The sequence below is a fragment of the Cervus elaphus genome, chromosome 20 (assembly GCF_910594005.1).
Source record: "Cervus elaphus chromosome 20, mCerEla1.1, whole genome shotgun sequence".
Lineage (NCBI taxonomy): Eukaryota > Metazoa > Chordata > Mammalia > Artiodactyla > Cervidae > Cervus > Cervus elaphus.
In genome coordinates, this window is record NC_057834.1 from 57,219,804 (window position 1) to 57,322,856 (window position 103,053).

Consider the following 103,053-nt stretch of genomic DNA (forward strand, 5'->3'; position numbering starts at 1 on the left):
GGTGGGGCCATTCCCTGCTCCCAGACGCCCCGGGAGCATGTCTGAGCTGTAGGGCAGAGACGAAAGCCAGGACTCTTTCTTGTGGTTTCAGAGTATTACCCATTCTATCCTTCATCCCTGCTTTCTGCCTTATCTTCCTGGAAGGCAGGAAAAAAGCAGGCCCGGGCCTCCCACCCTCCCAGTAAACACAACCACATTGCTCAGAGCAGCTTGGCCTCAGCTAGCAGCCCAACTGCCCCCATCCTGGGCCTCCTCCTTCTCCAGGCGCGGAGAAACCCAAGCACACACAGACTCCAGTGGCCAGCGCCTGCTTCTTCCTGAGGAGGGCGCAGATCCATCAGATGGGATAGTCAGTGGCAAGGCTCAATCACCTCCCGCCCCCGAGGACACCAGTGCCTTCCTTCTATTCCCTTCATTTGAGGGCCTGGCTTCCGAGGTCCAGGTGTCCTGAGCCCGTGTTCATCAGGAAGGGAAGAGCCTGGGCAGTAGGGAGTAGCTGTCCCAGCGACCACGGATGAGCAGAACCCAGCTGGTCAATAGTGAACTGGGGAGCAAACCCACCCTTTTACTTGGAGGGCTAAGAGCACTGCACCATAAGCTTCTTCACCTAAGGCGTAGCCAGCAAAATTTTGGACTGTCTCACAGAAGTCAGAGACGCAGAAGAGAAAGATTAGTTCTACAGATACTGAGTGCCCACTTGTGCCACGTCTGGTGCTGGGTGCCAGACGCAGAGCGGTGGTCAAGAAAAACCACGACCCCCTCACTTTCACAGCTCAGAAAGAGGGAAGAGGAAGGAATCCGTGAAAGCAAAGGAAACAGAAGTGGGAAAGAGACAGACAAGAGAAGAACACAAAGTTGAATCAGAGATTGACGCAGCAAGGGCGGGAGAGGCGGGCAGCGGCCGGAGCGGGCCGTGTGCGGGAGGGCGGCCCTGGTTGGGGAGGGCATGGGGAGGCCAGAGACCAGCTCCTGGCTCCCATCCAGGGGCATCTGCCCACAGCTCATATTTTTCTGTCTGGTGACAGCTGCATGAAGAGAAAGCTGACTTTACAGCCGCCCACTTCACACATAATGAATATGAATGGGCATCCCAGAGCCTGTTCCCTGGGATTATCTGTGAGTTGACGGCTTCTCCCACTGACTGGGCCATCCCAGCCGGCCTGTCCCCTGGCTGGGACTCGGGCAGCCCTTCCACCTGCTTCCCATTAGCCGTCCTCCCGTCCTCCCCTCCTCCTCCTCCACACCCTAGGCGTCTCACCCCAAGACACAGCCCCCAGGTCTCCAGACGCCCCTGCCCCTAGCCTCACTCCAGAGGCAGCCTTACTCCTCAGCCTAGTCAAGGCCAGGTTGGGGGCTCTAGTTCACCCTTTTAGAAAAGGAAAAGGGAACTGACCCCACTTGGAATCTTGAGAGGAGCTAGACTTGGTCTCCTTTTGCTAAGGCTCCTCTCTGCTCCTGTGGGTCCCACTCAGAGAAGCCCTAAATCTTGATCCTGGCAGGGGCCCAGACACCAGACCCGGAGAGGAGAGCCCTAGCTAGCATGCCCTTCAGTCTCAGCTTCCAGTGTCAATCCAGCATCAGGAAATGCTTCTCATTAGAGCCATTCAATCTTTAGCCCCAGGCGCTCCCAATCCTTTACACATCAGCCTGAATTATAACCCCAGTGCACAGACCCTCTGCAGCCCCAGACAGGAACGGAGCCCTCAGGAACTGGGCATTTCCTGTATCCAGCAGGGGGAGAACAGCCTCGGCCACTGGCTCATCCCTGCTGGGAGCACAAAGCATGTGCTCTCGGAGCCCTTGTTCCTGATGCTGGAGCCCCCGCCTTCCCCTCAACAACTGCAGGCTCTCCTCGCCCTGCCCCTTCCCCAGCGGGAGGGCACTGGCTAGGAGCAGCGGGCCCCGTGAGGCCCTCCAGGTGTCTGTCTCTGCCACATCACTGCTTCCACTTGCCTTTCTGGCCAGCTGTCCATCAACCGTGAGCTTCTCAAGGAAAGTAAGAGCGTGGTGTCCTGTTCACCTGGACACTCAGGACACCCACAGCGGGCTCAGCCCAGACCCGGCTTCAAATGGCCAACCTGCCAGAGCGCTCTCTGTGGCCATGGTTAAGGCCCTTCCCCTCCTGGGCCAGCAGATGTAGGATTCACCTGCCCAAGCTTTACTGGCCTGTGCAGCTTTGATATTCTGTGTTCATTCTGCATAGATATATAGAAAGATATTTACAGATCTTTGCAAACCAAGAGAGAAAATGGCACCTTTGTTAAGGTGAAGCTTCAGAGGAGAGATAGGGGAAATAAAAAACTGGAAAGGAGGTCAAAGCCTCAGCTTGGTGGGTTCACGGAGAAGGCAACGGCAACCCACTCCAGTACCCTTGCCTGGAAAATCCCAAGGACGAAGGAGTCTGGTAGGCTGCAGTCCATGGGGTCGTGAAGAGTCGGACACGACTGAGCGACTTCTTTCACTTTTCACTTTCATGCATTGGAGAAGGAAATGGCAACCCACTCCAGTGTTCTTGCCTAGAGAATCCCAGAGACGGGGGAGCTTGGTGGGCTGCCGTCTATGGGGTTGCACAGAGTCGGACACGACTGAAGCGACTTAGCAGCACCAGCAACAGGTGGGTTCAGGAAGCCAGGCTGTGTGGTGAAATAAGAATGTGAAAATTTATCTTACTCAGACTGCAGTCTCAAAAATACACACTTGCTATTGATCCTAGTAGAAAAGAGCAGAGAATCCATCATGTACACATAAATTGTGTTGAATCCCCTTGTCCTGTGCAAGTTACTTTGTGGTAAAGGACAATTGCAGGGACTTTCTCCATTTCCTAGGCCGTGTGACTTACACACGGAACACACTGCTGGCTGCACCAGGCTGCTCATAATCACGCTGGTGCATCAAGATCCGTCCTGAAAGCCCAGCTCTGGGCCTGGACTGAGGCTTAGTGGGCAGGTACTGAACAAAAAGCCAACAAAGGGGAGAATTCCCCCAGAATACAGTTCTTTCCTAAGTCAAGACCCCTTGGAGACTTAGAAAAACCCCATACATGGCCTACAGGTAAGATAAGGAAACTTGTAGCAGTTCTGAAAAGGGGACACCCTTTCCCAGCATCAGAACATAAGATCCTCAGAAGCAGAGCCTCAAGATCGAGTGAGGTGGAGGCAGATGTATCCAGGGGTCCAAAGGCTGGAGGCAGGCTCCAGGAGGCCTCACACTGACACTGAACACAAAGGTGCGCCTTGCTTTTTCTTCAGCCACGTGGGCCTGCTGACCCTCTCTTTCCCAGGACTCCTGATGGTCTGCTTCCCCAGGCTCTGGGCACTTAAGTCTCCTCTCAGTCCCAAGCACCTGCCCAGGGAGGGCCCAGCACAGTCCACCCCTTCTCTGACCTGGCCCCTCCCCTCCTAGTACTGGAATTGGTTTGGCTGAGGCCAGCTCAAGGGTGTGAGCCAGAGAAACCTGGGGCTCCTAGTGTAATTATCTCTAACCCAGGGCAGGTGCAGACAACTTAATCACTTCAGCAACCCCAAGCCCTGGGGCTAGGAGCCCTGGGGCAAAACCAGACTGACTGGGGTAAGAACACTTGGGCCAAGTACCAACTCCCCCTCTCCTTCCCCCTCAGATGGGAAAAGTGGGCAGTTCGGCAGGGACAAGGGGGTGATCTATCAATGCTGGCAAGAAAACCCACTTTCTAGACCTGGAGGAGATGTTCAGGGGCCACGTTTCCTGCAGACAAGGCAATGGGCATTGGTTTTGCTTCCTTTTAATGTAAACAGAATACACAAACACATTAAAAACCTCAACATGACACAATACACATGTATATATAGATATTTACAGACCTCACACACCAAGAAAAAAAAAATGGCCCCTCTGATTAAGGGAGGCTTCTCCTCCCCTAACCCTATCCAAAACCAAACTGCTGAGGCAGCTGCAGGAGCCTCTGCAATTGCTTCTGGATGAAACCTAGCAAGAGGCTGGAATGACATCAGAAACCCCCAGAGCAAGGCCAAGATTCCGCTCTAATCCCAAGCCCTCCTTCATTGGCAAGCTGACATGCCAAGGATTTGTGTCTCAGAAGAGTGAGCATGACCCCTGAAATTCAGACATAATGCATTCCCAGCCCATTCCAGCCTTGGGTGGAATGACAGAGGAGCTGCAACCATGTCCAAGAGAGGAGGGCAAGGAAGAGTGAAGGAAGACAGGATCTCAAGCAGAGAGATGACCACTCCCGAGCAGGACCCTGGGAATCAAAGAGAAGCCAGATCCAGACTTGCCCACCAGCCCAGCACTGGCTCAGAAGGGCACGGTAGGGATGTGCTGCCACCTGGAGGAGGAAGGGAGCACTGCAGCAAGGAACCAGGACAGCCCCTGGGGTACCTGGAGATCACCCCTTCTTTCATTTTCAGCCTCTTGCCCAGGAGCCTCACTGCAGCAGCTCTTCCCAGGAAATGGGCTTGGAGAAGACCTCCCTTTCTAACCAGAGGTCATAGTTCATCTGGAAGTCCTCAGGGAGGTCCACCCGCTGGCCCAGGACACTTTGCAGGCAGTTATCCACAGGCAGAAAGTCAGGGTTGCTGTGGGCCCGGTCATAGCGCCGGGCGTTGAAGCGCTCGATGTTGGCACGGAGGGCACACTCCTCTGCCTGGAAGTCCCAAGGCCGGGCATCGAGATCTACGACGAAGCAGAAGGACATGTTATGTTGGGAGCCAAAGCCTTGTGGCAGCTCCCCTTGGGGTCACTGCGGCTCAGGGCCATGTAGGCCTGGGCTTGGACTGTTCAGTGTCAACCAATAGCAGGAAACTTCCAAGCCCAACCCTCGGGAAGACTTACAGGACTTCTTTCCCAGGTACACAGGAAAGTCAGGTCAAAGGCGAAACGCCAGAGCTACAGAGAAAGAGGCTATACAGCAGTTTGTGTGGATCTGCTGAAGGAAAGCCAGGAGCACAACACTTCTCTGAAAGTCACATTCCCCCTGGCTCTCCCAGGTAAGAGGCAGGAACCTGCAGATACCCCCGTTTGCTTATTCTCTCAATTCCCTGACCAGGTGCTGTGGGCCACCCTGGCTCTGTACAAATTCAGGGTGTTAGGAGTGCAGATGCAGTCCTGTGGCCCTGGTGCCGTGGTCAGGAATTCTAAGGGTGCGGCAGCATGCCTGGGGGTACCAGGAAGACCCACTCTGCCAGGGAGACCAAGGTGGGGAGGGGAGGAACACGTGCAGATACAGAGGGGTACAGGGAGGCATTCTGCCAGGAGAGGGAACAAAAGTCCGGGACAGGATGGCCAATGTGCTCAGAGCCCTAGATGTGATGGAAGCTGGGCTGAGAAAGTGGAACAGATTATAGAAGACAGGGAGGGACCATGTGTGGGCCTTATGTGTTAAGAGTTTGGCTCTAATTCTCAGGGAAATCAGAAGTCAAAGAGGATTTTACTCAGAGAGATACCACCACCAGATCTGGGTTTTATAAATATCACTAGGGCAAAGTCTGCGGCACTAATGGGAGGGAAAGGAACTAGAGGCAGGGAAGCCATCAGGAGCTGCGAGAATTTCGGTGACCAGAACCAAGGCAGCTGCAGGGGTGAGAGGAAGGATGAGAGGTCAGAGAAAGTCTTGTGACAATTCCTGGACAAGGAGAGAGGAGGCCCAGAGAGGAGCCGGGAGGACCACAGCCACAAGCCTGGCAGTCTCGCCAGGTCCCTCCTGGGCCTCCCATCCCGATGCTACAGAAGCGGCACTGGGCATGTGCGGGCTGCCCGGAGCCTCACCGTTGCCGTAGGCCCAGTCGTCGTTGAGCCGGTGCCGCACCTTCTGGTAGATGGCAGACATGGTCTTCATGTTGCTCTTCCGCCACTGCCGCCCCAGGTACTTGGTCTGCACCTTGAGCAGCTTCAGCACGTACAGCTGCATCATGGCCTGTTTCACCTTCAGGGCCCGCTTCAGGATGGGGGCCGACTTGAACACCACCAGCATCTGCGAGGGGGCAGGAGGGAGGCCATGTTGAGGGCAGAAATAAACCGTGCTCCATCATCCGCTGCTGTCCCTCCAGGGTTACGGGCAGGGTGGCCAGCTGTTACAGTCTTGCTCAGACTAAAGAGTTCCTTGGGACATATGACTTCCACTAGTCTCCTGGCTAAAACTAGGAAAGTCCCAGGCAAACCTGGATGGTTGGTCACCCGAGTTATGGGTCATTCTGGAATCTGAAGGAAGCTATGGATTCCGTCACCCAAAGTATCCCTATGTGCAGGTACATACACTTTCAGGGGGTTAGTGGGCCTCCCCACCCGAGGCATCCACAGACTCAGGGTTGAGACGATTCTCAGAACCCTGGTTATGTTACCAGTGGAGATTAAGAGGATATACAAAATTCTGTCTATATTACACGTGAATTTGTCTCAGTGCATGACTGTGCCTCTTCCAGCTTCTAGTTCAACTCATCAAGGAACAAGGGATCCACCCTCAACATCTAAGGATGTGGCCACAGGAGAGTTAGGTGAGGAGGATGTGGCTGCTCCAGCAGCCCTGGGGACTCCCTGTCCCCACGTGAAGGGGACAGGACGGTGTGTGGCACTCTGCTTTAAGCTCTGGGACTCATGCCTGCTGGCTGTGCTGACTCACCATTGTCCTTGAGTGCTTCCATTTTGTCAGCTTGTTCAAGATCCGAAGCAGATTAATACAAGAAAAGAGGTTTCTCCAGCAAAACTGGTTATTGTCACCTGCTTCCTGCAGGGAAGACCCAGGAACCATCGTCTCCTACACAGCTGCAGTGCCCCCCAGTTTCCCAGGCCCCCCCATGTGGGACCTCAGCACTGCTGGGTCGCTCCACGTGGGTACCAGGAACCCTCTCCTTTCCTCAGTCCAGGGGGAATGCCATCCCAGAAGCTGGCAGAAGGTAAGGGGTGCTCCCTAGAATCTTCCTGCAGGAAATGTGGAGCATGATATTGGGGGCCCGGCCTCAGCCCCCACTCCCTGGCGCACCCAGGCTCCCTCAGAGCTGTGGCCCCAGAGTTCCAGTGTGGGGAGAAGGAAAGAACTCGACCAGGTGAGCTCTGCGTCAGCAGCCCCTGAAGACCACAGTCCTGACAAAGTTATTTCTAAATCCAAATGTTCCTACAAGGTTCCCTCTCTGGTCCTCCTGTGCAATGTCAGTGCTTCAAAAGCCAGGCACTCAACAGTGAGCTGACCTGTAAAGACACCTTTCCCCGGGGGGAGGAGGCAGGATCTCCAGTCCGGCCCTTACCCAGAGGGAGCGCCGGGGCACAGGCCAGCTACTCACCAGACTCTCGGCAGTCAGCTCTGGCAGCTCGTGCACCACGCAGTGAGGGTAGTCCAAGACAGAGATGCTGCAGGGGGCAAGAGAACAAGGCACCCACCGTGAGCAAGGGCTGGGGCCTGGCAGAACGGCCACTGGCGCCTGGCTCTCCTCTCTGACTTGCCGGAGCAGCAACAGTAATCTACCTTGCCTGCACTACCCTGACAGGAAAACACCTGCTACAAGAGCACTCGTAAGACCCCTCTGTAGCCAGAAACAAGCTTGTAATCTTGTGAGGGGTGGAGACAGCACGGTATCCCTCAGCAATAAACCTGGGGTCCGGGGGTAGATTTCTCAAGGCAGTTAATTTATGCCAAACCCCTACTGGAGACTGTGTCTGGCTGACAGCTGAGCTTGTGGTGCATCACAGTGACAAGCAGTCAGAGTCAAGTACAGCCGGCACCAGGTGATGCGGCGGGGTAAGGGCAGACAAGGCATCACACTGCACATGGCCGAGCTCCTGGGAGAGGGCAGGCAGCCCCGCCAGTCTCCTCAAAAGAATGGGGGACGCAGAGGCCTGAGGGCAGTACTGGAGCCCAGGACGAGAACCCTCCCACCCAGGCACAGGCAGACTGAGTCACCTGTCACCAGACTAGCCAGACTTAGGCTTGACAAACTGGCATTTTCTACAGACCACGTCTCTTTCATCTTTGGATCCCGACATCTGGCAAAGCACCAGCTTGTGGATGCTGACTGGGCTCAGTGGAAGAGGCCAGCTAGGAGCCCTGCCATCTGGCCATACCCACCCCTTCCTGATCCCTGGTCCTTGTCACCTGTTCTTGGCAGTGATGTAGGACATAATGTTTTGATTGAAGAACTTTAGGATCAAAGGGATGCAGTTGGCAAACACCAGGTGCTGGGCCATGTACTCAAACTGAAAGCAACAGGAGAAAAAATAAGCATGCCCCTTGGGATCTCCCCCTTTCTCTAGTGATAAGAGGCCTCGTGTGGAGGACTGTTTATTTGCACATTCACGCAGAGCTTAGGGAGGTGTGAAGCCCAAGCCTCTATTCTTTGGGGCCAGAGGAGCGGCACTGCCCAAGGTCCTGGCCTCATGGACAGAAAGAAGGGGCTGTAGATACCTGATAGACGTGGTTCAGCTTGAAGTGCTTGAGTAACAGCAGCAGGACGGCAGAAATGGCCTTAACGATGACCTCTTTGTGGCGGTTCACATCCACTCCCAGCTTCATGCTCTGCAGCACTGTGGTGCTGGAAGCACAACCCCTGGTGAGCTCCCAGCACGTGCAGCACCTCCTGCCTGGCGCTCCCAGGAGACAGGACCCCAGAGCCTTCTTGGGGCAGAGCTCCCACCTAACCCTCCACCCTACGGACATCTCAGAGGTTAGGCCCGGCTCCTCTCACCCACCTCCCAAGCAATCTGGCTCAGTACAACTGACTTCTTCCTTGTGATGCCCCAACATATTCTTAACCTATTTCCCTGCTTTTCCTCCAAAAATGAACTTCTCATCTCAAGATCTTCCTTAAGCTTCTGCCACCATACGTACTTGTGTTCCTCAGAGCATGTTCTGTTGGAATACCAGCATATTGAGATGGCTCACGTTATGGGGAAAAGGGGTTCGGAGTTAGATAAATTTAGGAAGCATTTACTTAAATCAGTTTCTTAATTTAGGAGTTAAGTTCTTAATTAAGGAGTTAACTATAAATCTTTATAAGAGGAGATTTAATATTTAACTCTGGAATCCTTTTTCCAAGGACCACCAGATGGCCTGGTGTTCTAGAACACCCACTTTGCTGTTGGCCACCCCTCCTACCCCCTCACTGCGCTATCCCTGCTACACTCAAGGGGCTAGCCCACCAGAGAGGCTCAGAGCTGGGCAGTACTGGCAGGCAGGCAGGAGATCAGGTTCCCGCGTCCTTCTCAAAGTAGAACGTGATCTGAGTTTGTACTCTCACATCAAAAGGATGAGATCAGGGGCCCAGGGAGGAAGAACCCCTAAAGATTTCACTATTACCCTGAGACACTCAAAAATATTTTTCATGCCAGTTCACTGGTGAATAGTAAAGAATCTACACCCGGTTCCAAAGGCTGATTTTTGTGCAGAAGCTAAAAATGTATGTCCTAATGTCCTAATCACATAGCTTTCAAGGGAGCACTTGGGGAAATGTCAGACACAGCTCCATTCATTTAACAGAGGAGGAGGAGGAAGTGACTTCTCCGATTTATTCAGTCGCAGAGTCTACACTAGAATCCAGGCCAACTAGATGAAAGTGTCCCCACAAGCAGTAAAACTAAGTATTTTACCCAATACATTTTCTTTCTTCGAAACCAGGAACACCCTAAAGTTAATCTGCAGAGAAGCTGAGCTAACATAGCAGCAGCAGCAGCAGCAGCAGCAAAGCAAAGAACCACCGCCGCCGGCAAACGTGGGCTGAAAGGCAGACACGCCCCCTTTCTGTACATCATCAACAAGCAAGACTTGGTACTCACGGCATCTCCTCAGGCAGGACGTCAGCTAGGATGTTGATCGAGTCTGTTTTGGCCTTTGAGGTGGGAGCTGCGGCCAGCAGGATCTTCAGCAGCGCTATCTGGGGAGGACCAGACATTCACACAGCGTGGCTGAGAGGGCCCTGGGCAGCACAAAGTCTTGAGAGGCGGTGCTTTTAGAGGTGCTCAGGGGGCACAAGGAGGGGCTCAAGGACACCGGTGGGCAGGCTCTCAAGGCCTATGTTGTGAGGAGGTGACCCCATGGCAGGCAGAGCGCTCAGGAGGCGCACACTCACCATGTACTGTGGCAGGCTAGGGAGCAAGCCTTGGTAGAGAGTTTCTGCAGGGACCTGTTCGACTTCCTCTTCTCCCTTTCAACACAATGGGTACAAGGGGCACTGATACAAAGCCTGGTCCTGACAGTGCCCTCCTGAGCCTGCCTGCTAGCTGGCTACAGGAGAATCTGTAAGGATGGACGGAAACGACAAAGCTAATGATGATCACAAACTCTTAGTAACAAAATGTGCCAGGTACTTCACTTGTAAAGACACAATGAATCCTTACTACAACTCTATGAAAAAAGTACCATTGTTATTTCCATTTAACAGGCGAGGAAGGGAAAGCAGAAGGAGAGGGAGTACCTTGCCTACGTCACCATCCACCAAGGGTGGAGCTGGGATTCAGAGGTAGGTGGCGGGCCCAGAGTCTGCTCTTACCCCTGCACCTGACACGCAGCAGCCCAGCAGCGGGAGCTAGACTGGGAGCCATGTGAGGGCAGGCCAGGGTACTCTGCAGCCTAGGCCCATACGCTGCTGGGAACGGCCGGGATCCTGGGAGCTGAGGAAGGCGCCCAACTCACCCCCGAGAGAGGAGAGCGAAGGTAGTCCTCCTCCATCTGTGCCTGGACCTCTGCAATTGACGTGTACTTGTGCTGGAGAGAGAGGGAAAGAGGCATTAGGATAAACACCCCACATTCTCTGGCCAAATGCCCACACCTGGGAAAGACCCCATGCAATTTTCCTCAAACATCATCTTCTGGAAGAGGGCTAAATCACCACAGAGATCCTGAACTAAAACCCAAACCCAAGATATTTTTCTAAGTGGGCACCTATCTCTTAAAACCAGTATAAAAAAAGCACGCAACAGATTAGGGGGAAAAAAGGCAAATTAAAGGAGAGAAGGGGACCTTCAGATAGCTACAGCTATAGGAGGAAACTTAAAAGCAGAATCAAGGACTCAAGTACTCAGAACCAAGTACTCAAATACTCAAAAAGCCTAACTGCATGAGGCCCACCTAATACTACAAATTTCAAAAATATATTTCAAAAACATGAACATTTACATTCCAGACACGCTCTTAGGGGACACACCTCTTCCTCACTGTGCTGTTTCCTCCCACTGGAGGGACACGTGTGTACCAAACACCCTGGTCTCTCCCTGCCGCCCCCCCATCACTCCTCCCCTTCCTGACTGGCCAGTATGGGAGGAGGAACAGGACAGTCTCAGCCCAGCCTCTTTCTCTTCTCTCTTAAGGAAAAAGAAAAGCCTGTGTACTCTTCCGCTCCTTGCCTAGGCTGAGCAGGGTTCCGCCCTCTCTGGTCTGGGCAGGCGAGAGAAGGGAGGTGTCAGGACACCTCCTGCCGCTGTGCTCTCGTATCACCCATCGGCAACAAAGCTGGCATTTGAATCTCCATCTGCCTGCTCCTCTAACTCAACTCCCTGAACTCGGGCAAGGAAAACGGAGGCTATTTCCTAGGCCCCTTAAAACGCCAACAGTCAGTTAATATAATCTTTAATGGGTACCCCTGTAAGTACCCAATAAAAAAGTTCACTTAAAATAAGTAAAATGTATGAAAAAGTGTTTTCAAGCATACCGCCACTGTCCACCTACTCCTCCACCGCTCGTTCCTTCAGGCAGACAGAAATTTAAAAAGGGTTCTCCCAACAGGCTGGTCTCACTTTACTCACTTGGGACCAAACCAGGCCAAAAGCTTACCTGAGGCCACCTACCTGTTTCAGAGTCTTAATGCTTTCGTGGATTGGCCTGGGCAGCCCCACCACTGTGTTCGTGTCACTGGAGAAGAACAAAGGCCCCGTGTTAGGTCTGGGTTCTCACACACCTGAGGCCGGGAGGGTGACCTTCCCACTACCTTTCTTTAAAAGGCACTCAGATCATACTCACCTGCCCAGAGTGTAACCTATGAACTTGCTGCGGCTGGACTCGAGGAACATCTCAATGTCTTTCTCCCTGCCAAAGGAAAAGACTGCGGCTTTCTTACAAGTTACCTCAAGGCCTCATGGTTAATGAAACACAGAACGTCCAGAAATTGTGAAGCCAAAAGTCTCCCACAATTGTTTTTCTTTTTGAAAAAAAAAAAAAAAAAAAAGAACTGAAACCTTCAGACTATTTTAAGGTCCTTCATAACGCTGTTGGATCAATACTCTGAAAACATACTAAGTGTAACTAATTTACTCATAAAATTAAGGTGCTACATCAAACTTAAAAGCATACTTTATTCAAGCGTACTTGACATTAATAACAAGTCTGTCAACAGAATTTTTCAGATATTTATGACAGTTCCAATTACAGCTGTAAACTACCCCTTTTTTCATATGAGTCATATTGTCCTGTCTCAGACTATTAGGCTAGCTTGCATTTTCTGATGACTTGTTCTGTATCCCCATCACAGATCACTGAAAACTGGGGCTTTACTTAGATCAAGAAAATGACTTCTATATCCTTTCCGATGTTCATCTATTTCTTAAGTTGATACCCTTTCAAACAGATTCCATTTATATGCATACAGGAACCTTCAAATCCATGGATTCACACACATGTATCTCAAACGTCTTAATTATGGTTCCAAAGAAATTCTTCCTTAATCTATAAGCAAGTAAGTAAGTGAAATCGTTCAGTTGTGTCCGACTCTTTGCGACCCCGTGGGCTGTAGCCCACCAGGCTTCTCCGTCCATGGGATTCTCCAGGCAAGAATACTGGAGGGGGTTGCCATTCCCTTCTCCAGGGGATCTTCCCGACCCAAGGACCGAACCCAGGTCTCCTGCATTGCAGGCAGATACTTTAACCTCTGAGCCACCAAAGAAACCCTTAATCTGTAATTTTCTGTCAAATATCATACACAATCCCTGGGAGGGTAGAGATGGGTTCCCTTAAATGTCCTTGTTTTAATTTTTTTCTATTTCCTTTTACTAGTATCACGTCTAACCAAGAGCTAATCCACGTTCCTGACTTGAGAGCCATATAAGGCCTCTTTGTGCCAGGCCAGCACTGGGCACTTCAAGAGAGGTTCATCCCAAGGTCAAGGACATCCTGGCCTTGCACAGGACCTCATGTGACAACTCAGGCCAGATGCCAGGCCTGCGGGAATGATGACTCTGGTTTCAGGAGTGAAGAGCATTCAGGAGGTCTGAGACTCACCTGACCTTGGGAGCCCACGGGAGCCCCTTTGGGCAAGTCAGCCTGTCGGTCTGGGGGTGCTGCAGTGGGGGAGGCATGACCTCATCCCGCTCAAGGGGGAACGTCTCCCCCTCCAAACTGTTGTCGTCATCATTCTCCTCCTCCTCCTCTCGAGAGTCATCAGCCTTGTAGGGATCCCGCTCGTTGAAGGCATCCAAGTTGTCCTGCTTTATGAGTGCCTGAAAGCAAACGGAAGGGAGGTAAGACAAGAGCCAACCAACGAACAAGTAAGGGGCACGGAGGCTGGAGAGGCAATCATACAGAAAGGTGGAAGGAAGAGCCAGGAGCAGTGGAAAAACCCGAGAGCAAGGCACGGACTCGGGCCCAAGTGACAAATCATTTCTTGCCCCAGAGTCCCTCAGAAGTGCCGCGTGCTTAATGCCCACTAGATCCTGGCCCCTGGGCTGGGGACAGAGTGTCCCTGCTCTAAAGGCATGCACACTGACTCACTGATCAGAGGGGACTTGCAGCAACCTGGGGCTCATCCAGGGACCCTGCCACTGTACCTGTGTACCCTGAGAACCCTCAGGAGTCATGGGGACCTTGTCGCCCTCACCTTATGCTCCCGACGGCCCCGTTTCTGCTGCTGCTCAATCAGGTCAGAGGCAGAGGCTGGGGGTGAGGCGGCCCTCATGTTGCGGATGACCTTGATGCTGTCCTCAGGCAGCGGGGGGAGCCCCAGGATAGCGCGCTTCTCGGCCTTCATGCTCTGCAGCTCCTCAAAGCCGCCCAGAGTGCACTGCATCAGACAGGCGTGGAGCCAGGTCAACATGTCCACAAGTCCCTGTCTGTGTCAGGCTTGAAAGTATCTGTGACACCACAGCTTTACAGAGACCACGCAACCTCTGAACAAGGGCCTCGGCCCACCTCCAAGAGAAGTAAGCGACATCATCATGGGAGAGGAGAAAGGGGGGGCAAGGAGAGACAGACAGGCTGACAGACAGACAGGCTGACAAAGCCTGGTGCAGAAGCACACACAACTTGGTGTGGACCACAGACTCATCAAGTAAGAACAAAGGCTATCTGAAGAGCTTAACCCTTCAAGTTCCTAGAAAAGTAGGTGACACTCAAGTGCTTCAAAAGCTGTACATGCTAGTCTTTCAAAGTTAAATTGGGAATACAATGCTGGATGCTCAAATTAAGAAAACAAAAAAATCTTCACCTAAACATCACCCTAGAAGTAAAACCCCAGTAGAGCTCAATGATTTTAGGTTGCTTCATTTCATTGTTTCTGAGCAGTACAACTGCTTTCCTCTCTGGCTTCAATGAGGCTTCACAGGCAACCAACAGGCTTCTAGCCAAAATGAAATGTGTAGACCACTCTGAAGGGGCCTATACTCACTGAGCTCTGACTGCAGAGCTGGCCCATTATGGAAGATGGGAAGGTGAGGCCCGGGGAGAGCAAGAGTACAGACTCCAGCTCCTCTGTCCTCCCAGGTCGCTCCTCCTAGCAGAAAGTGCTCCTGGTCTGGCAAGGGTCTGGCTACTGAGCATGGCCCCCAAGCCAAGGGTGAAAGCCAGCCTGCTCTCCTGGACCCAATCCTTCCCTAGCTAGAAAGAAAGTAAGCTTTTACACCATACCCTGAGGATAATGTAAGCTCAGGGCTCACCCTTTCTTCTTTCCAGTGACATCTGACTGAGGGGCCCTATTACACCAGCTCTAATCTTGCCTCGAATCACTTTACAAGCTCCAGGTTCAAAGAGCAGCCTGTCTGGGGAGAAGGTGTTCCATGATTGCAGAAAACAGTTTCCAGGAACCAGAGAACCAACCACCTATTTTGATTCAAACGCCAAGTCCTCTTTGGCTGCTGTGAGCTCAAAGTGACACTTTTTTGTCATTTCCTTTCAGGACCCTTCTTTCAGAGTTTTATTTAACTAAAGCAGTTATGTATTCATATAATTCAGTATCCAAAAGGATACACAGTGAAAATCTCCCTCCTCCCCTGCCCCCGAGCACCTGAGTTCCCCTCCAAGGAAATGCTCACCAACACTGTCTTCCAGAGCAGCAAGAGAACCTTTTTCATGGGGAAGTGAGGCGCATGGCCACTGCAAAATTTGGTCACCATCCCAAAGAGCATGATGGCAAATGGCTCACTGTTGTACAGCGGGGAACCTGGGGGACACCAAGGTATCAGGACCATCGGCAGCAACAGCACCCTCCCAAAGCCCTCCAGCCTCCATTCCCAGGAAGGCCTCCAGCCAGGGCCCCCGAGTCCTACCCAGCTCAGCCCTGAAGGTCTGTCGCATCGTCCTCCACTCGGCCTTATCACCCTCACACTCCTGGTGAACGGTCTCCACAATCAGGTACATGATGTTGAGCAAGACCCTGGGAACAAGAGGCAGCTCGTAAGGGGGCAGGATGGGGGATCAAGGGAGCACCCCTGGCTTCCTCACATCCCACCCGACATGAGAAAAGTCTGCACACAAAGGCTGGCTGGGGCAGGGGTGGGGGTATGGGTGCGAGGACTGTAAGGTAGAAAAAACTGAAAACTCAGTCCCACAAAACACCTTGTGATGTTTCCTTCTTTGTCCCTGGTGCTAAGGTTGAGACCAGACCTTCTATTCTGTGTTTCTAGGGTCTGAGTGCTTACTCAAAGCAGATGCTTAATAAATGGCTACTGAATGGATGGACATGAGCAAGAATGGCCCAAAGCATTTACTACCCTAAGCTTCCTGGAATGAGAAAAACAGAGGCAGGAGTGAGCTGTGGAAGTGGGTGTTGGATCCGACAAAGCAGAGGATGGTCAAGGTGAGAACAAGCAAGTGTTTACCCCATGATGGAGTAGAAACAGGAGCGAGCAGGACGATGGGCAGGGACCCTAACTACAGTAGGGAACGCTACCAGTATCTAATCTGAAAACTTCCAAATTCACAAAAAGAGGTGTATTCTAATCCTCACAAAAATGGAAAGGTGATCTTGCTGCCTAGCAGCTGCTCAACTTTGGACACAGCCAGGAAACATCCTGAAGCCCTCAGGACTAACCCCATGCAGATGGGCATCAAGCTATGCATGTGCTTCTTGACACAAGAAGCCACATCGCGTGCTTCATCCCAATACAAAAGCCACTCCACCAAGCTTCTTGGCAGCAGTGTGGGCAGGAGGCCACACTTCTAAGCAGCTTCACCCTGGATTTCCTCTGGGGGTCCCATCCCAGGGCCCACCCAGGGAGCCCTCAGTAGGGCCTACTCATCATACACCGAGCCCATCGCATCCACAGATCAGTGCGTGCAAAAGAGCAGCGCACACAGCGAGGAAACCCAGAGCGCCCGCCCCTGCCCGCCCTGCCCTCCTTCTCCGGGTAGCGCTCGGGGAGCCCCGGTGTGCGGCTCGCCTCACCTCAGGTCCGTGCTGTCAGCCAGAGAGATGGCTGGCTTCCTCACGGCACTGCTGCAGGCAGCACTGTTGCTATGGGAGAGACGTGAGAGTCAGCGCCGTCCCCCAGGCAGGAAGAGGAGTGGCTCTCCCAACAAGTGCTGCCCAGTAAGGAGATAACACCCGATGCGATGCACTCAGACTGCACAAGAGCCCACAGGACCCAGCGGGCAACACTCAGGCCCTGACCCAGGCTGCCAAGGTTGGAATCGTGGCCCTAATGCTGCCTAGCCACGTGCCCCTGACACTCAATTTCTCCATGCCATAGTTTCCTCATCTGCAAAATGGGGACGGTCACAGCAGCTACGTCATTGATGAGTTAGTGTGTACAGTGTCCTTAGAACAACGCCCGGGACATGCAAGCACCCATGGGGCGCTTTTACTACTGATGGTGTTTTCCTTAGATGAGCAGCAGCTGACCTGTCCGAACAAAGGACTAGGGGAGACAAAGGCCAGAGCAGGTGTCGTTTGCGCCCATGTGTCAGACTTGTGTCTGGTCTCCTGCTCAGGGGAAACTCAAGGGAGTGTGCGGGTTCACACTTTTTCTTTTTTTTGGAGGGGCACTGTAGGCCTGGGCAGGAGCTGCATTGTCGAATGAGCTCTTTGGTGTTAGTGAGCTGTGGGGCCCCTCACTGGTCTTCGAGGTTTGGGTCAGCATCTTGCCTGTTATTCAAACTGACTGGTCTGAACAGAGCCCCATGTGACCCATTTAACCCTCTCAAAACTGGTTGTTCTGCAAGCTCTGCCCCTCTGCCCCGCTTCCCCTTCCCCTACTTAAGCCCCTCAGAAGAACTCACTCTATTTCCATGTTCAGAAGCTCCACCAGAGCGTTGAAGGTGCCCACCTCCAAGAGCAGAAAGGTGTTGTAGCGCATCCAGGACTGAACCTCGGCCTCTGAGCTGCACTCCCCAAAGGTGCCTGCAGATACAGGGCATGGCTCGCTGCGCTCCTGCCCGCATCTCACTGGGCAGCAGACACAGGGCATGGCTGCGTCCCTGCCCGCATCTGGCCGGGCAACAGACACAAGACAGGGCTCACTGCGCTCCTGCCTGCATCTGACTGGGCAGCAGACATCTGACCGGGCAGCAGACACAAGGCACGGCTTGCTGTGCCCCTCCCCACAGCTGACTGGGCAGCATCACTGAAGCTGGCGTCAGGGGTCCCTGGGTGTCCACTCAGTACCTTGGGCAACATAGAGGATCGCCCGAGCCACCTTGAGCCTCTTCTCCCTGGCAGTGACCTCCAGGCCATCCAGCAGCCTCATGGCGTGGGTGCGGTGCTGGTTGGTGTCCAGCTCGGTCCACTTCCGATCTGTCACTGCCGGGAGAGAGACTGCTTAGATTGGAGCCTGGAAAAATCCTCCCAGTGGAACAGACACCATGTTAACCCATCAAATTCAGGACTGCCACAGGATCAGAAGCTCAGAAAGATAAATTACTCCTTACATAAGGGAGGGGGTCACACCACTGCCTCATGAATTTGAAGTGTGATTGAAATACTGCTATTTTGGGTGCAATTTTAATTACATAATGTTCCCCTCATGATACACACTTCTGAAAAGCCCCCACCAGAGTACCTGCAAGCCCACCCTACATGTCACATCTGGCCTTGAATAACCACGGTTCAGCAGGCTTCTCAGGCCACTCCAGGATGACCGAGGTCATTCAGATGACTAAGAGAAACCTGTAGCTCTCAGGATGCAGGGTGAAAGGAGCCAAGAAGTAGGGGAATCGTCTCACCATGCATCCGGAAGTCCTCCTCAAAGCATTTTCGATTCATCAGGAATTCTGGTCCTTCCGTGTAGCTATAGAGCTCTATCAAGAAAAAAGGTCATTATCTCCATGTCCATGTCCCATAGCAGGGTCACAAGTAGCAGAGAAGGTAAGACGTCTGCTTCCAGGCCCAACTCTGTCCCTGAGTCATAGTGACTCCTGGATGATGCTATCTAATTACTAAGGGGGGTCTCAGTGCTCTAATGTGCACAACAGAATGCTGACTACCCTTGCAGCCAATAACCAGATGCCAGCTAGGCATAAAGCCTGGCATTTCCAGTCCAATGCGCATTGATCCCACCATGCCATGCCAAAGGCTGACTGCCACCATGAACATGTCTCTCTCAAGGGGCATGAGAACAGGGCCTGTACTATGGAGGCTTAAGAAGCAGCTCGGGCTGATTTCATACTACATATGAGCAGCAGTGGCAACAATAGATGGGCACAGAGGTAGACCCACTCACTGGCATTCCTCAGGACTCCTTGTTCAAGGAGAGACCACTGTCAGGGGGATTGTGTATGGCCAAAGAACATCAATGTCCACAGTGGGACTGGGCCACAGCCAATTGAGTTGACCATGTAGAGATGTTTCATAAAAGTAAAGGACAAGTCAAAGTTATGAGATACGAAGGGCTTGAATCTAATAATAAATTTTATATAAACATATCATTACTAGTATTAACCAGGAGATAAAATGAATTCCAAAATGACACTCACTCTCAATTTTATTAAAGACCAAATAATAGACAGCCTCTGCCTTACCTGAGAGCTCTGCAGCCCACTTGTCTGTGTCAGCATACTCAAACTCCAGGTCTGGAGACTCAGAATAGCCCTGTTGAGAAAAGGAGTTATGTAAAAGATCACCGTGAGTGTTTTCCAAAGGAACAAACACACATGCTTCCAGAGACACCACTGTGTTACAAGACATCACTGCCTTCACTTTTCTGACCTTTTATCACAATGTTTTTGTCTTCTGGGTTAGTTCAGCTCTCCCTACCAAGCCCTCTCAGAGTACCTTGCACTACTCCTTCATGGCACTTACCATAACTCATATGCATCCGTTTAGTGTCCATTCTTCTCACCAATGATTTCACAATGCCCAGCAAAGTACTTGGCATGAATGACTGAATGAAGAGTGTATACTCAAATAAATACTTGTTGGATAAATGAACACTAAAGCTTCCATGTGTTCCATGCAGTAAAATGATCATTCCACATGGCGCAATGATTTTAGAAGCCTCATTTCTTTCTGGCTAGTGGGCTATCAACAGCTCAGTACAAAATAAGTATTGACACCCTCAGTCTTCCTGCCTTTCTCTCAAATTTCAGCAAGAACTGACAGAGAAGGCAGCAGCTGAACAGAAATGGCTTCCCTCCCACACACAGGAGAGATTATGGCAAAGAATCTTTCTACTGCTGGAAATATGTGAGAACTGAGAACACACCATCTGGGAAGCCTTGCTCTGGGAAAAGAGAAGAGGTGAAGAAAAAGGTAGTCCTCAGCTTAATTACAATCTACTTGGGAAGACAATGACCACCCACAAAATGACATAACATGCCCTCAAACATGAATAACATAAATAACTCTACTTCTTACTCAGAGGCATCAGACTGCACACTTTCCTAAGTTCCTGAGCTTCAGTTTTGTCATTTATGTAACGAGGATGACAAAAATCTATCTTGAAGGTTTTTTAAGGACTAATCAAAACGATGTAGCACACAGTGGGCTCTCAGCAAATACCTGCCTCCCTGTCCTGCAGGCATGCCTCCAGCTACTGATTTCAGCTTTGACTCAAAAAAGAGCTGTATCAGTATTTCTAAGAAAATAGATTTTGACAGGTCTCTCAGCTTAAATGTGTTCACGGAATGACCTTCCATGTGTTGAATCTACATAGAAATTAAAGGGTAGAAAGTACATTTAATGGAAACACTTAGGAAAATTGTTAACTATTTAAAAACTATGATGCCTCTGACGATGACAGTGGATTCACCCCTACCACTTTTAAAATCCTCCATATTTGAAAAATTATTAAGAAGTCACCAGTGATGTGCAAAATCAGCCCATCATGCAAGGGCTACTAAAAGGTCAGTTTCATTGCTTTTTCAAATAATTCACTTCCAGCTCAAAGTGTATCTGACTGGAACTTGTCAAATTTTAATATTTTACCAGAAGTTTGTTCTTGCCAACAAAAACCAAGAGCTTGAGAGGTACTGATTTCAGGTGTCTGAAGATAGCATCATCACTCAGGTATGACCTGATACATTATATCTGGACAAGAAAAAAAAAATGCCCTCTTATTAATAAGCACCTGATTGCTAATCAGCCTCGCGGTTGTCTCAGGTGAAAGAAATTTCCTAGTAAGTGCTCTGGGAACATGCTGATTAAGAAGCCCTAAAACGCTGCTACCGTGTGTGTCTTCATTCATGAATTCTACAATGGAATGCAGTGGGAGTATTCTTTAACTCGGGGTGAGGTGACTAGTCAGCTCCAGACTACGGTGTCTCCGGAATGGGTGGAACAGCCCACGAACGAGAGAAGAGAGATGTTGAGCCCCAACGCCTGTTTAAATTATTCCTGATCTGGGCACACCGACCACCTGGCACTGTCTAACCGTGGCCTGAATCTGCAGTGGCTGAGGTCAGAGCACAAGACTGCTCCCCTTTCCAAGCATCGCGACCTACAGGCGCGGAGTATTGATACTATTAGTGCTGATTAATTAGCTCAGTCCTTCTCGGAGGGGCTTTCCCAACCCTCGCCAGCCCCTTCCCAGCCCACACACGCCCTCCACCGTGCGCCGCAGAACCCATAGGACCAGAAGCTGGAGATGATTAGGGGGTCGGGGGTGTAGCCGCCCCGCCCTCTAGAGCGCACGCAGATCACTGACTCTTCACCCGAGAAATGGGGCAGGGGGCGGACTTCCCAGGGGCTGGGGCCCGGAGGCCGCGCCCACAGCCCGGGCCTCAGAAAAGCCGATACCGGCTCCGGGAGCTTCTCCCGGTCGGCAGAGCTCGGGGCGGGGACCGCAGCTTCACTCCTCCGACCCCCGGGGATGCCAGCCTTGCTTCCTGCTCCTTTCGCTGTAAATGACAACTTCCCTGCCGAACCCTCCAGGAAACCCAGCCTGGACCCGAAAGTGGCCCCGAACTGGAGCCCGGGTCCACCGGCGCCGCCCGCCTGGTGCTAGCCTCGCCCCCCGAAGCTCCTGACCTCCGAGTCTTTTCTCTGGTTGCGGTTGAACTCTCGGGCTTTGCCACCAGGCAGGAGGCCCCCGGCGGTCCGCGGTGCCCCAGGTGGAGGCTGCGCGGTTGCAGGCGGCGGAGGTGGCGGCGGCTGAGGCTGCTTGTTGTTCATGATCAGCGGGCCGGGAGTGCCGGCTGCCGGCTCCATCTTGGCGGCTCCACACCCCCGGCTCAATTCACTGACTATGGCTGTGATGCAATTCTCGCGTGATTTCCTCTCGGAACGCGCCCTGGTCGCCATATTAAGTGTGGCGGCAAATGCCAGAGCCATCTTGACTGCCCAACACCTCGCGAGATTTTCCCTATGTGAAATTTTACCCTTGTTGTAGTTTCTGTTTCGTTTCCAGTTTAGAGATCGTTTTTTATCTGCAAAGCCTCGCTTAACCCCTCAGCCAGTTTAGTGGAACCCCTCTCTTTCCTTTAACATCGCTTTGCACTTGTTACTTTCACAGCTCTGTCCAAAGCTTGGGGGATATTGTAGAGAACAAAATGGACACGATCCCAGCCTTCATGGAGATTACCTTCACGGGGGAGATGTGGGAAACGGATGAGTAAATCAATGAAACAATTACACTTATGCCATTCTTTTAATCATTCTTTCAACAAACATTTAACGAATGTCTCCTAGACTTCAGGCAGTGCGAGAGAATGGGGAACAAAACCAAGTTCCTACACTAATGAAAAAAGTGAAATAATATATAACATAGAGCCTGTGGGTGAGCCAGACAATGCGCTCACAAATATATTAGACAAATACGTGCTGAGAAGAAACGAAAAAAAGTGTAAGGCATTGGAAGGTGACAGTGATCGAGGTACGGCTGGGCTGTGTTAGGTAGGCTGCTCAGGAAAGGAGGGGCTGAGAGTGATTTTGACTGAGTTCTGAAAGAAGTGAGGGAGAGCCCTGCCAATATCCATGGATATCCAGACAGAGGGACCCCCTAACTGCAGGGCCTCCTAGGTGGCTTGGCAGGAACTGAGTGAGCCAGAAGAAGAACAGTAGGAGATGAGGGCCATTTAAATGCTGGGGCCAGATTAATATAGGGCCTAGAAAAGCATAGAAAGTAGTCTGTATTTTATTTTAAGTAAAATGGAAAACCATCAGAAAGTGTTGACCTTCTGCTGCTTTTGGAGAAAGGATTGGGGTGTGTAGGTAGATCTGCTGAAAGACTGGAATCCTATCAGCAGAATAGAAAGGAATAAAGGATGAGTCCTAAATTTTTGGCTTGAGCAACTGAATGGGTGGTTGTATTGCTTATTAAAATAGAGAAGCTGGAAGAAAATAGGTTTGGAAAATCAAAATGTCTGTTTTGGACATGTCATTTTGAGATGCCCATTTGACACCTCAGAGGTGATGTGTAGTAATTACCTGACACTGTGTTGTGAAATCCTTAAAAGCATTTTATTTATCCTTGTTTCTCCAGAACTACATTTTGACTGCTCAGTTCTTGGAAAGTCATTGTGATGCAACTCTTGAATGATTTCTGCCAAGGTCCCACCTGGTAGTTGCTTTAAAAGTCTTTGTTGCAAAATAATGAATAAATCCCAAGCTGCTATGTTGGTACTTCCTCCTACCTATGTTCCTGTCCTTTGGTCCAGTTCCTTTTCAAATCCAGTAATATATTTTATAAATTAGCATTTCATCCAAGTTGAGCTGGTTCGAGCTGATAGGAAAAACTAAAGAATTTGCAGGAAAAGGACCAAAGCGGAGAGAATTCTTAGATAATACCAGCAAACCCCACACAACCAAACACCTGACATCTAGTTTCAGTGACCACAATTTGGTCACGTTCCAAGACTGACCAAAAGCTTAGAAGCTTTGATCAAGTTCCAAGACTTATTACCACAAGTTGTATCACCTGGGGAAAAATTTAGACCTTTGAACAGTACACTATTTCAGCTACATTCAGAATAAGGAATATTTTGATTTAGTAATTCCACTTAAAAAAATTGTTTTTATTATTTTTGGCTGCACTGGGTCCTTGGAGCACAGGGCCTTCTCTAGTTTTGGTGCAAGGGTTCAGTAGTTGTGGCACGCTGGCTTAGTTACACCCCAACATATGGGATCTTAGTTTCCCAACCAGGGATTGAACCTGCATCTCCTACATTGGAAGGAGGATTCTTAACCATTGGACCACCAGGAAAGTCCCAGTAATTCCACATTTAGTGATAAGTTCTAAGGAGATAAAACTTTAGACAAAGATATTGTGTGATGATTTTCCAGGCAGTGATATTTTCTTTTTTTTTCAGTTTTAAATTGAGTTTTATTTATTTATTTGTTTTAATTAATGTATCTATTTTATTTTTCTATTTTTTTTTCATTTATTTTTATTAGTTGGAGGCTAATTACTTTACAATATTTTCAATAGTGTAAAGTTGGTACAACCTAATTTGAAAAATAGTCAATAAGAAAACAGCTAAGTAAGTAATGGGGCAAGCAAAAGATTGACTATGGAGAAGTCATTAATATTTATGTTTAATATTAAGAATTTTTAGTGGCATAGGAAAGTACTTATGATATAATTGAATATACAGTTGGTTCTCATTGTGCTTGTGTGTGATGTGTGTGTGTATAGAAAAAAAGACTGGAAGGAAATACACAAAATTGTAGTAGGTTTAATTTCTAGATGGTAGAAGCTTACATTATTTTCATTTCCTTCTTTATACTTTTCTGTGTTTTTGAAAATTTTATTATTAAGGTGCTATTTTTTGAGGTATAATTTATGTACAATAAACCACATATGTTTGAAGTATACAATTTGATATGTTTTGACATATGTATAAACACATAAAATCATGACCATATTCAAGACAAGAACTTCCCTGGTGGTCCAGTGGTTACGAATCTGCCTGCCAATGCAGGGGAGATGGGTTCAGACCTCTGGTCTGGGAAGATCCCATATGCTGCACGGGAATTAAGCCTGTGCACCCAAACTACTGAATCCCATGTGCCCTAGAGTCATGCTCCACGGCAAAGAGAAGCCACCACAAAGAGAACTCTGCACACCAAAACTAGAGAACAGCCCTGGTCACCACAGTTAAAGACAGCACAGCAACAAAGACCCAGTGCAGCCACAGAGTAAAAAAAAAAAAAATTTTAAAGATAACAAATCCATCATCCCCAGAAATTTTCTTGGTAATCCTCTCTCCTACTCATTCCTGTGTCCCTCTCCCATTCCCAGTTAACCACTGTTAATTTTCTGACACTACCGATTAGCTTGCATTTTCTACAGTTTACAATAACAGAATCTGGATTCTTTCTTTGTCTGGATTCTTTCACTCAACATAATTATTTTGAAATTCATTCATCTTGTTGCCTGATATCAATAGTACATAAATAGTATTCCATTGTTTATCCAATCACCTGCTGATAAATATATGGGTTGTTTCCAGTTTTTCTTGCTTGTTTAAACTTCATATTGAGAAGTAACATGCCTTTTTTTTTTTTTTTTTTAATAAGAATTGTCCCAGCTTGTGTGGAAATATTTCCTGAATGAAAGCAGGGTCTCCAAGCTGTGACTAACACAAGAATTCTAAATTGGAGAGCTACTTAAATTAGTACCACTTTGAGTTCCAGAGAGTACTCACTTCACCCTGAGAAAAACTTGAACTGTAGTCCATGTGGCATTTGGTAGGAAGAGGAATCTCCAGTGTGAAGGAGCTGAAGCACAGCTGGTGAACTCCCCCTCCCTCACTGGCTAAGACACTTTCAGAGAAGCACAATTCAGTAGAGGGTAGAAGTTGCAGAAGTGCCTTGATGGATTTCCAATCTTCTTTCCTCACCTACAAAGTGAGAATAATACCACCTCTCTCTGAGGCTATGGATCAAATGAGCTAATTTATTGGAAACCTTTTTTAAAAATAATAAATCATTGTTTTCAAAAGAGAATTATTTTTGTTACCAAGAGGTGATGCCTATGATGAGAAGGCCCTTCCTTTACCAGAAGCGGTCATGGTTCAAGAAACCAGAGGAAATGAAATTTCAGGTGTGAGCTATTATAGCATTGTAGGTACTGTCAAAAACATAGTTGTTGTTCCAGCTGGGCACTGTAGAAGGAAATTGGCACATACTGTGTTCTATAGAGGAGCAGGAAACGGCAACCCACTCCGGTATTCTTGCCTGGGAAATCCCATAGACAGAGGAGCCTGGTGGGCTATGGTCCATGAGGTTCCAAAGAGTTAGGCGTGACTTAGGGATTAAATCAGAGAAGGAAATGGCAACCCACTCCAGTATTCTTACCTGGAGAATCCCAGGGACAGAGGAGCCTGGTGGGCTGCCGTCTATGGGGTCGCACAGGGTCAGACACCACTGAAGCGACTTAGCAGCAGCAGCAGTGTGTCTATAGGGTGTCAGATACTGGGCAAGGTGTTTCACATTCATCCATCTGTGAACTACCAGCAGCCAGCTTTCCTGGCAGTAGAAGAATAAGAGCCGCAGTCCTGGAGGGGGATTTGGGGCAGTGCATCACAGTATCCAGGATACACCACACATTAGTTTCTAGTTCTGTGTAGCAAATTATTCTAACAGAGGATTAAAACAATAGTGTGGAGTCCTATCCCAAGGCCACAGGTGCCAGGCTTTGTGCCAAAGACATAGACACAGAACCCAGAACCAAGGTCACCTCTGAAACTGACTAATCCCCTTTGTAACCATTGCCAAAAGCCCCCCTCATCATCGCCAGCCAGCTTCCTGACCCATTAGTCAAAAACACCCACCCCAGTACTCACTCTATATAGCACCCTAACAAATCATCAAATGCTACCCTTCCAACAGGAATTTTCTTTCTCTTGAGGCTATGAAAATTGGCTACTAGCCCATGAAAAACATCAGCTCTCCCTTGAGCTGGCCCATGGCTGTAACAGCATCACCCACTCTAATAAACTCTATTCTCCTCTCATTCTGTCTTGTGTCTGGAAATTCTTTTCCAACTTGTGTTCGGACTGCCACGACAAACAATTTTCCTGCTGGCCTAGGGGTTTCAGTCTGCCTTCCAATTCAGGGATGTGGGTTCAACCTCTGGTCGGGGAACTGAGATGCTATACGCCAAGGGGCAACTAAGCCCACAAGCTGCAACTACTAAGCCCATGCCCTGCAACTAAGACCTGATGCAGCCAACAAAAACACACCAAACAACAACAACAAACCCATTTATTATCTCATAGTTTCTATGGGTCAAGAGTCTGGAGATGGCTTAGCCAGGTGCCTCCAGCTCAAGGTTGTTAAAAAAAAAATTATTCTTGACATTTGTTAAAATGTACTTCTGGACAATTGAGAGAGGTATCAACGCTACTGGAATAGGCAAGAGAGGTTGGGCTCAACTCCAAGTGTGACAGACAGCTGGGAATTTGTAGCCCACAGTGGAATGAAGGGGTCGGTGAGTGAAAAGTTACTCAGAGGAGACATCAAGGGTAGGGGAACTCTTGCTGAGTTAATTGAATAGAATTCTTGCTGAAGTCAGCCTAGGGTGATCAGACAGCGTGGATAGGGGATGGGGAATATGATCAGATAGCAAGGGTGAAGGGATTCTTGCTAGAGTGACCTAGCTGGATCCTTGTTACAACTGAGCTATTCAAGATGGGGCCAAGGTCAAGGCCTAGTCAAGAAGAAAGGCCAGAGGACCCTGACTAGAGTTTGGTCAAGTGGAGAGTCTTTGTCAAGGTCTCTCCTGAAGTTATGGTCAAGCTATTGGCCAAGGCTGTGGTCTTTTCTAGAGGCTCGATTTAGGGAGGGGAGACCCTGATGCTTGGAAAGATTGAAGGTAGGAGGAGAAGGGGATGACAGAGTTGGTTAGAAGGCATCACTGACTCAATGGACATGGGTTTGAGTAAACTCTGGGAGTTGGTGATGGACAGGGAGGCCTGGTGTGCTGCAGTCCATGGGGCTGCAGAGTCGGACACGACTGAGCAACTGAACTGAACTTGTCTATGGAGTGCTGCTCCACATCCACATAAGAGGTATAACATAATAAATTATATATTTGTGTATTTCCTAAAAATCTAAAATATTCTCAATTTTAAAACACAGGAGTTTCAGAGAAGGAATTGTGAACCTATTTTATTATCCTTTGTTGGCCAGAGACCCTACCCGACAACCAGACAATGAGAAAACTCGCCACCTGGTGGTTGCAGTGGAGAACAAACAAAAATAAAGCAAAATAAACAAAATACCATTATTAAACGTTCCAATTGTGTAACTTCCAATACTGCATATATACAAAAAAATTGATTGCAACTTAAAATTGATTACTAACTTTAAATTGACTACACACTCTAAATTGGAGTCAGAAAATTGTTAATAATTTTAAAATTATTATTTATCTTTTGGCCATGTGGGATCTTAGTTCCCCAACCAGGGATCAAACAATGGTTGCCCCCCTGCATTGGCAGTGCAGTCTTAACCATTGGACAGCCAGTGAAATCCCTTAAAATATTTTAAAATTGCTTTATTGGTTTGCTGAGATTTCCTGATCCCAGATTCTTTACCATCTGAGCCACCAGGGAAGAAAAAAGAAGTTAATCCACGGTGCCTCAGTGATAAAGAATCAGCCTGCCAATGCAGGAGACACGGGTTCAATCCCTGTGTCAGAAAGAGTCCCTGGAGAAGGAAATGGCAACCTATCCCAGTATTCTTGCCTAGAGAATCCCATGGACAGAAAAGCCTGGTGGGCTACAGTCCACGGGGTCGCAAAGAATCAGACACGAGTGAAGCAACTTAGCATGCATGCCCTTAGACTAGAACACTCTTTGATATTCATTCTCCTTTTTTTAGAATGTCATGTATACTTCAAGGGGTGTATTCTCTTTTTTAACTTATTTTTAATTGGAGGATAATTGCTTTACAATATGGTGTTGATTTCTGGCGTACATCTATCTACATAAATCACCTAAGGTATATGTATGTCCTCTCCCTCTTGAACCTCCTTCCCACCTCCCACACCATTCTACCCCTCTAGGTTGTCACAGAGCACTGGATTTGAGCTCCCTGCATCATACAGCAAATTTCCACTGGCTATCTAATTTTACATATGGAAATGTAGATGTTTTAATGCTATTTTCTGATGCTTTCATTCTCTCATTTTCTGCTGTCACAGACTTCCTCTTCTTACCTAATAGAACGCAAGTCAAATGCCTTCAGGGGGCTTCCCAGGTGGTGCTAGTGGTAAAAAAACTTGCTTGCCGATGCAGGAGACATAACAGATGCAAGTTCGACCCCTGGGTCAGGAAGAGCCCCTGGAGGAGGGCATGGCAATCCTCTTCAGTATTCTTCCTGGAAAATCCCACGCAGAGAGCAGCTGGTGGGCTACAGTCCATAGGGTCACAGAGTCGGACACGACTGAAGCAACTTAGCAGCAGCAGTAGATGCCTTCAGATACATCGTTCCCTTTGTCCCTTTATTCCTAACATAAACTTTAGGCCTAGGGTCAGCCAAGTTTTTACATTGAGGACTATTTCGGACTTAGTGGGCCATTTGGTTATGCCTCCTCAACTCTGCCATTGTGAATGAAAGTGGTCATAGACATTACATAAACTAATGACTGTGGGTTATGTTCAAAACTTCCCTTATGGACACTGAAATCTGAATCCCGCCAGGACTGCCTGAATCAGAACTAGATTCTGAAGAACTACCATCTTCTGAGATACTAGTATGTAACAGCTCGGACAATCAGAGAAAGAATCTGCATAAAATTCACTGAAAAATTCTTCACTCAAAAGTTCATGATGCATCACTTTTGAAAATTTTCCAGTAATAATTTTGTGTTACTAATATACACAAGGTTGGAACAAAAACCTAATGAAGCAAAACGTGAATGATAAAGACAATCATTGAGTTGTATAATGAACCCTTGATCAATTTCAATCTCTTAACAATTTAGCATGGTAATGTTAATTGTATCACTCTCTAAAAACGTATTGATGTTGTCTCTGGTCAATAATATGCAGGTAACAAAAGGTATATTAATATGTCTCTGGTCAATAATGTGTTAAGAAGTGTTTTATGGAGAAGTGTTCTGTAATTACTTATATATCTCATTCTTTATTAAACTACTGATTTATTTATGTCAGTATAGACTTATAGTTTCCTCTTCTATTCAGTGCTTTATAAACCATTACTCGGATGCTCAGATTTTTCCAGATTTGCCCAGTATAAGTCCCTTAAAGATTGGTTTCTGTGTCCTTTTGACATGCAATCATTTTTTGAGTACTTCCTTGCTTTCCTGCTCTTCATGTACTTCTGCACAGCCATAGAATCAGCCATTTCTCCAGAGTCCTCACTCCTTTAAGTGGAGAATGTAGTGCTTGAATCTGGATGCTAGGAGCATGCACTGCACTGGAGGAAGAGGGGAACTGCTGCTCCAAGGCTCACTTAGTAGACAGAGCCAGGGAATGTTTGTACATACACCCATTCCCGTTTCTTTATGTTGAAATTCATGGGTTCACACCAAAACCCTGTACCTCCTATTCAAACTCAACACTAGAGTTTGTTCTAGTCTTTTCCCTTTCTGATAACAACTCCTCTAAAAATCAGAGAGCTGGCTTCCATTATCCTTAGTATTTCTTCAGTTTAATCGAGTTCCCTTTTCCTACACAATCCAACATTGCCATCCATTTCCTGCATGGATGTCCTCCCCATCCCAAGTGTAAGAAGACTCCCAGAACTAGGCCACATCCCAGCTCTCACCCACACATTCCAGGCTGGGAACCCATTTGGGATGGCAGCCCTACCTAATGTTGAACTGTGGGTAAAGGAAGAGATCCTGGTTTTCACTGATGTATCCCAAATATCTAAAACAGTTCCTAGCACATGGAAAGCAATACAAGACACTTTGAAGAATTAATTTTATAAAACTGCACAGTCAACAGTTCATTTAAATTCTTTATATTCAAATACTTAACTTCCAAATATTTTCCCATTATAATAGATAAACTTTTTATAAAGTTATCAAACAGATTCAGGAAACAGTTTTTTAAAAAGTTTCACTCTAGGCAATGTGAAGTTTATCTTATATTTGGATTTATGTGCATGGATAAAACCTTGCAGAACTAAAAACACTCATTTTACCAATCTGTACTGCAAACATCAACATTGTTTGGGGTCAGTTTAATAAAATAGAAAAGGTATTACTTTTGAACAATATTAACAGATACACTGTTAAATCAGAAAATATGGAGACTACTTCAGAGATGGATACAGGTATGGTGTGGGGTGGGGATGGGCTAAAACTTACATAACTTTGGAGGCATTTTTTAAGAATTAGGTACAGGGTCTTATGAAGGTGACTGTGTACCTGAGGAGGCCTGAATTTTAGGCAGCAAGTTGAAGGAACGAAGTTAGAGTCAAAGTGTTCAGACCCAATGCTGGGCACAGAGCAGAAACAAAATTTAAGATATTACTGAGGAACTCTGCATCTAGCCTGTTCCTCTACATACTAGGTCCTAAAAAATCTCTCTTAGATATTGCTGACTGACTCATGACTTGTCTCATCTTGGAAAATAGATTCTAAATGAAGGTGTTGTTCAACCAAGAATGACACAGGATTCCAATGAGGTCTTATCATTTTAATTGACTTTAATGATTATTGCTCATCTGCAAGGATTAATATTGCATTCATTAAAAATCATTCAATACAAAATAAACTTGTTCCTCCTAAGTTGCTCTCCACATGCTCCCTCTGATGCCAGACATCTTCCCACAGTGTCCTTTGTTACATGGCTTGACAGAGACGGAGCCCTTACCGAGTATTCCTATGGACACAGTAATAGATATGGGAGCAGGGGGCAAGCCAGAGGGCAGCAGGACCTGAGCCCCTTCCCTCCAGCAGAGCTGACATGATGGATACCACTGTTGGCCAGGTTATCTCCCCTAAAGGATGTGCTGTTCTGATTGGCTGGTTAAATGCCCTGGGAAAAGGGCTTGAACTGTTAGCATCTACAGAGAAGAAAGCATGGTTGCACTGGCAAGGAGTGGGAAGGGGCAGGGTGGGGAGAAAAAGGAAAGGGAAAAAATTTTTGGCAAGATCACTGTCCCCTGATAGGAAGTCACAGGGTGGAAGCTTTCCTTTCTTATATTTCTGTTTTTAATTAATGCCTGTCTCTCTGATCAATGGCAATAGGGAAATGAAAATTTCTAGTATCTAGCACTAATGCCTGACCCAACTTTGAAGGATCACAAGCTAGAACAAGTTGAGGATTTAGAATCCTGGATAATTATGCACTTAAAGCTCATGAGCATAGAGCTCGTCTGACCATGCAGAAATGCTGGTAAGCAGGGTTCATGGCAGGGGAATACATCATCTCGCTGATCTCTGAGAGCGCCTCTCTGGGGATTCTTAGAGAGCGTGAGCCAGGACATACTGATTACTCTATGCACAAACTGCCCTTTGAGGTCTCAGTTCACACATCTTCTGTGTCACGTGTAAATCAAAAGTGGTACTGCTTCTGTAAAACTAAAGTTATATGGGGCCTAATGTCCCAGACAAGTTAAACAGAGCTAATTTCCCTCGCCCTGGCCCAATTTAGCCTTCCTCCTCCCATCCACACCTACCTCCCTTTAAATATTTTAAACTGCAGAAGCACAGCTGATCAGAAATTTGCTCTTAAAGAGAGTTCAGTGCTATATACTAACTAATGACTCAAGAAATTTGCTTCCAGCACAAGCTGATGGGCAGAGCTGATAAAATCCGCTATTATGGCCCCAGTTCATTGATGCTATGAACTATGGGCTAGAAACTGGGATTATCAGAGTTTGAAATCAGCATTTCTCTAGACTCAACTCTGTACTTTTAGCTCCAAAGGTTCAAAAGATAAATTGATAACAACTAATCACTCAAGCAGCTCCTCAATATTAAGACTAAACATTTTTCTTACTTAAAAAAAAAAAAAAACCCTAAAACAAAAACAGAAATAAATGCTAGGGGACAAAATTCAACTTAACAGAATAGTCTGGTTGAAAATCTGGAAAATGAGAGGGTCTGGTGGGAGTGGAGGAAGGGCTGTACTAAATCCAAGTGGGCCTACTGGGTCTTAACAAGCAACGCTCACTAGTATACGTCTCCGAACCAAACATACCACCTTTACACAGGAAACAGGGCTTGGAACATCTAGGGGAAATTAACATGCACCACCTACGTCTAACCTACCTGCCTGGTAGGTGCCATCCCTGCTCCTCTGAAGAAGTGAAAGAGTACTGATTCCAGCAGCTGAGAAATGGGCTCTTTTAAGGCAATTTAGACATTGCAGATTGTTCCACACAGACGGTACCTTAGCATCTCCTGTTAATAAGGTACCCAATTAAGACTATTAAGTCCCCAGAAATGGAAAAGAAAGGACCACCTTTCTGGGCTGGGAGAGTAAAATCCTTCTTTAGTGACTAGGGTGAGAAACCTTTAATCTCAGTTTCATCTAAAGAGCCATGAAGCAAGTTCCTGTGTGGTCTGTAGAACTTGGATAATGAGATGAAAAAAACAAGAAAGAAATTATAGGAAAAAAAAATCAAAAGGAAAGGATTAGGAAGAAAATAAAAGTTATCTTAAAAAATATTTCTTTTAGAATTGTGTGGTTCATGTGTTCTGGTCCTTGGTAATATGGTCCATTAGTATCTGTAAAGAAAGAGTGACTGGTTAGCACTTGTGTCTTCCACATGAGAGTTCCAAGAGAAGAATCAAAAATCAGGCCAGGGATTCCTGCAGTCATTCCCCAGGATTTCCAACAATGCCATCTCTAGCTTTCTCTCCTACTCCCTAATAAGTCAGTGATTTTCAATGTGACAATATGTTAAAATAATCTGAAGACATTTTACAAAATAAGCCTGGGCCCCATTCTAGACTAAATCTATCAGAATCTCTGTGGGGGAGGTTCAAGCTCCAAAATTTTAGAATTTTTTTTTATATCTTCTTTTTACTGACTTCTTTACATCTACTACTAGATAAATAATTTCTCTGTTTGCTTTTTAGTGTGGGGGCAGAGTTCTTGTACATTTTAAAATCAGCTATAATACTATTTAGAAAAGTCTGCTTGGCATTATATCAGGGAGAATATCTTTTCATTTACTTTCCCCCAAATTACCTGTAATAATTGGGTTTGAATGGCCCATTTTTGTTGAGTCCCAGATATTTTGCTTGGTCATCTGTCAGCTCTGTCAGGTGGGCATCAAATGATGGCAGGTGCAAGCTGGCAACGTACTCATCTAAGAAGAACAAAGCAGCAGGGAGCAGACTCCATTTAAATTATGCCTCTCAGGGTCTAACCTCCCATTATTTCATCTGAAGCTTTCTGAGAGAGAGGACAAGCTTGGAATAACCCTGAAAGAATCTAACTTGGAATATCTGCCTAATTAAAAAACCACTCAAGGTTGTCTTTAAGGTATCTTTCAGTACAACCAGAACGTATTAGGAAAGCCATTTGCCAGGGTGACAAAATACGGCAACTTGCACCCTCCATTCTTCTCTGGTAAAGCTTTTGGGTTTACCTCAATGGCCAACATACCACGTACTACCCTCACCTTCCTGCAACAAATTCCTTAGCTGAATTATAGTCAAATTCTGAATCAAGGTGGATCCTAGTAAGCTCAAAAGAGTTAAGTCATCAACACTTACTTAGAGTAAGATCCATTACGGCCTCAAATCTTTGGATTACGGATTTCTAAGGCAGCTGGCACAACTATATTAGTTTTCCATAGATAAGCTTCCTGGGCTTTTACCTTTATGAATATGAATTAAAAACCAAAAAGCAATCTGAGGTAAGCTGCTGGAGGGGACAAAACCAAGGTGGTTTTCAGCTTTAAGAGGACAGGGGTTTGGGCTGACGAATGAGAGGGGAGATTGGCATCCTATCTGGAAAGGTAAGGATCTAATGTGTTAGATGTATTATGTCATGTGAATACAGCACTGCTGACTGCTGCAATGACAGGAGACTGTTTGTATGTCTCATACAGGATGGACAATAAAACCTAGACTTGGTTTCTGTTTCTTCCATTTTGGTCCCTGGCTGTAATCAGTGGTAGTTAAGTTTACTAAACTTCATAAACTACTTGGGATAAGAGCGTCTACCCTAAACCACTGTGCTAAAGCACCTTTACTCATTAGCTGTATTTCTTGCTACAATTTTGCAATGGATGTATTCTCAACTTACTGATAAAGAAACTGAGGTTCATGGAGATTAGAACTTGTCCTGAGGTCCGAAAACCATTAAGTGCCAGAAGAGGGATTATAATCCTGACTCTAAATCCAATGCTTTTCATGATACTCATTTTACCAAACCACGCAACAGTCTAGGGACCAACACAGGTTTCTACTGTCTTCACTCACCCATTTTCTTAGGGAGCAAGTATACATCTTGTTTGTATCGTCCCTCAGGCGCATTATAGAGTTCTATCAGTGCCAAAGCCTAAGGCAGGAAAAGTGGGTCAGAAAACACAGAAACAGTTCTTAGGGACATTAAAATAAAACTAGGTTTAACAAGGTCCTGGGGTAAGTACTCAGTGAACTACCACAGTGGCAGCACCCAGGACGTCGACTATAATAAACACCAGCACACATCATAAGAGGATTTATTGGTGCTTTTGTTTAGGTCCTAATAAAAGAACAGACTAAACACAACTAAGCTGGAACACTGTATTCCTAATGAAAATAGTTAACGCAAAGGAACACAAACACTGACTCTAACTAATGATTATTTTCTATACTTGAGAAAGCCTAAATCTTTACAACTTGTAACTTGAAGAAAACAGGCTGCTAAGAACATAGGAGGCCACGCTCTCACTGGAACTCGGATCCAGGCCCAGATCCAGTCATCTCAGTGCGGGCTAGGCTGACATTTGGTCACGTACCTGTGTTGTAGCTGTGATGGACAGAACAAAGGTGGGAACCGTGGAGCAGCTCAGGTTGAGCAGACGACCCTGAAATGTGGGAACAGAGCCCTGGGGTGAGTTGTGTGACCCCTGTCCCATCTCGAAAGCCACACAAATGCAGGAAAGGACTTTATACCCCTCTCGACTCAGCTGGTAGAGGAAGAAGTACAGTTACAAATCAGGACTCTAGGTTTTATCTTATTTTCTGTAAGTCCACCTGAGTCTGACACACTAAGGAATCAGTTGTGGTCAGGAAGTAGTGTGTTGTTTAGTAAAAAGTAGATACTTTTTGAGTGATTCTATTTTGGGGACCAGACTATATTTGAGAAATATACTTCCATCCAAAGATAGAGCTCAGGGAAAAACTGGCCGAACGTGTTTACCCCGCCACCCCTCCCCGGGGGCTAAGCCCACTGCTGCGCGGCCCAAACCCTTCAGGATGTGCACCTCTGCCAGAAGGACGACACGTTTGCCGTCCGGCCAGATGACATGATCCACCTGAGAACGTACTCGCTCCCACGTCAGCTCAGGAGTGCGGAGGCTGGTCTGAAAGGAAGAGAGCGAAGCTGACTGGCTATAATGGAAGAAGGGAAAAAGGTCTAGCAACAGGTAAGAGAAACCTTACCACATCAATTTCTGTGTTTGAGTGGCCCATATTGCATACGATACAACTGTTTTTCATGCGATCCAAATGCTCCCGTGTCACTACATTCTTATTTCCTAAAAGTAAAACAGAGTAGCTGAGCAAAGAGATCCTGTGGGGGAAAGGTACTGACTTTCAGTTAAAACATGGGAAAGAGAACTCCTGGCACTAAAGAGCATGTGAGGAAAGACATGTGTGTTGCATAACAGCTCTTTAAGGTTCAGTTATTTCCTTTTAAGATCAAGCAGTACATAAAGACATCAAGAAAAAGGGCTCTTTGTTCCAGAAAATATGTTAAGGTTCTGACTGCTTACTCTAGTTCTCAGACTTTTATGTAGGACACAGGTCTTACTTACTTTATATAAAAGTCAACTAGATCACATTCAAGATTTAACCTCAGTTAATACTCTTTCATGTACACCAAAGCACTGCTGGGCTTCCCTGATAGCTGAGACAGTAAAGAAATTCCCTGCAGTGCAGGAGACCTGGGTTCCATCCCTGGGTCAGGAAGATCCCCTGGAGAAGGGAATGGCTATCCACTCTAGTATTCTTGCCTAGAGAATTCCCGGACAGAAGAGCCTAGCAGGTTACAGTCATGGGGTTAGAGAGTCAGACATGACTGAGTGACTAACACAAAGCTCTGACACTCACCTGTGCAAGTTATTACAACATCAACTTGCCGGATGACTTCATTTAGCTTTACCACCCTGAACCCATCCATGCTGGAAGAAAAGAAAGGAATACTATGAGCAAAAGTGGGACAGAAGCTGGTCACAAAATGAGGCAAATCTGTTTCTGAAGTAGGGCTACCTCACTGGAATGATAAGTGATAAGCTGTGCTAAAATATACACACTGGCCCCTTCAAACTCCCCAAGGTTCCATCCAGGAAGGGAAAATACCAAGAAGCTCTATGAGTGCTCTATGATTACAATGGAGAGAACAGAGCAATTATAGCTGTCTCCTTCTTTGAGGAATTTTCCCAGTACAATCAATCACAAACTCTTGGAAATATAAAGTACCTGGAGTGAATCTAATGGTATGACCACTCTGTTCTTACCAGGCCTGCAGCGCACAGATGGGGTCAATTTCCGTGATGTAGACAATTGCTCCAAGGGCCTTGAGGGCAGCACAGCAGCCCTTTCCCACCTGCAGATGTAAAACAGAGTCAGGTCCACTAAGGCGTGGGTATTTAGGATGGGTTTCCCTGATGGCTCAGCGGTAAAGGATCCACCTGCAATGCAGGAGGCGCAGGTTCGATCCCTGGTTTGTGAGATTCCCCTGGAGTAGGAAATGGCAACGCATTTCAGTCCTCTTGCTGGAGAAGAGGATGGCTATCCACGCCTGTACTCCTGCCTGAATATCCCAGGGACACAGGAGCCTGGTGGGCTACAGTCCAAAGGGCTGGACACGACTGAGTAACTGAGCAGAGCACACACACACATTTGGGCAGGCAGGCTCTCTGGGAGATGGGAATTAACCTCCTCGAACCCATCAATCATCTAGCAAATCCTGGCAAAGACGCTTCAATCCAAGCAGAGGAGAAACTGATCCTAATTATATTGTGATCAGAGAAGTGATTTTACCAGACATTTCATAGCAAAGGCTAGAGACTGGGACAGTAAAAGAGATAAAGGAAATAAAAGTATCACCATCAGGGAAACGAGACCAAGGAAGAGCAGCCTGGTCTGAAGGTTACCTTCAGATTCTTATTCTAGGAAAACTTGATTAACTGTCACTTGAGAAGTATCTAACTCAAGACAGTCTAGCAGCTCAGGAACTTCTGTGGATCATTGCTTATGACAATAAATATAACCTCATCATCTGTTCTAGTTTAGAGATAATCAACTATAGGTCACTTCAGATTCTACCCTTCACTGGCCACCTGTGGAGCCAAAATGCTACATATTTAACTCGAGTTAAGTCTCATAAAAGGTTACTGTTATAACTGGGGGGAAATGATGCCAACATTCCATATCATAAGACAAAGTGGTGCAATCTGAAAACTCAATTCATTCCATATGTCTGTATTTGTGTGAATAAAGGACTTTTGCTACAATTTTGAGATACTTTATCTAAAAGCATATTCTAAACTCTTTATCAGTACTCTACACTGACAACACAAATCTCCTTCACTCAACATTTGTAACAAGCCCGTGAAAAGGCAGACACTGAGGCCCAGCTACTTACCTCACCATAGCCACACACTACCACTTGTTTCCCACCAAACATTACATCTGTGGTCCTCTTCAGGCTGTGGAAACAGACAAGGGCTCAACTCAAACATTATCAGCTGAAACACAGTCCCTCTGAAAGTAAGTGTGGCGCAGCTCCCCATGAAAACTTCAACTAGAAGCTGGTTGGGCTCATATGAGATAGAACCCCTCTAACAAACTTTTAAAGCCACTGCAAGACCAGGGGGCAAAACTGGAATGATATCAGACTAACATTACAACCCAACCCAAATTTATCTCCTACAAATATGAATAATTATACATTTCAACCTACCCATCCAAAATGGATTCTCGGCAGCAGTATAAGTTATCAAACTTCTGTTTGGTAACAGAATCATTGACGTTCATGGCTGGAACACAGAGCTTCCCAGCTTTGGAGAGCTGATACAGCCTAAAGGGAGAAGAAAGCCACAAAAACAAAAACAAAGTTAGCTGGTAAAACACAGTAACTGGCAAAGTCTGCCTAATTCTCTTCAAGCTCTGTGCTGCCCTCCCCAGTCTTATTTTTTGCCCAAGAATATCAGTAAACAAGGTATTTCCTTGTTATCCCTCCTCATGTCTTTTCATTTTCTCTTCCCCAACCCCCACTACTTTTTTTGGAAGGAATAAAACCAATCTTTCAATTTAAGAAATTTACTTCTCTTCCATAAAAGGGGATATAGTTCCTTAGACCAAGCATTTTCTCAATCTTTAAAAAAACAAACAAACCCACGCCTACTTCTGATAAAGATTATCAATGATTCTGATGTGGTTCCGTGCATGTGTGTGTTTAAGCATATGCAAGGTACCCCCAAATGAGAAATACTCTCTCAGGTATTTTTTAGGTATTACAACAAGCAAATCATATTTTGCCCAGGTTTATTTTTTATAATATGTATAACATGTAGTTTTACAATAGATTTTTAAATTTCAAATATTAAAGTATAATCTAAAATTGAATACAGTTTTTCAAGATATACTCGCTCCCTACCTCCTAGCACTGATTGGGAATCACAGTGAATAAACAGGTGAGAAAACGTCTGAACTAGAATCTGAAATAATTTCTTTTAGGGTCTCCCTGATTTTTTAAAGGTAAAAACTCAAAAGTGTTATCTAATGAAAATACTCCCATTTAAGTTACAAGTCTGAAACACAGCCCTAAAGCCTAAAAGAGACCAGAAGAATCTGCTGAGGCAAGGACACAAGGGGCAGCTACTCCAGAATCTGTTACCTGTGAACACCAGTCACGCTCTCTTCCACAATGCCTCGGATCTTCTTAAACACGTTTGGATACTTCTTATAAACCCAGTGGGTTAAGTCTCCCCCATCATCCAGGATCTATAGAACAGCCAGAAGACTTCTATGGGCATTCAGGCTGCTAGAGCTGGGGGGAACTTTGAACCCACTTTCTGCACTAGTAAGAGAGCCCTATATGTTTTGGAAGAGCACTTCTCAGAGCTCCTTAGAGCAGGTTTAGATAGTGGAAACACAGTCAAATTTGTTGGTGTAAAATGGTTAAAAGGATTCCTAAGTTTGTTCTAGGCTATAATGAAGAGTAGCAGTAGGCTAATCACAGACTCATTTTCAGTCTAGAGCCCTGAAATACAGCCCCTTGGAACACAAAAGGAGAGCTGGGGCAGGGAGGAAAGAAACCATAATTCTACTCCACAGAGATACCATATCATGTTCTTCTCTATCATTCTGCTGTGTTTGAGCCACATGTGTTCAGTTGGTCTTACCCTTCTCCCGCCTTTCCATTCAGTACTGAGACCCATTTTGAAAAGGTATCAAGCTAACCACTTTGGCAACAAAGTAAGTGTATAAGACCAAACATCCAAAACATATTTAGGGAACCATGCTTTGAGGGAAAAAAGGAAAGAAATCCATTGTCAAGAGTATAGGATGAATATGCATTATTACCATATTGGCTTGCCACCCATCCATGTTCACACAGCGGTCAATACACCACCAGAAGTCATCTTCTGACTCGCCCTTCCAAGCAAACACTGCAACTCCTGTAGAGATGAAAACATATCAGCTGATTCCTCCTTTGGGGACTGTCCTATCCCAACATCTCTGAGACCTGAAGAGAAAAAGGCTACGGAAATTATTCTGGAAAGGAAACAACTTACGAAGGGCAGAAAGTTAAGGGAGCATCTTTAGTCCAGAAATCAGGCAAGAATTTAAGGGATTTTTATTTTTAAAAGTATTTTAGAACCTTAACATGTTATTCTCTTTGGTCAAATTTTTCTTTTGAATGATTTATTTATTTTTGGCCGTGCTGGGTCTCCGTTGCTGCATGGGCTTTTCTCCAGCTGTGGCGAGCAGGGACTACTCTACTTGCAGGCGTGTGGGCTTCTCATTGTGGTGGCTTCTCTCGTTTTGGAGTATGGGTTCTAGAGCACACAGGCTTCAGTACTTGAGCACATGGGCTCAGTAGTTGCGGCTCCTGGGCTCTAGAGCACAGGCTCAACATTGAGGCGCACGGGCTTAGCTGCTCCGTGGCATGTGGGATCTTCCTGGATCAGGGACCAAGCCCATGTCTCCTGTATTGGCAGGTGGATTCTTTACCACTGAGCCATCAGGCAAGCCCCTCTTTGGTCATTTTTTATATGCAACTTTCTTCTAAGGAGATAAAATGAAGCGGGAATCCAAATGAAGTTGTTCATTACATTGCTTATGTTAGCAAATATCTTGAAACAACCTAAATGTTCAACATTAGGAAAATAGTGAAGTAAAAATCACATGGTCACATGACTGTTATAAATGATATGGTCAAATTTTTGAAAGACATGGAAACTACTTCTGAAAATGTTATATTTAGGTTATAAAATTGGATACATACTGAGACTTATTTCATCTCTGTAAAAAGTGAACAGAAAAAATGAGAAATATGATAATATATTTATCATATATCATGATAATATATGATAATAAAAAAAGGAGATAATATATTATCTCTGTGTAGTAGGATTTTAGGTTTCTTTGGGAACCTCTAAAATTTTCTGCAATAAACATCTGAAAAGAGTAAAGAAGAAAAACAAAAGTGAGATACAGTTGCTTTCTGAGGATCAAAGGAAAGTGGAAGACCCTTAAAAAAACTTCAGAGTGATTTTCCTTTGAACATTTTAACAATAAAAATTGTTTTATGTTTAACTAACTCATAACTAGTTCATATATTTTCAGTGCAATACTGAACACCAAATTATCTAATGAACTATCAGATCTAATGAACACAAGGTACTTCTTGTGTCCTCTCAAAAGTGATGAAACTTTTGTGAAAGGAGACCAGCTGAGCTCATACTCATATAGCTCACATAGTTTAAAGTTCTTATTCATTTAACATTAGAATTAGGCATTTCTCCACATATTAGATTCTTTACAAAGACCACTTTTTAAAAAAGTGAATGTGTACAAAGATCATTTTAAATGACTATATAATGTTCCACTATGGATCTGGATCTTCACTGTCCATTTCCTTCCTTTTGACATTTTTTATTACCCTCTACATTTTATAGCTCCGAGACATACATGACAGTAAAGATAATTCTGGTATGTAAAAATGATGTTTGGATATTTACTTTGAGGTAAACAGTGGACAAAAGCTGAACTTACCAGCCTCAGCCAGCGCTGCAGCCACCTCATTCTGAGTGGAGTAGATGTTGCAGGCAGACCAACGGCACTGAGCCCCCAGGGCGCAGAGTGTCTCAATCAACACCTGTGCAGATGTATAAAGAGAGGGTGAGGAAGGCGGCCAGGCAGGAGTGCTGACTAACAGAACAATACCTAGGAACTCAGTGGCAACAGGCGCAACACTGGCAAATAACAACAGGGTGTAATCCACTACTTAATGCACCAGAATCTACCTTGACCCAAAACAGGTAATCTTAGTAACATATTTATAGCTATCATATTTTGCAAATCTAGATCTCCCTAAGGCAGGTTTGTTAAAAGTAAGTTATACAATCAAAGTAGAAAACCTCGTTATAATGTAACTGGAAGGTCCAGTTAATAGTTAGCATTTGGAAGTTAGATAGGGAAGGAAAAGCAAGTAAAAAAAAATCACCACGCCCCTCCTCAACCCACCACCAGAAGTCCATCATTTTCTCCCAACAAACTCACCGCTGTCTGGGCTGTGATGTGTGTACAGCCCACTATTTTAGCACCAGCCAAGGGCTTCTCCCCCTGAGCACGTTTCCTGAGTGAAATCAGAGCAGACATGTCTGTGAAAGAACAGAGGATTTGAGCTAGGTCTGCACTAGTGAGATCATTAATTTCTGCCCCAGCAACATCTAGGGCTGAGATATGGTGCGGTAAGGGAGAAAAACTATTTTTCTTTTTTGGCCTTGCCACACAGTTTGTGGAACTTTAGTTCCCCAATCAGGGACTGAACCTGAGCCCTTGTCAGTGAGAGCACAGAGTACTAACCACTGGACCACCAGGGAATTTCCTCTAAGCATATTTATTTGATGTCTGGCAGCTTCAACTGTAGAACATGAGCAGGGAGCTGTCATCCAACTACCTGGAATTTCTCTCTTCCTCTACTATTTCAGACTTATATGTAGAGGGCTTGAAAGTGAAAAGTGAAAGTGTTAGTCACTCAGTTGTGTCTGACTCTTTGTGACCCCATGGACTGCAGCCCGTCATACTCTTCTGTCCATTGGATTTCCCAGGCAAGAATACTGGAGTGGATAGCCATTCCCTTCTCCAGGGGGATCTTCCCAACCCAGGGATCAAACCCAGGTATCCTGCATTACAGGCAGATTCTTTACCATCTGAGCCACCAGGGAAGCCCATAGAGGGTTTATATGTAGTCAAATTCTCAGAAGTGGAAGGTGAGTGTCATCGTTCATTTGGGAGAAGAAGGAGTAGTTATGTCACTGGGTAATGGATTATACAGAGTAAAATCATCATATCTGGAAGAAAGACCTTGCATCAGCAGAAGCCACTTGCTTCTATTCACCTATGCAGTCTAATCCTATCCGTCGGTTTTTTTGAGTTCTGTACTCCCACCCAGTATAGAACATGTCTCCAGTGTGATAAAAAAGTAAAGAGACATTATTTTGAGTGGGGCTGGGTAGAAAAACCAAGATTTAACTGATTGTCAAATTATTTTTACTCTTGATCCAGCAGAGGGTGCTTAGGATCAAAGACCAAAAGAGACCCTAGGTCACCACATCCTTAGCTGAAAACCCTCCCAACATTTGCTACTTCTGGGAAATCTGGGTCTCTGAGATTGGCAGCGATGGTAGGATCCCGCAGAACTAACCACTATGTACTGATCCAGGATTTGCTGACTCTGCAAGCAGATCTCTGAATATGGTGTCATGGGGGAGGAAAAGAGAAGCTACTCTGTGTAATTACCACACACTGAGAACAGGAAGCAGCAGAGAGAACAAGAACAAGAATCCTGAGGCTCGAGCTCCATACAGAGAGAGCTGTTTATTTAAAAGTTCAGGATATTGGAGTTTCCCAGGAGACTTTCGTTAGCTTTCAAGTCTTAAATTGTTTGTGCATCCTGATGACCAGCAAGTGCGTTGCTTCTGGTCCCCGACTCACTCCCTTTCTTTACCTTGCTCTGCAATCTCAATCTCCCGGCGTCCAAATTCTGCCTGCTTGATGTTCTTCACACAGAAATTGCTGCTGCCCTTGGAGTTGGTTTGCTGCTTTTCTCGGGGGGAAACCTCATCATCAGAGCTATCTGTGTAGGATGCAGCTAAAGCCAGGAAAGAAAGAAATGAGGGAAGAAAAACCTCAATGGCCCCAACTCCACAGAGTACAGTCCCCAAAGGACTCTCATTTAAGTTAAGCAAACGCTGTTAATTGGAGCCACCTTTTACATCACTCTCCGTTCTACTTCAGGTCTAAGAAATGGTATGAATGAAACTCCTGTAGGTCCTTCAGTGTTGCAGCTCTTTTACACATCCTGATAATTTTGCCATCAGTGCCTGTGATAAGGAGTTATTGATCCCAAAATATGCACCAGCTCATGGGGCACTTGGTCCCAACTGCGACTGGAACCAGACATGGCAAAAATGGAAGAGTAATTTAGGGCATATAAGGAATGCTATTTCTATAGATCACCAGTTCTCAAAGTATTTAAAGCATCTATCAGAATCACATGGACGGTTCACTGAAACACAAAAGGCTAGGTCCCACTGCCAGAAATTCCCATTCGGTAGGTTTCAGGTGGCACCCAGGAATTAACATTTCAAACAAGTTCCCAAGTGCTGCTGATGTTGCTGTTTAGAGGAAAAACTCTGAGAACCATTAATGCAAAAGGATAAAAACAATAAGATAATCTTTTATTACAAAACTTTATAGAGATTTTACATTAGGTTGCACCAAGGAACAGAGAAATGACACAAAAGATAAGCAGCTCTGGTTCTATTGCCAGCCCTGACATCACTCAAGATAGTCAACTTTATAAAAGAAGCCTCACAAAAAGCTAAAAATGTCCTTTCAGATAGATATGCAAGAGGATATATAACAATCGCTTTTTACCTTTCAAATCACTTCTTTTCCGCTTTCCTGATCACTGTCTCAGCCAGTATACCAGGTCTCTCAGTGACTGCTACATACACATCCTCCTCTGTCCAGCTAGCACAAATAGTACTAAAGGTTATCTACCCACTAGGACAATTTAACTCTATCACTAAGCTTTTTAAAATGCTCTACTAGGTCCCCATAAAACATGGCCATCAAGATCTTTAAAACTTCCTTAAAGCTTTTGTCACTCATCTCAACGTTCTTTCTCTTATAACTCAATCTTCCAAAATTTTTTCTTTCTTAGCTATAACTAGCCTGCTTGTCACCTATCACTTTTTGTATCTATCTCACTCCAAGACACTTTTTCATTTATGACAGCCATTATATTTGGAACTTTCCCTGCACACACGCCCACAGTGAGTGTGCATATTCACTTCTTTTCAAATGAACTATGTACATACACTACCATTCGTACTTGTCTGCTTATCCTGTCCATGGTGGGACACAGTGTAGTGGCACAGGGCAGATAAAAAGTTTTCAAAAACTGTTTATTTTTTAAAAGTCCTTGTACCTCAAGCCCAGTCCTTAAGTTAATAATACAATGCAAACAAGATTCTGGCAAAAGAGAAGAAATGGTTTTTGGTACAAATTCCTTTGCTGACATTTACAGCAATCTATGACCTTGGGCAAGTCTTTTAATCTTTTAACAATGTTTCCTCAAGTTGAACATTGAGGGGGTTGGATTATATGCCCCATTTCCTCCAGTACTCAAACTAAGATTGTATATCCTTTTCCATGGTAATTTTCTAACATCCTCCTCTGAAGTTGAGAGTGGCACAATTCAAAGCAGAAAAAAAAAAAAAAAAAAGATTACTTACATAAGGTTAAGATAGAAGAGGAAAACTAAAAAAAGTGAAATACCAATTTTTATTGTGATGATTCACGTAGTTAAAAGGCAAGAAAAAAAATAGGTGGCAGGGTATATCTTAAACAAAGAAATCAGAAATTATGCTTCCAAAGTATACCTCTTTCTCAAGTCCAGCTCTGTCAGCCAAAATGACCTTCTCCCTTCTCAATGTGGGTAGATAAACGTGGGAATGGGAACCAGCCCAGTACTATCAACCACGCACTGGCCACAAACCACAATCAGAAATCATCAGAGGAGGAAAGTCTCAAGACAACAAAAGCTTCTCCAGCTATAAGCCTTGCTGGGAACATTCCCATTGCCACCCGCTAGTTATCAGCTTTGAGCACAAAGATGGGCAGTCCTGACAAGAGGTATTTTCAGATCCTAGATAAGTGAAGAGAACTGGGTAGAGCACTAGCTCAAGGCTCTGGAACAGGGAAGAGAGAGCAGAGAGAACACGTTTACACCTACCTGAACTGTAGCTGTCCGTGGAGGACTGAGAGATAGAGCGAGACAAAGACCGCCGGCCAGTCTTGGTGGGAAATTTGGTGAACTCCTGCATGTCATCAGCAAACTGAATTTGCTATAAGAGGAAGACGAAAAGTTTTAACTTAAAACAAGGACTCTATGAAATGTTTCATTTTTAAAGGCCATACAACGTCTCCCCTAAAAGTTAATGTTATCACGTGAAAGTGAAAGTGGCTCAGTCGTGTCCGACCCTCATGGACTACAGTCCATGGAATTCTCCAGGCCAGAATACTGGAGTGGGTAGCCTTTCCCTTCTCCAGGGGATCTTCCCAACTGAAGGACAGAACCCGGGTCTCCCGCACTGCAGGCAGGTTCTTTACCAGCTGAGCCACAAGGCAAGCCCAAGAATATTGGAGTGGGTAGCCTATCCCTTCTCCAGCAGATCTTCCCGACCCAGGAATCGAACCAGGGTCTCCTGCATTGCAGGTGGATTCTTTACCAACTGAGCTATCAAGGAAGCCCTAATGTTATCATGTGGCTCCTACTAAATCAGCAATTCTTCCACCAGAAATGAGGGTGGCAGAAGCTATTCTCTGACTCCTCCCAAAATGCCAATTACTATCTCTTCTCAAAGGTTTCAGCAGAATTTGGGGCGGGGGGAGGGGGCGGCGGAGAGAAGAAGGGGAGCAGAGAGAGAAAGCTTAAGATCCAACTTCATTCGGCATTTGTCTAATTTTACAGGTCTTCTTTCTCACATTCCATAAGGTTTTCTTTCCTCTTATAACCTTGACACATTAAAGTAAACTTTTTACCCCCTTGTTCACAACTCTATCCAAAAGCAGGCATAATCTCTTAGGGTTTCTTCTTGGTTTTTATTTCAGAATATTCTCTTGTAGTATATCTTATCCTGAAGTTAGCAATGGTTTTGTTACTTGAAAAGATTATGAAGAGATGCCTTAAATGGCGATGGGCATGGGGGTGCTAATAGCCAGAGTCCAGTCATATACCTATCCTTTACAAAGGCAATGGAATAACACCAGAACCTGCTATATCCAGTGAAATACTAGAATATCCTAATAAAAATTTAAAAACACTCACCATAATAAATTCCAACTAATTTGAAGGAAGGAGAAAATAATAACTTGGTAAACTCTGTGTTTAAAACTTTCTTTAATGAAATAAAGCAGAACAAGATAACTGTTGAAAGGATACTTGGAAGACTGGCTTTAATAAATGGCAAACAGCTTACAATTAAAATTACCTATAGATAAATTCATGAGTGTCTCTAAAGTGTAGGAAAACACTCTATGAAGTGGTTTAGACCTTCCTGAATTCCTGTTTAAACTGATAAACCCTTTCTTTGAAATGTAAAATAAACCTCAACCTCAGCTGAAAAACAGAACCTGAGATTCTGAATTGAGAAACAATTTAAATTTGAGAACTTGAATCAAGCTTCTCCTCACAATCTGACTAAATCTGAAAAGGTTCCCACAGAGAATTCATTAATCTAAGCTTTCAGCAAACAACTGGAAATGTAACCTATTACTGGAAATGTAACCTATTACAGATGAAAATCTTCTCTCCATAATGCTGGCAGCCTGGTTATAGGCATTTTGAAGCCAGCGTTAGTAAACTGTCCATTATTTACCTCTGCTAAAGGCTCCCCTCCTGTCACATGTACCCTCGAGCTAGGGCAGCATCTGGTGGCAGTATAAGAGTCAGGCTTAAATGTGCAGCTAATATGAACAAGGCGGTTACTGAATTAGGAGGAAAAAATAAGGAAGCAGTAATCAAGAGAATCAAGATTTGTATTTTTATACCAAGAATCAAAGCAGAGAATACTGTCTTTGGCATTCAGCCTTCTTTATGGTCGGACTCTCACATCCATACACGGCTACTGGAAAAACCATGCTGACGTTACTTTGCCAACAAAGGTCCGTATAGTCAAAACTATGGTTTTTCCAGTAGTCATGTATGGATGTGAGAGCTGGGCCATAAAGAAGGCTGAGTGCCGAAGAATTGATGCTTTTGAACTGTGGTGTTGAAGAAGACTCTTCAGAATCCTTTGGAGAGCTAGGAGATCAAATCAGTCAACCCTAAAGGAAACCAATCCTGAATATTCACTAAAAGGACTGATGCTGAAGCTCCAATACTTTGGCCACCTGATGTGAGAACCAACTCATTGGAAAAGACCTTGATGCTGGAAAAGATTGAAGGCAGGAGAAGGGGGCGACAGAGGACGAGATGGTTGGATGGTATTACCAACTCAATAGACATGAATTTGAGTAAGCTCTGGGAGATGGTGAAGAACAGGGAAGACTGGTGTGCTGCAGTCCACGGAGCTGCAAAGAGTCAGACACGACTGAGCAACTGAACAATAATAATACTGTTGTCATAGGTATCCAATTTTATGGTTTTTCTTTAGGTTATTTTGTAAAATAGAGAGGAGGCAGAGTCCACAAACTTTCTTTTTTTTTTTTTTTTAAAGTATAAGGACAGATCCTAAAGGTGTGGAAGGGAAAGAGAGCTACATTCTGGGCACCTAGCCCAGGGTCTTGTACATAGAAAGCATTCAACAGTTATCTGTGGGATGAGTGAGCCTTTCATATTTCTTGTCTAAGATCAAACCAATCAAATTTCAAAAACAAATACTAAAGACTCAAGCAAAACTATATATACTACACCTGAACTTAATTAACAAGCACCTTTAAGCATCTGAAGAAACAGCTTTTTCAGTTTAGGTGCTAAAACTTTAAATAGCTTAAATGTCAAAAACACAACTGCCTTTCCAAACCCAAACAAACGCACTTACTGAAGTGGCCACTAGTCAGCATGTGGCCTTCTAGATAGGATTTCCCACTGCCTGTTCACATGACTTCTGCAGTCAGCAAAGCTAGTTTTACTGAAGGGATTAATCAGGACCAAGGTAATGACTTTCAACCCAATATGCAGTTATTTTGGTGGCAGAAAAAACACACAGTCAAGAGACTATCAACACCATTCAACACTGTGCAGAGGCAGCTCCTCCAACAGCTTCCCTGCTCTTGATACGGGCAGCCTGTTTGGAAGCTGCTCTCCTGTCTGTAATAGCTGTTACAATTCCCTCCCCTGATCATCTTTTTACTTCCAAAGGTTCTGGAATATTTTCAGACACCACCTACCTGGGGGTAGAAGGGTGGGGGAGGGAACTGCAGTAACCTTTTCAGTTTTTAAAACAGAGAGAGAGCCTGCTGTGTCAACATAGAAATGTATTTCTTTGGCAACCTAAGGACTAACAGTCATAATCCCACCTTGTTATTATTACAGCTCATCGGTAGCCTAAAGCTTAGCAAAATCTTTCCCATCTAAAAATACAAGACTGTTGCAAGTGGCTTACTAACCACTGCAGCACCTCAACTCTCAAATAATGAATATGGTCCATATTTGAAGTGAGTAAAAAGTTAACTCAGGCCGTGACATGAATGGGTTACTGTCTATTCTTGCAGCATTTTGACAATCTCAGCGCTTACAAGCAAGACGATTCAGATACACACAGATGCACGATAACCTTGTCTTCTCTCTGACCCTGAATAACTTGCAGAAGAGAACCTGTATCAACAGCTGCTGTTGTGAAATGCAGCTTCTCTGCCAGATTCCACCAGGCCTGCAAGCTCCACTGGCTGTCTTCACAGCAAAAAGCTCTGTCTTCTCTGTGGTGAAGTACCACCTGGAGTGTTATTCACCTTCACATTGTAAATAAAGACAGTGCTGCCAAAAGCAATTTATAGATATCACAAGTTTTCTCTCTAGTGAAACCAGATCTCAATAATACCCTTCTAACTGGATTGGACTCACTCCATTTAAGCTAAACCCGGTCATTTAGGTGAAAACAAAATACAGACAATGACTACAAAGTTGTTATGTTTGCATTACTTCCTATTTATTATGATTTCTTCCAACCATTATTAAGTTTTAACTGGTATGCTTTCATATTTCTTCAAATCTAGATCTGTAAAGACTGCCAGGTCTAAATATGAGGTAGGATGGGGATGGAAGGGAGGGGAAAGAAGATAGGTTGAAATCTAAAGTGGATCTGAAAACCAAAAAGTCCTATGCTAAAGAACTAATCTGTGTTTTGATACTCACCTCCATAAACAGCAAACACACAGCAAACATACCAGTGTTCCTCTTTGTTTGTTTGTTTGTTTTTGGCCATGCCACATGGCCTGTAGGATCCCGGTTCCCTGACAGGAACTGAATCTAGATCCACAGCAGTGAGAGCACCGAGTCCTAACCAACGGACCACCAGAGACTTTCCACCAGTGCTCTATTCTTGAACTAGTATCAGTCACATCTGAGAAAGGTTAAAATATCAGACTGACCCATTCTCCAAAGAGTACATCCAAATATGGAGGTCTACTTGCTGTACCTTAAAAACTCAATTAAATGTCAGGCCAATTTTACATGCTAACTATCTTAGAGCACTTTTAAAAACATGATTCTTATCTATGTGATACTGAGAATGGTAAAAAAAAAAAAAGTTCTACTGAAGAAACAAATTGGGGTATGGTATACCACCATCTCGTGGTAAGTCTGGTGACAGTGAGCTAAGAATTGCTCTACAGAACTTAGCAAGAAAAAGGAATCACAGGCAATTGAAAACAACTCCAGAGAAGAAAAACAGCTGTTTACTATTCCTTAGTTGATCCTAATTGATATTTTTTACCATCAGAAGCTGAGAAGTTTACTTCCACAAACACATGGTCTATCTACTCAGATATTTAAATAGCTTAGTTACACTTCCTTCCCAGGTACCACCCGACTTTGCTTTCTAGCTCCTAAATCAGAGAATTAACAGCCACGAGAATTCTACTATGACACTACAGCCAATGGACAGTTATCAGGGTAATACTCAGAGTATTACATTCATTTAGTCAACACATCTAGTAGGCACCAACTAAGTTGTCGGTGCTATTATAGGAAAGAGCTAAGAAAGGAAATGTGGTCCCTTACAATCTGTAGAAGTGTTCTGATCCACAGTGTAACCACCCAAAGCCATATGACAAATGGCTTTGTCATAGAATTTATTGGTTCTTTAGGAACATGCTAGATACTGTAGTCTTCACAGCCTAATCTGGATATTGTTTAACTGAGGCCCCCAAAAACCAGAGGTTAGGCTAGACAACTTATTATTAAGATATAATTTCACATGCCTATCTAATAGTTTTTAATTTCCTCAGAAAGGTTTCCTCCTAAGGGTGAAGAACTAGGCTCAAAGGTAAACAGCAATTATTAGGAAAACACATCATTAAGAAAGCACAGCTTGCACGTGAACAGAGGGATCGGTCCTCCTTACTGCTGAGGATTATCTGAAGGGCCAATACACCTTTCCCGGTACACTGCTGGTTTTCTGAGATATTCTCAAATTTACATAATGTCCCCCTGTCCCCAGCATGTATCGTGCAATCTCTTCTGTTTAGAAACCATGGTCAGCGCATCTCTTAGCTAACCCTTGGCAAGTGAGCAAAAAAGTGACTATCAGAAGCTAGAAATTTTAACAAAGGCAATTATTAAGCAGTATGCTAGAACACCTTCCAGGATTCCTACCACATCTTTCTAATCTTTTTTTCCCACACACCTTTTGGCTAATTTATTCTTTCTTCTACAGATTTTACTCTCATCTGCCTTTTTTTTCCCCCTCAGAGGAAAAGAAGAAAGTACGGCTATCAGGATAAAAAGGTCCAAGACCTGTTCTTAATACTTATTGATCAGCCTGATTCCCATTTCAAATGAATCCAAAGAAACAGTTATCAATAAACACTAGCTTCTTGGTACAAGGACTATATAAATCTGAACATCTTTCAGACTTGTAATTATGATGGCAAAAGAAATTTCCCAAAGATGAAGGACATCCTTTTCTCAACTTGTAGCCTGCAGGTATATCAGAAAACAATTATCTCAAGGGAATTGATCTCAGGCCACATAGTCAAATCCAGAGCCACCTCCAGTCATTTCTTCCATTCCCTGGCGCAGAAACCAGTCTTCTGAGACTTGGTAGGTTTGGGCTGCTCACTCTCCTGCTTCCCAAGTTTCTTAAGTTCTCAGTTTCCCCAGATGGACCCTGAGTTTCTAGAGGGAGGGCGGTAGGCAAGCTGACTACTTACAGCACATATCTCCCTCCCCCACTCCACCTGGCTCTGTGTCTCAACAGTAACAGGATGTACACACACATACAGCCAGAAGCCAATTCTACAGTCAGAAGAGGAGACAGTAATAGAACACTCTCTCTCTCTCTCTCTCACACACACACACAGCCAGAAGCCAATTCTACAGTCAGAAGAAACACTCCTTTCAAGATGGAACTCAACCTGATTCCTCTTGAATGTTGCTGGAAGCAAGAGGTGAGGCAACACCAAGCAAGGCCCATGCTGTTGAGTCACTTAAATGGTAAGTGAAGTGAATGTCGCCCAGTCATGTCTGACTTTCTGCAACCCTATGGACTGCAGCCTGCCAGGCTCCTCTGTCCATGGAATTTTCCAGGCAAGAATACTAGAGTGAGTTGCCATTTCCTTTTCCAAATGTAAGGAAGGGACACAGAGCTTGAAAAACTCTGCCCAAAAGTGGTTTTACCCTATAAGCTACTCGCCCTTTCTTCATACCAGACTGTGCATTTCATACGCTTTCTACTGATATTATCTCCAAAAGTGCACCAGTGAAAATGAGTGATCTAGGCCTCTGACTGCCAACTAGAGGTAAAATTAATAGGTTTAAAAAATGGCAACAAGTAGGAGGAAAGGCTTCCTAATCTTCTGAAAACCACAAATTACAACAGAATATAACATATATCCAGACTATGTTTCAAAGCGTTATTTAGCTATCTGTCTGGCCAGTCCCTAGTTTCTTGTCGTCAATCAATACCAATATTGTATGAAAACATGCCTGTCATTCTTTTTCTCCTGACACTGAATTATCATTAACTCCAGGTTAATTTTTTTTGGGCGGTGGGTAATAGGTGACTGAAGAAATCTAGGTTCTTGAAATACACCCGTATCTTTAGACATACACTAAAACTCCTCCCCACCCCAACCACTGCAACCCCCCATCACCACTCTTGCATTTTATTTGTCTATCTTTATTTTTTTTTAATATGAAAACAGGTATTTATTATAGAACAATGTCTAAAAATTAAATAAAGGCTTAAACAACAAAAAACATAATTCCACACATTGACATTGACTTTGTAGCATGAAAATTCTTAGCCAGAATAGGCACGTTTGTTCTTGATGAATTAACATATAATAAATTCTCATGACATGATTCCAAAATATATGTAGAACTGACTTGACATGTTTATAAACATAAGGGCAATTTAAACACTGGTATTAGTTTTCATGAGTTCAATTTAAGGTTAGTGACTGGAGAGTTATATTAGAAAAAAAATCTGAGATAAAATATTCTTTAGGAAGCTACCACATACCTATGTACATTTGAAGACCAAGGGTTAAAAGTCCACTCTTAATGAACACCGCTAAGCAAAGGATGTATAACATCCATCACACGTCTGTTCCAAAAACAGCATGGTTCCAAAAGTATGTATTTCTTTACAAATAAACATTACGGCCCTAGTAACGATAGAGGAGCTGACAGAGTGACTTCCAAAATATGCTCTCATCCCTGAGCCATATCTTAAGGCCTCCACTTTAATCTTGGGGCTTTAAGAACATCTTCTTTGCTTTAATTGTTTTTATGTCTCCATTTTCATCTTTTTCGTAAATGGCACGGTCTCTTTTCTTGGCAAACTTTTTCCCAATTGTCCCCACTGAGGTCTCATATCTTCTAGCCATTTCTTCATCTGACACATCGAGCTCCACTGTTTGCTCTTCAACTTCTTCTGCTTTGTTCTTAGAGTTCATCTGAAGCATTAATTTCTCAACCTCAGGATTAAATCCTCTGAATGACATTCTTCCATAGAGAAGATCTTCACACAACAAGAAACTCTGCTCTTCTATAATGAAACTCTCTTTCTCTTTCAGCTCAGGCAAATCCAAGTACCAGTGCTCTTCACTAATGATTTTCTTTTCTTCCTCTTCTAGTTGTCTCTTGGTTTCCGAGTCCAGTCCCCTTTGCATGAACTTCATGCGCAGCAAGTTCTTGGACAGCTTAGTTTTGCGCTCGGCCGCCACACTGATTCCCACCGGGCGCCGCGGTCTGCAACTGGACCCACCGCGCAGGCTTATCTATCTTTCTTATGATCATTTTCAACATAAAAAATTTAATATAAAGGACATTTGTATACCCTCTGTCTAGACTGAAACTTTCCCTTTTCCACATTAGATTTCTTTCTCTATATGCACACATGCATACTTTCTAGCAAAGCTATTCTCCTGAAGAACCACTATAACCTTATAATACTTAAGAACATTAACAGTTCCATATCATCAAATATTCAATCTGTATTCAAATTAATTTTTCTCAAGTATATCCTTCATAGTTGTAAACTCAACTCTACCATCCCAGGATGGAATCAGGTTCACAAAATGCATTTGGTTGTTAGGTTCTTTTGTCTCTGCTAGTCTAAACAAGTTCTATCCCTGCCCTCCACCACACCCCCCCCCCCAAAATTTTCCTCGAGTCCAGGTCAGTTGCATTATAGAATCTCCCATAATTTGAATTTTTCGGATTGTTTCCCTCCTGTGAACTGAAAGTTCAGCTTTGAAGCTGGATTAGAGAGAGATTAAATTTGGCAAGAAATAGTTGATGTTATATATTTTACTTTGCACATCAGGAGGCACCTAAAGTCAGGTTGTTCCACTATCAGGGACACTAACTTGAACCCTTGGTTAAAGTGATTAACATCAGTCTTTGAAAAGAATATTTTCTCCTTTGCAAGCAAAGGTTAATTTGTTCGGTGATCCTTGTCAGCCTGTGAATGTCCTGTTCCCTAGTGACTTTACCATCTGTTCATAATCCTTGTCTGAGTCAGTTATATTGGGGAGGGGGGGCTACAGAACTGTGATTTCTGTCATTCCTTCCACATATATTAGCTGGCATTCTTTTGCAAAGAAAAGTTTTTCTTCTTTTATTTTTAACTTGTCATCCGTATTTTTATTTATCTATGTTACACTCAATTGCATGAGTGCACTGAATGCTCCAATTGTCCCAAACTGGGCCAGCGGGAACTTCCTTTAAGCTGACTTTTCTTCTGACATGATCGCCTTTAAATGACTCCTCTCTTTCTGACATAAGAAGATATATCAGGCTCATCTTGTTCTTTCTTTGCTTCCAGTCTAAAATCAGTCATTTCTCCAAGGAGCCCTCACTTCTTTCAGAGGGAAAAGGTATTTAGATACTAAAATCTGGATACAATGTCTGCCCATTGCTATGAGAGGTGTCAGTGTTTCTAGGTTCTTGCAGTAGAGACAGAAATTAATCTTTTGGTTTTACTCATGAATTCACATCGATACTTCTATTTCAAATTTAACACATTTTTTATACTTCTAATTTTCCTATTTATATCTTTTCTCTTTGGTGACAATCCTGACTTTGAATAGCAATAAAATATTTACTTATTTGCTTTAGCCTATAATGCATATAAAATAATTTCAAAATTACAAGACTAATATTATTATTAACAATAATCTTTGCAGTGAAGTGTCAATATTTCAGTGAAGTTCTTTTTGTCCTTAGGATATAATTTCATACAAAAAAGGAATATATTTCACAAAGAGTACTGCATAAGCAGAGTACTTTTTTTCTAGGTGACTGTGTAATCTTCCAGGTATGCAGTCAGGTTCATCTGTTTGTTTAAACACAATTTTAAGGTTTCCTTTGTCTTCTCTAATTTTATTTTTGACATATAAATTACATCTCAAATTTAAAAGATATACTCCATTCCTATTCCAACTCTGTTCCACTCTCCTCTATTAGTTTCTGGTTTATACTTCTTATGTTCATTTTTGAGGTGAGGAAAGCAAATATGAATTTATATTCTTATTTTCCTTCTCTTTTTTCTACATTTTCTGAAAAGGTAGCATGCTAAAATATTCTGCACTTTTTTTTTTTCACTTGGAAATCATTTGTATTGGTTCATAGAGTATAAGAATCAACAATTCTTTTTTTTTTTAAAGAATCAACAATTCTTGAATGCTGGGGAAGACCAAGTCTGGTTACATATATAAGGGGTGTGTGTGTGTGTGTGTGTGTGTGTGTGTGTGTGTAAGGTTATCTGGTTACATATATAAGGTGTGTGTGTGTGTGTGTATAAGGTTACAAACCTTATATGTTGTAATCAAAAGTCATCAGCCTTAATTTGCTCTTTGGTGCCAATATTGATTTTAAGGGAAGCTCACAAGATGTTAGGAGCTTCCCTGATGGCTCAAGTGGTAAAGAATCTGCCTGCAATGCAGGAGTTGTGGGTTCAATCTCTTGAGTTGAGAAGATCCTTGGAGGAGGAAATGGCAACCCACGCAAGTATTCTTGTTGGGAAAAATCCCAGGGACAGAGGAGCCTGGTGGGCTACAGTCCACAGGGTTGCACAGAGTTGGACACAACTGAGCACGCACAGGCTCGTACAAGATGTTAAACTGGCAAACCTTACTGCCAAGTATGCTGGAATGTTCTTTAAGATGAAAACTTGTCAACTGCTTACAAATTAGGCAAATCTGTATTCTTCAAACAAATCGCTATGAGAAAAAAAAGTTAACACTGAAAACAAGTAATCAGTGGACAGCTCTAGGAGGAAGACAGAGTCTGTGGCATTTTGGAAGGAAAGCCACATAGATTGAATAAATGTCATCTGTGTAATTTCTTAGCCTATCAAGTTGGAACAAGATTAATTCTTCCTTCCTTGATTTGGAAGACTAGCTTAAATAAAGTTGAAAGTCAATGGCATCTCAGAAACTTAAACAAATCCTGTTCACATATTCATCTGAGTGAGTGAATCCCATCTGTGATATGGCAGAAGAAATACAAGTAACTCCCAAGAAGTAGTAGATGAGTCTAAAAAGGATCAGTTTCCAGAACCCTAGACTAACACTCAACAAAGGTTAATGAGACTTTAAGTCACCATCTACTGCTTCCCATCAAGGGAGGAAAAAACCATCAAAACTCAATATTAAATAACATAACTTGACTTTAAAGACCTAACATTAAATACTAACTATGTAGTAACAGGTATATTGTTTCTAAAGATGAGTGGGTCAATGGGACCTTTCAGAATCCATTCAGTAGTTGGACTGGATATTTTCAAGTTAAATGGACAAGGTGAAACCACTTTAAAAATAAGCAGCACAAGCTTCAGTTTCCCAGCTCTTTAAAATACATAATATTAAGCTTCTAGAGTGAGAGTAGAAACATTAATACATGGACAAGAATCTATCAAAGATAATCAGTCACATTAAAAATATAATTGTATTTTTAATTGTAGAGAGGCAGTATTTGCCGTCCTTCTTGACTTTCTAACTTGAGGTGTTTATGTTCAATTTTAGTTAAAAATCTCAGCTTAAAATCATAACCTTAGATAGCCTATAAGAAACAAGCTGGCTGAAAGAAACTGTCGGCTGCAACTTCTCTGAAGCTACTGAAACCTGAGAGATACCTGTTGTTCCAGAGTGAATACAGTACAATCCCCCTCCACTCTCTGCTTCCCAGACCAGAAGACAAAAGTCTGGGTTTTCCTGACCTATGACTTCCTGACTAGCCATTTTCTAATGAGTAAAGCGGACAGATGCACAAAGATAAAGGTCTCTTGTTTGGGCTGTATAGTAAATGAAAAGTCAAAATCAACTTTTGCATAGGAAAAGTTATTCAGCAAATTTTACCAGTAACACTGCTAAAATAACATTAATCTAAATGTCTTTTCACACCATTTTTGTTTAAATCTTGACATACAAAGAACAAGTAAAACCACCTGAGAGCACTCAATTAGACCTTTTACTTAAAGCTGATTAGAAGTTTGAAATTCACATTTAATAGTATAGCGAAAACCAAGGTCCCGAATGCCAGGATTTCTATGCCTTTCTAGTTTAAGCACCTGCTTCAAAATTAGTGGCATGTGACTAAGATTTTTCTTATAGAGGATTTGTATTTTCGAAACATTTTGGAATCCTTTGACTGTTGGATCTACCCTTTACAGATGACAGAATAGGGGGGTGGTTATGAGTCTTGGTCAAGGCAATTTGCTATCAACATTAATATTAAAACAAGAACAAAAACTCAAAGAGTAAAAAGCAACAAACAAACCAAAAAACCCACCAAAAAAAAAAAAAAACAACCCTCCAAAAATGGTACTCTTATCTTTCTTTTGGAATAGTCTAGGGGAAGCAGCAACTTTCCCTTTATTTTCAGAGGGTTAGTTTACAGAACACTCCACTATTGCACTATTGCTTTCGGAACTTACAATACCAGATGAACATGGTAAGCTTTGGGATGGGAAAAGAACTTTCAGTTCCAAAATCCAGACTGATTTTGGAGAAGTGAAACAATGCAAAGAAAATATTTTAAAGTTGCCTATGAATTGCCATTGAGAGATACCTTAGACTTGGAAAGGGTGAGGAGACAAATTAAGCCCAAACATTGTGGAAGCAAAAAGCTCCACTCCAATATATACTTCCAACTGTCTTTTGGGGATGGAATGGGGAGGAGGAGAATGTATAGGGGACCCAATCCTGACACTTTACTAGGATGAAAGAAATGACCCCAGAGTTTACCATCAGAATCAAAAGCAATTTTAAAACTCCACCTGTATTTATTTATACATACAAGGAGATTTTCAATTTGGTATGGTTAAAACTGAATAATAATTTTGGGGGTGTCATTTTGGAAACCTGATGGCTATTTTCATAACATATGACCATGCTTTGAAACATGCAAAAGACAATATACTTTAAATTTGGATTTTATCAGTGTTAGTATTTATCCTGTGTAGAATAGTGATGGGAGGACTTTTCTTTCACAGACCAACACTTAGTGTAGTTAGAGAATGTGTCCTAAAATTATGAACATTCTACTAGGTTCTTTTCTCAACTGTGGCATGCCACTCAACCACCACCCACCTCAACTCACCTTGTACTTTGTACATGTCTGAAAGACCAAGTGAGGTTGCATTTTCCCAATTCAAAAGGAGCTATAATAAGTTTGGGGACCTCCCAGTAAAAATTTTAAATAAAAACACATTTTGTCAGTGATGCTTTCCCATTTTCTGGTGCCACTTCTCTAACTCTACAAGTAACAAAAAGTTCCTGTAAGGTTATTAATTTTATTGACGTATTCTGGACTTACATGACATGATATGTGATTATTGGATCTTGGTTTCATATCCATGGTAGACATTATTTAAAGTACTCATTTAATGAGTAAGTAAAAAAATCTTGGCTATACGGTTTTTAAGAATAGAAATTTTCCAAAAACTGAAGAGCAGGTTTTAACTATAAAGCTTTGTAAACTGAATAGAACCTCAAAACAAATCTAAACAGATGCAGGAAGTGAAGTCTGAAATTTCTTTGATCATTTTAACAGGTTTCTTTAAAAATAGAAAACAAAGATAATTGGTGGTATGATTATATTCCACTAGATTAGGTAGCTTTGGCTTCAATGCATCATTAAGCAAACAATGAGATGTCTTTTATGTTAAACAGCAGGTTGTAAGGTTTCACAGCAGAACTGTTCTTCCATATGCTAGAGCAGTTACAACTGGAATCATCTAGAGTCTCCTGGCTCCTCTGGGAAGGACTGTGATCTCTGTTCTCTGAATTTACAGAAGTTTGGCCTGAAGGGCCTTGAATACAGCACTTACCCAGCAATCCCTCAATGTGGGTCTGGAAAGCTTCCCTTAGAAACAAGACTGTCCCTGTGAAGACCACCTGAAAGGTCTTGGCCTGTGGGTCAGAGTGCAGGGCGGCAAAGGCAGAGTTGGCACAGGGTTCTGCGGTGACTGTGCTCCAAACTCTGAATCGGGCTGTGTCTTTTTTATGTAATTCTTTCTCCTATCGCCCAAATGAAATTTCATTCACATTTCTGTAGTATGTTACACACTGTACTAACGCTGGGCAATCGTTTGGCCATTCATGCAGGTCAAACACCAACTTTTCTAGGGATAGACATGTTAATATTTGTACCAATAAAGCCAAACCTTATCTGCCCTCCCCCTTTCATCCTGAGTTCTATTTGATAAAAAAGCAATAGTGACAGGCCCCTTGAGGGCTAAAAAGGAATAATCTTTTGTCTGGGTCTCAAGTCCATTCACTTTGGCTTAAGGAGGAAGCTGCTCTCCTGGCTACCTGGCTTACCAGCTTAGTTAACTGTCTTTCTGAGCTGTGCCCTCCTTTTTCTTCTACCATCTTTCTCCAATTTTTACTCTTTGGCTATTGCCTCAGCCCCTCAATCAACTCCTGTGGTTTTTCTATGTTTTGAAGCCAGAATTTCACGAAAATGTCCTCTCGTATAATTTTACTATCACCCTCAGTCCAGGAATTCACAATATAAATAACCATGTTAAGGAAATCTTATATTCTGACCTGACTTTTATTCTATTGAGTCCAAGAAGCTCAGCCAACCAGAAGCTAGAGGTGGGAATGCAGATGGAGAGTCAAAATCATTCTTTGCATTTCAAAGACAACACAGACTAAAGAAACGCTATTGGTTTAGTGGAGTTCTAGCCATTCCTTATACTTTTTCTAGAGGTACCCTTGAGTTCTTGGCAAACTGCCTTGGCTATATGGATGAAGAAACCACAACCCAGTCTTGTTAGGAGAAAAAAATGTCCAAACACCCAAACTCCCGGCCTTGCTTTATCCCAATCACAACATTCTCAATTCCAGGCAAGTTTTCTAGGTTTTCGGCCTGGGGTCCATGGATGGGCTTCAGGCTGCCCACTCCCCCTTATATGCAAACTGTTACACATATGTAATTTTTCTGGAAGATAAGCATAGCTCTGATAGGGCCCTAAACTCCAAATTGTTAGGACTACTACACCAGACTAATATGACCCAAGTAATAACCTAAGAAGAATGTAAATGCCACAGTACAGACAGGGTTGCTTGTCTTGTTCACCGATGTACCCTAAGTGGCCGGCACAGGTCTGGGGACACCGGAGGTCCTCCACCTTAAGCTGACAGGGTGGCATGATTTCTGGTTATGGCTTACTCTGTACACCTTGGAAAAGGAGAGCAAGTAGAGGCTGTTTTCAGGACCTCTCACATGGGGCACAAGATTTCCCTCAAGGCCAAAGTCATCCAAGACAGGTGGTAGCTGCATTACCATCCAAACATCAGATTTCAAAATTTTGACTAGCCTTGCTAGATAATCTAAAAGAGTGTTCTAAGTCCGGGATCTCTCAAGTTTAACTAAGGAAGCTGTACCAAAATCCACGTCTCATCCCATTCTCCACTTGCCCCTTACTTTCACACCCCTCCCCATTCTGATTAAGTAGGTTTAGGCTAAGGCCCCGGTAATGAATAGGTAATGAATATTTTGGGGAAAAAAACAAACCTGCCTAGGTGACTGTACCTTTTATCCCTTCCTACCGCATAAGAAGGACTGATCTGAGACAATCTAAGCAGGATCTGAAAAAGCAAACACAGGCACATGGAGTTTACCAGGCTCTTGATAAAGTGACTCAAGGAACACAGGGAACAAATGAGTTAGACAGTATTCTTCAGAAATAAATAAGGCCAAGGAAATAGAAAATCTGCTTTTAATACCAACTCCATCTGTCAGTTGTGGACAATCCATTAGACGGATCCACAGAGGTTTAATAGAACATGACAAAGAGCCTGTCTAAGGAAGAGAGACTGTATTTTTACAATGGGTTTGTCCAAATTCAGTAAAAATTGGCAAGGTATTCTCATTCCAAACATGCCCAGTGCTCAGCTAATCCCTTCCCTGTGGAGTCGGAAAAGAATGTGCAGAATTCGGAACCCTCTACTTGCCAAATAGGAGAGGTTCCTTCTCCTGAATGCAAAGGTTGAAATTAATCCCATCAACTCTCCACTCCTAATTACAAACAAGGTAGAGAGGAGGTGCCCCTCAACATGGGTGTTCTCTTTAACCTTCATGATTTGTGAACACCCTTTACCCCACCACACTAAAATACCAAGCCTCTGCCAACCTTGATCATTCTCAACTGGCAAAAAAGAACAGAAACCATCACCAGAGTAATGCTTCCCTCCGGGAAATTCCGGGGAAGGGGTGTGATAGGGTCAGTCTGTCCAGTATGCATCTTGCTTGGACTTGCACTTAGAACACCATGTTCCCAACCAGCTTGGTCTCTTTTCTGTTACAAACCCGAAGTAAACAGATTCTACAGCAGCTACAAGCCTGTTACCAAGGTCACTGTATTGATCAGTATAATTAACATTCACAATTCATCTAGTTCAGTATGACAAGCCAGCTGGGCTATTCTCCTTAAGAGCTGAACACTGGGAATCTTCATGTCTTGCTTGCAAAGAAGTCTGGTGCTCTGGACACTAGAAACAACTACTGTATTAGAGGCTGGATACCACCTGGCCACCCACAGGAAACTGAATTAGTTACTGGAACAACTGAACATTTGCCACCTCTATAAAGCACAGATTTCTACTTTCAAAGCTGAAAAATTCTGGAGGTCTTCCATTCCCCTGAATCCTGCCTGGGTTACTTACTATAGAAAAACAACCTACACAGAATTTTCAGTGCCAACCAGAGTCTAAGTTCTTGATTACGGCAAGCACTGGCCCAGCTCCCTGAAGACTGTGACTTTGAAGAAGGTGTGTTTCAAAAACAAGGGCACATACAGCTTTTGAGCACAGAGCTCAGCCTCTGGTGCAGAAGGGGCAGTCGGGATTGCAGAATGAGAAGAACCACAAGTTTGCTCAGCACTGCCAGGCAGAGCTGTTGTTTATTGCTTTTAGGATTCCAACACAGATTCCAAAATGAAACTGCTAAGCTCATCACTGGCCCCCAAATCTCAAGCACCCTAAGAGTAAGCTTAAATCAAGAGTAAACCAGAACACCAGTTTCAGCTGGTATTCTGTGAGCAGTGTCTCTAATGCTAAGTGTTCAAAACTTGGTGGGAAATTCAAATTACCTTTCCCATTATGTCTAAGGACACCTCTAAGCTTCTAGCCTACTGTCTTGAGGTTCTCACCATGTTAGCTCCAAAGATCCTCTGACCTATTTCTGGCGTTACTAAGCTGCCGGAAACGCCCATCAGTTTCTCAGTTGCAGTTCTTGGTGCTCTGTTAGCGTTCACATTGGAGGGGTTCAAGAAAAACAACACTGGCCAGCTGAAGGGGAAAGTAAGACAGAGTCACCAAGAGAGTCCAACCCACTTCCCCTTAGGGATAATCATCTCACAGTATTTTACTCAGTAAACAATTATTGACACGGTAGGGTGCCAAGCCCTTCATACTATACATATGTATGGTCCTTGTCCTTAATAGAGTTGGTCTAGAGAAATCAAATGGAAAGTAAGATTCAGATATCAAGTCAGTACTGAAAACAGTCTGAAAAGTACTATACTGAAATCAAACCTGCTTCTGAGACACACAGTGAAGCAAATAATTTTATTGAGTTTTGATATTCAGCCTAAAGATGTGAGCCCCCTATTCTAAATGCTCCTATGAAATGAACTCTAGAGCTCTTGGGGTATCAAAAGTTCATTTGAGGGCAATGGGGCTGAGAAGGTACAAAACCCCCCCAAGTTACTAAAATGCTGGTTTCAGTGCGCACAAGTTCCTGAGTTGAACCCTCAAGGCATTGATAATGAGTCTCTTAGAAAGCTGAGGAGCATCCCAAAGAGGGGGGTGAAAAGAACACAACAACCTCAGCTTTGTTCCAAGGACAAACTGCAAGCCTGGAAATTTAATCTCAGCTGCTTCTGAATCTGTAAGGGAGAAAGATACCATGGCTTAGAGCCCTGTCCTTCTAAATCAAGGTTTTTAAAGCCAGGCTCCAGAGTTGAGTTTCAGAGAGTCCCATAAATTCTCTGAAAGCATAAGTAAGTTTTTGTGCTCTGGAATTTTGCTGAGGAAAGAATAGTGATTTTTATAAGATTTTTAAAGGGATCCATGACTCAAAAGATAGTTCTAGAGCCTCTAATCCAGTGACTACTTCACTGGTTTGAGCATTCCCTCAAACTGGCAAAAGAGAAACCTATTTATCTAGCTTTCACACAAATTTGTCTACTAACTGACCTCTCTTTTGAAGTTAGAGACAGGATGCTGCATTTTGAGAATTCAAAGCAAATAGCTCTTTTCTTCATGCCCAAAATAAAGCTAACCGTCATGAGAGCCCCAAAAGGTTTCCCTTAAAGCCTCTGAGTAAGGAAACAGTGCAGGGTGGTCGAAGAAGGTAGAGAAGAATCAGTCCTCTTAACTTTCCTGACAGGTCTCTTTTCTGACTTCAGGATCTTCAAACCGTAATACGAATAGGTCATAGCCCCGAAACTTTGACTTGCAGTCAAGCCAGTCCTGGGGTAAAGGGACACAGTGATTTCCATTATGCCCATGGAAATCTATACTCCAAAGGTTCACCTTAATACAATTAAAAAGTACTAGAAGAGTTGGAGCCATTTATTAAAAACAGGACTTCCAAAATCCTAACACTGCTCAAAGCTCAGAGATATGAACAGCTTCATTAGGGAGGCCAAAATGAAAGAAACATGGTTACACTCATCTGCCCCAGGCCTTCAGCCCTTCATTCTGCTGCTCGCCAGCTCACCATCTAGCTCAAGGCCGTGCGCACTGCAGACCAGCATGTGAGCATCTTCCTTGGTACCTGAGCACACAGGCACAGTGGACCCCACTGATGCCATTGCACACACACAGGTTAGAAAAGAAGGGATAAACACGGAAGTAGCAGGGCTTGCTCGAGCTGGGCAGTTCTTCAGATTGTAAAGAACTAAACTTGTGGCAGGTCCAAGATTAACAGCATGGAACAGTGAACAGTCCCAAACCCTTCCTGTTTAAGCCTCCCTGCTAGCACACAACTAAGAACAGGGTGCCCATTTTAAAACAACTGAACTGGTTTGGGCTGGTAAAGGAGAACACTTTAAGTCCATTAAGCCGGAGAAATTAAGTACAGAGGCAGATTAGCTGAGGCATTGGGGCTTTCAAGACAAGAGAGCAGACACAAGCTTTGCAGTCCTAGATCTGAGATTCTGTCAAAAGTCCCTTCTCAGTCTCTACCCAACATCACAAATACTATCTTTTACCAGCAGTTCATTACACTTTTTTACTGTGTGTCCTGTTTGGGCAGTAAATGATTAACCCCACTGTGCATTGCTAAGCAGTACTAATCACTATATACATTCTGAGATTAAGGTACTTGACTGAATTGTTTTAGAAAAACTGAACAGAGATAGGAACAAAAATGAAACCCACACAACTGTTAACAAAGGCAAAGGGTGAGCCACTCTAGGTCCATAACTGCTGTGGGGTAAAGGCCACACATTTCTACAAGAGAAAATCGGTTACACACAATCAAGAGCAGGCTGTCAGAGGAGAGAGAAACAGAATGTGAGTGGGTCTGGAGGGAGCTGGGGTACACAGGGACGGGATATGAAGGTGACTGTATACACAAAGCTAAGGTGACAACTCAGAAGAGCCTTTGGAATTGCTTCCTGTGATTCAAGGATTCTAGTTTGGGAAGACTCCCAAACTACTGATTGCAGGTTGAGAAAATAAACTCCTGGACTCAGCTAGGCCAATGTCTGACAAACACCCATATTCTATAGGTACACTGTGTGTTACAGGGAAAGAGGTGGGGGAGTGGTCAGGTAGAACCTACCTCATTTCCATTGTAAGCTCTAAGCTCTCCCACTGTCTATGTACCTCCTGGAACTCAAACAGACTAGTGTTCAACAAGAGTAAGCTCTACATAGAATAACATTTTTGTCAGGGAAATTTCCTGTTGAAAGATATTCCAATAGAAACATCTTTGTTTTGGCTCTTTGAGAGTATTTTGAAATTCCATATAAAGCAGGGTACTTTTGTGTAAGAAGGCACTTGTTGAATAGCAGGCTGGGATAACAGGCATAAGCCAGAATTGTACTAGGCAAACCAGGACATATGGTCACTCTAGTTATAAACAAATAAAGACACTAATTAATCTTTATTAAATGCTAATCTCAACTATCCTGTAGTACTATCATAATTCCTCATTTCACAGATTAAAAAAAACCAACAAAAAGAACACGGAGGTTCAAACAGGTTAAGCCACCCAAGTTGTCCAAAGGTCACACAACTTCAAGATGGTAGATTCTGAAGGCAAACCTTACTCCAAAAATCAAGTGCTTAACTTACGTTGTACTACTCCTCACAGTTTTAGAAACAGAAAGGGGGACATTAAGAGATCTTATGTAACAGCAAAACCAAAGTGGGATCGCAAGAGAACTACCTGAATGAGACAAAGGGAAATGAGACAAAGGGAAATATGGAATCAGAACAGCAATTCATGTGAATAGAAATTGGTGTGAATTTTTAAATACTTACCAAATTCAAGGCACTGAAAGCATTGACTAGAGTTGGAAGGAAAATCTGTGGTAAGAATCTGTCCTTAACTTTGGATTCTTGGATTTCAGGAAAAAAATTCTAGTCTATGTGAATGGATTGTTCTTCATATAAGAGGGGTGTGCTTCTGACCCACCTCAATGTGATGTATTCTTAATTATTGTACCCAGTATAAGGGTGGCCTTTGTTTATAAAATTTTAATATTCAAATTTCCAAACTTGAGAAACAGTCAGGTATACATGATTTCCCCTTTACTGGCAAGTTCCTTTAAGTAACAGCTTCAAGAGAGCATTAAAGTGTTTATTTACAGATTATAACTACTTGAGGTGGCAGAATAAACTTTTAGGAGTCACAGGCAACTAAAGATCAACATGATTCTATGTATCAAACAATCTTTTACAAACAATTTTACAAGAATATTATATTGGGTAACACACTGGAGCCAGATGACACCCTCCTCAAGAAACAAAAGGTACAGATTTATAATACTGACAGCAAGGGATGTAGACAATGAACAGATTTCTGTTACAAGCTAAAAATCTAAAGGAACTTACAAAAAAGTAATATGAAAACTGTGCCTGACAACCTGAACAGAATCAAATAAGAAAAAGAGAAGTAATCAGTATCTGTAGAGAAATCTAAAAGAGATAGGATCTTCTTACACCTCTGACTCCTGTTCAAAGACTGGCACTAAAACAGTGGTCATTCTAAAGAGAAGTAACAGATACTAATGATGTGGAGAGGACAGGAAATGCCAATCTATCAGATCACTTCTCAGTGAGTCTAAGAAGTACTGGTGTGAATTTTACAAACTGCACCAAGAGTAAGCCATAAGAAAACCTTGATTAAAAAAAAAAAATCATCCTGGATTTCACCTAATAGGTTAAACATCTAAGCATTACTTACTGGGTCTCTACCTGGTACGCTTCCTAAGTCTCAGCTGACCCTTCTGATGAATTAGTTCCACATATGCTTTATTCAAATATATCCTACAAAGAATATCCTACAAGCAAAAGCAGTTCTGTCGTGTTCTTTTTCTCTTCTTCCTTACTATGTTAGTGGTAAGGTTTGACTATATAGATCCTAGTTAAATGCCTAATGTTCACTCTAAAGAGTCAATCCATATGTTCAAAAGTACAGGTGTTCTGACAGGCCTTCCAAAGAAACATGTCTGTCTCAGAAGGCTTCATCAACAAGCTTGGGTTTACACTATAGGGGGAAATTTAAAAAAACCACAACCCAATTTGACACAATCTCAATTTCCAAAGGCCCAAGGACAAATATTACCACTGCAATACAAAGTAGCAGAAAAAGAGGGATGAATACCCAGTGAAGATGGAGAACTAGCTGACTTGTTCACTTTGACTGATAACTGCCAACATTAAACAAGGATCCTCTTCAGCTGCGATACAATGTACATGGACCACACAACTCAAGGTATCCTTTTCTCTCCCAAATTTTCCTGGCAATTCCATCTGAAATCACCAGTGACAGTTGGCGAACAAGATTTAATACACGAATCATACTATAGCTATTAATACTATCACATAAAAATATCCTTTAGAACTTAGTGTCAGCAGAACTTGCCTCCCTGAGGAATTGGTATAGATTATTTCCCATGTCTGCTAACGAGACTGTAATTCTGATTCATTCTCCAGCTCCTAGGAAGCTTAAGGTTGCATGTGATGATCAGCCAGCCTCATCAATTGTCTTAGCCCTCAGGGTTAACAATATTTTTTCCCTTTTTTCTATAGTTTGGGCTCCTCATTTATATTGTATGTGTCCTGTGTTATAAGTCATTTCAAATGCTCATTAAAGACAGACAGTATAAGTATACTAATATATTTCTTTTTAAAAATCATTTTTGCTTACTCCCAACATATACCCATCTGTACATGTTCTAAACACAAAGCACTTATCTGGCAGATAAGGAAATTGAGGCACAGAAGCTCATTTGCTCAAGTTGGGACCCATTTAGTTGGCTTTCTGATACTCAGATCAAGCTGTGAATAGGACTGTGGAGTCATATTATCTACATAGTACTGTGGTAGATCTCAAGGCATACAAAAATGAGTAACTTGTGATTACAGTTATAGAATCTTGCTATTTATGCATTTAAGAGAAGGACACCCAAACTTCCCCTAAGTGAATAAAACTTCACAAGTTACACAGGAATCTGATCTGACTGAAGACCATCAGGGTCACCCTGAAATAACCTATAGCCTCTGGCTGGCACCAGAAATGTCCTCATTTCCTAAGGGGCCTCAGGCTTAGAATGATCCAAGGATTAGCTGGTCTAGAGTCACGCTGAATTCTCACAGGCAAAGGACAGCACTATTTGAAGAGGCCTTTTCTCACACCATTCAATACACGCCAAGATAAAATTATTTCTCTTACTTTGCTCATGCTTTCTCACATTATCAACACATGGCAGAAGTACAAGAGTGACCTAAGTCATAATGTCCAGTTCAGCTATAGTGATGAAAAAACAGTTTACTTAGGACTTGCTATGTGACCTTGACTAGTCCTCAACGAACCCATTAACTAAATAAAGGCCTTTTTTATCATCACTAGGGGAAGGGTAATTAGTCATCATAAAGCACTTTAATAGAAAGTGCTGTGCAAACACTAAACAACAAAGCTCAGAACAAGCAAGATTAATAAGAAACACAGGGGTACATTTACCAGCAAATGGAAACTTACAACAGGGTCTTCCCACATTCCTGGCAGAGACCACTCCTTTCAGCTAATGGAACATGAAATTTCTAAAATCATTAGTACTTGGCCTGACAGTGATACACATTAGCAACATTCCTCCTTGGAAAAAAAGGGGGGGGGGGGGGGGAAAGAGTTATTTATTCCTGGTAGGCAGCCATACAGACATCTCAATTACCAGTTTGCCAGCCAGATGGGCAATTACTATTTGAGTACCTACTATATGCTTGGTACAGAGCTAGGGCACGATGGATACAATGGTGAACACGTGTCTCCGCCTTTATGGAGTTTACAGTCTACAATACAAACTTTTGTTTTATTAAGAGTGGCACCTGCAGGAATAAAACCTTACTAAAACAAAGGCAAGTAAGACCAAAGAGGCCTAATCCCTGAAGCCACTAGACCGACAAAAGGTTCCAGGCAGAGGAAGAGCTCAGGGAATGAGGGTACCAGGGCGTTCCCATTCTTCTCCCTAACTCATCACAAGTACTATCCTTAAACATTCTGCTTATGTACACTTTGTCTCCACCTAGTGCAGATTACAAAGGGTTACTGCTCCAACAAAGCAGTCAGCTGAACTGAGAGCACTAAAAATAAGATTAATCAGACTTCTTAGAATCAAGGGATCTTCTGCAAGGTTTTATAAGTCATTCTGTTGGATAAGATTTAAATTTTGTGGGAAGACAGCGCTATAGCACACAATGGTGACCTATCTTTTCAATCCTGTATTAGATTTCTGGAGTGGTAGGTTAATTTCCTTAAAAGAAAAAACAAACAAAAAAATCATCTCTCCCACAGCCTGAAGGACTGTCACTATCTACAAATCTTGCTTTGTGCAGCTTACACCAGCAGTCATCCCATCAAACACTGCAGGTGTGGACAGCCTTGAAACTCTGTCTTTATATAGGAGGGAAATATTTACCCAGGTTCTCACTGGTTTCAGAAAGGTCACCTCTCTGCAAAGGTTCTCTTGTTCTCCGTTAACTGGTGCCAGTGATGTAGAAAATAAAAATGTGGTTGGCAGCAAACACTCAGAAAGCACCAAGGATCCCAATTCCACCACTCAGAGAACTGGTTAGATTAATACTTCCAAAGGCTGCCATTTAATCTTCCAAAATAAAAGAATTAGAAGGATGTTCTTTGAGCTCAACCCACAGCATAATAGACTGAACTCGTTCTGCCTCAGTAAGTGCAGTAAAGAATGAGCAATCGCTCCTTACCACCCACCCCTCCAACCCACCCAAGCTCCTTTCTCAAGGGATGCCGAAGTGATCTATTCACACGACTCTACGATCAACCTGTATCCATGACAGTGTCTGCTGTCACCAACCTCCAAATGTTAATTTCTTACATGTGTCAAAGCAACTAGACGACCACAGAAGATGAAAATTAGTCTTCAATTTCATGCTGCCCTCATGCTTTTAACCTGCATAAAAGAGCTAGCTAGCTCCACGCATTTTTTTTTTCCCCATCTTGCCTCCAAGATCACACGCAGTTGTTGGATAAGCCGGCCACTGCTCTCAAAGAAGCACTATCAGATTTACCCGCTCACCTGAGGGGAGAGTTCCCGTACACCCTCATCCCCTGGGGCTGGTCACTGGGGTCAGCAGGTTTCGCTCACCTCTCTCCCACTCCCGTCTCTGAGGCCCTTCATCTAGGATAAGTCAACCGCAAATTTAAGGCCTGGCCCTGCCGGGTTTCGAAAAGATCCCAGAGGACTTGGGCCGAGGGACAAAGGAAAGTGAGGTCTAGGTCGGCCTTTCCAGCTTGGAATAGGCCTGGGGCCGCTCACCCTCCACCCCTCACACCACCTCCGTAGTCCTGGGTCCCTGAAACCTCGCTCCTTAAGTCCCAAACTAACTGGGGACCGGGGCCGGGGCTGGCTCGCGCCCCTTCCTCGAGGCCCCAACCCGGACCCCCGCCGCCACCCAGAGCCCCCGCACCTTCTTGGGCGCCTTGGTGACGGTGGCCATGAAGGAGTACTTCTCGGCGTCCTCAATCTCCTTGGCCTGCTTCAGCTCCTCCCCGACACCGGGCAGCGGCATCGCGTCAGGCATCGACATCCCCCGGCCGGCCGGGCCCGCGGCTGACCAGCCGCCCCCGCCTCCTTCCCTCACCGGCGCCCGCCCGCCTGCCCGCGCGGCGCCCTCCGACACGCGCTCGCCCACCCTCCCGCCGGGCCCCGCGCCAAGCCGCGTCGGGTGCTGAGGTGCTGTGGCCCGCGCCTCCTCTGCTCCGCGGTCCAAGACAGCCGGACAGCGACAGCGGCGACAGGAGCACCAGAAGCAGCAACGCAGAGCTCCGACCGGCCCGCGCCGCCACCTCCGCCGCACGCAAACACGGACGCAAAGTAAGGGTAGAGGGCGGTGACGCCACGTCGAGTACTGGCAGCTCCCAGCGGACGGAGGGAGAGGCGGGGAGAACGGCGCTCTGTCATGACGTCACCACGCTGGACTGGGCCGCTGAAGCCACAGTTTCTTCCTCGCTCGCGGGTGAAGGGAAGCTCAAGGGGTGCGCCGCGCCCTTATATGCCGCCAGGTGGCGCCATTACCTTGCGAGCAGCGCGCGGTTCCTGCAAGGTTGCCGCGGTGCTGGAGGGCCTTTGGACTGCGGGATGCCAGGGGAGGCCTCAGAATGGTGTAGGGATGCTTGGGAACGAGTACCAGAGCCTTACACAACACAGCCTACAGCCAGTCCTAGGAAGCTTCCGGCGCCCTAGGTAGCCCACTAGCTTACTGCCCCATGCCCAAGTTTTTTGAGCCAGAACCTCCTTCCCAAGAGGCAGCGTTTGCCTCTTTGACACTGTAAGAGTGGGCAGAACAGAACCAGAGCAGTGTGGTTTCTGCGCAACACTTTGTGACCTCCTCCACCACCGTCTCCACTGGGCCTTGCTTGTTTACAAGTTCTTCATGTCGCGAGGCTGATGGGATAGGGTTAATGATGGGTAAGTGGGTGGGAGAGAAGAAGGGGTGGGGGAGGGGAAGAGAAGTCGACATGCCCCTCCATGACCCCCACCCCCAAGCGTTTCACTCTGCCAGCTTCCAGGGCAGCACTAGGACACTCAGTAACTATTCACATGCTTTTACTGGGCCCGGCTATGTGCTACCCCTGTGCCAAGGCCCTGGATAGTACAGATGTGTGTAATACGTTTTTTGTTTCTAAAGGCTTAGTCCAGCTGATGAGGCAATGTCAGCTGAGGTTGCTTGTCCTTTGACATTCAAATGACATTGGCTCAAACTTCCATGTCCTGTGGAAAGTCCAATGCTCCCCCCTCCCCGATTTCTGTGAATTACTGGGGGGACAGAAATTTTCAAGGTTATCTCTGGCTCTAGTTTTCTGCCACATCTGAAGTTTTAGTCACCATTCTGGTCTTTGTGGCTGTTTCTTTAGTTCCTGCTTGTCAATTCAAATGCAGAGAACAGTATCTTCTCCTTTCAACTCCCACCCCTATTCCAAAACAACCACAAAAATAATGCTGTAACATGTAGCAGAACTTTTAATGAAGTTTTGTGGGCCACAAGGGAGAGGTTACATCACACCACAAACAATTTGAAGTCACATTTCTGAAATGTTCTGAAAAGTTATTTTGGCCGTCTCGTCACCGGGGACTTCTCATTAGCCCCACCACCGCACAAAGCTCCCTAGTCCATTGCTGGTCTCATCCCCCTTCCTCCTGTTCCTCCCTTCTCATCCCTCTGCCTCACCCTTCCCTCTTTGATTGACTAGGAAGCCAGATTCCTCTCCACTCTGCTGAGTGTTCAAGACTTCCCAGGGCCCTTTTCCTAAATTCCTCCCATCCCACCTTCTTCCTCCCACCTCAGAGCCCCAGCAGGTCAACTCTGAAGAAAGAAGTTGTGGCTTGAAGTAACGTTTTCCCCACTGGTTTACAAAAGGCTGGGAAGAGTGTGAAATACTTGCTTCTGGGGCCTCAGAAGTCTTAGTCAGAGAATCCCATGTTTCAACCGCCCAGCCCCATGAGGTTGCCTGTTTGAAATAGGTTGTGGAAGTGTCTGGAAGGATGCACTTCTGCAAATCTTCATTTTAGGATTCTCTCCTCTGCCCACTCTTTTTTAATTAAAAAAAAAAAAGTAAATTCAAATATAGTTGATTTACAATGTTCTGTTAGTTTCCGATGGTGTAAATACTTTTTTTTCTTTCTGGCCGCGCCATCCTGCCTGTGGGATCTTAGTTCCCTGAGTAGGAATCAAACTCAAGCCCCTGCAGTGGAAGCACAGAGTCTTAACCACTGGACCACCAAGGAAGTCCCACTTATGCCCCTCTTTCAGGCCCCTCGACTTCCCTCTCAGAAGTATTCGTGTAGCAGAAGGGACAAAGAGATTGGGGAGCAGAATACAAGATTGATCCATAAGGGTGCCAAGTCTGCCAGTCGGCACTTTTCTTATTTCTCAGCTGGGGCCAGGAGCTGTGACTGCCCAGCCAGGACTCTTTGGATATATGGCCTGAAGTAGCTTTCATCATGTGGGTTTGCCCAAAATGTTGTCAGCATCCAGGGATCAGAGCTGTCTCCTTAGAGAACAGAGACAGAGCTAGCTAGAACAGAGGTGAAAACTCCATATCCCATGAATAGGAAAGCATGTGACTTAGGTTAGCTTATTTGAAAAAAAGAAAAAAGCATAGGTGTCTTTGGATTTGATGTTTTAAAACTCCTGTTGTCTGAGAGCTTTGTGTCTCAGCCCCAGCTCTGCCATGCATGTTAATGTTCAGACTGCTAGAGAGCTGGCTGGGGAGTGGAGTTCAGCCTCTCTTTTATTCCGCCTGAACCAAAGTAACAGGTTTTCTCCTCATAGTTGACTCACAGAATTGCCTGCTGCTGCTGTGGACAATGGTAACAACAGGGCCAGACCTAGAGGAAGCAGTAACTTTGCAGTCTGAGCCGAAAGAAGATCAACAGATGTGACTTCACTTACCTGAGTGCCCGGCCCAAATGGAGGCCGGGGAGGCTGACCGAGGGGAGTCAGAGTGCTTACACTGGAGGTGGGGGGGCCAGCACTCCTTGCCCTGGTGGAAAGGCAGTAGGCCTAGGTGGTTCATGTCAGGCGAGAGCCACCAAGGGCATTCCTGGAAACCAGCCCTCTGCAGAGGACGTGGGTGGTTGCCATCCCACCCGCCATGTGTGGGCTGCAGATCAAAGAGTTCACGCAGTCAGAGTGTGATGACATGACACTGGTGAGAACCACTGCATGCTCCCTCCTCCCTCCAGATGGCCGCACACCGCCATGGCTGTGACCGCTTATGCGTGAAAGAAATAAATGTCCTACCCAGCCTGGCCTGGGTCTGCTACAAGCCTACCCACCCAGCTCTCTGGATTGAGCCTCTATGCTGAGTCAGGTGGGTGAGTCAGGGCTTACTCCCCTGAACTGCACCACCCACCCAGAGATGGCAGATGCTATGGGGACCCAAGGTTTGAGGACAGCAGGGACCCAAGGACAGGTGCACCTGTTGTGTGTGGTGGAGGGAAGTAGTCTCCAAAGAGTCTAGAAATCAGAGGGGCCCATGCTCTAGAAAAGAGCACTGTGAGGAGAGAGAGGAGAACTAGGAGGTGTCACCACAAGCATGGTAGCACACAGCTACCATAGTGGGCTGGGACAGCTTAATCAAATTCATTCTTCTGTCTATCCCCCAAATTACACTCCATGTGCATTATTTTTTTAATTCGTAAAATCTACAGTGAATGCTGGGCTTCCCTGGTGGCTCAGATGGTAAAGGGTCTGCCTGCAATGCAGGAGACCCTGATTCGATCCCTGGGTTGAGAAGATTCCCTGGAGAAGGAAATAGCTACCCACTCCAGCATTCTTGCTTGGAGAATCCCATGGACAGAGGAGCCTGATGGGCTACAGTCCATGGAGTCACAAAGTGTCAGGAACGACTGAGTGACTGACACACACCGTGACTGCTGAAGACACGTCCAGAGCAGTACTAGATGCTGGGACCACAGAGACAAGTGAAGTGCTGATCCCTGCCTGGGCGTGACAGTGGGTGGAGGATGGGAGGGTGAGCAAGAAAGGCTTTGTACACAAGATGCTGCTCCAGCTGACAGATAAGCAGCTGGACAATCCAGAGAAGGTATCTCAGGCTGAAGGAATAGCCTGAGAAAAGGCAGGGCCCTGAGGCATCCTGGCATATTAGGGGAACTGTAAAGATTTCAGTGTGGGTGGGGCATAGGGGCAGGGCTGTGTGGAATGAGAGCCGCTCTGAGAGCAACATCCTGTGGAGCCTCGTGAGCTGTGGGTGGGTAGTGGTGAACTCGAGGAGGAGGAGAAGCAGGTCAGGTGGAGAGACTGCTGAGATAAGGGGTGAACTTGAGCCATTTGAGTTTAATATGTGTGTGCCGTGCACACATATCCCAGAGGCCCCGGCGATCCTAGGGTGGCGCCTTTCACACCTGCCTGCTCCCTGCTGGCCTGGCACACTCAGGGCAGGGCTGTGCTCTCCCTAAGGCCCCTTCACCTCCTGTGGTACTGGCCCCACCTTAGCCATCTTCTTTCTGTCCCAGAGCTGCCTGATTGTGCAACCCTGGGAGGCACCATAGGTGTAGTAGTGATGTGGAAGGTGCCCTGGGAACACGGCTTCACATTGCTGATCTGCCCTGCTGGCCCTGCGGGGACGCCTGGGACAAGACTGCTGGCTGTACCTTTGTGTCTGTGGGCGCTGGTGGCCTTTCTCCTACTTCCCTCAATGCCCTGTTCCCCTCTTCTAGCCTCCTTCCTGCTCTTTTCTGCAATCCCGGTCCTGTTGGGAAGATTCTCCGAGGGCCAAGGCCAAGGAGAATGGCTCCTCTTCCTCTTCTGCTTATGATGATCATATGTATGATTTATTTTACTATTTATGCTCACTTTGAACATAATCTTTAGAGGAAAGCAAAACCTATAAAGATGAAAATCTCTAGACCCCCATAAGTTCACTTGCAGTTCTTCTCAGTTTGCAGAAGTTCACTTTTGCATACCTGTGATCGGTACGTACATGTCATTCTGTTTTGGTCAAATTACAGTATTTTGAAAACACATTACCACATACTGAGATTGTTTACATACTCATCATTGTCAGTGCTTCCCAAGGGTGCCATCATATTGCCATAGGAGTTTGCTTAGCCGTTATCCTCTTGTTCTTAGAGTTCTTTCCAACTCAGTGCAATATAAACAGAGTGTGTGTCAGGGTAGGAACAGTATGGGAATGGCTTTCAAGCAAAGCCGACAAGCCAGGGTCACAGCACCAGGTCCTGCTGGAGAGAGGGAGCAATAATGTTAAGCAGTGGGGTCAATTGTCCTGGCTGTAAACAGGGCCTGGGAGAAGTCACACTTTGGCCGTAAGGGCATGTGAGGTCCAGTGCCTGGAATTCACGAGGGCTGACTCATGTGGAGGCTGCATGGTGTGGAGGGAAGCTGGGCATCCAAGCAGATGGAGGTGTGGCCTCCAGTCTTGACTCGACTACCAAGTTGGCCACTGGAATCCTGTGTTTTTCCTGGTCTCTGCTTCCTCATGGAAAACAGGATGAAAGCTCTCCATCTAGGGCTTGTGATGATCCAGTCCAGCAAAATAATAAATATCCAAGAGCTTTGAACAAGTCGCATGTATTGTGCAAATGTCAGTTATTAAGATGTGGGTCCAGGCTAGAAATCTGGATGGGAATGGAGTTACTGTTGAGAATTTGGAACTCTCTCTGTGCCCTGCTTCCCAGAATGATAGGAATAAACAGAAACCTGCTGGCTGCAGAAAAGGGTTGTCACTGCTGATCCTGAGTACTTGTTTACACTGGGATTGTACTTCCTTGAAAAGGAGGGCCGGACCTGCTCCAGCCGTGAGCAGCTGTCACTTCACTGGCTCAACTTGGCCTCGGGTCTGGCTACTGTGTGTCTAGCAGCCTCTCCAGACTTCCACAGGTACTTTTTTCTGGGTTGGACCAGAGAGTCTGATATATCTCTTTTTAGTTTCTGAAGCTGAAAAGATGAAACTCATAAAAATTAAGGCTGAGAAGTCATCCAGTAATTGTAAACAATGTTCAAGGAATCTGTGCTGATGATTCTTTGTGCTGCTTTGTGTACTTTTCCGTGTGTGTGTTTATGGTGAGGAGTTTACCGAAAAGGCAGACTCCAGAAATTGTGAAACTGGCTTTGGCCTCCAGCCTCTGCCCATGTCTCTGCCAGTCAGTTATTTATTGATCACCAACTCTGCTAGGTGCCAGGGAGCCCAAAGTCAGCAAGAGAGGCACACTTCCTGTCCTCATGGGGCTTAGAGTCAATAGCAGACCTTGGTCACCAAATCTGGGTTCCAAATCTGGGTTCCTTCTGAGAGAGGAGCCCTCTTCTTTACTCTCTCCCTGTGCCCCACCCTGAAGAGTCCTTCCTAGAAGTAAAAGTCATCCTCTCCATGTCTCTGAGATGCTGCCAGACCCCATGGTGGGGAGGAGGACACCAGCCCAGCCTGAGTTCAGATTGACTTACCAATGCTTGGAGTTGCCCCGAGTCTTTTAGAAGCTTCTAGAACACTGTCTCCCTGACAGATATCCTTTCCCAAGGCAATGGAGAGTGGGCTGGTGGAGGTGCCAGTGTGCTGAGAGCTGGTGCAGCAGGGCCTATCCGTGCCTCTCACACATACTGCCTCCCCACCCACTGCCTGCTACCTGCTCCTTGCCAGGTCAGTTAGAGACCCTGCTGGGAGCTAGTAGAGCCATCTGTCTTGATTGGAAAGATACTACTGGGACTGGCGGGACAGGTGGAAGCTACAGCTTCTCAAATCTCAAGTGGCCAGGGTCTTGCCCCTGTTCACCCCAAAGGCCCTGCCTGTGGTCAGTCTGTTGGAGCTGGAGGAGACAAAGTGGTCAGCTGCTGGTTGTGTGGAGGCTGCTGCTGGGTGGGAACTCGCCTTCCTCACCCTCTCTGGTGTGCAGGGCGGGCCCCATTGCATCACCCTTGGAGCCTCCGCTCCTGGCTTTGCAGCCAGCTGGGCCCCTGGAGGAGGGACTCTCCCTGTTTTTCAACAAATCATTAACCATTTCGTCCTCCTGGGCCTCCCTCTAGCAGACCTGGATCCCCAAGGCTGTCCCTCGAGCCTGCCTGTCCAGACCTTAAACACTTCCCTTCTGCTTCACGATGCACAGGTGTTCTGCCTTGGCAGCCCTTTGGGTGTTGGAGCCCCCACCTTCCCCAATGAACGCCTCGCTTCTTCTCCAGGAAAAGAGTTAACCTCCCTCATCCCCACCCTCAGCATTTGTCCCATTCTGCAGCAGTGAGGAAAGACGCTCAGCCTCCATCATGAGCTCATGCCACTTCCACACTCCAAACAGAGTCGGACAAAGGGTCAACACAACGTTTCAGACCAAGACGAAGAGTGGGGCCCAAGCCAGAATCCAGGCGCATGGACATTGGCCTGGCTCCATAGCACCCTGTTTCCTACAGACCTGCTCAGGCCTTTGCCCTGTTTATAGGTACCAGGGAAGGTGTGGTGGAGCGAGGGTCCTCAGGGGCCCAAGGAGCTGATAGAGGAGAGTCCCAAGTACACAGCGTTTCCCTGCTCCTGTAGGGGCTGGGCGAGGAGGCATGGGGGGCGTGGTGGGGACAGGAGGAGTGCAGAGAGGCCCTTCCAGTGAGTAAGGCCCAGGCCACATTCCTGCTCAGGACTTTCATCTCCCAGCCCCAGCCTTCCCCTCACTACCCCACCCATTTCAGGGCCTGAAATAGCCTGAAACTTCATCCAAGCCTAGGCCCAGGTCCCAAATTTAGTTCCACAAACATTTGGCTGCACCATGACTTGCAGAATCCTAGGCTGGGTCCTGTAGGGGATGTAGAGATGAATGAGGTTCAGCCTCTGCCGTCAGGGAGCTTGTAAAATGTTCCCTGTGACTAAAGCCAAAGGCACATGATGCCTGCAGGAGAAGAAAGATGGTTTTCTGCGTAAGGAGTGGAAGCAGACTTGTGGAGGAGAGTTGTTTTTGTTGAATCTCAAAGACTGAGTAGGATTTCAAAAGGCAGAAATGAGGGGCATTCATTCTGGATGGAAGGAACAGCAAGAGCAAACCTATAGGGGCGCAAAACTTAACAGTATGTTCTGGAACATGGCCCACAGTCTGGTTTGACTGGAGCACATGGGAGAGTATTGAGATGTTTACAGTTTCCACACACGTGTCATTTAACTTACAAGTATGTTGTCTACCCTTGCTGCAGGCTGAGGGCTCCCAAGAGACAAAGACGTTTTGGTTCTGAGAATTGTATAGACCCGAACACGGAGGCACAGAGAGGTTGAAGAAACTTGTTTGGGAGCTGTAAAATACATTAGTGATACAGTGAGGACTAGAACCAGTTTCCCTCACCCTTATCTGTCTCGGTCCAGTACAGGTCCCTTAGTCCAAGGAGTTTAATCCATGAGCTGACTGACCCAGCAAGCTTGCCACATCTTAGCAAGGATGAAAACAAAAATTTGGCTACTTGGGCTTCCAAGGTGGCTCAACGGTAAAGAGTCCACCTGCCAAGCAGGAGATGCAGGTTCAATCCCCGGATCGGAAAGATATCCTAAGGAATGAAGTGGCAACCCTCTCCAGTATTCTTGCCTGGGAAATCTCACGGACAGAAGAGCCTGGCAGGCTACAGTCCATGGGGTCGCAAAAAGCTGGACACAACTGAGTGACTTAGCAACAAGTGTTCCTCATGATGTTGCATGTAAGCAAAGAATGAATAGCCCCATGATACTGGATAGGAAAGAAAGGCCAATATTCTTTATTTTTCCAAGTTTATTTAATCAGGTCCCAAGCACCATTATAGTTGGTGAGAATTTTAATATCATATTAGGGTGATAGCCATCTGTTGGCTCACTGGGTTTAAAAATAAAACTCCAAAAAAAAAAAAAAAAAAATTCCCCAGACAAGCACACCAAGAGCCTGGTCTTGTAGAACTGGGGAAGCTGGTCCTCGTTCAGTGGAGATAGCGTTGGTGCCTCTGTTCCTTGTAGCTGGTGTTGAGTGCTGGTCCTTTCTGTCTGTGGGCACTGCTTCTCCAGTCGGACTGCTGGGCTGCCCACTCGCAGAGTCCTCTCCCAACAGCTGACCACTTAGTGGTCTTTCTTCCTGCCTCCCCTTCATGGCCATCTTCATATCAGGTTTTGCCACCTTGAGAGGCTGGAGGCTGTGTGTGTTCCAGTTGGATCTCAACTTCTGCCACGTGTGGATGCTCATGATCCCCCACCCTCTTCTCATGTACCAGAAATCAGTGCCGCCCCACAGGTAAGGCTACTCCCATTTCCCAGTTGGAAAACTAGCCCCAGTCCTCTGTGACCTCCAGGACTGGAAGCCCCAGCTGTCGTCCTGGGAGGATGTGGGAAAAATACTTCACATTCTTTTCTGAAGAGTCCACAACCAAGAAAACCAGATATGATGAATTTCTCAATCAGGTTATACTGCCACATTAAATGTTCGATTAACCAGCCCATTCCACCACCCAAAGCAAAGACGCAACATGATGACAGCAGTTGATGCACACAAAGCATTTGACAGAATTAAACATCCGGTTATGATTTTAGAAAGGATATGAAAGGAAGGCCAATTGCAAAGAAAGAAATATAACTGTCCCTATTCGCAAGGAAGACCAAAGAATTTGCATACACACACACAAAAATCACCTAGAACTAATAAATGAGTTTAACAAAATTATAGCATGTAAGGTCAATACATAAAAATCAGTCATATTTCTATATACTAGAAATAAAATTTGGAAATAAAAAAATGTTAAAAACCAATACCATTCACAATAGCTAAAGATGAAATATTTAAATATAAATCTCTTAAGACATATAGAAGATCTATGTGCCAAAAACGATAACACACTGATGAAAGAAATCGAAGTAGAGCTAAATAGTGGAGCAACATACCCCCTTCAGGGATTAGAAGACTCACTGTATAGTTTTAATTTTCTCCAAATTGATAAGGAAATTTAACTAAATTCTGATCAAAACTTCAGAGGATTTTTGGTAGACAGATACAACAGAACAGCTAAGGAACCAGGATAGCTAAAACAATTTTGAAAGAAAAACAAATTTGGCCTGATTTTAAGACTTACTTCTTAGATACAGTATTCAAAAGAGTGTGATATAGGCAACAGAAGAGACCCATAGATCAGTGAAACAGAATAGAGACTCTAGGAAGTAAACACATAAATATGGACAATGGATATTTTACAAAGGTGCAAAGTCAATTCATTGCAGAAAGGATAGCTTTTTTTCAACAAACTGTGTTGTAGCTGTTGGACATCCATACAAGGAAAAGCAAACTTCACACCTTATATAAAAATTAACTCAGAATGGATCATGAATTTAAATGTAAACATAAAACCACAAAACTTTCAGATAAAAATAGGAGAAAATCTTCATGGCCTGAAGTTAGGCAAAGAGCTCTAAGACTTGACAAGAAAAGCATGGTCCAAAAAGAAAATATTGACACAGTGGACTTCATCAAAGTAAAAAACTTTTGCTATAAAAGAAGCAATTAAGGAAAATGAAAAGACAAGTTACAGACTAGGAGAAAATATTTGCAAATTTTATGTCCAACAATAGACGTGTAAAAATATCTAAAGAATTCTCAAATGTTTCTTACTTGACAATAAGAAGGCAAATGATCCAATAAAATGAGTAAAAGACTTAAACATTTGGCTAAAGAGGATAAACAAAGCAAATAAACACATGAGATGATGTTCAATATCATTAATCATTAGGAAAATACATATTAAAACCTCCATGAAATAGCACAACACATGTTAGAATGGCTAAAATAAAAATACTGATACTGACAATACCAAGTGCTTGCTGACAATACCAAGTTCATTGTATGGGTGCTCTCGTACAATGGAATGTTGTCCCAATACATTGTTGGTAGGGATGCAAAATGGTGCAGCCCTGCAGGAAGACAACTGGACAAATTCTTTTTACATGAAACACAGATTACCATACGACCCAGCAGTTGCACTCATAGGTGGTTACCCTAAAGAAATGAAAATTTATGTTCCTATGAAAACCTGTACAGGAATATTTCAGTTCAGTACAGTCGCTCAGTCGTGTCCGACTCTTTGCGACCCCATGAATCACGGCACGCCAGGCCTCCCTGTCCATCACAAACTCCCGGAGTTTACTCAAACTCATACCCATCGAGTCATTGTCCCCTTCTCCTCCTGCCCCCAATCCCTCCCAGCATCAGGGTCTTTTCCAATGAGTCAATTCTTCGCATCAGGTGGCCAAAGTATTCACAATTGCCAAAATTGAAACAATCCAAATGTTCTTCAGTAAGTAAATAGATTTTAAAAAACAAAACAAAAAAACTATAGCTCATCCATATAATGGATTAAAAAGAAAGAAACTATTGATATAGGAAACAGTCTTGATGAATCTCTGAGGCATTATGCTGAGTGAAAGAAGTCCCTCCTACTCTCTTAGTTATTGTTAGCAGAGCATATCTTGCCCCGTCCCTTTAGTTTTAATCATATTTATATAGAATCTATATTACATCTAAAGTGTTTCTTATAGACCACATGTAATTGGGTCTTGGTTTTTTATCCGCTCTGACAATCTGTATCTTTTACTTGGGGTAGTAGATTATTAACAATTTAAAGTGATTATGGATATAGTTGGATATATGGATATATACCATATTTGTTACTATTTTCTATTCATTATCCTTATTCTTTGTTCTTATTTCTTTTACTTGTTTTCTGGCTTTTGTAGTTTTAATTGACCCATTTTTATATTTCCATTTTTCTCTCTTTTCTTAGCATGCCACTTATACATTTTTTAAAATAAGTGTTTATTCTGTGGCTCACCAGGTGACAGCTGACGCACATGAGATCTGTCTTCCTTGCAGCCTGCAGAATCTTTTAGCTGTGGCGTGTGGGAGCTAGTTCCCTGACCATGGGTCTAGCTCAGGCCCCCTGCTTTGGGAGCATGGAGTCTTAGCCACTGGGTCACAAGGGAGGACCCCAATTATAGGTCTTTTACAACTTTTTTTAATGTACCCTAGAATTTGTAATATGCATTTACAGCTAATCCAAGTCCATTTTCAAATAACACCATACCACTGCAGAAATAGTGCTGTATCTTCTAATAACAAAGTATTCCTAATTTCTCCCTCTGAACAAATTGTTATCTATCAGATCAATTAAGAATAGAAAAATAAAAGTTTTAATTTTACTTCCATTTAGTTCTTCTTTGATGTTCTTCCTTTCTCTATGTAAATCTGAGTTTCTGACTGATGTAGTTTTCCTTTTCTCTGAAGAAATGAGCATTTCTTACAAGTCAGATCTACCAGCAACAGATTTCCTCAATTTTTGTTTGTTTGAGAAAGGTTTTATTTTTCCTTCATTTTTGAAAGATAATTTCACAAGGTATAGAACTCTAGGTTGATTTTTTTCTGTCAATACTTGGTTTGCATGGTTTCTGAAAAGTCAAATTAATTCTTATTTTTGTTCCTCCATAGGTGTAGTGGAGTTTTCCTCTGGCTTCTTTCAAGATTTTCTATTCATTTCTGATTTTATGCAGTTTGGATATAACATATTTAGTTGTAGGGTTATTATTATTATTTTTTTGGGCATCTATCCTGTTCTGTGTACTCTGAGCTTCCTGATCTGTGGTTTGGTGTCTGTCAGTAATTCAGGGGAAGTTCTCAGCCATGATTTGCTTCAAATATTTCCTGCTATTTTCTCCTTTTCTTCTTCTAGTATTCCCACTGTACAAATGTTACTCCTTGTGTAGTTGTCTCACAGTTCTTGGATATTCTGTTCCATTTTTTTCAGCATTTTTTTCTCTTTGTTTTTCAATTTGAGAGCTGTATTGGCATATCCTCAAACTTGGGTTATTTTTCCTCAGCCATATCCAGTCTACTAACAAATCCATCAAAGGCATTCTTTATTTCTGTTACTGTATTCTTTTTTTTATCTCTAGCATTTCTTTTTGATTCTATCTCAGACTTTCCATCTCTCTGTTTACATTATCCATCTGTTATTGAATGTTGTCTACTTTTCCCATTAGAGCACTTAGCATATTAGTCATAGTTGTTTTAAATTTCTGGTCTAATAATTCCTACTTTACTGCCATATCTGAATCTGGTTTTTATGTGTATGCTGTGTCCCTTCAAACTGTGTTTTTTGCCTCTTAACATGCCTTGCAACTTAAAAAAAATTGGTTGAAGGCCTGACATGAGGTACTGGATAAAAGGAACATTGGTAAAAAGGCCTTTCGTGTTGTGGGAGGAAGGTGTGGGGGGAAGGTAAGCATTCTGTGCTCCTATGACTAGGACTTGGGCTGTTAGTGAGTCTCTGCCCCTGGGTTGTGAATTTCATATGTGATTCTCAATTTTCTCTCCCCTTTGGTGGAATAGAATGTCAAGAGTGAGTGGAATTGAGTATTTCCCTTCCCCCAGGTTGATTAAGCTGTGATAAAACCCCAATAAGTTGGGTCCAATAAGTTGGGTAAAGCAGTTCCTCTTGAGAGCAGGCCTTGTTAAGAGGAACAGAAAGAATTTGCTAGCTTATTTCAGTATGGTCATTTTCCCCTTCCCCTGCCAGAATCACGAGGGGACTTTTTTCTGACTTGCTCTATGAGAGCCTGGTAGAGTTCCTATAGCTAAAACTCACAGAAGTGTGGGGAATCTCCCCTGATTGGACCTCCTGGAGTTTTAAGCTCTCATACTTGTCCATCCTGAGCATCTAGCAATTAATTAATTACAGTGTATGTTGTTCCACCCCAATACTTGTTTTCACGGAAGTTCCTGCTCTGGGAAGTAGTGATGCTCTGTGTCTGTCTCTGTGTCTGTCTGTCTGTCTGTCTCTCCAATCTGGGGAGCAGCAGTTTGCCCTGAGACCTCATTTCTCTGATGGAGCTAAGAAGAATTGCTGATTTTCCAATCTGTCCAGATTTTTACTTGGTGTTATGATGGAGTGATGACTTCCAAGCTCCTTGCATGCTAGACCAGAAATCCATTTATGTTAATTTAAAAAAGAAAGGACTCTTAAAATGGTTAAAATGTAACTTTTATATTATGTATATTTTAAATGATAAACAATTTTTTTTCAAAGGAAAGAATTAGAATTTATATATGAAGAACAGCATGTAAGGAATAGGGTAATTTTTCCAAATTCTTGCAAGATACCTGTACTTGATAATGCCATCGACATATTTCAGCATATTTTAAATCCTTCTAACTCACTTTGCTTCCTCTGTTCTTGATTTTCATTATAGTGCCGCCTTCCTGTTGGTCACCCATACTCCAAACCTTGGGCCCTCTTTGGCTACTCTTTCTTTCCAATCGTCTGTCAATTGCCATGTCCCATCTATTATGTATTCAGAATTTAGCTGTATATCCATTTTCTCTTTTTCTTACCTCCTGCCCCTCCCCCAGTTCATCACCATTTGTTGGGACTTTTACAATTATTTCCTAACATCTCTCTCTCATAACAGTCAGCTTCAGGAGACTTTTCCTGGTGGTCCAGTGTTAAGACTTTTGCTTCCACTACAGGGGCCACGGATTTGATCCCTGCTCAGGGAACTAGATCCCTGAATGCCATGTAGCTCAGTCCAAAAAAAAAAAAAAAGTCAGTTTTGAAACCAGAACTGATCTGACTCTAAATCCTGGCTTTGCCACTCTCTCTGTTTTTGACCTTGAACGTAATATTCTTAACATCCTTGCTTTGAGGTCGAGCATCATCTGTAAAACTAAGGTGGTAATACTCAACTCCCAAGGTGATTATGAGGATTGGAAGACTCCATGTGCCAGGCACAGAATCTTAAATGCACGATTACTTTTATTGAATGAAACAATGTATATAAAGGGCTTGGCATGGTACTGGATACATAGTAAGTACTCTACCATTGCTGACCGCTTTATATAATTATTCTTCATCTCAGTTTATTTTAGCCACTACTGTCAAATTGATTTTCCTAATGAACTGTTTTGATTCTGTCCATCTCTTCCTCAAAATTTTTCTTTGACTCCCTCTTGCCTGTTGAAATAAGCCCAAACTCTTTTGCCAAGAATTCAAAGCTCTTCTTGATCAGCTCCCTCCTGCTTTCAGATTTTATCGTCTAAATTTCTCTGCTCACTGGACCCCATACATACACCTAGCTTTCCCTCATCTTTAGCTTTGTTCAAACTGTTTCCTCTCCCTGGAATGCCGTTCCTCCTCCCATTTTGCTCAGCAAATATTTGCTGAGTAAATAGATGCTATCCTTTGGAAAAGCTCCTCTAGAGAAGCCGGTTCTTATCCATGTCTTATGACCCGCCTGTGGTGGAGACACACAGGGGAGGGTATGTTTATTTTCAGCAGGACTCTCTGTAGGGGAGACGTATACACAAACAGAGAGGTTTTAAAGAAGTTATCCCTGCTCCACAACCCCCTCCACCCCTCCTGAATACTGATGCTACATAAAACTGATGCCAAGAGGAGGTATTGCTCACGTCCTCTTGTTCAGTGAACCTCTCAGTTCAGAGCATATTTTTGGAATACCTATCAAGCACTCTGCAACTTATTGGGAACTGGGCGGGGGGTAGTCAGAGCACATTTAAGACCATCTGGTTGGTGGAGAGCAGGCTTGCACAACAATGGCAGGCAATGCATGGGAACTGATGCTGAAGAGACGTGTATAACCAAGATGAGGTCAGATACTTCAGATACACCAGAGAGGGGGTCAGAGAAGCTGCAGCGAGATGACGCGTTGCGACAGCCAGGCCTGGGGTGAGTCTCCATGTTCTGTGCCCTTTGAGAATGTGTGGTATGCTAAGGCAAACATCTGATGTGTGCTCGGGAAATGCAAACCAATGAACTTCTCTCTTCATGTGATAAGCTAGGCCCAGGGCTGTTCCTTAAAAGGCAGCTTTCCTAAAACCACTGGTAACTTTCTGCTGCTAAAGGCAGAGGTACAGGTAGAGATTTTTTTCTAAGGACCAGCTTCCCACACCAAATGCAATCCATGTGGTTCATAACAAGCTCAGTTATTTAAAAATGCTAAGGCATCTTTAATAACAGTAGGGGTGATAAGTTTCAGGTTAATGAAAAAATAAGTATGGGTAGCCTTGTAATCTTACTTAAGACCTTAGCCCAGCTTAACTCAAAATCTAAGTTCTTGAGGTCTCTAATCTAGGTTTTATTCCCAGAACATTCTCAGCTCCTGAATTATTCAGAATAGGATAAGTATTAAGTTTAATCACTTACTAGCTCTGTGATTTTGAAACTCAGGGAACTGCTCTGTGATTAAGTTTCCTCACTTTGACAGTTAGGATGATACCACTGATGTTAAGGTTTGTTGCAAGGGTTTAATGAAATGACACATGTGGAGTGCCTGACAGAGTAGGTGTCTTTGATGGTTACTGGAGGCCCCTTTGCCATACTCCAATCTATGCCCAAACTCTCTCCTCCAAAGCTATCTAAACTCTAACAGTTTCCTCTGTATTTCCTTTATACCACTTATTAACAATAATAGTAGATATTAATAACAATAGCAGTAGCCCAGCTATTATAGTGGGCCTGCTTCATGCCCTGCCCTGTGGTGGAACTTTCCAAACTTTATCTTCAGTCCTAATTATTTCTAGTTTACAGTGCAGGAAACTGAAGCTCAGAACGAAAAAGCACCTTGTCCAACGTGGCAAGAGTTGGAATCAGAATTCAAGTCTTCTTTCTCTGAAGCATATACTCTTTCTTCTCAACCACGTTGTCTCTCCTGGGAAGACATCTCTTCTCTGGACATGAAGACCAGAGACACTAGCTACCCCAAATAACTTTCAGACCTTTTCTAATAATTTGCCTCTGTAACTGCAATTCATTTATTCATTCCACGGATGTTTAGTGAGTGTTCACTAGGTGCTATAGGGATTCAAAACTGGAGAAGAGTCCATGTCTCTAAAGAATTCACACTCTTCAGCAACATGGATGGACCACGTTGATAGAGATTATCTATTACTAGGTGAAGTAAGTCAGACAGAGAAAGACAAATACTATATGCTAACGCTTATATGTGGAATCTGAGATGGTACTAATGAACTGATTTACAAAATAGAAATAGACTCAAGACATAGAAAACAAACCTACCATTACAAGAGGGGAAGGGGGATAAATTACGAGTCTGAGTTTAACAGATACACACTACTATATATAAACTAAACAACAAGGACTGATTGTGTAGCACAGGGAACTATATTCAATATCTTAATAATCTATAAATGGAAAATAATCCAAAATTATATATATATAAATATCTGAATCACTTTCTTGTATACCTGAAACTAACAAAATATTGTAAATCAACTATACTTCAATTAAAAAAAAAAAAGAGTTCACACTGTCATGGAGAAGACAGACAAGTGGATAAGTGAGGAAATCAATGATTAAGTAAAAGGGCTTACTGGGACCTCAGGATCCAGGTCAGGTTGAAGGGAGTAGTGTTGGTGTCAGATAAAGCGTTCAAAGGAGGTGGTTTGAATTGATTCATTATCCTGATCTTTATTTCCTTAATCCCCCAAACATGTTTTAAGCAACTACTGTGTTTCAGGCTCTAGGCTAAGCCCTGGGATTAAACACAGGCAAGTCTCCATCCAGTATATGTCCCTAAGAAACTTAGAGTCTAACCTGGAGGGATAGACTGCGAATAACTCAACATTAAAATTGTGTTGGGGTGCACAAGGAATGGTTGATGCTATATGCCAAGGGTTATTTCAGAGGTCTAGGTTCTTAAATGTATTTTTTCTTCTTTTTCCTATTCACCCCAGTCTCTTGGCACTTTAAGCACCTTTGAGGATATTCCACAGACCATGCCAGATAAAAATGGCCATATCAAACTGCATTTATATTTTATGATATTCTCCAGAGGAAGAAGCTATAATTCAAACCACAATATGTCAAGATAGGGCAATGTCTCCACAGCCAGCAACATCTGGTAAATGAAGGAGATGAAACATTGACCACAGTATTACAAAATGCAGTATTAATTATGTTTTAACTGCCTGTTGTTTGTCCACTGTTGCCCCTTTTAGAGTGACTAACAATGCAGGGCAAAGTCTAGCTGTCCAATTGTATGATTCTCCTTTCATGAATCGTTTTTTGGATCTACTGAACTTCAGACTCTGTAAGTACAAGATTCAATAGTAAGTATTCAAAAATAAGGAAATTTAATATATGGTAAAGGCATCCTTTTTTTTTTTTTTATCAACTATTGGCCATTTGGAAAAAAGTTAATTTGATCCATATTCTATACCTATATGCCAAAATAAAATCAAGATGAATCAGAGATATTTAATCTTTGAAAAATGAAATCCTAGAAGCACTAGAGGAAAACATGAGGGAGTTTGTGTCTTCCTTTTCATAATCCTGCAGTACAAAACAGCTAAATCTGTTTGTTGATAATAGAAAGTGTTGATAAATTTAGTCACATGAAAATCAAACATTTCTACATGACAAAAAAAATCACTGTAAATGGTCAAAGTAAAATAACAAACTTGGATGAAGGTATATCTGAAACTTAATATTAGCAAAAAGGACAATATATAATATCCTTTTAATATAGTAATATATACTTTAATATATGATTATATGTTATTAATATAAAATACAGATAATTGTTATTTTTGGATATTACAGGTAGATCCAAACAGTTCTGGAGGGAATTACATATTCATTAATATACAAAATTATAGTATTATGCATGTGTGTATACATATATATATATTTTTTTTTTTCCTCCAGTTCCCTCCAGAATTGCTCATATCTACCTGCTCCTGCAGGACCTCAGTTGCTTGCTCAGTGAAGTGTCTGGCCACTGCCCTTGTTACCTTGTCCCCAACACACTGCCTAACTCGTCCTCCACCAGGATGAAGCCTGGACTAGAACCACAGTTGCATTGGTGCCCAGATCTGAAAGATGTAGACCCTCCCTCTTTTGGACTCAGACTGAGCATCATGCTATAGGACATGGAACTTGGCTTCCCCACCAGCTATACTGGGTGATGCAACCTGGAAGGGCAGGGAAGTGATGCCTTGTGGGCAAATGTTGAACTGTGAGAGACTACAGATGGAGGGTGAGGAAATGACAGACATGAATAAAATTCCCATCCCCTTTTCTGCCTTCCCTCCACCCAACATTCTTGTAACTGTTTCCTCGTGAAGCTGGAGCCAGCACTATGTTATACGACCTCGTATTTGCTTTCCCTCCTCACTTCCATTTCCCCCTTCACTCTCACTCTCATAGGATTGTACTCCCCCAGTAAAGCATGAGAAAGTGAACTTTGTCTCAGCCTCTGTTTCCTAGGGAATCTGAGTCAAGATCATGGGATTCTCCAGGCAAGAATACTAGAGTGGGTAACCATTCCTTTCTCCAGAGGATCTTCCCAAACAAGGGATGGACGCTGGGTCTCTGCATTGCAGGCTGATTCTTTACCATCTGAGCCACCAGGGAAGCCCATATAAAGAACTACTAGAAGACAATATGAAAAAGACCAACAGTGCTCTAGAAAAGTATGCAGACATGAAAAAATAGTTCACAAAAATGTTACTTTAAAAGCCGCTAGAAATAATTTTTAAAAATATGAAAAGATTAACCTCACTCATAATAAGAGAAATACAAGGTAAAGTTATAATGATATATATTTTTCACCTGTCAAGTTGAATTTTTCACCTGATAACATACTGTGCTAGAAAGGTGTGAAGAAAATAGGCACTCTCATTGCTGGTGGAAATACATATCTATACAATCTCTAAGGAGGATAGTTTAGCAATATCTTTAAAAATTTTTTTTTAAATTGCATACTTTTTAACCCAACAATTTAATAAGCTCATTGTTGTTTTCTTTGTAAATAGACTGGAAATAATTAAAAACTGGTTCCCTCCATTAGAAACTGGTTCAGTAAATTCTGGTACATCCATAAAGGGACAACTATACAACTATTAAAAAGTGAGAGTATTTTTCTTTTAAATGTACTGATGTAAAGAGTTTCAGTTTATATCAAGTAAAAATATCTCTAGAAGGAAACTGGTACCAGTGGCTGCCTCTCAGGTGGACAGTCTTAACTTTACACCTTTTGTACCTTTTGAATTTTGTATCACATGGATCTATTTTTTCTTTATCAACTTTCCTGAGGAGTAATTTATGTACAGTTAAACTATATCCATTTAAAAGGCACAATTCTATGAGTTTTGAAAATTTTATACACTGCAAAAACATCACCATGATCAAGATACAGAACATTTACATCATCCCCAAAGATTCCCCATAATACTTTGCTGTCCATCTCGCTCTCTTCCCTGGTCCTTCACAACCACTGAACATTAGAGGTTAGTGTGTATTTGATATAGACTGAATCACACAGTATGTACTCCTGTATCTGGCTTTTGCACATTGCATAATGATTCAAGATTCGTTCATGTTGTTATGTGTATTGATAGCTCATTACTGAATAGTGACTTTCCTGGTGGCTCAGATGGTAAAAGCATCTGCCTACAATGCAGGAGACCTGGGTTCGATCGCTGTGTTGGGAAGATCCTCTGGAGAAGGAAATGGCAACCTACTCCTACTCTCACCTGGAAAATCCCATGGATGGAGGAGCCTGGTAAGCTACAGTCCGTGGGGTTGCAAAGAGTTGGACACGACTGAGTGACTTCACCTTACCTTATCTTACTGAATAGTATTCTATCATACAGTTGTGGAGAAGGCAATGACACCCCACTCCAGTACTCTTGCCTGGAAAATCCCATGGACGGAGGAGCCTGGTAGGCTGCAGTCCATGGTGTCGCTAAGAGTTGGACACGACTTCACTTTCACTTTTCACTTTGATGCTTTGGAGAAGAAATGGCAACCCACTCCAGTGTTCTTGCCTGGAGAATCCCAGGGACGGGGGAGCCTGCTGGGCTGCCGTCTATGGGGTTGCACAGAGTCAGACACAACTGAAGCGACTTAGCAGCAGCAGCAGCAGCATACAGTTGTACCACATTTTGTTTGTGTAACCAACTGTTGGTTAACATTTGGGTTGTCTACAGATTTGGACTATGTGAATAATGCTGTTGTGAACCTTTATGTACAAGTCTTTGAATGCAATTATGTCTTCATTTTTTTTTGAGTAATTATCTTGAAGTGGAAAGGCAGGACTTTATGGTATATGTATGTTAACTTCTTAAGAAATGCCAGTTTTGCAAAATGATTAGATCATTTTCCATTCCTACCTGCAGTGTATGAGAATTTCAGTTGTTCTACATCCTTGCTAATACTTGGTGTTGATCTTTTAAATTTTATGATGAGTATATGATGGTGTATTACCTGCTTTAAAAGATACACTTTAGATTAAAAATGGATATTTATTCATAGCCTTTCTCCCCAAGTCTGTAACTAATGTGATAATAAGAGAGTTAGATGTTGAAATTTTTAGAAAGGAGGGATATAAGTTTTCTATTGCTGTGCAGAAAAGTATCACAAACTTAGCAACTTAAACAATCTGCATTTATTATCTGGTAGTTTCTGTGGGTCAGGAGCCTGGGTGTCGCTTTGATGGATCTTTTGCTCAGGGTTTCACAAAGCTGCAATCAAGATTTGAGCTTGGGCTGCATTCTTTTGTGGACCTTGGAGTCCTCTTTCAGCCCACATAGCTATTGGCAGAATTCAGTTCCTGTGACTGTAGGACCGAGGTCCGTATTTTCTTGCTGTCATCTGGGGCCTGTTCTTAGCATATAGAGGTCACCCACATTTCCTTTTGTGGGATGGCAACTTACCTTTTCATGTAAGGAGAATCTCTCTCCTCTGATATAGTTTTATATAATGTAATATAATCACATGAGTATCTACCCCATCACCTTTACCATTGGTTAGGTGCAGGTCACAAATTCTGCCCATACTCAGGGGAGAAGGTTACACAAGCACATAAGTCATTGGGGCCATTCTACATGTGTCACCATAGGAAGCATACTTTCCAAACTTGGCAGAGATTCTCAAATTTTAATGTGTGTAAAAATCACCTGGGGGAGCCTATTAAGATTAAGTTAGGATTCCTGGAACCTATCCTCAGAGTTTCTGAGTCAGTAAGTCCAGGATGTGGTCTGGGAATTTGCTTTGCTGGTGTGCCATTAATTTTTCAGTTGTGTCTAAGGCGAGGTCCCTAGGCCGCCTCTACAGAAACACTGTCATAGAAGTTACCTCATGACTTTGGAGAGAGGCACACTTGGATCTGAGCCTCCTCTCTGCCAATAAGCAAGTGAGACTGACCGCTTCCAACTTCTCTTTTTGAAGAGCAAGGAAGAGTCTGGATATTATTTATCAGCAGAGCCCAGAGGCAAAGACCACAGCCAGGGATGAAAAGTCTGCAAAACAGAAAAACCCTTAGGAAAAAGTAATCCACCTGAGACATTGCTGAAAGACAAGGCTAATGAATCAAAGTAAACCCAACTGGTAATATAATATTTAATACAATTTAATTATGGTTCTACCATTTACTAGGTGTAAAATATTGTCACTTAACCTCTCTGAGCCTCAAAGTATACAAAGCGAGGCTAATAATATTTACTTCCCAGATTTGTTAACACATGTCAATGAGACACTATTGGGAAAAAAATGCCCACATTCAAATATCTGCCAAATCCTACCTAAAAAACTATAATTTCAAAAGGAATTCAAGACTGTCTAAATATTACAATAAAGGTTGATGCTTCTGTTTCTTCACAAATTTAAAGAAAAGAGGGAAGTAAAAAATGGTGCAATAAAAATAAGTGCACAAAGAAGATCATATTATTTATATTACATGTCAAGGAGATAGACTTCTCTATGAGGAGAAAATAAGTTTAAAGACTGGGTTATAAGATAAATATAACTATTCATTACCTATAAGAAAAATTTTGTCAGTATTTAATCGCTAAGTCATCTATGACTCTTCTGTGACCCATAAACTGTAGCCCACCAGGCTCCTCTGTCCATGGAAGTTCCCAAGCAAGAATACTGGAGTGGGTTGCAATTTCCTTCTCCAGAGGATATTCCCAACCCAGGAATTGAACCCACGTCTCGTACGTCTCCTGAACTGGCAGGCAGATTCTTTACCAGCTGAGCCAGTGGGGAAGCCCCAAATAGCTATTTGGGAAGGACATATAAATTTAGGGATAAAAAGCATGCTTTTTATAGTTGACATGATTATACACCTGAAAGTTCCAAGAAAAGCAACCCCTAAATTACTAGAATTAATAAAATGAATTCAGCAAAAATACAGCCAGAAGAAACCCACAGAGAACAATGGCATTTCCATCTGTCAATGAAATACAGCTGCATATTAATAAAAACATAAAACAAAAAAGGGAGAAAGATTCCATTTATAACCACAAACCAAAAATAAGTTTGAGGACCTTCTTTGAGCCACAAGATTTATTCCAAGAAAATTATTAAATCATAACAGGAAAAGAAAAGGAGGATGTGAACCAATGGAGAGATACACCAGATCATTATTGAAAAAAAAATCTGATAAGTGTGACAATGTTAATAGATTTAATGCAGTGGTAGTTAAAGGCTTTATAAAATACTTACAGAAGCTGAGTAATTGATATCAACCTTAGAGAGAGAATAGTGGGAAAAAATATGGACTCTCATAAGATTTAAAATGAATTACAAAAAAATATTTATCAAAACCCTAGGTCCCCAAACAGAAAAAATAAATCAGTAGTGGGACATCTCCAATTGGTATAGCATCTTAAACTTAAAACAGGACCAATTCCAAAGTCCAAAATATTTCTCCAAATCCAAAATTGAGTTTGCTCCATCTAAGTAAATGGCAAAACCACCCTTTCAGCGGTCTGCCCCAAATATCTGAAGTCATCTTTGACCTTCTTTTTCACCACCCTCCACATCTAAGAGGTCAAAAATAGAGCCAGAATTGCCCCCTTGCGCTGCCTCACCTCCATCCGCCTGACGAAGTCCCCGCTGCCTCTTGCCGGTCCCTGTTGTGGACCTCCTAGCACAGGTGCCATCCTCACTGCTCTCCTACAGTCTGTCTTAGCACGACAGCCACTCCACATCCGGCACCTTCCTCCTCAAGGACGTGGGCATTCCTTTACAACCGCTGTTCTCTCAGCTGGAACCTTCTTTCCCTCAGCTGTTCACATGCCTATTCCCTCCCTCTCTTCAGGTCTTAGCTCAGATGTCATCTTCTCAGTGAGGTCTTTAAGCTCCCCATTGAAAAATTCAGCTTTAAGGGAACCCACTTACACTGTTGGTGGGAATGCAAACTAGTACAGCCACTATGGAGAACAGTGCGGAGATTCCTTAAAAAACTGGAAATACTGCCATATGTAACTGCCATATGACCCAGCAATCCCACTGCTGGGCAAACACACAGAGGAAACCAGAATTAAAAGAGACACGTGTACCCCAATGTTCATCACAGCACTGTTTACAACAGCCAGGGCATGGAAGCAACCTAGATGTCCATCGGCAGACAAATGGATAAGAAAGCTGTGGTACATATACACAAAGGAATATTACTCAGCTATTAAAAAGAACGCATTTGAATCAGTTCTAATGAGCTGGATGAAACTGGAGCCTATTATACAGAGTGAAGTATGTCAGAAAGAAAAACATCAATACAGTATATTAATGCATATATATGGAATTTAGAAAGATGGTAACAATGACCCTATATGCGAGACAGCAAAAGAGACACAGATATAAAGAACAGACTTTTGAACTCTGTGGGAGAAGGCAAGGGTGGGATGATTTGAGAGAATAACATTGAAACATGTATATTACCATATGTGAAATAGATCGCCAGTCCAGGTTCGATGTATGAGACAGGGTGCTCAGGGCCGTGCACTGGTCAACCCTGAGGGATGGGATGGGGAGGGAGGTGGGAAGAGGGTTCAGGATGAGGGGCACATGTACACCCAAGTCTGATTCATATCAATGTATGGCAAAAACCACTACAGTACTGTAATTAGCCTCCAATTAAAATAAATAAATTAACTTAAAAAAAACACAAAAATTCAACTTTCACCCCCCCAGTGTCAGCCTCCCTGTTATTCTTTTCTACCTTGTGCGTGCATGCTGAGTCACTTCATTTGTGTCTGACTCTTTGCGACCCCATGGACTGTAGCCTTTCAGGCTCCTTTGTCCATGGGATTCTCCAGGCAGAATACTGGAGTGGGTTGCCATGCCCTCCTCCAGGGGATCTTCCCAACCCGGGGATCTAACCCACATCTCGTATGTCTCCTGCATTGGCAGGAGGGTTCTTTACCTCTGGGGCCACCTGGGAAGCCCCTTTCCACCTTACTTATTCTCTATCCATCTACCATCTATTTTAAACGTTTGTCTCTTTCCCTCGTTCCTCTACCAGAATGTTAGCTCCATGAGCACAGGTATGTTTGTTTTTTCATTGCTTTACACTTAGTGCATAGAACAGGGCCTGGGGTGTAGTAGGTGCTCAATAAATATTTGCTGAGTGAATGAAACAAAACAGAAATTCCTGTAGCTTAGATGTCCTACTTTAGCAGCTTAATTACAACAAAAGAGAAGCAATACAAAAATGCGGCAAGACTCCATTGGCTATTAATTATCTGGGCAATGGGACAATAGAAAGGAAGTTATTTACTCTAGAGTAATGTATCACATCATATAAATAATAAATTTCAGATGCATTAAAGTAAAATGTACACTAGTATTTTTAAGAATAGGAAAAAATAACATGATTATCTCATGTTTGAAGAGGTGATAAATTTCTGATTTGAAGAAATGAAAAATATTATTAAGGACAAGACAGCAATATGAATATGTAAAGATTATTCTAAATTTTATGGTAGATACATATAAAATAGGCTTCCCAGGTGGTGCTAGTGGTGAAGAACCTGCCTGCCACTGCAGCAGACATAAGAGACATAGTTTGGATCCCTGAGTCGGGAAGATCTAGAGGAGGGCATGGCAACCCACTCCAGTATTCTTGCCTGGAGAATCCCATGGACAGAGGAGCCTGACAGGCTACCATCCATGGGGTCGCAGAGTCAGACACGACTGGAGTGACACAGCATGGACACACCCATGCACATATAAATCAAAGCTATAGAAACAAAAGATACATGAAAAATATAGTTATTAGCAGCTTATTCCAAAATAGGGAAGAACTGATACAAATACATAGTTTGTATCTGGATTCCAGTCTGTAAGTGGCCAAAGATGAAGAGTTTATTTCCAAATAAAATGGCAGAACAAATATCACATAGAAAAATATACAGTTTTGAAAGCAATAAAAATACATATTTAAACAAATTAAAGATATTCTAGAACTATCAAACTATTAAAACAAATAAAAGTGATAGACTGCTTGTTAACAGAACTGTGGGGAAATAGATACTGATATGTTGCTGGTGACAATGTGAGTTTGTTTATTTTCTTAAACATTTAAACAATCAGGTGATATTTATCAAAAGCTACAACAGTATTTATCTCCTCCAGACTATTCTATTTTATGAAACTTATCAACAAGGAAGTAAATAAATGAAAAATTAAGCAAACAAACAAACAAAAAAATCTGTTTTTATACTATGTAAAAAAGTGAAAAATTGGAAATGGCCCAAGTGCCAAATAGTAAAGGAATTTCTAAGCAAGCTTTCTTATAATAACATGTTGGACCATTAAAATTGGCAATGTGGGGACTTTTTTTTTTAACACTTGGGAATGTGAATGTCAACACAGCATAATTACCGTCCAAAGCATTGAACTTAGGTGTGATCTTTCTATAATTAAGCAGAGGTCAACTTTGGGATCAGAATTCTCACCTTTGGGGCAAGGCATGCAGCACTAATTGTAGCAAATGAAGGACCGCCTTACACAGAGTGATGGCAACTCTTCAGAATGAAAAATCTAAGGAATTCCTTGGTGAGACTTGAGGCTGGAAGTCAGGATTTAACTTAGGCTCTTGCGGCTGTTAACTTGGTCTTGTGGACACACTTACCCTGCAGTTAGTTAAATGGAGGAGGAGATAGGCAGGACTGAACAGTTCAGACGCTGAGCCCAGCCTCCTTCAGTTCAGTTCAGTTCAGTCACTCAGTCGTGTCCGACTCTTTGCAACCCCATGGACTGCAGCACGCTAGGCCTCCCTGTCCATCACCAACTCCTGGAGTTTACTCAAACTCATGTCCATTGAGTTGGTGATGCCATCCAAACATCTTGTCCTCTGTCGTCCCCTTCTCCTGCCACCTTCAATCTTTCCCGGCATCAGGGTCTTTTCAAATGAGTCAGTCCTTCGCATCAGGTGGTTCAAGTATTGGAGTTTCAGCTTCCGCATCAGTCTTTCCAATGAATATTCAGGACTGATTTCTTTTAGGATGGACTGGTTGGATCTCCTTGCCATCCAAGGGACTCTCAAGAGTCTTCTCCAACACCACAGTTCAAAAGCATCAGTTCTTCAGCACTCAGCTCTCTTTATAAGTCCAACTCTCACATCCATACATGACTACTGGAAAAACCATAGCTTTGACTAGATGGACTTTTGTTGGCAAAGTAATGTAATGTCTCCTTAGAGGCTGAGAACCCAAAGAGGAGGAAGCAGTAAACCGTCTCAAAGGTTCTTGGAAACTAGAGGATCTCACAGGGAGCCCTGGGCTTGGGAGCTGTTCTCAGAAGTTACAGGGGTGGCAAACCTGAGGATAAGAAAATGCCAGAGGAAAGGTCCAACATTAAGGAATTTCATGTGGCTCCAGAGCCCTCTGCATATGAGGCAGGATCCCTGAAAGCTTAGATAGAGGACACGGTAAGATGGAGAGAAGCAGCAGTTTATTTGTCCAGTTCACAATCCAGGTAAGCAGGAAGATGAGGTGTTTGCTTAATGTTGCCAGGCTGCCCGGATTTGAACTCCGTCTCTACCACTTGTTAGTCGAGTTACCTGGAGCAAGTCACTTAAGTTCTCTGTGGCTCAACTTCCCCCTGGGGATAATGTGGGATAACAATAGTACCTACTTCGTAGGGTCGCTGTGAGGAGTAGATGCAACAGAACAGGCACACCTCCTACACTGGAGCCCTTGTCATTTTTAGGCACTTGGGGTGACTTGCTCATACAACAAAGTGTCTACGAGCAGAGCTTGGAGAATCAGAAAGGGCTAGATCACACAGGAGCATAAGGAGTTTAGAGCTGAGAGTTACTGAACCAAGTGAGATTTTAGCCACACTCATTTTTTTGTTGTTGTTGCTGTTGATTTGACATGAACTTGGGAGGAGGAAGAAGGAATGCCTTCAAGGCGTTCACACTGGAGATGCTGTGCTGGCTTGGGGAGGTGGGGCATCCCTGAGCATTCAGGCTGATGGACTGTCAGGCAGGTTTCTCTCTTCCCCTGACTCCTCCTTGGAGTCAGCTTCTGGGCCCTGGCTGGAGGCAGTTCTCCTTGAATTTCTTCTTGTGACTGAGAACTGGTCCTAAATATGTCCAAATGGGACCACCGGGGACTCAGACCCTGCTGTGTGGCAGACAGAGCCAGGAACACGCCCAAGAGTTTAGGAAGTGGATGGTGGGTTTTTTTCCTCCCTTGATAGCCTGGCCATTGGTTAAAAGCGAGTACTGTCAAAATTAAATCCTGATGCTCGTGTTTTCCCTGGGAACAGTTACAAATTTGGCTGCCTGGGACAGTTGGATGGGCAGGCAAGTGGAGAGACTGAGTGAAGAGGCCTGGAGGAGAGGGAGGCATGTCTCCAGGGCATTTTCAGGAAGCTTTTCCATGTAATGTCCTCCTCCTCTATGTCTGCAAGAGAATTTTGCTAAAGACTGACTCATCTTCTAAGGCTCCTTTGAAGTTAGATTTTATTGGAATGTTGTTCTGTGGAAACAATCCATAGATATATGGTTATTTTTATTTGTATAATTATTTATTAAGCACCAACTGTGTTTGAAGGGCTTCTCAGATGGCTTAGTGGTAAAGAATCTGCCTACAATGCAGGAGATGCAGTTTCAGTCCCTGGGTTGGGAAGATCCCCTGGAGTAGGAAATGGCAACCCACTCCACTATTCCTGCCTGGAAATTTCCATGGACAGAGAAGCCTGGTGGGCTACAGTCCATGGGGTTGCAAAAGAGTCAGATAAGACTTAGAGACTAAACAACAACAACTATGTGTCAAACACCATATTAGAAACAGAGGTAAATAAGGTAGACACTTTGCTCTCAAGTTGCTCACAGCCTACTGGAGAGACAGGCAAATATACAATGAAGAGGTGAATTTGTAAATAAAATGATCATCAGTAGGCTGTATGATGGCTCCTAAGAATATTCAGTCCTAATCCCTGTGAATGTTACTTATCTAGGTGGGCCCTAAATATAATCAGAGGTGTCCTGAGAAGAGGGAGGCAGGGGGAGATTTGGCCACAGAGGTTAAGGTGGTGATGTAATGGTGGAAGCAGAACTTGGAATGATATAATTTGAAGACAAAGGAAGGGCCACAAGCCAAGGAATGCAAGTGGTCTCTAGAAGCTGAAAAAGGCAAGGAAATGGTTTCTCCCTTCAGAGCTTCTTGAAGGAACCAGTCCAAATGATACCTTAATTTTAACCCAATGAAGCTGATTTCTGTCCCCCAAGGCTAAAAGAGAATAAATGTGTATTGTTTTTAATTGATTTGCTAATTATTCTTGGCCATGTTGGGTCTCTGTTGCTGCCCTTGGGGCTTTCTCTATAGTTGCAGTAGGGAGGGACTCCTCTCTAGCTGCAGTGTGCAGGCTTCTCATTGTGGTAGTCTCTCTTGTCGAACGGGCTCTAGGGCTCTCCAGGCTTCAGTAGTTGTAGCACATGGGCTCAGTAGATGTGGCTCGAGGACTCTAGATCACAGGCTCAGTAGCTGTGGAAAACGGGCTTAGTTGCCCTGCGGCGTATGGAGTCTTCCTGGAGCAGTGATCAAACCCATGTGCCTTGCATTGGCAGGCAGATTCTTAACCACTGCACCACCACAGAAATCCTGTATTGCTTTAAGCCACCAAGTTTGGTCACAGTTTGGTACAGCAGCAATAAGAAATGAATACACAAGTGTTGAGTGACATAAGGGGCTGGATGGACTGACTATTGCCCCATTGACATGCAGTACCCACAGGTGTTAGAAGAATTCAGAGAGGCATTGCCATTGATTCTTCCCAGTCAGGAAGGACTGTTGAGGCCATCTTCCTAGCACTCTCAGGTGTGGAGAGGTGAAGGGATTGTCCAAGGTCATACACATTCTTTCACTAAGCAAACATTTAGTGAGCACTGCTCTGAGCTAGATCCTGGATTGAGTTTGTTGGGGATCTGAAAATGAGTATGGCAAGGTTCTTGTCCCTAAGAAATTTGCAATCTAGCAGGGAATAACTTGGCATAAAAGCCCTGGGTTGTCATTACACTGGACCAATGACTTAACCTCTTTAAATTCAGGTCCTTCTATGTAAATCACACAAAGAGCTACTTCACTAGATGTTGTGAGAAACAAATGATAAAATACATGCAAAATTGTTTTGCAACCAGTAAATCATTTTGTAGGACAGAAACCCTGATCTTTCCATAAATGCTTCTTAACCTGCAAATTTCTTTAGGCTTCCTCGCTTCTACCACCTTCACCTTCGAATGAGTCCTGGCTCCTCATTAAGAGGTCCAGAATTAAACCCAGGTGACGTGATTTCAATCAGCGGCTCATCCCATTATCAGTGTTATCTCAACAACAGGCACAGAGTTAAGGGCTAGTCTTTGTTAGCATTTTCTTTAAAAAAAAAATACTGCTCAAATTAAAAAAAATTTTTTTTTTTAAATGAGAAAGCTACTCACTGTCAAATCATGCAAAGGATGAAGAGAATAGCTTCTAGGAGAAATGGTCTGTTATTGTGAGCCGGAAATCAAATGCTGATTAAAGTATGTTCTATTTGGATCTCTGCTGATATTTCCATATCAGATTACATTGTGTTGAAAAATTGATGGAGAATGTTTGCACTAGAGCAAAAGTCCCAGCTCAGCGTTTGGTTTCTGGTTAAAAATAAAGAAGCAAATAATTGATTTAGAAGTTGTATTTGTCTTCTGTTTCTGTTTTGTCTCTTCCAGTTCCGCAGAGCTGAATTGAATACCTTCTCTGCCCATCCTCTGGAGAAGGAAATGGCAACCCCCTCCAGTATTCTCTCCTGAAGAGTCCCATGGGCAGAGGAGCCTGGCAGGATACAGTCCAGGGGATGGCAAGAGTTGGACACAACTTAGTGGCTGAACCACTAGCACTCTGCCCATCCATATGCCATGCAGTGAGCAGGCTCTGTGGATGGAGTTCAAGTCTGGGGAGGCTGTGTCAGGCATGTCTCCTCTACCTCAGTATTTGAACTTTTAAATCAAAGGGTTATGAGGTTTTTTTTTAAAAAAAAAAAAAAGGATCATGACTTTTAAGGAAGATTCTAAAGGAAGGATTCAAATCTTTCCTTCTCTGTGAGCTCTTCATGGAACATTAGCTAGAATGACTATGTCTCTCTGGTTTCTTTTTCTCTGCTTCTGTCTCTTTTTATGTCTCTGTCTCTCTATCTCTCTCCCTTCCCCAACCCCTTCCTCCAAGGGTGCTCAGTCTCTCGGTTGTGTCTGACTCTTTGTGATCCCATGGACTGTAGCCCAGCAGGCTCTGTCCATGGACTTCTCCAGGCAAAAATACTGGAGTGCCTTGCCATTTCTATTCCAGGGGATCTTCCCAACCCAGGGATTGAAGCTGAATCTCTTGCGTCTCCTGCATTGGCAGGTGGGTTCTTTACCAC

General features: G+C 43.8%; 3 protein-coding genes across 7 annotated transcripts; all 3 read right to left on the reverse strand.

The window, feature by feature from the left end:
- Positions 1-2,481: 2,481 nt before the first annotated feature.
- On the reverse strand, positions 2,482-21,796 carry STRIP1 (striatin interacting protein 1). Of its 4 annotated transcripts, XM_043876668.1 has the most exons (22): positions 21,579-21,796; positions 19,133-19,202; positions 18,338-18,412; positions 17,781-17,915; positions 17,396-17,516; positions 16,563-16,631; positions 15,445-15,551; positions 15,211-15,338; positions 13,782-13,964; positions 13,187-13,404; positions 11,933-11,998; positions 11,761-11,824; positions 10,610-10,681; positions 10,047-10,121; positions 9,754-9,851; positions 8,387-8,513; positions 8,078-8,178; positions 7,269-7,335; positions 6,611-6,715; positions 5,761-5,965; positions 4,375-4,668; positions 2,482-2,633 (listed from the first exon to the last, which is right to left on the reverse strand). In XM_043876668.1, exons 1-21 carry the CDS (start codon positions 21,756-21,758, stop codon positions 4,421-4,423), a joined length of 2,514 nt encoding a protein of 837 aa, XP_043732603.1. In that variant the 5' UTR covers positions 21,759-21,796; the 3' UTR covers positions 2,482-2,633; positions 4,375-4,420. The 4 variants fall into 4 exon arrangements, with proteins under 4 accessions (XP_043732603.1, XP_043732604.1, XP_043732602.1 ...); XM_043876669.1 differs by lacking the exon at positions 2,482-2,633 and having other exon boundaries at positions 3,742-4,668; positions 17,781-17,909; XM_043876667.1 differs by lacking the exon at positions 2,482-2,633 and having other exon boundaries at positions 3,742-4,668.
- Positions 21,797-31,155: 9,359 nt separating this feature from the next.
- On the reverse strand, positions 31,156-71,780 carry AHCYL1 (adenosylhomocysteinase like 1). Of its 2 annotated transcripts, XM_043876589.1 has the most exons (17): positions 71,296-71,780; positions 46,175-46,286; positions 43,880-44,023; positions 42,430-42,530; positions 41,923-42,025; positions 40,228-40,322; positions 39,539-39,645; positions 38,603-38,719; positions 38,285-38,348; positions 37,155-37,243; positions 36,748-36,818; positions 36,079-36,173; positions 35,901-35,999; positions 35,433-35,501; positions 34,912-34,990; positions 33,671-33,791; positions 31,156-33,204 (listed from the first exon to the last, which is right to left on the reverse strand). In XM_043876589.1, exons 1-17 carry the CDS (start codon positions 71,413-71,415, stop codon positions 33,198-33,200), a joined length of 1,593 nt encoding a protein of 530 aa, XP_043732524.1. In that variant the 5' UTR covers positions 71,416-71,780; the 3' UTR covers positions 31,156-33,197. The 2 variants fall into 2 exon arrangements, with proteins under 2 accessions (XP_043732524.1, XP_043732526.1); XM_043876591.1 differs by lacking the exon at positions 31,156-33,204 and having other exon boundaries at positions 33,667-33,791; positions 71,296-71,698.
- On the reverse strand, positions 53,296-64,412 carry LOC122678267 (M-phase phosphoprotein 6-like). The gene is made up of 2 exons (XM_043878901.1): positions 64,407-64,412; positions 53,296-54,387 (listed from the first exon to the last, which is right to left on the reverse strand). Exons 1-2 carry the CDS (start codon positions 64,410-64,412, stop codon positions 53,851-53,853), a joined length of 543 nt encoding a protein of 180 aa, XP_043734836.1. The 3' UTR covers positions 53,296-53,850.
- Positions 71,781-103,053: the final 31,273 nt, after the last annotated feature.

Bases quoted from the DNA above. Each gene is read 5' to 3' on its own strand.
- AHCYL1 (XM_043876589.1), bottom strand. From the start codon at position 71,415: ATGTCGATGCCTGACGCGATGCCGCTGCCCGGTGTCGGGGAGGAGCTG. The intron at 46,287-71,295 runs GTGCGGGGGCTC...TTCCTCTTATAG, and splicing joins TCACCAAGGCGCCCAAGAAG to CAAATTCAGTTTGCTGATGA. The intron at 40,323-41,922 runs GTAAGTTCAGCT...TCATCTCTACAG, and splicing joins TGCAGCGCTGGCTGAGGCTG to GAGTTGCAGTGTTTGCTTGG.
- STRIP1 (XM_043876668.1), bottom strand. From the start codon at position 21,758: ATGGAGCCGGCAGCCGGCACTCCCGGCCCGCTGATCATGAACAACAAG. The intron at 11,999-13,186 runs GTGAGTCTCAGA...TTCCTTTGGCAG, and splicing joins CCGTGGGCTCCCAAGGTCAG to GGAGAAAGACATTGAGATGT. The intron at 11,825-11,932 runs GTGAGTATGATC...GTTCTTCTCCAG, and splicing joins ATAGGTTACACTCTGGGCAG to TGACACGAACACAGTGGTGG.